At 45.2% G+C, this 144,179-nt stretch overlaps 1 protein-coding gene across 4 annotated transcripts; it reads left to right on the top strand.

Moving 5' to 3' along the window:
• The first annotated feature begins 14,429 nt into the window (after positions 1 to 14,429).
• Positions 14,430 to 106,533, top strand: LOC145393492 (translation machinery-associated protein 16). Of its 4 annotated transcripts, none has more exons than XM_080267617.1 (5): positions 14,430 to 14,567; positions 68,135 to 68,226; positions 87,666 to 87,821; positions 93,640 to 93,788; positions 106,068 to 106,531. In XM_080267617.1, exons 1-5 carry the CDS (start codon positions 14,565 to 14,567, stop codon positions 106,283 to 106,285), a joined length of 618 nt encoding a protein of 205 aa, XP_080123743.1. In that variant the 5' UTR covers positions 14,430 to 14,564; the 3' UTR covers positions 106,286 to 106,531. The 4 variants fall into 4 exon arrangements, with proteins under 4 accessions (XP_080123743.1, XP_080123741.1, XP_080123744.1 ...); XM_080267615.1 differs by lacking the exon at positions 14,430 to 14,567 and adding an exon at positions 63,858 to 63,975 and having other exon boundaries at positions 106,068 to 106,533; XM_080267616.1 differs by lacking the exon at positions 14,430 to 14,567 and adding an exon at positions 63,865 to 63,975 and having other exon boundaries at positions 87,666 to 87,806; positions 106,068 to 106,529.
• Positions 106,534 to 144,179: the final 37,646 nt, after the last annotated feature.

A 144,179-nucleotide genomic window follows, 5' to 3' on the forward strand; every position in this document is an offset into this window, starting at 1 on the left:
GGGGGCTTCCTCTGGGTCATAGGTTGGTGAACAGGAGTCAGCACCCGACGGTGAAGTGGCGTCCGGCCATCTCCTGCCATAGGGCCCTGCTACTGGTAATGGCCTTCTGGGGGCACCGCTGCAGGCCGTCGCTAAGGCCCGGCTACTGGCCATGGCCTGGGGGAGGGAGCGGCTACAGGCTGGCTCAGGGGCACCTTCTGAGCGGCTACAGGCCATCTCCTGACGAAGATGGGAGTGGCTACCGGCCGTCTCCTGGTTCCCTCAGGAGCAGCTGCAGGCCATCTCCTGTAGGAGGGTCGAGTGGCTACAGGCTGTCTTTTGAGGGGCACCTTCAGAGCGGCTACCAGCCATCTCCTGACAAAGGCGGGAGCGGCTACAGGCCATCTCCTGTTTGCCTCCTGAGTGGCTGCAGGCCATATCCTGTAGGAGGGTCGAGCAGCTACTGGCCATCTCCTTACAAAGGCAGGAGCGACTACAGGCCATCTCCTGGTTCCCTTGGGAGCGGCTGCAGGCCGTCTCTTGTAGGAAGGTCGAGCAGTTACAGGCCGTCTCGTTAGAGGCACCTTCAGTGCGGCTTCTGGCTGTCTCCTGATGAAGGCGGGAGCGGCTACAGGCTATCTCCTGTTTGATTCCAGAGCGGCTGCAGGCCATCTCCTGTAAGAGGGTTGAGCGGCTACCAGCCATCTCGTGGGTGCTGACTGGAGCTGGAGTAACGGCTCCACTCCGTGGTTGTTGAGGGTCGGGTCACTCACAAGGTAGTTGCAGATTCCTGCTATGGTGGCGGTGGGCAAGTTGCGGGTCCTAGGGGCATGCGGCCAGGGCGGGCTTACGTCCCTCTCACATGGAGCTGGACCGAGCGCTGTCTACCTCTCCGTGGGCTCTTTTTGGGGGTGTCATGTTGTTTGCAGAGCCCAAACCCGGCATTTTACTCACTATGACTCCTGTTTCTACTTACACTCTATTTTTCAACTTATATAATATTTTTCCACTAACATTACACCGGTTTTATATAACTGTTATCTCATATTTACAGGCCTTGCTATAATATCGAGCATCATATTATCGCATATGTACGTAGTGACTGAACTCGCTATGACTTGTTTAAACTTACACTCAATTTTTCAACTTATATAATACTTTTCCACTAACATTACACCCGTTTCCACTTTATATAATTGTTATCACATACTTACAGGCCTTACTATTATATTGAGTGTCATATTATTGCATATGTACAGGCCTTACTTTTACAGCGAGTGTCATATTATCGGAAGCACACACAGTATCAATAATGTAACAGGGTGTGATATTCCTTGTCAGGGTGGGGAGGAGAGGGTGGTGGGGGAGGATGGGGAGGTGGAGAGCGGAGTCCTTCCCCACTCGCAGTCCTCTTCGCTCTCCGTTTTCCTTTCTCCTTTCCCTTCTAAAATGCAGTATAGTCTCACAGAGAACAGCCCAACAGCCCCAGAAGGAGCCTACAGAAAGGCAAATGGAGTGCGACCTGACTCCAGGCGACAGGGACATAAGTCCCCCCGGGCCACGTGCCCCTTTGACCCGACGCTTGCCTGCCGCCACCATAGCAGGAAAGCGAGACTGCCTCCTGGGCGAGCCAGCCACCAACAACCACGGGGTGGGGCTGTTTCTCTAGCTCCAGTCAGCACCCCTGACACGGCTGGTAGCCGCTCAACCTTCCTACAGGAAAGGGCCTGCAGCCGCTCTGGAGGTAATAAGGAGACAGCTGGTAGTTGCTCCTGCCTTTGTCAGGAGACGGCCAGAAGACGCTCTGAAGGTGCCCTTGAAGAGACGGCCGGTAGCAGCTTGACCCTCCTACAGGAAATGGCCGGTAGCCACTCTGGAGGTAATAAGGAGACGGCCGGTAGCTACTCCAGCCTTCAGAGACGGCTGGTAGCTGCTCCGAAGGTGCCCTGACAGAGACGGCCTGTAGCCGCTCGACCCTCCTGCAGGAGACAGTCGGTAGCTGCTCCCGCCTTCATCAGGAGACAGCTGGTAGCCACTCCAAAGGTGCCCCCGAGTCTGCCTGTAGCCGCTCCCTTCCCCAAGCCACGGTCAGTAGCCGGGCGCTACAGCAGAAGATGGCTGGTAGCCACTCCTCCGTCAGGTGCTGACTCCCCTACACGAGACTACGACCCAGAGGGAGGCCCCAGCCTGGAAGACAACAATGGCACCCAGACTTGAGGACGAGGTGGAGCCAACAGCCCTCCTTAGTGATGAGGAGGTGCCCATAGAAGAGATGGAGACCTCAGAAGCCGGGCTGGATTTTTAGGCCCTCCCCTGTCAGTTCTGGGGCAACCAGCAACCAACTCAAAACGCCAGTCTATGCGAAAAATCAAGCTCCAAGGAGTCACCATGCAGCTCCTAATGGACACAGGTCCTGTATGTTCTTGCCTGCACACATGGTACTACCTTAGAACCAGGCAGCCTTCGAACCCCTCTGGCCCTTGCCCATTGCCCTCATCATGGCAGAGGATGAGCCAGTGGCACTGAAGGGCTAAATTCACCCACTCATAATAACCACCCTGGAACCATCTACCCACACTTATCCATTCATCATGTTTGACTCCAAATGTAAAGCGTTCGATAGCTGTCTTGGGCTGGACCTATTACAAAAGCTTGGAGCCACCACTGACTGCCAGCACTGGTGGCTCTGATTTGGTGCCCGCCTTCATGCAACTGGCCTGCACACAGTGGTGCAGGCCATCACCAAAAAAACCACCGCTGTGCCACTTCACAATCAGGCCAGGGTACTGCGGAGCAACTTGGCCCAGAAACCCCTGCTTTTCTCTCCACAGATGGACCAGCCATTTGCCGCTAACTTCCTAATTTCTCTGGAAATTCTCCCCCCCTCCACCTCAACACCGTCAGTCATGAACATCTCCGATGAACCCTTCACTCTCCCCAAAGAATTATTCATAGAAGGACTGGAGATGTTCAGTGCCCTCCAAGAACTTCTGGGCACAATGAACACTCCTGCCTCCAACACTGCCTCCCTACCCTACATTCCCTTTCACCTCCCCCGCAATACCAACAAGACCTGGAACAACTAGTCCTCTGCTACTAGGAGGTCTATGCCTCGCATTCAGGAGATCAGGACCAGATCAAGGTCTTACACCACCCCATCCACACTACAGGACCCTCCATACACCAGCTGTCATGTTGAAAAAACCCAATGCAACGCCAAGAGAAACACTGCCAGGTCCTAGAGATGCTTGATGCAGGGATAGTGACACCTTCCAACAGCCCCTGGTCTTCCTCCTTAGTCTTAATAAAAAAGAGAGATGGACCCACAAGGTTTTGCATCTATTATCGTCAGCTTAACGTAACTATAAAAAACACCATGCCACTTTCACGGATCGACGACTCCCTAGACTGTCTGTACAGCATGCGGTGGTCCTCCACCTTAGACCTGCAGTCGGGCTACTGGCAGGTATCCATCCAACCACAGCACTGTGACAAAACTGCCTTCTCCACCAGTAGCAGACAGCTCTACAAATTCAAAGTCCTCCCCTTTGGCCTGTGTAACAGGTAGGCCACCTTCTCCTGCCTAATGGAGTAGGTCCTGCGAGGGCTCACCTGGATGACATTATCTTGTTCGGGCACAGCCGGAAAGAACACCTCAACCACTTAGGACAGGTGTTGCACCCCATACAAATCACAGGACTGAAACTCAATTCATCCAAGTGTAACTTGGCACAAGAGTTTGTCACTTTCTTCAGCCATACCATCTCATCCGAAGGACTCGCCCCAGATCCTGACAAGCTCTGAGGCATCGCAGAGCTCACCCCACCTACAGACATCAAAGAAGTTCGTGCCTTCCTCGCCCTCGCCTTCTACTACCGTCGATTTGTTAGGAATTTTGCCTCCATCACCAAACCCCTACATGACCTGATGAAAAAGAGGGAGGCCTTCTAATGGACTGCCCTGAGGCTTGAGGCTTTCGAGGCACTCAAGCACTACCTCATACGCTAAGTCACATTTCCTGGTTATATCTAGCCCTTCCAGCTGTACACCAATGTCCCCCTAGTCAGGACAGATGCCGTCCTTGCACAAGTCAAGGAAGGCAAGGAGCACATCATAGCATGTGCCAGTCGGATCCTGACCTTGTCAGAGGCCAACTACGTCACCACAAAACAGGAATGCCTTGGTGTGATCTGGGCACTGAAGCACTTCAGATCATATCTACTGAGTACACCGCTCACAATTATTACAGACCACCAGTCCTTACGGTGGTTGCAGAGGTCCCATGCTACCGACGTCCTCTTAGTACGATAGAGGGAAACTCTGGAGGAGTTCAATTTTGACATTTCATACCACCCCGCCAAACTCCACACCAGTGCCGACACTTTATCAAGGTTTACCTTTAGCTCATTCCTTGAGACGCAGAAAACAAGACACCATGCACCAGAGAACATTCTGTAGTGACAACGGAAGACTAACTAAAAACCAACATGGATGCCCAACCATATCTTCAGCATGCTGGCAAGGATAGGAGACCACCTCCATACCCATTCTGGCCCTATTGCTGTTGACTTGGAGAAGTTTGAGGACATTCTGATCCATCTACACCACGGAAACGGGATCCACCTCTGACAGCAAAAGTTGCTTCAAACCTTCAGAGACATCTACTAGACACTGCACCCTTCGGCCATCGCCAAATGAGTGATAGAAGCACATCGGGCCTGCGCCCTTGGGAAGGATGTCTCCCAAACCCTAGGACCCACTGGGCACCTAACAGCCACCCGACCCTGGCAGCTGCTGGCCATAGATGCCATGGGCCTTCTCTCATCTAAGACAGCAGTTCGATTTGTAATTACCTCGATCTGTTGGTACATACTCAGAATTTTTAGTCGCCTGCCCTGCTAATTCTCACTCCACTACCGCAGTTGCTGAGGCTCTCATCACCTACATGTTCCCCTGCTTCAGCCTACCACAGGCCCTCCATTCAGACAATGCCCCTGAATTCTCAGGCCAAATTTGGGAACATCTGTTCCAACTTTTCAGGTACTGCCTCTCCCACTCCTCCCCTTACCACCCCCAGAGAAGAACCATCTGGGAGAGAAGCCACCGAAGCCTTGCTAACCACCTCCGGACCAGGCTAATCACCCTGGACACTGAGGACTGGCTCTCCCATGTGAAAATCATATAGTGGAGGATGAACACCTGCCCCCAATCAGATGGTATCACACCAAATGAGCACTTCTTTGGAGAACCCCCACTGCTAATCCCCTTCTGGCACTTGGTGCAACTGCTAACCACCAGCTCCATCTCCCTAGATCCCGTCGCACACCTCAGTTACCAGCTCCGTCACATGCAATCTTGCCAGGAATTGCCAAAGGACGAGACTCCACCATATAACTCATATCAAGTACACCAGCGAGTCATGGTTGCTAGGTTGCCCCTCGACCACAAACTTCAAACCCAATTCATAGGCTCCTTCGAAATTACACGTACAGTCTGTCCTCATCTAACACGGTTAATTGCTTCCACACCCCTACCGTGTTAGAAAAATTTCGTGTTACAGGGACTTTTGAAACCCCCTATTTCCTTCCGCACTCCTGCCCAAAGTCCACGTTTTCCCCCCTTGTGGTGCAAGATTTTTTTATACCCCCCAATTTTAACCTCCTAGAGAGCATTAATATGGTTCAAAAAATTAGAAGAGTATTATTACAGTTAAAAAGGAGCAGGGAGTGTCCTGATTAGCTGGGTAGTTCAAAAGCGAGAATGCTGAAGCGTGATTGGCTGGGAGGTAGATGATCCCCATTGACAAGGCAACGCTGCTATGATTCATCTCATAACTGACCACCTGGTCCAAATAACTGTTCGCTTCATTAATAGACATGTTAGAAGCATTAGTGCTTCCGGAAAATTGTACCGTGTTAGACCATTTTTGTGTTAGCAAAAACCGTGTTAGATGAGGATAGATTGTATAGCTAAATTGTTACCAGGTCATCGTTAATTTTCATGGCGAAACCAGAATCTACTGCAACAGGCATGTATGATGGTACAACCCCCTCCCAAACAAACCAGACCAACACCGAGACCAGTGACATGAAAACCTCCTATGTTCCCAAACCCCTTCGTCAACTGACCCTGATCCCCACACCTTCCCTCAATTTTTCACCCCATCCCTCACCACCTCGACTGGGGGCAGAGTGGCACAGTGGTAGAACGTTGGACTCAGGACTGGGGGGTCGTGAGTTTGAGCCACGCCCGGCAGCTGCCATGCAGGAAGGGGTGGCGCCCTCCTGTCACCTAGCAGAGCTATAATATCTAATAAAATCTAGCTCAGGGGAACATTTCCCCCTCCCTTCCCCGCCTCAAACCACCACCATCCTGCTTTCTGCCTTCCCATCAGCCCCATCTGCCCCTCCAACACTTAGCCCTGTGACCCCACCACCGTGTGGCTTACAGTCCTCCTCTACCTTACCCCCAACCAGCTCTCCTATTCCCCAAACCCCCAGCCCCCCCTTCACACCAACTACAACCAGATCGTCCATCCCCTGCTTCCCACCAACCACCACGCTATCCCCCCTCCCCTAACACCTTCAGCTCCAACTCATCCTCGTCCCAATCCACCATCAGCCCACCCCACCCTGTACCTCCATCCAGCGATTCTCCTTCCTCCCTCACCCCAAGCTGCACTTCACCAGCCTCCTCACCGCCCCCATGCCTTCCCTGTTTCTGTCTCCCCCCACCCGCCTTGTAGCCTTAACTCAGCCTCCAGCTCTACATCCTCCTTCTCCTGCCTACATAACAGACGGAGCTGCATTTCGGTATTCACAAGATCAGGCCAACAATCACGACCCCCGAACAGGTATAGCCCCACACTACCACCACACAATATAACCCTACTCCTGGCACCCCTGTCAACCCCCAGTGCCAACCCCACACCCCATCCAACACCACAACCCCCTGAAATCAGGTCCTTCACAAACACACACTCCTACCCGCCCAACTACACCATTACCTACCCCTCTCACGGTGGTACTTTTGCGTCCACTCCAACCTATGACAAGCCAGCCCCAGGGTCAAAGGTCATCATCCGACTCCCTGCCACAACTGCAACCATTACCATCACCGCCATCTCCTCTCTCCAACCGCAGCTGACTCAAGTCATGTTCATCCATTATGCCTTCTGGGTCTCACAGGACGGGCAACGAGGGAAGATCCAGAAAATACAACACCTGCTCTTGCTGCTAACCATTTATGCTCACCTCAGCTCCTTGATCCTTATCAAAGAACCTGACGAACGATCTTGCTGCTGGTATTGCCTCCTCCACAATCTCAAGCCGACCACCGTCACTGACCAGGAACAACCACTCAACCTCCTGGCAAGAGGATGCGGCTTAAAGGATGTCTGGGGTGGTAAAACACCTGGGACTTCAGCTCAGACAGAAAAGTACACCAAAGTTCCGTCTCCAACTGCAACCAGAAACCACCACCGGGTAGCTGAAATATGAGTGTCCGCACCAGAAGGACACAAGAGCCAGCACACCCAGCATCCGGAAGTCCCTCTAACCTGGAGCTGCCGCACTGCCACCATCACAACCTGAGCCACCAGTAATACAGCAGAGGCTCGTCAGCTTAGTGCCTCCTAGAGGCGGCACAACCGAGCTTGCTAGATGTGGCTTGGCAATGCAGAAGCGGTTCTAGTGTTTCAGAATGCTTGCCAGACGTGGCACAACCGAGCTAGCTAGAGGCGGCTTGGCAACGCAGAAAGAGTTCCAGACCACACACTCCCCAGAGTCCGGCAGGCTTCCCCCACATGACGCTGAAGCTGGAGTCAGTCCCCATTCCACACACACACACATCCCCTCACACACATAAAGGGTGCCCTCCTACCCCTGAAAAAAGAATCCCAGGCTTAGTAATATATACCTGTTGTCCTGACTATTACGAGTTCCTTCCAACTTCACTGCTAGACCCACTCTGGGTACAGACCACACCAGTGGCGTACCCAGATAGTTGAAAAGGGGGGAGTCCCTTTTTTTAATCTTTTTAACTGTGTAGCTCTTGACTTTGGCGAACGTAACATGCCTGTACAGCTGGGGGGTTGGGGGGATGCTGTAAGCCACCCCCAAGAAAATTTTGCATTTTGACCAATTTTATGTTCATTTTGAGGCCATATGGGATGGGTATATGACATAAATATAGCATATATATACACACACACACGCACACACACACACACACACACACACACACACACACACACACATATATATATATATATATATATATATATATATATATGTTTGCAGAAGGGGGGCTATGGCCGCAGGGTCCCCCCCCTCTTGGTACACCACTGGACCACACTACTCTATCCCCAGGCTAAGAGAGAGAGAGTGAGTCAGACATCGGGTCTCCAATTTGCCAGAGCCAGAGTCGTAGTCTATTTCCCCATTGGTCATACCTCAAGTAATTCACTACATCCCAACATCCCCTACAGACGTAGAGACAAAACCCAGCCCCTTCCTTTTCGAGAGAGGTCCTTGTGATGGGCATCAGTGTTTGTGGGACGTCTCCTTCAGATCTCCCCTCCCAATTCCTTTTCGTCCCACTTGACCATTTCTTGTATATAAATCCTACAATACTGGATGTAAGGTAGTACACAGAGGCTTGTGCAATAATAAATCTTTTGTCCTGCCATCTGAAGTTTCTGTGTATGCCCTGTACTCTGAAGGTCTGTTGATGCCTGCTTTAGTGTTCCTCCCTGTTTAGAAGAACCCTACTAGAGCAGAAGGACTCTGGCATAACACTGGTGGCAAGCGGTGGTTCTACAGTATATATGGGGGGAAGGCAAAGCAGAGTTTCTGTCACCCAGGTACTCGGCACTGTATTACAGACGCCAACATGGCGGTGCTAAGGTCCCACTTTGCCATTCCCAAGTACGACTCCGAGCTGTACAATAGTACAATTTATACTGAAATGGTTAAACTGGTGTTTGATTTGGTATAAGGAAGACCCACTGAAGACTGCAGTATTACTCTCCCACTTGGGAAAGTCAGTAGCCCTGGTAGCCAGGAAAATTAACCCCCCCGTGCACCGCAAGTTTTCTGTATGTGTGTGTGTGACATGCCCATAGAAAATGCCACAAGGGCAGGCTGGACTTGCGTACAAAGGAAAACACTCCCAAATATTTTATATGCCCCAGAAATTGGTTATAATGGTATAAATTGTTTACCATCATCTTCTCTGATGTTTATACTATGATAAGCTAATAAAAACACACCAAACTGCTGAGTAAAAGTACTGTGAAAGTACTGAAATGAAGTGAGAATACTGTTGTTCAATAGTGAAAATAACTGCCCTACACTCTAACATAAAATTTTACCTGCATAATGCAAGAGCTAATTGTATGTCTAGATACAGAATTTCATGAGCTTTCATGTGGTGTTGTCAGAATTCTGATCAATTAATAGTTTTTGAGTAAATCACCAAAAAATCACACGTGCCCCCCCATCCCCTCGAACTGAAAACCGAGAAAATGCCGACTATTTGAGAGTGTTGCCCTGGAAATAGACACCCTTCTCTATGATGCATCAAATATTGATGCATTTCATGCTAAACCATAATTTTTGGTGAATATTTTTGTCCACAATTGCCTAATCGACATCCCTTCTGACCAATGCTGACAAGTGCATCATAGTGCATCATCGGTTCCTCTTCAGACTAACACCATTCTGACTCGTTTTGAGTCATTGTGTGTGAAGGGGTTAACGCGGCCCTAACATGGGCATAATTCAAAAAATTGTCATCGACTCTGTCAAACCATCCCTCAGGGTGGTCGTCGCTCCGTCACAACTGAACGACGTGAAGTTCAAAGGAGACCTTGATGTTACCCTAATGGATTTACGGAAACTCATAATGTCTGCATATGCCCAGCTCACTGAGAAACAATGAAACCAACACATTTTTGCTCACTTTATATGTGTCCTACCAAGTACCATCCAGGAACATTTTACGATTCATAACACACAAGGGTTTGATCAAGATATAATAACGATCTGATGGTTGTTAACAGCACATGCAGGGAGACAGAAACAGACTGGGGCCATGCACTGTGTCCATACTCAACTGGGTCAGATGACTGAAGAGTGGCAAAGTGCAAATCACCACTTCAGTCCTTGTATCTCCCCCTCCCCACAGGACAAACAGCTGCGGCAGGACAACTTAATCTTGATCAACCCTTGGGAGTTCAATGCTTGTAGTACATCCTGTGCCCTGCACGATATGTGGGAAAAAATCAAGGCCCAACATAACTGGTCAAGTCGACAGGGCCCACCCCCCACCGCTCTGCCCCTTTCCGCGTTGTGTAGCCAACAATGGCACCCAGATGGAGAATGCAAAAGTAGGACTTAAAGTTGAGGTGGAGCCAACAATCCTCCTCGATAATAAGGAGGTGCCCATAGAAGAGATGGAGACCTCAGAAGCCCGACTGGATTTATAGGCCCTCCCCCGTCAGTTCTGACCTGGCAGGGACAAGCAGCAACCAACTCAAAATGCCAGTCTTCGTGAAAATCAAGCTTAAGTCTCTGTGTGGCTTTTAGTGGAAGGTGCTGCATGTTCTTGCCTGTATATACGGTACTACCATAGAAACTGGGCAGCCTTCAAACCCCTTCAGCCCTCATCCACTGCCCTCATTGAGGCAGGGGATGTGCCATTGGCCCTGAAGGGTAAAACTTGCCCACTCGTAGTAACCACCCTGGAACCGTCCCCCCACACTCGTTACTTGTTAATTGTGTTGACTCCAAATGTACAGCATACAACAGCTATCTTAGGTTGGACCTATTACAGAAGCTGGGTGTCACCATTGACTGCCAGCAGCTCCAATTCAGTGCCAGCCCCCTTGAAGCCAGCCTGCACACAGTGGTGCAGGCTGTCACAAAAAAAAAAAAAAAAATACCATCATGCCACCTCACCACCAGGCGTGGGTACTGCCGAGTACCGTGGCCCAGCAACTCTTGGTTTTCTCTCCACAGATGGACCAGCCATTTTCTGCTAACTGCCTAATTTCCCCAACAATTGTCCACCCCTCCACCTCAGTACCGTCATAGTCGTAGGAGAATTGGAGACGTTAGATGCCTCTCCAAGAACCTCTGGACGCGACCACCCCCAACGCCCTCTCCCTACCTGGAACAGATATTCTTCTGCTATCAGGAGGGCCTCACCTCACATCTGGAAGATCTGGGTCATACCAAGGTCTTACACCACCCAATCCACACTACAGGACCTCCCCTGCACCAGCTGTCGCATTGGAAAAACCCGATGCAGCACCTTAAGAAAGGTTGCCAGGTCCAACAGATGCTTGATGCAGGGATAGTAACACCCTCCAACAGCCCCTGGTCTTCCCCTGTTGTCTTAGTAAAAAAGAAGGATAAATCCACGAGGTTTTGTGTCGATTATCACCAGCTTAATGATGTAAACATAAAAGACGCTATGCCACTTCCTTGGATCAACGACTCCCTAGACTCTCTATACGGCACGCTGTGGTCCTCCTCCACCTTAGACCTGCAGTCGGGCTACTGGCAGATACCCATCCAACCAAAGCATTGTAACAAAACCGCCTTTTCCACCAGCAGTGGATGGTTCTACGAATTCAAGCCATTACTGGCCACCTTCTCCCACCTAATGGAGTCGGTCCTGCAAGGGCTCACCTGGCAGACGTGCCTAGCTTACCTAGACAATGTTATCGTATTCGGGCACAGCTGAAAAGAACACCTCAACTGCTTAGGGCAGGTGCTGCACCGTATACAAACCGCGGGTCTGAAACTCAAACCATCCAAGTGCAACTTGGCACTTGAGTCCGTCACTTTCTTCGGCCACATCACCTCATCAGAAGGACTCACCCAAGATCCTGACAAGCTCCGCGCCATCACAGAGATCACCTACGGACGTCAAAGGAGTCCGTTGCTTCCTTGGCCTCGCCTCCTACTACTGGCAATTTGTCAGTGTTATGCCAAGTGTTTTAGGGTCGGCTTCCCGTCCCTTGAACTCCTATTCTGCAGCTGGGTTCCTTTTCTAGTCCGAAGCTTAGGAAACTAAGGGAGACACAGGGCACAAAAACTCAGGGCAACAACCTTACACGTATATTGGTAAATTCTAAATTGGAATGGGTAGATGTCATAAACAGGAATCTAGATAGTTATATAACATGTACTGAGATCAGTAGTAGTATCTCGCAGGATACTGTTGGGACAATAGTTCTGGATAAAAGTGAATAGTACAATGGCCAGCACTTTAGGTGTTGGGCAAGGGTATCGGTCACTGTCACTTTGAGGGAAATTTACATTGTGGTTGGAATAGGCAGCTTGGTTATAGGTCTTATGTCGCGGAAGAATTATATTACTAGAGCCAAGATAAACATTCACTCAGGTCACTGTAATCACTGTTCGGCTCCTCTCGCTCTGTCACTGTTTCACTGTTGGTCAATACTCCCGGCACTATAGCACTGATAGAATTTGGGCTTAGTTTCCCTCTAATATCTTAACACTGCTCGATGTCCAGGTCACTGTTTCACTGTCACTGCACTTCCACTGTCACTCACTGTCGGGACTTGGTAGGGTGGCGGCGTTGGTGAAGGGCAGCGGGAGAGCTCAGCCCAGCTCCTGAAGGGGGCTGAACTCTGCAAGGGGCCTCCGTGTTCTGCAGCCACAGGATCACTCATAGGGGCATCCTCTCTCATCCGGGGCTGCATGCGGTGAAGGGCCCTGCACTCTCGGGGCTGGAAACAGGGGTCAGGCCCTCAGGACTGGGGCCGACGAGTTTCCTGAAGCGCTTACTCAGGTGCCTGACGGAGGATGAGTGTCGTCTGCATTAGGGTGGGGAGAGGTCTCGCCCAGGGGTCCTTGGGGCAGCCCCAGGGTCCCATCAGCTGTGGTCTCCTGCTGTCAGGGATGCCGTCAGGATTGCGGCGTCGGCCCCCGTAAGAGTCCGTTAGGTAGGGTCCTTCTGGAGCTGGCTGGGTGGAGAATAACCCTGGGGACAGTACAGGGCCTCTCCATGGATCCTTAAGACTGAGGCCTTCCTCCTGAAGGTTGCCTCGCTGGTGGTGGACAGTAGGGTCGTCTGCGTCCCTGCCAATTGGCAGGTCTGATGGCAGAACGCTCTCTCATAGTGGAGTCATAGGGGATGAGGGGCTTTGGTGCTCCTCCCCGGCGTGGCTGCTGGCCGTTGCTGGGTTCCCGTGGGCAACGAAACGAGGGCGGTTACTGGCCGTCCCTTTGTTGTAGGTGCAGGTACCAGCTGTCGCCTGGGCCCGACTCCCTGACAGGGATGCAGGCGAAGTGCGGCTACCAGCCATCACCAAAGCCCCGTGTGGAGGATGACATGCCAATGAGGAGCGGCTACCGGCTGTCTCCTGTCAACGGATGCGGCTACCGGCCATCGCCTGTGTCTTGTCCTCTGAGGCAACTACAGGAGGAGAGGGGATGTACCCTTCTCTCCCTAGTGCAGCTACCGGCCGTCGCTGGTTCCTGTAGGGAGGTATAGCAGCACCTGATGGAAGAACGGCTACCAGCCGTCTCCTGCCATGTGGCCCGGCTACAGGCCATGGCCATTTAAGGGCGTGGCTACCAGCCGTCGCTTGAGCCCGGATACAGGCCATGGCTCTTTGGGGGGAGCGGCTACCGGCTGTCTCCTGAAGGGCAGAGTGGCTGCAGGCCGTCTCTGGGAAGCCTTTTATCAGCTACTGGCCGTCTCCTGAAGGTCTGAGCGGCTACTGGCCGTCTCACAAGGGCACTGCTGCTGGCCATCGCTGGGGTGCTGCTCGGAGCTAAGGAAGTAGCTCCACCCCGATCCTGTCGAGGGTCAGCTCACCCGCAAGGTAGTCTCCGTTTCCTGCTATGGTGGCGGCGGGCGAGTTCCGGGTCATAGGAGCACGCGGCCGGTGTCGGGCCGCGCTCCGTCTGCCCCTCCGTAGGCTCCTCCTGGGGGTGTTGTGATGCCCTCGGTGACTATACCCTGCATTTTAGTCAGGAATTTCGCCAACATCGCCAAACCCCTACACGATCTTGCGGAAAAGGGGCAGGCCTTCCAATGGACTCCCCCGAGGCTCGAGGCTTTCGAAAGAGGCACTCAAGCACCACCTCACCACGGCGCCGATAGTCGCATTTTCCGATTATACCCAGCTCTTCCGGTTGTACACCTGTATCTCCCTAGTCGGGATAGGCGCCGTCCTCCCACAAGTCAGGGAAGGCAAGGAGCGCATCATGGCGTGGGCTGTGACCCTCAACAGTAAAATAAAAATAATTTGCGACGAAAATACCATCGATGAAGTGTCGTAGTACTGTCTAAAATACCGAGAACACGGATCAAAGTCTCGTAATTCTTTGTCTAACTGAAACTAATTTTACCGACGAAAGCATGACAACTACCGAAGGACCAGTACCGAACTACAACAGAACCGAACTTCAATGTAAACAAAAGCATATGGTCTTGCTTTTTCTGAATTTTCCCAGAGTAGGGACGCAGAACTACGCTTTACAGTAGTGTCAGTCATTTTATCAGGAAAGTAGGAGTTTGATAATCGAGAAAGCTGGGAGAAAATGGTAAGAATGAGTTTTTTTTTTTCCTTTTAAATAGGTAAAAGAAGGTTTACCAAACTCTGATGATACTCGAAATGGTATTGCAGTTAAGGTAGGGGGAAAAAAAAAAAAGAGGGTAAAACTCTAGTAGAGCCCAAGTTCTTCGGTACATTATCAACATTTTGTATATGGAAATTGGGGTTAAGAGTCAGAGCAAATGTTGGTTCATGTGTCACGAAGTAGTGTACTGTACCGTAGTGCTTTTCTGAACCACCTCTCTGGTAGTAGGTTCATTCACGGATGTGAAGTTTATGACAGGTTAATGTATGTTTCATCATTATCCAAGCAATTCATGACATAGAGTCAATGGAAATAACTAATAAGTTGCCAAGATTAGGAGGTTTTATTTTACAAGTACACAATATGGAACTCAGTAAAATAAAGTTTAGACAGGCCATCAGAAAAGATAACTTTTTCTTGGAATACAATACCATTTGCAAATGCATAATAACTGAGATTACCCATCAGTTAAGATGCTCCACACACACAAGGTCTTATCCATGAGAGCTGAAATAAAGAATGTCCTCATAACTCTTGAGTTCCTTTCCTTTCCTTCTGAATTACCAGCCGTCGCTGGGGGTAGGGGGGTTTCAAGAATACTCCCCCAGTATCCCTGCTTGTCGTACAAGGCGACTAAAAGGGTTGGTGGTGGGTTAGTGCCCCACCCCGTGAAAAGAACTAACTAAAAAAGCAAATAAAGCGCCTCGGACCCGGACGGACCATACGTTGACGACTAAGGAACGGACAAAGGACATTCTGAGGGTAGGAACGTGGAATGTGAGAGGAATGAATGATGAAGTGAAAGAGAGAGAGATTGTTCAGGTGCTTGAGGATGCAAAAGTGGATATATGTGGATTGACTGAAACTAAATGGAAGGCGAAAGGATGAGAGAATGGGAATACGGTGTAGGTATATGTGCGGGAGTCAGTGAGAATGAGAGGGCAAGAGAGGGAGTATGTCTGATGATAAGCAAGAAGTGGAGGGAGAATATAAGAGAGTATGGAACAGTGGGTGCAAGGATTGTATGGGTGAGGATGAAAGTAGGTATACAAGCATGGGCGATTGTATGTGTGTATGCTCCAACAGAGGATCGAGTGGCAAGAGTGAAAGATGAGTTTTGGGCGAGAGTAGAAGCATGTATGGAATAGTTTGAGAGGAGCGAGAGAGTGCTGTTGATTGGAGACATGAATGGCAAAGTTGGGAATGTACGAGTGGATGGAGTGGTTGGTCAGTGGGGTGTGCCAGCTGAAGTAGATGGGAATGGTAGTGCTTTGGTGGACATCTGTGCTGGTAAGGGGTTGGCAATAGCCAACACCTACTTTCGTCATAAGATGATCCACCGGTATACATGGAGAGTAATGAGGAGGATGGATGGTGAACTTGTTGAACGAAAGGCAATGATAGACTACGTGTGTGTGGATGAGCGAATGAGAAGACAAGTGTTGGATGCAAGGGTGTGGAGAGGGTGGGGGAATGGAGTCTCGGACCATCACTTAGTGATGGCCAAGGTAGAGCTGCAAAGAAAGTGGTTGAGGAGGCGAAGGGGAACACAAGAGGAAGCAGCTTCTGTGAGAAGAGTGGAGAAATTGCAAGATAGTGAGAAAAGGACAGAGTATAAGAGCATAGTGGAAGAAAGATTGGGAAGGTATGAGCTAGAGCAGATGGAAGGGGTGGAAGACGTATGTAAGATATTCACGGAAAAGATAAGCGCAGCGTGTGAGGCGGTTTGTGGAGTGAGGAGGAGATGCAAGGGTGTGCAAGGGACAGCATGGTGGAATGATGAGGTGAAACGAGCTGTGGAACAAAAGAAGAAGGCATATGGTGAATGGTTGGCGAGTAGAGGTAGGGGAGAAGATGAGAGAGAGAAGAGAGAGGTATATGTGAACAGGAGAAGGGAGGTTAAGAGACTGGTGAAGGAGAGTAAGAAGAAAGTGGATGAAGAGTTTGGGAGGAATCTGAGTGTGAAATGGAGGGAGAGTAAGAAATTGTTTTGGAAGGAGGTAAAGAAAGTAAGGCAGTGTGAAAGGGGAAATAGTAGGGGAGTGAAAGATAGGAATAATAGATTGTTGGTGGAGAAGAGAGAGAAAGTGAGGAGATGGAAGGAGCACTTTGAGGATTTGTTGAATGTAGAGAGTGAGAGCAGTGTGAGTATAAGTGGTTGGGGAATGGCTGGGAGAAGAAGAGATGAGAGGAGGGAGGAAGAGATCAGTAGGTCGGAAGTAGTGGAAGCGATGAAGAAGATTAAGCTGGGAAAGGCCCCAGGAATTGATGGAGTGTGTGGTGAAATGCTTAGGTATGGGGGTGAGATTGTTGTGGAGTGGATATGGAAGTTGTGTAGATTGGCTTGGGAAGAGGGAAGGGTTCCAGAGGACTGGAAATCAGGTATAATTGTTCCTCTGTACAAAGGAAAAGGGGAGAGAGAAGTATGTGGTAACCATAGGGGTATTTGCCTTCTTAGTGTGACTGGTAAAATATATGGTAGAATACTCATTGATAGGGTTAGGCGTATGACAGAGGAGCTAGTTGGAGAAGAACAAGGGGGATTTAGGAAGGGAAAAGGGTGTGTAGACCAGATATTTGTTCTAAGATGTTTAGTGGAGAAGTATCTAGAGAAGGGAAGGAAAGTGTATGCTGCCTTCATGGACTTGGAGAAAGCTTATGACAGAATAGATAGGCAAGGTATGTGGAAGGTATTAAGAATATATGGAGTGGAGGGGAAATTGTTGAGTGCTGTGAAGAGTATGTATGAGGGAGCTAGGGCTACGGTGCGAGTGAATGGTGAGCTGAGTGAGTTCTTTGATCTCAATGTGGGACTTAAACAGGGGTGTGTAATGTCTCCATGGCTGTTTAATATATATATGGATGGGGTTGTAAGGGAGGTACAAGGTAGGGCAGTGGATGTGGGGGTGGCCCTAATGAATGAGGGTGAGATTTGGAAGCTTCTGGTGTTGCTATTTGCTGATGATACAGTATTGTTGAGTGAAGATGAATGGGAGTTGCAAGGTTTGGTGAATGAATTTGGGACAGTGTGTAGGAGGAGGAAGCTGAAAGTTAATGTAAACAAAAGTAAAGTTATGGTGTTTGAGAGGAATGAAGTCACAGAGTGTGCAGTGAGGTTGGATGGTGAGGATATGGAGAATGTGAGTGCATTCAAGTACTTGGGTAGTGTGATGAGTAAGGATGGAACTTTGGGGGATGAAGTACGTGAAAGGGTACAGCAGGGAAGGAAGGTTGTTGGTACACTGAAAGCAGTGATGAGAAATAGGGAGGTGCGTATGGAAGTTAAGAAGTCACTGCATGATGGTATTGTGATTCCTACCCTGACGTATGGAAGCGAGGCGTGGACCTTGCAAGAGGGGAACAAGTCAAGAGTGAGAGCAGTGGAAATGAGTTACTTGAGAGGAGCATGTGGAGTGACGTGGAGGGACAGGTTGACGAATGAAGAAGTGAAGGAACGTTGTGGGGTAGATGTGGATGTGGTTGAAAAGATTAGGAGAAATACACTGAGGTGGTTTGGACATGTGGAGAGGATGGAGAATGAAAGACTGACTAAGAGGGTGTATGTAGGTGAGGTGGAGGGAGGGAGAGGGAGGGGTAGACCAAGGATGAGGTGGAGGGATGGAGTTGAGAGGTATATGAGGGAGGGGGGGGTGAGTTGGGGGGAGGGGAGTCAAATGGTGGGTGACAGAGTGACTTGGAGGCGTTTTGTCTGCGGCCACCCTTTGCGGGATTAGGGCGTCGGGCTATAGATAGATAGATAGAAGTTTAATATACAGTATAACATTTCCGGCTTCTTGACTAGGGCAGGGATAGATTGGTTTGCTGTCATTGCAGAGACATAAAGCGCTGAATGCAGCAATTTCACTGTGTTGCAAGGTTGCAACTAAGGACTGTCTTTATACAAATTTGGGGGTGTTTGATAGGTGTAGGTTTCATTAGGCTAGGTATAGTTTAATGAATAATCCGTAGTTGTATCAGCCATTTTTTGCATGCTGAGGATGATTTTACCTTCAGTGTTGTTGGGTTTGCTACATTTGTGGGGGGAAGAGGGGGAAATGGGCAGAAGCAATCATTTCCGACACAAATGAATGTCAAATTAATTCATTGCATCAGAAAAAATTGTTGCCCTACGGTAGGGGTGTAATGTGTACTTGTAAAATTTTACCAGTTACAGGACAGGTGAATGGTGTTTTCACAGCTTGGGAAGATCCTGTGGTAAATTTCAAGAAGACAGGACCACCCTCGTGTTCCTGAACTCGATTCTTCTGAATTCTCTACACTCTGGCTTCAGCTTTCCTGTCATTCTCGACTAAATATATCTGTGCTGTTTACTTATCTCCTAATTCTACTGACTATCAAAAATTCTTTGACTATCTTACTTCTACGATGGAACACATCCTATCCATTTCTCCTTTCTCTGAAATCTCCATTCTAGGAGATTTCAATGTTCACCACCACCTTTGGCTCTCCTCTCCTTTCACTGATCCACGTGGTGAACAAGCCTACATCTTTTCTATCCTTAATGACCTAGAGCAGCTTGTACAGCACCCTACCCGTATCCCTGACCGCCTTGGAGAGAGTTCCAACATACTTGACCTCTTCCTTACAACTAATCCTTCTGCTTACACTGTTAATCTTTTCTCGCTATTGGGCTCCTCCAATCACAACCTCATCATCTTAACCTGTTCTATCGCTCCACTACGGCCTGCGGACCCTCCAAAGAAACGTCATCTGTGGCACTTTGGAGCTGCAGATTGGGAGGCCCTCAGGCAGTACTTCTTTGATTTTCCCTGGAATGATTATTGCTAACATGGCCCCATCTGGGTGTGCCTTGCGCATTACGGAGGTTATTCTCTCAGGCATGGAAGCATACATTCCTTTCTCATTTCCTGTGACTAATGCACGAAAGCCTTGGTTTAATCACGCTTGTTCTAATGTTGTCTGCAACAAGGAGAGGGCCTATAAAAGGTACCGGAGCCTACCCACCCCTGAATCACATCTTTTATACGTTTCTGCCCGGAATCGTGCTAAGTCTGTACTTCGCTTTCCTAAAAATAATTTCATCCGTAGTAAATGCTCTCAACTCTCTAACTCAAATTCTTCCCACTCCTTCTGGCACCTTGCCAGAAACCTTTCTAACAACTTTACCTCATCATCCTTCCCTCCTCTTTTCTACTCTGATGGCTCTGTAGCTATTTCTTCTACTGATAAAGCAGATCTCTTCGCTCAGACTTTCTCCTCCAGTTCCACCTTAGACGATTCCGGTGCTGTTCCTCCATCACTTCCTGCCTCTGACTTCCTCATGGCTGACATTAAAATTTCTTCAGCTGATGTATTTTCTGCCATCACAGGCCTTAATACTAATAATGCATATGGACCTGATGGAGTCCCACCTGTTGATCTCAAGAACTGTGCTTCTGTGCTTACACCCTGCCTAGGCAAACTCTTTCGCTTTTGTCTCTCAACTTGTACCTTTCCTTTTAACTGGAAGTTTGCTCTCATTCAGCCAGTCCCAAAGAAGGGTGACCATTCCCAACCCTCGAACTATCGTCCAATTGCTTTAACATCCTGTATCTCTAAAGTTTTTGAGTCTACAGTATTCTTATTAGAAAAATTTTAAAGCGTCTTTCCTATCACAACCTTCTTTCTGATCATCAGTATGGGTTCCGTCAGGGATGCTCCACAGGCGATCTTCTCACCTACCTTTCAAACTCCTAGCCATCCTCCTTTCGGGACTTTGGCGAAAGCTTTGCCATTGCACTTGACATCTCAAAGGCTTTTGATCAAGTCTGGCATAAATCTTTAATTTCCAAACTGCCCTCTTATGGTTTCTATCCTTCTATCTGTGCCTTCATCTCTAGCTTCTTTTCTGGTCGTTCTATAGCCGCTGTTATAGACAGCCATCGTTCTTCTCCTAGACCTATTAACAGTGGTGTTCCTCAGGGCTCTGTCCTATCACCAACTCTCTTCCTTTTATTCATCAATGACCTTCTAAGCTGTACTTCTAACCCTATCCACTCTTACGCTGATGACTCCACCCTTCACCTTTCCATTTGATTGCCGCAACGTTCATCTCAGCAGTTACTTCAACAAACAAGGGATGAGGCTATGGCACACCTAATGTCTGACTTGGCTCGTATCTCTGACTGGGGTAAAAATAATCTGGTTGTTTTTAATGCATCAGAGAATCAGTTTTTGCACCTATCAACCCGACAAAATCTTCAACATGTATACCCACTAATGTTATAATATTCAGCTTAATCCTGCATCATCCTTGAACTTGCTTGGGGTTTCATTTACTCGTGACTTATCTTGGAAAGATCATATTACATCTCTTGTAAAATCTGCTTCCAAGAGATTAGGTGTGCTAAGCTGACTCCATTCCTTCTTTACCCCAGTACAGTTGTTGACTTTATACACAGGTTTTGTCCGCCCCTGTGTGGAGTACAACTCTTATGTATGGGGAGGCTCCCCACATACGGTACAGCTCTTCTCAATAGGGTGGAGTCAAAGGCTTTTCGTTTCATTAACTCTCCTCCTCTTACTGACTCCCTTCAACCTCTGTCTCTTCGCCGCACTGTTGCATCTTTATCTCTTTTCTATCGCTACTTCAATGGTCACTGCTCCTCCAAATTGATTGCATGCATTCCTCCACCTCTATGACGGGCACGTAGCACCCGTCTAGCAGCAGACTCTCATCCCTTTTCTGTCCAGCTCTCTGATGCAAGAGTTAACCGTTACTCCCAGTCCTTCATTTATCCAACAGGTCAGCTCTGGAACTGTCTCCCGCTGTCTGTATTTCCTGCTTCCTATGATCTCCAGTCTTTCAAACGCAGTGTATTCAGGCATCTTGAAATGATCGGATCTTGAATTTGGCTCTCTCTTGTATTTTGTTTTTCTCTTGGAAGGAACAGTTTTGCGGGCTTGTTGCCTTTGGTTCCTTCTTCCTCACATAAAAAAAAAAAAAAATTGCAGTTATCTTGAGTTTCTTCATTACCAAAGCATTCCATATGATTCTTGAGTATATTCTGTTTGCATTTTCAAGTTTTGATGTTTTTCATTTCTTTTATAAGTGTTGAATCGTGTTTAAGAAGCAGTTGTTGTCTACCACTGTGGTGGCTGAGTGGTTAGCATCACTGACTGTGAAACTGCCAACCTATTGGCACCAGGGTTCAAATCATGGTGCAAGCAGCTGGTGTCACTTGCTATAGGTGTCCATCAATTCTTTGTTGGTTTGGTACCGGTAGTTAAAATGAGTACCGTACCTAGGGTAGCACCTTGGAAAGGTAACTGTGGTAACCTGGATGATGCCATCCCAGAATATTGGGTGAATAACATGCCACAGGCTCAAAGACCTGTGTTATGGAGATGAGTACAATGACAAAGCGCCTCATGGTGTCTGCCCCCACCTTTGCCTTTTCGTAACAGTCCAACTTCATTTATCCGCACCTGACCTAATTTTGTCCTAACCTAACCTGTGTTATGCTACCCTAACCAGATTTATCCTGGCTTAATCTATCTATCTATTGCCAGATGCCTTAATCCCATAAGGGGTGGCCACAAACAAATCACCTCCGTGTCACCCTGTCCCCTGCCAATGCACTGTCCTGTTACCAGTCCACCCCCCCCCCTCATATACCTAACCTAACCTACCCCTTGTATAGTCAGTTTTCTTTATTACTTGATGGATTGTCTTCATACATAAAAATGCATACTGGTACCACACTAAGTTTCTGATTTTTTTTTTTTTTTTTTTTTAAGAGATGGTCCCATGTCTCCTAGAAGATTACTGATTCTGTTTGGTCTAGTTTGTATGAAAGTTGATGATTTTGTTATTAATATATTAAAAATTATGTATTCTGCAGCTTCTTTATTCTTTTATGGTCAGGTTATGTTTTGTAAAAGAAAAAATAGGCAGGTTTAGAATGTGTGTGTTATGTACTGTGCAGTAAACTCTCAATTGCCCTTCATTGCAATATCCAGCCCAGCGCAATATCTGATGAAGCTGGCTCGGCTCTATTAAAGCAATATCCAGCGAAATTGTGCAGTGTCCGGCGCCAAAACGGGACATAACTGGCAGTTCTGTGCAATATCCGGTGTTGAGATGTATCAACCAGCTCGTAAATTGTTGCCAGCTGACACTGTATTACTGTCTTGTATCATTACAGGCAAACCCCAATTTATGATACCCTTAGATGTGATGCCCCAGAATAGTGATGGGGTAGAAATACCACCCTACCTCTCCTATCATAGGCCTACCTCCGGTTTTGTGATTTTTTTTTTTTTTTTTTACTATTTTGGTGATATTTTAAACTTAAGTTTTGTGTTTAAGTTGATTTACAAGCTGTTTTTAGACTTAGATTAATGTGTTTTAGTCATAAGTGGAGTGAACACTGTCATTTGGGGTGTGGATTCTCGCCCATCAGAAGAGGTACAAAACAGTGTGGACAACTAGGTGACTCAACAAAGAATATTTCATGTGAACCATTGAATTGTCATCTAACCTATCATGGAATACATAATAATAATTTTAAATAAATATTAATAATTATGAAAACCTTAGTGTGAATATTTCATGCATTGATGAAAACTGTGACCGATAAATGTGTTTACATTCAGGGTGTTCAGGGAAAAACGCTTTGAAAATACAAAGGAATTTCTAAATAAATGTTGGAAGATAAGCGAGAAGAAAATAAATGAGCTCAGCAACCAGAACAGTAGCTAAAATGACATAAAAAAGGGCCATTGAATGGGCTTTCCTGATTGCATCATCAGTTGATAAATCATGTTTACATACAGGTTGTTCAAGGGAAAACGCTTTGAAAATACTAAGGAATTTCTAAATAAATGTTGGAAAAATAAGAGAAGAAAACAAAGGAGCTCAGCAACCAGAACAGTAATTAAAACAACACAAACAAGGGCTATTAACCCCTTAAACCCAGATCATCGCGTTTGTGACGCTCGCCAAAAAGGACATAACGACGGATCATCGCGTTTGCGACGCTCGCCAAAAAGGACATAACGGCAGATCGTTGCGTTTGCGATTCGAGTTAATTTTGAATAAACGCGGGCAAGGATGTTCCAGCTGGTATTGTCTATCAGTACCACCACCCTTTAGCTACAATTAGCATACTTTACCTTTTTACTACTGACCTCCGTTGTTGCCAAGTATCGCGTTTTTCCCCCCTCCCCCCCCCACCACGGCCCGGCCAGCCTGGCTGTGATACATGGCAGCGCTCTGACTGCTCAGAACTGTAAATCTGCGCTCTCCTCTCACAAGCAGTTTATGCTAATAGGAAACGCTTGTTTCCCCAGTTATAACACTTGCCTTTTTTCGCACGGTTTGCCCCTGTTTAGCGTCAGTTTACCGCAGGCTTTCAAAGTGACATTATGGCGAGCTCTAGCTCTTCCGAGTCAGTGCAAGTGGCCGACAGGAACGAGAATAAAGTGACGGGCGTAAGGCAGAATAAAAAGCACGCCGCGGTGATCTTTTGGGAAGTAATATGATTGAAAATAATGTAGTATACATGTTTTTAGCTGTGAAAATGGAAATGTTTGTTGAGTGACGGGAAGACCACTGCAGCGCTGCATGTCGGCCGTACGCTTCGTTGATTTTAACCTTATTTTCAGTGCTTATTGTACAAATACGGATTCCAAACTACCTTTACATTGTAGTATAAAGTTTACTGTGACAGAATGAGGCTGTGGTAGAGGGGAAACCGGGTTGCTGGAGGTGTGGAAGTGAAGATTTGGTTACCCAAATTTGCAAGTCTCCACAAGTCCTTGGGTAGTCCACGAAGGCTCAACACCTGTCTCTGGAGAAAGCTGAATGTAAGTACTATCTGCCATACCAAGTATAATGTTCTAGGGTTAATCTCTGATTTTTGGCTAATATTTTCCTACAGGTACTCAGACCGTGATACAACCCTGCCACTCAGGGGGGGTCGACTGTTCACGGCCGCGTTTAAGGGGTTAAACAGGCTTTCCCAATCGCATCATTGATCAATAAATCATGTGTTTACATTTGGGCTATTCAAGGGAAAATGCTTTGAAAATACAAAGGAATTTCTGAATAAATGTTGGAAAATAAGAGAGATGAAAATCTGAAAGGAGCCCAGCAACCAGAACAGTAACAAAAACGACATAAAGAGGGGCCATTGAAAAGGCTATCGTAATCGCATCATCAATTGCATTCCCCGTCAAGAGAATTCCCTGTCAAAACATCAGCGATTCTGTATTATGCATAACGGATGTTTATTTAATTGTCCCGGGACTGTTTGTTGGTGGGATTGTTTGCAGTGCTGCTGCTTCTTCTCCACCGAGTTTGAATACGAGTTGGAGATCGCATTCTCCAGTGACCTTGATTGGGTACAAGCGAGAGGGGCACTGGTTTTAGGCTTAGATTAGCTTCATTTACAGCTGTTAGGCCATTTAGATTGGCTTCAAACTTCTTTTTGGACTCATTTGGGTGGGTTTAGGACTTGGTTGAGGGGAAACCCAAGGCTCAAAAACACATCCCTATACCTTACGTGTTAAATCTACCTCGAGATATGATACCCCACCTAGCGATGGGCTTTTACTTAACCAGTTGCATCATTAAACTGGAGCATGCCTGTATTTTATTGTATTTTATGCTTAATTTTCATTTTTTACTCATGGGAAAGTTTTTAGGATAGAGGTTCGAGGCAGATAGTAATGCAATTTCTGGCTTGATGCTGAAGATTGAGCCAACAGGAGGTACTAAGCAATATCTAGCAGTTTGCTTTAACTAGCATAGGTCTTTGCTGAATTATGCCGGATAATTGACGGTGTACTACAGTAGGCTCACACAGTGCGCGAGAGATTGGGGGGTCCACGACCTCGTGCATTGTGAATACATAATCTTATGGGAAAAATCACATATGGGCGGTACCCCCACATACCTGGACATTTTTCTGCCCTTAGAGACATAATAAAGGTCAAATTTTTCAGACATTGTACTACAGATATAGCTACAATAACAAAAATTGGGTAGTCACCTTAACAACAGTAGACAACAGGCCTGATGGACTTGAATAACAGGGGTTCCGAGGCGCGGCAACACTTACAGCACCGCACCCCCCGCCGCACCTCCCGCTGCACCAACACTTCTCTCCAAAGACTCCTCTTGAGCACCTTCCCCAGGAGCCTCAAAGTCACTCACTTTGACCATAAACCCCTTGAAGTCCAATGCTGACACTTCTGACACTGCATCCTCTTCATCCTCAACAGAAACAGGAGCAGACGATGTAGCTGGTTCCTATCTATCAATCTATCTATTGCCAGACGCCTCAATCCCGTTTGGGGTGGCCACAAACAAATCGCCTCCAAGTCGCCCTGTCCCCCGCCATTTCACTGCCCTGCTCCCAACTCACACCCCCCTCTCTCATATACCTCTCCACCCCATCCCTCCATCTCATCCTCGGCCTCCCCCTCCCTCTTCCCCCCTCCACCTCACTCACATACACTCTCTTTGTCAGTCTTTCACCCTCCATCCTCTCCACATGGCCAAACCACCTCAGTGTGTTCCTCATAACACTTCCTATCACATCCACATCCACACCACAACGCTTCTTTATATCCTCATTCGTCAGCCTGTCTCTCCACGTGACTCCACAGGCTCCTCTTAAATAACTCATTTCCACTGGTCTCACTCTTGACTTGTGCCCTTCTAACAATGTCCAAGCTTCACTTCCGTACGTTAGAGTTGGTATCACAATACTGTCATGTAGTAACTTTTTCACTTCCATGCTCACTTCCCTGTTTCTTATCACAGCTTTCAAAGAACAGCAACCTTTCTTCCCTGCTGTACCCTTTCAAGCACTTCACCCTCCAAACCTCCATCCTTACTCATCACACTACCCAAGTACTTAAACGTACTCACATTTTCCAATTCCTCACCATCCAACCTCGCTGTACATTCACTAACTTCACCTCTCTCAAAGACCATCACCTTACTCTTCCCTACATTCACCTTTAGATTCCGTTTCTTACACACTCACTCAAACTCATCCACCAAGCCTTGCAGCTCCCCTTCGTCTTCACTCAACAACACAGTATCATCTGCAAACAACAGTACAGGGAGTTTCCAAACACTATCCTCTCTCACCAGTGCCACTCCAACATCCACTACCCTACCTTGTACCTCTTTTATTACCCCATCCATGTACAGATTGAACAACCATGGAGACATGACACATCCCTGTTTCAAACCAACTTTCAAAGAGAAAAATTCACTTAGTTCACCATCCACACGCACTGCAGCCTTCGCACCATCGTACATACTCTTCACAGCATTCAACAACTTCCCATCTTCTCCATATATTCTTAACACATTCCACAATCCTTGTCTATCCACCCTGTCATATGCTTTCTCCAAATCCATGAAAGCCGCATACAACTTCTTTCCCTTTTCGAGAAACTTTTCCACTAAAGATCTAAGAATGAATATCTGATCTACACAGCCTCTTCCCTTCCTAAAGCCTCCCTGTTCTTCTCCAACTAATTTCTCTGTTCTTTCTCTAACTCTGTCTATAAGTATCCTACCATACACTTTTCCTATTATACTAAGAAGACAAATGCCCCTATGATTACCACACACTTCTTTTTCCCCTTTTCCTTTGTACAAGGGAATAATTATACCTGACTTCCAATCCTCCGGGACCCTACCTTCCTCCCAGGCCAATCTGCACATCTTCCACATCCATTCTACTACTATCTCTCCCCCATGCTTCAGCATTTCGCCACACGCTCCATCAATTCCTGGGGCTTTCCCCGATTTAACTTTCTTCATTGCTTCCACAACTTCTATCCTACTGATTTCTTCCTGTCTTCTCACCTCCCTCCTTCTCGCAGCCATTCCCCAGCCACTTACACTCGCATTACTTCCATCCTCTACGTTCAACAATTCCTTAAAGTGTTCTCTCCATCTGCTCACTTTTTGTCCCTTCTCCACTAGTAATCTACCATTTTTATCTTTCACTCCCCTGCTAACTTCATTTCCACCCTGTCTTACTCTTTTCACTTCTCTCCAGAACATTTTCTTACAGTCCCTCCACTTTACACTCAAATTCCTTCCAAATTCCTCATCCATTCTCTTCTTACTCTCTCTTACTAATCTTTTCACCTCTCTCTTTCTTTCCACATATAACTCCCTCTTCTGCCTCTCAACTTCTTCCACACCCCTATTTCTCATCCATTCATTGTATGCTTTCTTCTTTTGTGCCACAGCCTGTTTCACCTCTTCAGTCCACCACGCTGTTCCTTGTACCCCCCTCCGTCTTCTCTTCCTTCCACACACCACATCACATGCTGCACATATTTCTTCTGTAAATATCTTACACACACCTTCCACGTCTCCCATCTGCTCCAATTCATATTTTCCCAATCGTTCCTCCACTTCTCTCTTATACTCTGCCTTTTTCTCATCCTCTTGTAACCTTTCCACTCTCCTTGCAACTACTCCTTCCTCTTCTCTTTCCCTTCTTCTATTCCTCCATCTTACTTGCATTCTAATTCTGGCCACCACCAAGTAGTGGTCAGAAAGTCCACTACCCCAACCTCTATACACTCTTGCATCCATTATACATCTTCGCATCCTTTCATCCACACACACACATAATCAATCATTGCCTTCCTTTCATTCAGTTCACCACCCACCCTTCTCATCACTCGCCATGTATACCTGTGGATCATTTTATGCCTGAAGAGGGTATTGGCTATCACCAACCCCCTCCCAGCACAAATGTCCACTAACGCACTCCCTTCTCATCTATCTCAGCAGGCACACCCCACTCACCAACTATTCCATCCACCTTTACATTCCCAACTTTACCATTCATATCACCAATCAAAAACACTCTCTCATTCCTTCCAAACTTTTCCATGCACACTTCCACATTTGTCCAGAACTCTTCTCTCACTCTTCTAGCACGATCTTGCGTTGGCGCATACACACACACAATCGCCCACATTTGTATTCCAACTTTCAACTTTACCCACACAATCCTTGACCCAACTGATCCATACTGTCTTATGCTCCTCTTCCATCTTTTACTCACAACTATACATACTCCTTCCTTTGCCCTCTCATTCTCACCTACTCCTGCACATATACCCCATCCATACTCCCATTCTCTCACACTTTCTCCTCTCCATTTTGTTTCAGTTATTCCACATACATCACTTTCGCACCCTCAAGCACCTGGACAATCTCTCTATCTTTCACCTCATCATTCGCTCCTCTTACATTCCATGTACTCATTACCAAGTCCTTTGTCCGGTCCTGGGTCGTCATCGTTTGGTCAGTCCTTGTCCGAGGCTTCTTGTTTGTTTTTTTAGTTAGTTGTTTTCCCGGGAGGGGCACTAACCCTCCGCCAACCCTTTTAGTCGCCTTTTACGAAAAACAGGGATACTGGGGGAGTATTCTTGAAAACCCCTCTACCCCCAGGGGGTTCCTCAATTTCACTAACTTGAGCCCGCTGTGTGTAACTTGTTGTGGGCGTCTGTCTTCTTCTGTTTATTTCTTGCCTGTGCCTGTCTATAGAAACAGAAGAGTTTGTCGATACCAACCAGAACTTCCTTCGTTCTTAAACTACTCACTTCCTGTTCCTTCACCTCTTCCTTGAGCTCATCCATGGCAGCAAAGATCTTGCTTATTCTTGACATACACAGCTCTCTATTCCCCTCCATCACACTAGGCTGCTCAACTTGACTCCACCTGGCACCGGGCTCTGCGTCAGCCTTGTCTATCCGTCGCAACACTTCCTTGGGAGGCTGTTCCTCATTAGCAGTGTGCACTTCTCGTATGTCCGCCAATGTAACGTCCTCGAAACCTGGTACAGGTTGTGCTGTTGTCAGTGTTGCTGCCTCAGCATCGGCCAGTGGTTGAATGGCCGTCTCATGGGTCGTGCATAAGTGAGGCACGAGCATTCGCCATGCATGGTTCGCCGCTGCAGGTGTAATCTGGTGCCATGCTTGTAGGAGAAAGTTAACTGCGTCCTTCACTGTAAAACGACACCAAAATGCCTCAACATTCATGTCACCTGTGGCGGGTCAGGATACAGCTGCTGGCGGAGATGGTACGGGAGCAGGTGCCTCATCGAGGTCTTTGTCGTGATCTTCTTGTAGCGCATGAAGCCCCTCTTGTGTGTCGGTCTTCCTGCGTAGGTAGTCATACGCTTGTTTATGGTAGAAGTGCTTCACAGTGGTGATCAGTTCTTGATCCAGTGGCTGCACTAGTGACATCGTCTGGGGCGGCAGAAACACAACATGACAATCCTTGTGCAGATCTTCTAGGTATGGAGGGTGACAGTGCATTGTCCAACACAAGGATCATCTTAAATGGAATGCCAAGTTCCCGACACTTGGCCCTGGCATCGGGGACACAGTGCTTTGTTAACCAGTCTGCCATAATGTTCCAGGTCATCCAACCATTTGCAGACTTATACCAGTACACGCCACTTGCGTCCATGTTCGTGAGGTTTTTGTAGCACCTTTGGTGTGAAGCTGTGTGTACAACAACTGGCCTCATCTTGTGGCTCCCAGACAGGTTTACAGCGAACATTACCGACATCTTACACTTCTGGAGCTTGCGACCAGGGGCTTGTTTCTGTTTTTTAGCGATGTAAGTTAATTTGGGCATGGCCTCATAGTATAATGGCGTTTCGTCAACGTTGTAGATCTGGTCCTTGGTGTACTGTCCTTCAAGAAGCGCTCTAAATATCGCAGGATAGTCTCTCGCGGCCAGCTCGTCGGCAGAGGCACATTCACCAGACACTTTGATGTGACGGAGTTCCTTGCGCTTCAGAAAATGGTCCAGCCATCCAACTGATGCCTTGAAAGGTTTGTCCACTTTTAACATGCGAGATGCTGCTTTGTAAAAGAGCTGGGCTTGGTTCCGAATAAGTCTGCCATTCAGTGGAACACCTTCCTTCTTCCTCATTATGAAGGTGGCAAGATGCCGTTCCATTAGTATCATCGCACGATTTACCACCCGCTAACGGCCATCTAGGTCAGATGCACCATACTTCTTCACTAGAGCCCTTATGGCAACATGGTTCTTCCACACTGTCCTCACTGTTGATTCAGCCAGTCCCAGGGCTTTCCCGATGGCAGTATTTCCTTGTCCCTCCTCCTTCATCTTGATAATCTCTAACTTGGTTGCGTGCATCAGAAGTTTTTTAACTCTTGGGGCTGGAGCCATGGTGCAGTGAAGTACAGGCCAGGATGGAGCAGGAAAAAAAATGCCACATGTTGTACACGACAGGTTAACCGTAGAGAGCGGATCCGCACTGTGCATGAGTCGGGACTGTTACGGTGCACCCGCCACCTTGTACCCCAAGCTGTGCAGTAGAATGCCTGGGAATTTCTGCGCATCAACATGACGACACGTGACGATGTACGCGTTGTGTGGGGGGGGGGGGTCGTGCACTAATAGAAAATGGCATTTTTGAGCCACTCCTTGCCTCTACCTTGCGTTCTGCGAGGTAAACTCACGCATTCATGGTTTTTGGTTATGATTTTTGGTCACTCGTGCAATGTGATGTGATTTGTGTGAGCCTACTGTATATGTATTTGTTTAACCCCACCACACCAGGCTATAGTCACCGCAGCCATCCTCTCAGTACGGGCAATTTCCTGAAAATTGCTTGTTTTCAGACTTTAATATCTCGAAAAGTATAGCACTTAGGGAAACAAATTAAGATCAGATTACTCACCAACTCTTCTTGCAAACGAAAGTATCCCCATATCTGTAGGTCGTTGCATAGATGTGTAATGACGTGAAGAAGAGAATTTGCAGCATGAGAGCAGGATGTGTTTACATATGTATCTGCCTGCGGTGCTGGCTATGGCTTTGCTCTCAACGTGATAACTTCTCCATTACTAGGTAAACTAGACACTGGTGTCCAAGGCATACCCTATGGCATTATCACTGAGCCCTTTCCGAGTATCCTTGGAAATAGGCTTGGCAGAGTTGGATGTGGCAAAAGCCTATGTGAGGCAGGAATGGAATTAGATGAGAAGGTGTAAGAAAATATCGTCTTACACCTGGCAAGCTCACAGAGACAATTGAGGTAAGGTTGGCTAGGCTGGCGGGACTCTCCCCCTAGCTTTTGTTGATGAGATCAAGAGGCAGCCACTTCAAACTGTGGCACGAAAACAATTGCGGTTCCTACCGACACCTGGCGGGAACTTGGTGCCTATTGCTGTGAGTGTATACTGACACCCAGCTTTTAGGGGTTAGGCTAATATGTTAATGGTCATGTTTCAGAAATGAATTTACTTCATACAAGTAAGTTACCTCACTTTGACCATTAAAATAATGTATGAGGATGTTCATTTCTCTCTCTCTCTCTCTCTCTCTCTCTCTCTAGTGCAGTGAAGAAGGAACCAAAGGCTTTGAAGACTGCAGAGTTGCCCTTTCCTGGGGGAAAAAAAGGAAAGGAACATTAATATGAATGTTCCTCATTTCTGTTGATGATCTTTTGTCTGTCTCACACAATCCCATTAACTCATATGCAGCTGAATTAATGCTTCATAGTTCCTTTATACATAACCACCAATTCACAGAGCTTGATATTTTAAACTCAGCACAGCAGTCTTCATAAATCAAGACTTACCGGTACCTAAGATCATTGAATGGGGACAAAATAACATTATCTTGTTTAACCCGTGGATTGCGCAGTTACCTTTTTTTACCTGCTGATTGCACAGTTACCTTTTTTTATCCCACCCATTGGTGAGCAAAAAATGAAAAAAAAAAAATATATTATTATAAACATGAAGATAAACATCCCAGGCATCATCTGGTGAAAAAATCTCTCTCTCTCTCTCTCTCTCTCTCTCTCTCTCTCTCTGTACAGTGCTCGTCAGAAGTATTCAGCGATGTCCGCCGGGCGCGCAATACTTATGGCCCAAAAAGAATCACCCCATTTTTGGGGGTAAGAATTGAGCCACAAGTTTGAGCTCCGAGCATGACGTCACGGTAGCCTGAGGCCTTCTGACGCGCTGGTTGGTTCCCGCCTCAGTTGCCCACGGGCTGCCTGAGAGAGAGGAACTCCGCCGAGTGTCCCTCTCAAATTGCGCCATTTTTTACCGAGTGTCCCGCAGTGTTTTGGCCTTCAAAACTTTGTTATGGCACCTATCCGTGAACTATCGAGTGAAATCATATCCCAGATCATTGCTCTAAAGGAGGCAGGCCACCAAACAAAGGAAATTAGTGAATTGGTTGGTGTGGGACGATCGACAGTGCGTCGTTGGTGTGCGCGGTTTCGGGAGGAAAACAGTGGTGAAGTTCCCACAAAGAAACCGAGGTCTGGTAGGCCTAGGAAAACTTCCCCAAGGTCTGTTAATGTTTTAAAACGTGCAGTGGAGTTTAATCCTTGTGTGAGTGCAAGGAAAATTAAGGAGAGCAACCCAGAAGTGTTTGGTGAGGTGTCAGTGAGAACAGTGTCTCGTAGGGTGCATGAGCTTGGTTACACAAGTCACAGGCCTGTGAAAAAGCCTCTTCTCTCTAGCAGCCAGAGAATTCGTAGGCTTGCCTTTGCTAATAAATATCTAAATTGGGGTGAGGAGCAATGGTTGTCAGTGTTGTGGTCTGATGAGGCAACGTTTAGTGTTACCTGTAACAGAGGAGCATGCAAAGGTAGTGACCCACTTGACCCACGGTATGTAGAAAGCACAGTTAAACATCCTGATTCACTCATGGTATGGGGTTGTTTTTCAGGGAAGGGTTTGGGGAAGCTTGTTGTACTTCCCAAGAACCTCAGAGTGAATCAGGATGTTTACCTGGAGCTTCTGTGTGATCATTTACCAGACTCCTTCGAGCTAACAGGTGCACGAGTGTTTCAGCAGGACGGTGCACCTGCTCACAAGGCCAAATCGGTCACCAATTGGCTTCGTGACTGCGAGGTATCATTCATGACAGACTGGCCAGGAAATAGCCCAGACCTCAACCCGATTGAAAACCTCTGGTACCTCGTAAAGAAGAGTCTCCAAGGGAAGGACGTGAGCTCTCTGCCTAAGCTGGAAGCCGCCATTCGTGACTCCTGGGACAAAATACCCCTCCAGCACCTCAGGAGCCTCGCCCTTTCACTTCCAAGACGTCTCAGGTCCGTGAAGAAACGTAAAGGCTACCCTACGAAGCACTAAAGGTAAATAAAATGCATTATTTATATGTTTTTTCAATGTTGAAAGGTTTGTTTCTCAGGAGGGACGCAGGGCGCCCCATACTTCTGACGAGCACTGTATAGTGCCATGCATCAATTTGGGTAGGGGTGTAGTGAAAAAATGATTTTTTTTTTTTTTTTTTTTTTTTTTTTTTTTTTCTCCCCTGTCAATTTATTGCCAGATGCCTCAGTCCAGTAAGGGGTGGCCAGAAAAAAATTGCCTCCATGTCACCATGTTCCCCGCCATTTCACTGCCGTGCTCCCAGCTCACACACCCCTCTCTCATATACCTTTCCACTCCATCCCTCCATCTCATCTTTGGCCTCATCCTCCCTCTCCTCCCCTCCACCTCACTCACATACACTTTTCTCATCAGTCTCTTACTCTCCATCCTCTCCACATGGCCAAACCACCTCAGTGTGTTTCTCCTAATGCTTCCTATCACATCCACATCCACACCCCAACACTCTTTTACATCCTCATTTGTCAGTCTGTCCCTCCATGTGACTCTACATGCTTCTCTCAAATAACTCATTTCCATTGCTCTCACTCTTCACTTCTGTCCCTCCAACAAGGTCCAAGCTTCACTTCCATACGTTAGAGTTGGTATCACAATACTGTCATGTAGTAAATTTTTCACTTCCATGCTGACTTCCCTGTTTCTTATCACTGCTTTCAAGGAACCAGCAACCTATCTTCCTTGTGGTACCCTTTCAAGCACTTCACCCTCCAAACTTCCATCCTTACTCTTCACACTACCCAGGTACTTAAACGCACTCACATCTTCCATTTCCTCCTCATCCAACCTCACTGTACATTCACTGACTTCACTTCTCTAGAAGATCATAACTTTACTCTTCCCTACACTCACCTTTAGATTCCGTTTTTTACACACTCTCCCAAACTCATCCACCAAGCCTTGCAGCTCCCCTTCGTCTTCACTTAACAATACAGTATCATCTGCAGACAACAGTACAGGGAGTTTCCAAATGTTGCCCTCTCTCATTAGGGCTGCTTCAACATCCACTGCCCTACACTGCCTCTTTTATAACCCGATCCATGAACAGATTGAGCAACCATGGAGACATGACACATCCCTGCATCAGTCCAACATTCAAATAGAAAAATTCACTCATTTCACTATGCACATCCACTGCTGCCTTAGCACCCCCATACATACTCTTCACAGCATTCAGCAACTTCCCATCTGCTCCATATATTCTTAATACTTTCCACAATCCTTGTCTATCCACCCTGTCATATGCTTTCTCCAAGTCCATGAAAGCCGCATACAACTTCTTTCCCTTTTCTAGAAACTTTTCCACTAAAGATCTAAGAATGAATATCTGATCTACACAACATCTTCCCTTCCGAAAACCTCCCTGTTCTTCTCCAACGAGTTCCCCTGTTGTTTCTCTAACTCTGTCAGTAAGTATTCTACCAAATACTTTTCTTATTACACTAAGATGACAAATACTTCTTTGATTACCTCACACTTCTTTTCCCCTTTTTCCTTTGTACAAGGGAATTATACTGTACCTGACTTCTAATCCTCCGAGACAATCTTCCTCCCAGGCCAATCTGCACATCTTCCACATCCATTCTACTACTATCTTTCCCCCATGCTTGGCATTTCACCACACACTCCATCAATTCCTGGGGCTTTCCCCAATTTGACTTTCTTCATTGCTTCCACAACTTCCATCGTACTGATTTCTTCCTCTCTTCTCACATCCCTCCTTCTCCCAGCCATTCCCCAGCCACTTATAGTCGCAGTATTTCATTCTGTATGTTCAACAATTCCATAAAGTGTTCTCTCCATCTGCTCACTTTTTCTCCCTTCTCCACCAGTAATCTATCATTTTTATCTTTCCACACCCCAACTAACGTCATTGTCACCCTGTCTTAACTCTCTTTACCTCTTTCCAGAACATTTTCTTACATTCCCTCCACTTGACACTCAAATTCGTTCCAAATTCCTCATCCAGTCTCTTCTCCTCTCTCTTACTAATCATTTCACCTCTCTCTTCCTCTCTACATATAACTCTTTCTTCCATCTCTCAACTTCTACCGTGCCCCTGTTTCTCATCCACTCACTATATGCTTTCTTCTTTTGTGCCACAGCCTGTTTTCACCTCTTCATTCCACCATGCTGTTCCCTGCATTCCCTTTCATCTTCTCTTCACCCCACACATCACCTCACATGTCGCACAGATTTCTTCTGTGAATATCTTGCACACACCTTCCACGTCCCCCATCTGCTCCAATCCATATTTACCCAATCACTCCTTCACTTCTCTCTTATTTTCTGCCTTTTTGTCATCCCCTTGTAACCTTTCCACTCTCTTTGCATATACTACTTCCTCCCGTCCTTCCCTTCTACTGTTTCTCCATTTCACTTGGACCTTGATTCCCACCACTACCAAGTGGTAGTCAGAAAGTCCACTACCCTATCCTCTATGTGCTCTTGCATCCATTACACACCTTCTCATCCTATCATCCACACACACACACACACACACACACACACACACACACACACACACACACACACACACACACACACACAATCAGTCATTGTCTTCTGTTCATTCAGTTCACCACCCACCCTTCCCAGCATTCGCCATGTATACCCTTGGATCATACTGTGCCTGAAAAGGGTATTGGCTATAACCCCCCCTACCCCCCAGCACAAATGTCCACTGAAGCACTGCTATTCTCATCTATCTCAGCAGGCACACCCCACTCACCAACTACTCCATCCCCATTCACATTCCTTATTTTACCATCCATATCGCCAATCAAAAACACTCTCTCATTCCTTTCAGACTTTTCCATGCACGCTTCCACATTTGTCCAGAACTCTTCTGTCACTCTGCTTGCACGATGTTGCATTGGCGCATACACGCACACAATTACCCACATTTGTAGTCCAACTTTCAATCTTACCCACACAATCCTTGAGCCAACTGATCTGTACTCTCTTATATTCTCCTTCCATCTGTTACTTACAACAATACACACTCCTTCTTTTGCCCTCTCATTCTTACCTACTCCCACACATATACCCCATCCATACTCTAATTCTCTCACACTGTCACCTTCCTATTTAGTTTCAGTTAATCCACATACATCCACTTTTGCACCCCCAAACACCTGGACAGTCTCTCTTTCATTCACATCATTTGCACTCCTTACATTCCACATCGCCATCCATATCATGTCCTTTGTTCGGTCCTTAGTTGTCACTTTTTGGTCAGTCCTGGTTCAAGGCTTCTTGTTCGTAGTTTTAGTTAGTTGTTTTCCGGGGAGGGGCACTAACCCTCCGCCAACCCACTTGTTGACACGTAGGGAACACGTGTTGGTTGGTTATAAGGATACCACCCAGTGTTGTAAATGCTTTCCTGGTTTACATTTGGCTTGCCACTGCATGTAGAGCTACCCGAAAAACAGAGTACCACTACACTAAGTGGGTTGATGGTGGGCGCCCCCACCTACCACTATATAATCTGAATATGTTTATTATATATATATATATATATATATATCTATGCTTATTATAAACTTGAAAATAAATATCCAGGGCATCATCTGGTGAAAAGAAAAAAAAAAATCTCTTTCCGTCTTTGCTTAGCATCATGCATAAGTTTGCATAGGGGTGGAGTAGCTAGCAGTGATGCACAGCCATTGAAAGGTTAGCATAGCCTGAGCTGTGGCTTGCTACGCGACACTTCCCAGCCTGAGCTGTGGCTTGCAACGCAACGCTTCCCAGCCTGAGTTGTGGTTTGCAATCCACGGGTTAATGCTAGGAAAACCAAATAGAGTAAACACTTTCATATCTGTTGCTGCATAACCCGTCATGTGTCATTATCCATTACAAGTTTTTGATGCTACAAAGAAGAAAATTATTTTTGCTGTTATACATGGGATCAGCTTGGTAGCATTCCCCTGCATCATCCTCATCATTCACTCATCAGGAAAAATTGCAACACCCTCATATTTGTGTAAAAATTTCATTCCACTTGCATCTCCACCACTGAGTGAGAGAGAGAGCAAAACCATTCTTCTAGCAGCTGGATAGAGGCCAAAATCGCCTTCCTGAACCTTGGTAAACATCTGTCAGCAAATGTGTGAGGGATGCATTTTTCTTGTGTATTTCCTCTTTACTGACGGAGGGGCTCGGGGACGGGTATTGTTTTCACTCGGTTTGTCTGTTTGTCTGTCTGTCTGTTAACAACTTAACGTGAAAGCTACCACAGAACTGCGATTTTTACTGTAATTACAGGGATGATGGGCTATGACCTTCTAATCACCTGATTAAATTTTGGGCCAAACTGGGCCAAGTCCTAGGCTATAGGCACAAAAAAATGTTTAAGAAGTTTTTTTTTTTTTTTTTTTTTTTCCCACCACAACTCCTTTCAAATCCGTCATATCGATATGAAACCAAAATCTAAAGGTGCATCTTTCAAATCTGCATCCTATAACATGCCATATTACATCAGGGGGTCACCCTCCAAGTTAGCCATAGGGGATCGATGTCAGGTGAGTTGGGCCTAGAATTTCAGATGAACATAAAATTGTCATTATTCACCCGATTTACTCCAAATTTGATGCGTGACAACTTTGACTGTTTATCCTGTTGTGTTTATATGTCAGCGCCAAAATGACTTCCGGGGTCAGGTTTGCTGTGCTTGGCACCACATCTTGTTTTCTTTTATAACCTTTGGATGTGACTCAAAAATGAATAAGAAAGAGGAATGGAAGTAACAGGAGGAGGGAAGGAAAGTGAGAGAAATTGTTATGCTTAATAAGTTAGCTGGAGAGAAGAAGTAATGCTTTATGTCAGCTGCGCATAGGCCAAAGTCACCTGCAGCTGCTGAAGTAAGGATTGTCTCCTCACTGATCAGGGGATGCAGATTTGGTTTTTCCTCATTTGATTTTCTCTCTCTCTGTTGCTTTCATTTATATCCATTGGATGCAACTGGAAAAGTAGGAGAAAAATAGAGAGGGGGCGAGGGAGAGAAGACAGATTATGTCATGGTCTCTCAACATGAGCATTTCTATCTATCTATCTATTGCCAGATGCCTCAATCCCATTCTGGGTGGCCACAAACAAATCGCCTCCACGTCGCCCTGTCCTCCGCCATTTCAATGCCCCACTTCCAACTCACACCCCCCTCTCTGAGCTTTAATTATTGCATATCGTATCCCTCCATACACAGGACTGGTTTGGATGGTATCCGTAGTTTGACAGATGAATGAATAAACTGGTTAGGCTACTGTACAAGCACATACAGTACTGGGTAGGTGTGGAGGGTCTGCTGTATGTGTATTTTAGATGTAGGTAACCCGTATTGTGTAAAATTGCTTTACATAACATTATAGATATAAGTTGGTGGTCTTCAGACATCAAACCCCCCTTTTCCCTTAGGTTATATACAGCCAGGCTTCACTATATGTTTGTTTACAGTGTAATAAAGTGGTAGAATGATGAGCTAAAGTTGATACCCAGTTTTGCAGTAATGATGATGAGATGATCACAAACTCACTAGAACAATACTGTCCTGTAATTCTTGTGGCCACATGTGATAATCATGTGCCTAGACAGTGCCTCCTGTGTAAGCTGACAGTTGCTGTTTGAGCCAAGATGGTCACCCACTGTTTACTGTTGCTGTGATTGTCTCCCTTTTGTTCCATTTCATGTGTGCAAGGCCATTAAAACACCATTGCTATCATTAGATAGTAGTGCAAGTGTGTAACAAGTAGTGCAGTGTGTGATAGTGAAGTGCTGACTTCTTTTACTGAAACTTGTGATTTGGAACCTGTGTCTCCTGCACAAGCCAACAGTCAGCTGTAGGAGCCAAGATGGCCTCTCAGTATTTATGTTCGCTGTGGCCATCTCCCTTTCGTTCCAGTTTGTGCATGCAGAGCCATTGAGACACCACTGCAATCGCCAACAATACATGTAGTAGAGGTGTGTAACAAATAGTGCAGTGTGCGATATTAAGTGATGTGATAACTTTCTGTGTGTGAAACACTGGAACTTGTGACTTGAAAATCGTGTCTGGCAAGGATGCTACCACTAGTGGACAGCGTGGTGCCACTGAGGGCGCTGAGGGTAAGCCTAAAAGGGTAAGGGTTTTTGATATTTTAGGTTACATGGTCATAGGACTCCTCCCTGTCACCATTGAACCCATATTATTATTGCCCTTATTTACAGGGTGGAGCAATAATGTTTTTGTCTGCCTCTGTGTGTGTGTGTGTGTGTGTGTGTGTGTGTGTGTGTGTGTGTGTGTGTGTGTATCTGTTCCCATAATGTCACAAATGGCTTGAGCTACCAACATGAAACCTTCAGGTTGTCAAGATATGGCCAAAATTTGTCTGAGGTCGAAATTGGGCGCTTGGGGTCAAGGTCAGGGTCATCAAAATGGCTGCCAAAGGTCATCTAGTTTTTATCACCCACCTTTAGCACCATTATGTCTCATGAACAGTTTGAGCTATCAACATGAAACCTTCAGGGTATCAAGATGTTGCAGGAATCTTGGACTAGTTTGAAAATGGGCACGCAAGGTCAAGGTCAAGGTCACCAAGATGGCTGCCAAAGGTCAACTAATTTTATTGCCTGCCTGTAGCACCATTACATCTCATGAATGGCTTGAGCTATCAACATGAAGTCTTGAGGGTATCAAATTATGGCAAAAAACTTGGACAACATCATGTTCTGACAGGTGATTAGCATTCAGCTCCCGAATGCTTTTCTTTCATATTGACCCTGTTATCGCTGACCTTTACAAGATGGAGCAATAATGTTTTTGCCCATCTGTGTGTGTGTGTGTGTGTGTGTGTGTGTGTGTGTGTGTGTGTGTGTGTGTGTGTGTGTGTGTGTGTGTGTGTGTGTGTGTGTGTGTGTGTGTGTGTGTGTGTGTGTGTGTGTGTGAATGTACCTAGTTGTGATATACGGGAAATGAGCTACGCTCATGGGGTCCCGTCTCTGTTTCTCAATAATTCAGATTTTGCTTTGAACTCGTTTAAGGTTTTAGACTGGACGATCTCTTTGTCCAGGTTGTCCCACAGGTTTGTGCATCTATATGGAAAACTGTATTTCTTGATATCCTTCAAGCAGCTTGGCTTTTTCAGTTTCATACCGTGTCCTCTTGTTATCCTCCCATCCCATAAAAACAGATCTTCTCTGTCAATTTTATCTACTCCCATCATGTCCTGAACACTGCAATCATGTTGCCTCTCTCTCTCCTTTCTTCTAAGGAAGGCAGATCCAGCTTTTTCAGCCTCTGTCTGTGCAACATTTGCCAGACTAGGGACCATCTTGGTTGCTGTTCTTTGCATTCTCTCAATCTTGTTTATATCTTTTTTTTTGTGTGGAGACCACACTACTGCTGCATATTCCAGCCTGGGGCGGATCATGGCCACTATCAATTTTTTCATCATCTCATCCGTGTAATGAAATGCTGCTCTTATGTTAGTCAAGAGTTTATACATCTCTCTGTCTTGTTAATGTGTTTTTCAGGTGACAAACTGTCCTGGACCAGCACTCCCAAATCTTTCTCTTCTCTCACTTTTGTGATTGGTTCATTACCCATCAGATAATTCAGTGATGGCTTCTTGTTACTTTTACCCGTTTCCAATATTTTACATTTTTTGCGTTGAATTTCATTTTCCACATCCGACTCCAATCATGAATCCTCTCCAGGTCCTCCTGCAGCATTTTACAGTCTTCCTTAACTTTTACTTTCCTCAAGATCTTTGCATCATCAGCAAACAGACTTGCATAACTGTTCATTCCATCTACCATATCGTTTACATAAATCAGGAACATTACTGATGCTAGCACCGAACCCTGTGGGACTCCAGTTGATACTTCTCTCCATCCAGACATCCTGTCCGTTAGTACTGTCCTCATTGTCTGTCTCTCAAAAAGTCTTTGATCCACTCCAGGAGCTCCAATTTCCATATTAGTCTTGTGGGGTGCCTTGTCAAAGGCTTTCTCCAAATCTAAATACACACAGTCCACCCAACTGTCTCTCTCCTGTAGCACATCAGTCATTCTTGAGTAAAAGCTCAACAAGTTGGAAACACATGACCTTCCACTTCAGAATCCAAACTGACTTTCAGCCAAAATGTTCATCTCCTCCAGATATTTTATCCATCTGTCTTTCAGGATTCTCTCACACAATTTTGTGACCATGCTGGTAAGGGACACTGGTTTTTAATTCAGGGGTTCTTCCTTGTTTCCTTCCTTGTCAACTGGTACCACATTGTCCCTCTTCCATTCCCGAGGCACTTTCCCTTCTTCCAGAGAACACACAATTAAACCTTGAATCTTATCCGCCAGTTGTTCTCTGCATTCCTTCAGTACCCAATTAGAGATTCCGTCTGGTCCTGGGGCTGTCCTTATATCTTGAGTTTCCAGTAATTTACACTTCTGTGTGTGTGTGTGTGTGTGTGTGTGTGTGTGTGTTCCCATTATATCTCATGAACAGCCTGAGCTGTCAACATGAAACCTTCATGGTATCAAAATATGGCCAAAATCTTGGCTGAGTTCAAAAATTGGCACTCAGGGTCAAGATCAAGGTCACCAAAATGGCTGCCAAAGGTCAGCTAGTTTTTATCGCTTGCCGTTAGCACCTGTATATCTCATGAATGGCTTGAGCTATCCACATGAAACTTTCAGGGTCACAAGATATGGCCAAAATCTTGGACGAGTTTGAAAATGGGCACTCAAGGCCAAGGTCAAGGTCACCAAAATGGCTGCCAAAGGTGAACTAATTTTTATTGCCCATCTTTAGCATCATTATATCTAATGAAAGGCTTGAGCTATCAACATGAAACCCTGAGAATATCAAGGTATGGCCAAAATCATGGACTTGTCCAACAGCATATTCTGGCGTGCAATTAGGATTCAGCTCCCAAATTCATTTCTTTCAGTATACAAGAAATCACTATCCAGAGGGGTTTCACTTGACATAATGACTGTACACTGGAACTACAGTGCTTGTAACATTGGGACCCCCTCATACAATACAGTGACATTTTAACATGCTTTTTACAGTATTTAAGATATTTTTTCCCATGTTTCAACATTTATATAGTACAGGTTTAGGATATAGAATGGAGTTAGACCCCTCTTGGGAGCTGGGGGGGTTGGGGAGGATATTACATCACTGTCTGCCAGTATATCAACTACTGTCACCCCTTTGGCAGCCTTACATCAGATATGAGAGTTTACTGTACATGTATATCTAATTTACTAATAGACATATATTTTCTGATTTCTATACCTATATTTCCTTCAGTGCATCCAATATTCCTATCTTTAAAAGCATTGAAGTTCTTGGCATTTCACTTAACAATACCCTCAGTTGGACCTCTCACATTAGATCACATGCCAAAACCACTCAAGGGAAATTTGGAGTATTGTATTGTATATAAGCTGTAACTTCACTGATGAATAGGTAGCAATAATGTACATGATGTGTGCTGTCAGCTTGAATTTTGCTCACCCTTGTGAAGTGGATGTGGAGAGGTTGCACTGAAATAAATGGACACAGTTCAGAACAAAGCTGAAATAAAGATTAATAATCCTGCAGTTACAAATGAACTACCTCCCCTACAAGTAGATGGAATGTTGCCTCGCTTGAATTACTAAGGTACTTTGTAACCCTTTCAGGTCTCAAATAGATCCCAAGGTAATGTTTGACAAATTTTTTTTTTTTTTTATTCAAGGTTTGCAAATAAAGAAAAAAATATCATCTTCATGCACAAGGAAGTAGTACACATCTGTCTATAAAACATTAGAGCTCTAGTTGCCATACAAGTGCTGCAAAAATGATGGGAAGTTGCGTAGCAAGTGGTGTGTGGTAGCGTGGTGAGTATTGCCGTCTCGGTGGGATTTCTTGGCGCGTAGGCGACATGATTACATTGTTTGTTTCTATGTTTTTCCATAAAAAACAGTGCAATAGTATATGTACTGTACATTATATCACATGGTTTGTGAATGATTTTTGAGATGTTTTCTTTACAAACAACAAACTAAACAGTTACAAGATCCTTATAAAACTATCACTTACTAGTTACTACTAATTTATTTTACTTTGCTCTTATTTTGCTTAGTACTGTCCAAGGCTGTGGGGGTGAGGACATGGGGGTAAGCCTACGAGCTTGCCTTTTGTATGTACATATGTGTATTTCATTGTTGCCGGCTATATCATCCTGTGTACTTACAGGCAGCAGTAGAGACAGTGATCAAATATTTATTATTTCTCAATATTGACGGCATTATAAGTATAACCAGGAAATGTGAGAAACTCATGAAATATAAATCAGAAAAAAGTAAGGAGATACGAACAATCATTTGTCAGTGAAAAAGGCAACACTCGCTGCATGTGTACAGTATGTCCGCCTGGTAAGAAATAAGTGCATGGTACGTGTATAAAAGGCTACAAAAAAAAACTTATAAACGTAAAATCATAAATCTTTATTTATCTTTCCTCAATCAGACACTCTAACACCCAGGAAATGAATAAATATTGAGACGTACAACACAGAAATCTCTTGCTCGCTTGTGACGCAGCAGCTGAGGCAGGGGGTGGGGGATTTGAGGGAGGGTGGAGGGTGGAGAGTGGGAGGTAGAGGGGTGGGGGATCGGTGGGAGGCAGGAGGGTGGAGGATGTAGGGAATGAGGGATTGGAGGGAGAGTGGAGGGTGGAAGGGTGGGAGGTAGAGGGGTGGGGGATCGGTGGGAGGTAGGGGGTGGAGGAAGGGGGATATGAAAGGGAGGAGGGAGGTGAGAGCTATGTATCCTCCAGAGCAGTAAAAATATATTGCAAACAATATTCTTTTGCTAAATGAACTGTCTGATACCAAAATAGCATAAAATTTTGCCAGATCAACAGTATAATATAACCAATACGTGCAACCCAACCCCCCCCATGATTAGCTCTTCCCAGACTGTGTAGACTAAAATATTGTGATCTACACATGCCTGGTAGAAGCAGAGGGGTCTGGGGAGCGGCTTGTATACTTATTTCATTCACCAGCCTCACGCAACAGTTTTCATTCATGCCTATATATGCTGCCACGGTAGTGGCTAGGAAACCCCTACCAAGAAAGCCACTATAGTGGCCTGGAGACCTGAAAGGGTTAACCCCTTAAACGCGGCCGTGTACAGTCGTTTCCCCCTGAGTGGCGGGGTTGTTTTGCGGTCTGAGTACCTGTAGGAAAATATTCGCCAAAAATCAGAGATTAACCCTAGAACATTATACTTGGTATGGCAGATAGTACTTACATTCAGCTTTCTCCAGAGACAGGTGTTGAGCCTTCGTGGACTACCCAAGGACTTGTGGAGACTTGCAAAGTTGGGTAACCAAATCTTCACTTTCACACCTCCAGCAACCCGGTTTCCCCTCTACCACAGCCTCATTCTGTCACAGTAAACTTTATACTACAACGTAAAGGTAGTTAGGAATCCGTATTTGTACAATAAGCACTGAAAATAAGGCTAAAATCAACGGAGCATACGGCCGACATGCACCGTGGCGCGGTCTTCCCATCACTCAACAAACATTTCCATTTTCACAGCTAAAAACATGTATACTACATTATTTTCAATCATATTGCTTCCCAAAAGATCACCACGGCGCGCTTTTTATTCTGCCTTACGCCCGCCACTTTATTCTCGTTCCTGTCGGCCGCTTGCACTGACTGGGAAGAGCTAGAACTCGCCGTAATGTCACTTTGAAAGCCTGCAGTAAACTGACACTAAACAGGGGCAAACCATGAGAAAAAAAGCTAGTGTTACAACTGGGGAAACAAGCGTTTCCTAGTAGCATAAACTGCTTGTGAGAGGAGAGCGCAGATTTACAGTTCTGAGCGCTCAGAGCGCTGCCATGTATCACAGCCAGGCTGGCCGGGCCGTGGTGGGGGGGGGGACGGGGGGAAAACGCGATACTTGGCAACAACTGAGGTCAGTAGTACAAAGGTAAAGTATGCTAGTTGTAGCTAAAGGGTGGTGGTACTGATAGACAATACCAGCTGGAGCCTGCTTGCCCGCAGTTATTCAAAATTTACTAGAATCGCAAATGCTACGATCCACCGTTATGTCCTTTTTGCTGAGCGTCGCAAACGAGACGATCCGCGTTTAACCCCTTAACCGCGGGGCGTCACTTTCGTGACGCTTGGGAGCAAGGGATCATACCGCGGGGCGTCGCTTTTGTGATTCTGTGTTATTTTGAATTCACCCAGGCTTCCAAGTGGGGGCTTGTATCATCTATCAGTACTGCCAATGTCCAGCACTAGTCAGCACTCCTAATCTCATCTGTACTCCCATCCATTGTTGACAATTTAGCCATTTCTCCCCGTTCTTGACTCCCCTCTCTACCCCCCCTCCATTACCCTATCCTGTCGCCTGCCCGGCCGTGCTACGCTAAGTAAATCTTCCCTGGAATTTTTCACTGATTTCATCCATTGAAATAAGCCCTATGTCCTATTCTTATACCAAATAATATATACAAGAAAGAAATAAGGTAAGTGAGAGTGCCATACACCTGGAATTGGCTAATTATCACCTGACAACACCTCACGTGCACTCGTTCGCTAATTTTCGCTGTTTTTTTCCCCTTCAAATATGCCGTATAATCTATTTTCGCAATAAATATACATGTAAGGAGGGAAGGGAGAAGCCTAAGTGATATTTACATTAACCTGGAACTACCTAATTTATAATGTATTGTCTAGATTTCCTGCCAATCATTTCAGTGCTAGACATAGCTGTTTCAAGAGCTAACATTGGTAGCACTGAATATCCCCTAAGTAGGCCTCTACCCCGGCCCTCCGTTATCAGTTTACTCTCATCTTCCAAAGTGGGGGTACGTATGTTTCTTCTTGCTGACTTCAGGGACTTTTTCACCCCCATGCAAAGGGCCCTGTGACCTTTACCCCCTACTAAACCTCGTGTGGAAAGAGGTAAAGGGCTGACAATTGATTAAAGAGTGACTACAATCTTTCTATTGAGTAAAACAGTGCAAGTGGAATTGTAAATAATGTGTAAATAATGTGTAAACAGCAAGTGAAAGTAATGAATGTAAATATACGTGAACAATGGAAAATAGTTTTATAAGTTACTTCAAGTGACAGTGCATAACACAGTGTAAATAAAATAGAAATGTAAATAACGTAAATAAAATAGAGAACGTAAATAGAAATGTAAATGAGTAGTATTATAAGAATATGAGTATATACCCTAGGAGTAATGAAAGTGAAAGTTTCACTCTAGCATCTCTGAATGCTATGAGTTATGAGAGCGAAGATGAAAGTGACATTCACTCTCAATGCTAGTATACAGGACGAGAAAGTGAATGCTACGTATTTTACTGAAAGAAATTGAATCCCTACAGTGACAATAAACTAATACTACTGAAGGAAACTTATGGATAAAGACTGTAGATATATATAAGTGTTATATAGTAATAGAAATATAAAGTGTGAGGGGTTTTATGAATAATAAATGACAGAGCACCAAGAGCGAACTAGTGCCAGTGCGACGGTCAGACGCGCTCGTAATTTTCATTGCTTTCACAGTGTGTTTTTTTTTTGGAGTATGGATCCCAAACTACTTGAAAATCATAGAGTAGTGTTTATAGTGTTAATATCTGGCTGTGGTAATCATATTACGGGTTGTCGGGAAGTGTAAAGTGGAGACTTCGTTACCCAACTTCAGAGGTCTCCACAAGTCCTACGGTAACTGACGAAGGCTCAACAAACATTCCAGGAGAAAGCTGAAGGTATGTGCCATAAGCATATTTAATTTTAATATTCTAGGACTAATAACTGATTTTTGGCAAATATTTTTTGAGAGTCTGTCGGAGCCCGAATAACCCCGCGGCACACGCAAAACATCGGTAAACATGCCCGCGGTGTAGGGGTTAAGGGGTTAATGGCAAATGCCCAAATGAAGTTGCATCCATTGTGCCACCTGTCCATGTCTTTCCTTGTGCTACATGGGCATCTGGTAGCACTCATGATTTGACTGTCACACTGCCATATTGCAGAAGTTTTGCCCATATAAATTCCTTTATTCCCTGAACTACTTCTGTTTGGAATTCACTTCCCTAGACTACTTTCCTCTTAAGCTTCAACCTACAGCAGTTGAAGTCCAACTACAGTACAAGTTTTTTTTTTTACAAATGGAGGGCATCTGTAATCTGATACCTGGATATGGATTTTTTATTTGTATGTCCATCCTCTGTTCACCTTCTGTTAAGAAAAAAAATAAATAAAATAGAAAAATACAAATCAGTTCACTTTGAGATATCTGAACATTTTGCATTTAAAAAGACTGGAGGTCTCACACACAGGGAAATGCAGACGGAGGAAGATAGTTCCAGAACTGACCTGTTGAATACATAATGACTGAGAGTACTGTATCAGTAAACTCTTGCATTTAAGAGTTGCATAGAAAAGAGGAGAGAGTGCACTGCCAGTTGGGTGCTATGCACATGCTGTCATGGAAGTGGGATTCAGGCAGACAGTTCAGAGGAGCAATGATTATTAAAGTAATGGTAGTAAAGATAAACTACTGTAATTGGACAGACTAAATTATTGATAGTAATCTTTCAAATATAGACTTAAATTACAAACTATATTCATTAAATATTATCTATCTATCTATAGCCAGATGTATCAATCCTGTAAGGGGTGGCCACAATCAAATTGCCTCCATCTGCCCTGTCCCCTGCCATTTTGCTGCCATGCCCCAGCAAATGCACTCCTCTCTCATATATCTGTTCTCTCCATCCTTCCATCTCATCCAATCCCCCCTTCCAACACACTCACATAAACTCTCCTCCAGAGTTGGGCACTTTTGCCATCATTGCCGCAAACCGCAAAATCCAGAGTTTTGGAAGTGTGATTTCGTTTGTGAATTTGCATTTGTGACATTTTATGCAAATTTGCGGTTTTGCGTTTGTGGAAGTACTTCCACAAATGCAAACCTGCCCACAAACCAGCCTGACCTCTGAAAACTTTGAGTGGTTTGTTTTTATGAAGGGCAACATGGACCTCATGGGTCTCAGTTGTTGGAGGAGTCTGACTGTGACAGGAGTGAGGACTGAGGAGGTTAGAGCCAAGGAACAGAGGTGCACTGGTGTGTCAGCTTGTCAAGTGTGAGCTGTGAACTGTAATAATTCATTTATCAACAGTAGTGAATGATTTACCCTTGTTTTGTAGTAAAAACTGTCTAATATACTAATACTGTATAATAATATTTAAAATACTGTACAGTAGGCTCTCAATCTTCGATTAATCTTCGATATTTCGTACTTCGATCAGACTTGCGTGCTCGTCCGAAATTTGTGCTTCGATTTCAAAAGTTGTGCTTCGATCACTTAGGCCGGGTTGCGAGCGCAAGTCGATGCTCATCTGTTCATCTGTCATGCCACCTACCGGCCACTTGGTGAAGCTTGCCCTCATTCAAACGTTTGAAATCTTTTTTGTGATGACGGAGGGAGTGAAAGCATCAACAGCAGTGGCCATGGTGATTGGGGCAAGGGCAAGGAAGCAGGTGTTCATTCAAGCGGGGTTGGGGCGAGCATAAGTGATGGCAGCGAGGGTGGCAGTGGTGGCTGGCAACAGTGACAACCACCGCCTCGGAACCAGTTGGGACAATTCACCATTAAGTCAATTCGCCATCATAATAATAACAAGACAGTTTGCCGTCATTAATGAATACACAATGGGTGACGCTAGAATATAATTCAAAGGCGACTACAGTGAGGAAGAAACAAGTTAATTATTGACTATAGGTCTGTCTATCTATATACCTAGCCTGCTTCCCCCATGGAAAGGGAGGTAGCCGAGACAGGACGACACACTTTCAGATACATTCATTCACATCTTAGCCCCAAAGGGGAGAAGGGACAGATCCTCACTGCACCACACCGCACGAGGGTCAATTTCGCAGTGCAATCAGCGACATTCGCGGCAGGGCCCGACAGCAGAGCTGGTTTACCCTTGCCACATCATAATAGACCCATCCCCCTACCTGCACCTGACCTGATCAGCTGATCAAATCAAATGCGGGAGAATATCCCCTCAAGGCTGCGTCATCATTTATTCATTCACAATTTCTCTCCATTTATTTCTGTCACGCACAGCCACTCTTCCTTGCTCAACAGACATCCCTCTCGCATTCAACGCTCTCTTCACACTGTCCATCCATCCTATTTGTGGTCTCCCTCTCAGCCTTACACCTCTCACATCAGATCTAGTTATCTTTTTCACCAATCGCTTATTATCCATTCTCTCCATATGCCCAAACCATCGCAACACCCTATGCTCAACTCGATCAGCCATCTCCCGAACAACTCCAGTTCTCCTTCGCACTTCATCATTTCTCACTCGATCCATACGCGTCACTCCACACATACTCCTCAGACACCTCATCTCCATTACATTCAAACTTTTCCTCTCTGCTACACCCATATTCCATGTTTCTGCCCCATATAACGCTGTCAGTACCACAGCACCCTCATACAGTCTTCTCTTTACATCCATTCTAAGCGAACGACATCTAAACACTTTTCATTCCTCCCAGCACCTTTCCTACTTCATTCATTATAAACTTCACTTCTGCATCTATTCTTCCATCCACAGCAACATGCAACCCATAAACACCAAAAAACAGGAACTCACACAATTCATCAAACAACAGAACATACACATTGACATCTTACAAGAAACAAAATTACACAGAGCACAGAAAACACTGACATTTCATAATTTCACCACCATCCGACAAGACCGGGCTGATGGCAGTGGCGGTGGACTCATCACCCTGGTACACAAATCCATCAACTTTGCGGATACCAGTGCACACACAAAGTCATTTCTCCCCCCACATGACACCACAACAGAAATACAATCAGTTAAAATACGGTCTGGTAACAAATCACACATAACAATCACTAATACATACATTCCCCTCCAATCGTCCCCCACAGTAACACACAATTACTCCCCACAGATGCACTACATCACCAACATACCCAACATTATCCTGGTTGGTGATTTCAACGCCAAGTCGTCGGCCTGGCATGTCAACAACCCTGAGACAGACAGAGGGCTGGTACTACAATCCCAGACAGATCATCTTTTCATACTGAGCAATCTAGACCATCATACCCATATCCCACACCAAGCCCTCTTCCTCCCATCATCTCCAGACATCACCTACTGCTCCCCAAACCTCGCCACCACTACATCATGGAGAGTGGTCAAAACCCTAGGTTCTGATCACCTCCCAATCATCATCACTACCAAAACCAGAATCACCCCAGCTGGCCACAAACACACATACACTAATTATAAGAGAGCCAACTGGGAGGCCTTTGTAACTAAAACAGAACAACACTTTGAAACATTAAACAGTACACCCATCACAAACATCAATGCCACTGTGCACACTTTCAATACAATTATACAAAATGCAGACAAAAAATACATCCCTAGAGGCAACAGAAAGAGAGACAACTCCAACTTCACACCAGAAATTCAAGGCCTCATCAGACAACGGGACACACTGCGACACTCCCCAACACCCCATACACAAGACATTGTACAACAAATACAAGAATTCAACACTCAAATAAACAATAAAATATCAGAACAGCAAACACTAAACTGGAAAAATTACCTCCAAACACTTGACCACAAAACAAACATCAGCAAACTCTACAAAACAACAGCATAACACTTTCCAACAGCAACACCACACAATCACATGCTGCCATCACAACAACAGACACCATACCCTCAAACAGACAACAAGCAAACTCATCAATCACTTTTCACAAGTCAGCCATCTAATCCCCCATCCCGAAGACAGACATATCATCCAACGTAAGAGACAGTTCCCCACAGACCCAGACTACCCACCTTTCACTTACAACCAGACGAAGCACATCATTAACAACCTCAAGCACTCATCTGCCGGTGGACCAGACAACATAAGCAACATTCACCTTAAACACCTTGGACCACAAGGCATACAAGCACTCACCAACATATCAAACTACTGTACAGCTACTCACACAACATAATACCCAACATCTGGAAGTATGGCATTATCATCACTATCCCTAATCCCAACAAAGACCCCATGTTACCCTCCTCACACTGCCCCATCACTCTCCTCTGCACCCCCTCTAAACTCACTGAATGACTGGTACTACAACTAGTCACACCTCACATTCCCCTAGCCCAGTCACAACATGGCTTTAGGCCACAACACTCCACAAACACCCTTCTTTCAGACCTTACACAGAGAGTTTTCGATGGCATGAATTCAGCCAGGCCACCACACAGAACACTCCTAATCACACTAGACATTAGCAAAGCTTTTGATCCCATCCCCCGCCACAACCTCACAAACAAAATACTTAACACAAACATGCACAATAACACAAAAAAATGGCTGGCAAACTACTTAGCAGGCAGATGTGCACATGTAACATTTGCTGGTTAGTCTTCTAACATCAGAAACTTCACAAACGGCGTCCCCCAAGGATCTGTTTTGTCCCCTACACTCTTTAACCAATACATGCATGACATACCCACACACCACACACCACAGATACATATAGCTTCCTATGCAGATGATATAACACTTACATATACGCACCAAAACGCAAACACAGCCGCACACATCATTCAACCTTACCTCAACACATTACACGAATGGTTCACCACAACCAGGCTCAAAATAGCCCCAGCCAAATCTACAGTGACCCTTCTCACAAACTGGACAGCAGAACACAGTCACATCCCACACCTCACCATAAACAACACTCCCCTACCACAACCACACACCCAAAATCCTTGGTGCAACATACAATACATCAGTGTCATTTAAACAACACATCACAAACATTAAAAATAAAATAACACCAAGACTCAATGCTTTGAGGTCACTTGCCCATACAACTTTTGGACACAACAAAGAAACCACCACCACTACAGTATACAAACAATATATATGTTCAGTGATGAATTATGCAAGCCCTGCCTGGGCTTCTAACCTCACCAAAACACACTACAACACTCTACAGACCATACAGAACAAGGCCCTAAAAATAATCACAGGCTGCACAGCTACTACACCCACAGACCACCTACATCAAGAAACCAAAATCCTCAAAGTCAGGGATCACCTAGACGTGAGAGGCACCCAGTTTCTTGCTGCAGCCTCCACAAACCCACAACATCCACTATATTACATGGCAGCACATCCACCCACACCAAGGAACATCAAAACAATACTCAGCACACAATACCATACACAAATATTGTCATCTCTCCCCCCTCACCCACCTGAGACCAACTTCCAGAAGCATATCCATACTCAGATCACTCGCCGCTCCATTCAGTCACTTAAAGACAGCACACAGCTGCATGCACGGCCTCCTGACATCCACTCTTCTGAATCCTATCTCCCTCGTGAGGACAGGGTCCACCTGTCCAGGCTGAGATGTGGGCACCATGCAGACCTCTTAAGCCACCAGAAGAGGCTGGATGACTCCGTCGCTGATGCCTGTCCAAGATGCAACACAGCACCCCATACTATTAAGCACATTATGGAAGACTGCATTGCACACAATCACCTACGCCAACAACACACCATACACTCTGAGAGCACTGTGGGAGAGCCCGGTCTCGGCCATGGCCTTCCTAAGGGACTTGGGGCTGTTCGGCCAGACCGCCTAGGGAACAACTACTACTTCTACTACTACTTAAAACACTCTACCTCCTCAAGCAACTCACCATTCAAAACTATATTCATCCTTCTACCATCTACTATAGGTGCAACTAATAAATATTATCCAAAGCCAACGCTATTGAACATAGAGTCTGATGGATCCCCCTCAAATATAGTTATTGAAGTACAGTATTGATTAATTAATAATACCTTAAGTATATTTATAGAATGATGGGGAATCGTCCAGGGTGCGAATTGTCCTGACGGGGAATCGTCCACGTTTTGGCGACGAATTGACAACAGTGAATTGTCTCAGAACCCAACACTCTACCACATGAGTTTCATTCTTTCTATATTAAATTGTGGGCAGCCTGTATTTCTTGCTTTTATTGCTAATAGTAAGTAAATATGTACTAAATTTAAGCAAATATATGGTTGTGTTATGATTTTGGGTGGGTATAAGTGTATACGTAAAAGTTGATAAAGGTTTGTTGGCGACACGCTGGTCCCATTTATTTATTTCCATAAGTTTATCAATTCGCACTTCGATAAATCGCATTTTGATCGTTTTTTTCGGTCCCAAAACCAATCGAAGATTGAGAGCCTACTGTACTACAGAACCCAGTAATTGCTGAACTCATAATTAATGCTTCACAAATTAGCGAGTTCTTCCTAGAAAAAAAAAAAGAAAAAGGCTGGAAAAATACAGAAAATAAACTGGAGGAATACCAGTTGAATTGGTAAGGTCTTTCTGCCGCAAGTTATACGTACATTTAGCACTCACTCTTTTGTTTGGTTTTGTGTGTATGTGTGAGAGAGTATTGATGCAAACAATAATGTATTCCATTAACCCCTTAATAACCTCCGGCACTGAACAACCCTGTATAGTACAAGTGTCAGTGACATCAAGTTAGCTCAGGCTATAAAAAACTGTGAACAATTATGGGAAGGGAATGAAGGTCACTGGCATTTTTACACGACCCTACGATACCACCCCAAGCAGTCAGGTCTCAGATGTTTTCGTCCATATGGCACAGGCACTGTAATTTTATTAATTCTTCCACGAATCATAGCGAATCACAGGATGGATTAACCCCTAGAGTCCTAATAGGATTGATCGATCCTTTTCCAGAATTTCGCTTGATGCCTAATATAGATCGACAGAGGGGCCTTTGTAAAAAGCTGCGGGCACTAGGCTTCGGAAGCAATGAAGAAAGTTAAATTGGAGAAAGCCCCAGGAATTGATGGAGTGTGTGGTGAAATGCTGAAGCATGGGGGAGAGATAGTAGTAGAATGGATGTGGAAGATGTGCAGATTGGCCTGGGAGGAAGGTAGAGTCCCGGAGGATTGGAAGTCAGGTATAATTATTCCCTTGTATAAAGGAAAAGGGGAAAAAGAAGTGTGTGGTAATCATAGGGGCATTTGTCTTCTTATTATAATAGGAAAAGTGTATGGTATGATACTTATTGACAGAGTTAGAGAAAGAACAGAAGAATTAGTTGGAGAAGAACAGGGAGGCTTTAGGAAGGGAAGAGGTTGTGTAGATCAGATATTCATTCTTAGATCTTTAGTGGAAAAGTTTCTAGAGAAGGGAAAGAAGTTGTATGCGGCTTTCATGGTTTTGGAGAAAGCATATGACAGGGTGGATAGACAAGGATTGTGGAAAATATTAAGAATATATGGAGTAGATGGGAAGTTGTTGAATGCTGTGAAGAGTATGTATGATGGTGCTAAGGCTGCAGTGCATGTGGATGGTGAAATAAGTGAATTTTTCTCTTTGAAGGTTGGGTTGAAACAGGGATGTGTCATGTCTCCATGGTTGTTCAGTCTGTACATGGATGGGGTAATAAAAGAGGTACAAGGTAGGGTAGTGGATGTTGGAGTGGCCCTGGTGAGAGAGGATAGTGTTTGGAAACTCCATGTACTGTTGTTTGCAGATGATACTGTGTTGTTGAGTGAAGACGAAGGGGAGCTGCAAGGCTTGGTGGATGAGTTTGGGAGAGTGTGTAAGAAATGAAATCTAAAGGTGAATGTAGGGAAGAGTAAAGTGATGGTCTTTGAGAGAGGTGAAGTCAGGGAATGTTCAGCGAGGTTGGATGGTGAGGAATTGGAAAATGTGAGTACGTTTAAATACTTGGGTAGTGTGATGAGTAAGGATGGAGGTTTGGAGGGTGAAGTGCTTAAAAGGGTACAGCAGGGAAGAAAGGTTGCTGGTTCTTTGAAAGCAGTGATAAGAAACAGGGAAATGAGCATGGAAGTGAAAAAGTTACTACATGACAGTAATGTGATACCAACTCTAATGTATGGAAGTGAAGCTTGGATGTTGTTGGAAGGACACAAGTCAAGAGTGAGACCAGTGGAAATGAGTTATTTAAGAGGAGCCTGTGGAGTCACATGGAGAGACAGACTGACGAACGAGGATTTAAAGGAGCGTTGTGGTGTGGATGTGGATGTGATAGGAAGCGTTATGAGGAACACACTGAGGTGGTTTGACCATGTGGAGAGGATGGAGGGTGAGAGACTGACGAAGAGAGTGTATGTGAGTGAGGTGGAGGGGGGAAGAGGGAGGGGGAGGCCGAGGATGAGATGGAGGGATGGGGTGAAGAGGTATATGAGAGAGGGGGGTGTGAGTTGGGAGCAGGGCAGTGAAATGGCGGGGGACAGTGCGACGTGGAGGCGATTTGGTTATGGCCACCCCAAACGGGATTGAGACGTCTGGCAATAGACAGATAGATAGATATTTATTGTAAAACTAAAATATATACAGTACTGTAATCCCCCACATTAGCAAGGGTTACGTTCCAAACCCCCTCGCTAATTCTTGACGCTTTCCTGAAAATGACATTTACCGATAATTGCGTAGCCTGTGAACCACTGATACTGTGATGCATTATCCATAAATAAAAGTTTCTTGTTAAATCTGTTTCCCGGTTGTTTTTAGCTGTTCAGCTTTTCCTTTGTACAAGGAAATAATTATACCTGACTTCCAGTCCTCCTGGATTCTACCTTCCTCCCAGGCCAATCTGCACATCTTCCACATCCATTCTACTACTATCTCTCCCCCATGCTTCAGCATTTCACCACACACTCCATCAATTCCTGGGGCTTTCCGCCATTTTACATTCTTCATTGCTTCCACAACTTCTATCCTACTGATTTCTTCCTGTCTTCTCACCTCCCTACTTCTCCCAGCCATTCCCCAGCCACTTATACTCGCATTACTTCCATCCTCTACATTCAACAATTCCTTAAAGTGTTCTCTCCATCTGCTCACTTTTTCTCCATTCTCCACTAGTAATCAACCATTTTTATCTTTCACTCCCCTGCTAACTTCACTTCCACCCTGTCTTACTCTTTTCACCTCTTTCCAGAACATTTTCTTACAGTCCCTCCACTTTACACTCAAATTCCTTCCAAATTCCTCATCCACTCTCTTCTTACTCTCTCATACTAATATTTTCACCTCTCTCTTTCTTTGTACATATAACTCTCTCTTCCGCCTCTCAACTTCTTCCACGCCCCTATTTCTCATCCATTCATTGTATGCTTTCTTCTTTTGTGCCACAGCCTGTCTCACCTCTTCAGTCCACCACGCTGTTCCTTGGACCACCCTCCGTCTTCTCTTCCTTCCACACACCACATCACATGCTGCACATATTTCTTCTGTAAATATCCAACACACACCTTCCACGTCTCCCATCTGCTCCAATTCATATTTGCCCAATTGTTCCTCCACTTTTCTCTTATACTCTGCCTTTTTCTCATCCTCTTGTAACCTTTCCACTCTCCTTGCAACTACTCCTTCCTCTCGTCTTTCCCTTCTTCTATTCCTTCATCTTACTTGAATCCTAATTCTGGCCACCACCAAGTAGTGGTCAAAAAGTCCACTCCCCCAACGTCTATAAGCTCTTGCATCCATTACACATCTTCACCAACTATTCCATCCACCTTCACATTCCCAACTTTACCATTCATATCACCGATCAAAAACACTCTCATTCCTTCCAGACTTTTCCATGCACACTTCTACATTTGTCCAGAACTCTTCTCTCACTCTTCTAGCACGATCTTGCGTTGGTGCATACACACACACAATCGCCTACATTTGTATTCCAACTTTCAACTTTACCCACACAATCCTTGACCCAACTGATCCATACTGTCTTATGCTCTTCTTCCATCTTTTACTCACAACTATACATACTCCTTCCTTTGCCCTCTCATTCTCACCTACTTCCTTCACAATAAATATAATTTTATATATCCCATTAGGTACTACAGACAATTTCCAAACTTCATCCATCCATCCATCATCCATTCCTACATTGCCCCATGAGGAGCATAGGAGCCCGGGGCTAGGCAGTTGGTTCATAAAGTCATCTATGGTTAGTCATACTAAATAAAGATATGATTGTAATGGATGAGTAACTAGAGATGATTTTTAATCCTTTGATTATGAAAAAATATCATCCCAAACTTAAGAATATCCTTTAATGGTATCCAGAATAAAATGAAACTGATGCTGTGGTACTGAAAGGGATACAAATGGTTTGCATTTGCATATGTGGAACCGCAGATTTCACAACGTTTGCGGGTATGCGGTTTTGGAAGGTAATTTTTTGAGTTTGCAGATTTGCATTGCAGAAGTGAATTTCCGTTTGCGGTGCCCAGCTCTTCTCTCGTCATTAGCCTCTCGCAGTGGTTTAATAATTTCTTCATTCATTCATTGTTTGGTTTTTGCCCTATCTATCTCTATCTATCTATCTATTGCCAGACGCCTCAATCCCGTTTGGGGTGGCCACAAACAAATTGCCTCCAAGTCGCCCTGTCCCCCACCATTTCACTGCCCTGCTCCCAACTCACACCCCCCTCTCTCATATACCTCTCCACCCCATCCCTCCATCTCATCCTCGGCCTCCCCCTCCCTCTTCCCCCCTCCACCTCACTCACATACACTCTCTTCGTCAGTCTTTCACCATCCTCTCCACATGGCCAAACCACCTCAGTGTGTTCCTCATAACGCTTCCTGTCACAACCACATCAACACCACAACGCTCCTTTATGTCCTCATTCGTCAGCCTGTCTCTTCATGTGACTCCACATGCTCCTCTTAAAAAACTCATTTCCACTGCTCTCACTCTTGACTTGTGTCCTTCCAACAACGTCCAAGCTTCACTTCCGTACGTTAGAGTTGGTATCACATTACTGTCATGTAGTAACTTTTTCACTTCCATGCTCACTTCCCTGTTTCTTATCACTGCTTTCAAAGAACCAGCAACCTTTCTTCCCTGCTGTACCCTTTCAAGCACTTCACCCTCCAAACCTCCATCCTTACTCATCACACTACCCAAGTACTTAAACGTACTCACATTTTCCAATTCCTTACCATCCAACCTCGCTGTACATTCACTGACTTCACCTCTCTCAAAGACCATCACTTTACTCTTCCCTACATTCACCTTTAGATTCCGTTTCTTACACACTCTCTCAAACTCATCCACCAAGCCTTGCAGCTCCCCTTCGTCTTCACTCAACAACACAGTATCATCTGCAAACAACAGTACAGGGAGTTTCCAAACACCATCCTCTCTCACAAGGGCCACTCCAACATCCACTACCCTACCTTGTACCTCTTTTATTACCCCATCCATGTACAGATTGAACAACCATGGAGACATGACACATCCCTGTTTCAAACCAACTTTCAAAGAGAAAAATTCACTTAGTTCACCATCCACACGCACTGCAGCCTTTGCACCATCGTACATACTCTTCACAGCATTCAACAACTTCCAATGTACTCCATATATTCTTAACACTTTCCACAATCCTTGTCTATCCACCCTGTCATATGCTTTCTCCAAATCCATGAAAGCCGCATACAACTTCTTTCCCTTCTCTAGAAACTTTTCCACTAAAGATCTAAGAATGAATATCTGATCTACACAACCTCTTCCCTTCCTAAAGCCTCCCTGTTCTTCTCCAACTAATTTCTCTGTTCTTTCTCTAACTCTGTCAATAAGTATCCTACCATACACTTTTCCATTATACTAAGAAGACAAATGCCCCTATGATTACCACACACTTCTTTTTCCCCTTTTCCTTTGTACAAGGGAATAATTATACCTGACTTCCAATCCTCCAGGACTCTACCTTCCTCCCAGGCCAATCTGCACATCTTCCACATCCATTCTACTACTATCTCTCCCCCATGCTTCAGCATTTCACCACACACTCCATCAATTCCTGGGGCTTTCCCCGATTTAACTTTCTTCATTGCTTCCACAACTTCTGTCCTACTGATTTCTTCCTGTCTTCTCTCCTCCCTCCTTCTCCCAGCCATTCCCCAGCCACTTATACTCGCATTACTTCCATCCTCTACATTCAGCAATTCCTTAAAGTGTTCTCTCCATCTGCTCACTTTTTCTCCCTTCTCCACTAGTAATCTACCATTTTTATCTTTCACTCCCCTGCTAACTTCACTTCCACCCTGTCTTACTCTTTTCACCTCTCTCCAGAACATTTTCTTACAGTCCCTCCACTTTACACTTAAATTCCTTCCAAATTCCTCATCCACTCTCTTCTTACTCTCTCTTACTAATCTTTTCACCTCTCTCTTTCTTTCTACATATAACTCCCTCTTCCGCCTCTCAACTTCTTCCACGCCCCTATTTCTCATCCATTCATTGTATGCTTTCTTCTTTTGTGCCACAGCCTGTTTCACCTCTTCAGTCCACCACGCTGTTCCTTGGACCACCCTCCGTCTTCTCTTCCTTCCACACACCACATCACATGCTGCGCATATTTCTTCTGTAAATATGCTACACACACCTTCCACGTCTCCCATCTGCTCCAATTCATATTTGCCCAATCGTTCCTCCACTTCTCTCTTATACTCTGCCTTTTTCTCATCCTCCTGTAACCTTTCCACTCTCCTTGCAACTACTCCTTCCTCTCGTCTTTCCCTTCTTCTATTCCTCCATCTTACTTGAACTCTAATTCTGGCCACCACCAAGTAGCGGTCAGAAAGTCCACTCCCCCAACCTCTATACGCTCTTGCATCCATTATACATCTTCGCATCCTTTCATCCACACACACATAATCAATCATTGCCTTCCTTTCATTCAGTTCACCACCCACCCTTCTCATCACTCGTCATGTATACCAGTGAATCATTTTATGCCTGAAGAGGGTATTGGCTATCACCAACCCCCTCCCAGCACAGATGTCCACTAACGCACTCCCATTCTCATCTATCTCAGCAGGCACACCCCACTCACCAACTATTCCATCCACCTTCACATTCCCAACTTTACCATTCATATCACCAATCAAAAACACTCTCTCATTCCTTCCAAACTTTTCCATGCACATTTCTACATTTGTCCAGAACTCTTCTCTCACTCTTCTAGCACGATCTTGCGTTGTTGCATACACACACACAATCGCCCACATTTGTATTCCAACTTTCAACTTTACCCACACAATCCTTGACCCAACTGATCCATACTGTCTTATGCTCATCTTCCATCTTTTACTCACAACTATACATACTCCTTCCTTTGCCCTCTCATTCTCACCTACTCCTGCACATATACCCCATCCATACTCCCATTCTCTCACACTTTCTCCTCTCCATTTTGCTTCAGTTATTCCACATACATCCACTTTCGCACCCTCAAGCACCTGGACAATCTCTCTCTCTTTCACCTCATCATTCGCTCCCCTTACATTCCAAGTTCCAATTACCATGTCCTTTGTCCGGTCCTTGGTCGTCATCATTTGGTCAGTCCTTGTCCGAGGCTTCTTGTTTGTTTTTTAGTTAGTTGTTTTCCGGGGAGAGGCACTAACCCTCCACCAACCCTTTTAGTCGCCTTGTCATAAAGACTTTGTAGTTACTTTTAGAGAAGTATATTTTAGACTTGTGGTCGAGCGGCTTTTATATCTTGTAGTAGTTTCCCCACCAGATGTCATGTAGTGACGGGAGAGGTAAAGAATAGTATGGGACTATTTTTATTTGTCTTAGAAATATTAAACAGGTTTCTCACATGGAAAGAGTATAAGTCCCGGGTAGCTACCTCCCTGTCTCGCCATCTCTCTCTCTCTCTCTGTTCTAAGGCTAATCTCCGTCTCGACCTCTCTCTAGGGTCGCTTGTCTCCTTCTGTCTAGCCTGTTCGGTGGCTAATCTCCTTCTCGACCTCTCTCTAGGGTCGCTTGTCTCCTTCTGAACTCTCTTTCCTAAAATCTGGTGTAGCAGGGGTGTGTCACGTATGTTCCTCATGGTTACCAGATCTTTCTCACGAGAGGACTGCTGACAGCTAACTGCATCATCTCCTTACTGGCCGCTGTCGTCAGCTTTCCTCCGTGTAAGCATTTTTAGCGCTGCTCGATTCTCGCAGACACAACACCTTCTCATCATTTGACTTCCTGCTTCTATCTGTCTCTCTATCTATCTATCTATTATGGTTTGCAATTATAATATGGAGACCTACCACAGCCTTTTACGACAAGCAGGGATACTGGGTGAGTATTCTTGAAAACCCCCCCTACCCTGACGTATGGAAGCAAGGCATGGACCTTGCAAGAGGGGAACAAGTCAAGTGTGAGAGCAGTGGAAATGAGTTACTTGAGAGGAGCATGTGGAGTGACGTGGAGGGACAGGTTGACGAATGAAGAAGTTAAGGAATGCTGTGGGGTGGATGTGGATGTGGTTGAGAAGATTAGGAGAAATACACTGAGGTGGTTTGGATATGTGAAGAGAATGGAGAATGAAAGACTGACTAAGAGGGTGTATGTAGGTGAGGTGGGAGGGAGGGAGAGGGAGAGGTAGACCGAGGATGAGGTAGAGGGATGGAGTTGAGAGGTATAGAGGGAGGGGGGGGTGAGTTGGGGGGAGGGTAGTCAAATGGTGGGTGACAGAGCGACTTGGAGGCGTTTTGTCTGCGGCCACCCTTTGCGGGATTAGGGCGTCGGGCTATAGATAGATAGTGTTTGTTCTTGTGCCGGACATTGTTTCCATGATTAGTTGTACTCTCGCACTATTTTTACATATTACATGCAGTGTGTTTAAACATAATTAATGAGTGTGTAATATAGCGTAATGATAATCAACCAAACACCGTCTTAATAAGTGTGGCATGGGAAAGGATGAACGATCAGACTTGCAGAGCCCAGCATTTTCTATCATAAACAACGAGGGCAAAGGGAAGGCGATAGAGAAATATGAATAGTATATATGTTTAAAGTCTTGGGGGAAATATTTACCCTGTTGGTATACTTTAATGTAATCAGTACTACTTTATTGAGGTGTATAATGTGCATGGTAAAGTTGTAATGCTTCTATTCATGTATAAATCCCAGTTGGTTGTGGGGTTTGGCACTTTTGTACATGCTAACCTCAGCGCCACTCCCAGAAGGGAAGCCGGTCAGCTAGGGGAGAACGCACTTATCATTCAAACGAGAGGGACGTATATACTCTGGGCCCTCTCTGTGTCATGGTTGTATCTTTCTGTGGCCAATAAAGAGAGATAAATCTGCTCAGTTTTCAGTTCACCTGCACACGCTACCTCTACAATTCCTTCAACAAGATCTACACCGATTTCCCACCACCTCCAGTGTGTGAGAAGACATTTGGTGGAGTGTCAGTCAGAAGTGACTTCGACCAGGTGGAACGTTATATCTTGATGACCTTGCTTGGAACAGTGCAGTCATGTCTAAGCTGATATGTAAATTGGTGATCAGCTGTGGGGTTCCAATAAGCTGATATATTAGTGACCAGTTGAGGAATTTATACAAGCCAACACATGTTGTCCTACATGACTGGCTGAAGAGTGTAGTTGTAAATGTGTATAAGGGGAAGGGAGATACTCTGGAAAGATGAAATTATAGAGGAATAAAACTTTTGGACCAGATAATAAGGGTAATGGAGAGAGTCCTGGAAAGTATGATAAGGGAAAGAATGAGTATTGATGAGATTCAGTTTGGGTTTTTGCCAGGCAAAGTGACCACTGTTGCTGTATTCATTGTCTGACAGCTTCAGGAAAAATATATATAGAAGAGGGAGCTGTACTTTTTGTTGATTTAGAGGTCTTTGAGAGTCCCAAAGGAGGTGTGAAGTGGGCAGTGTGAAGGAAGTGGCTGGTTAGGGTGGTTATGGCTATGTAAGTGGGTGGACACACTCAGGTGAGAGTGAATGGAGATTTGAATGATGAGTTTTCCATGAATAATTGTGTACATGAAGGTCCAGTCTGGGGCCCCGTATTGTTTGTCATGGTGATTGAAGCTTTGTCATGTGATTTCAGAAATGGACTCCCATGGGACATGTTGTATGCTGATGACGTGATGTTGATTGCAGAGAATGAAAGGGAGGTGGAGGAAGGACCTAGTGGAGAGATGGAATGGTGTACAAGGGTTTGAGAGTAAGCATAGTTACAACAAATGTTATGATACCTAGGGCTGGTGGCGATACTTCCAAAGCAGAGGGAGTGTGGTCATGTGCAGTTTGCCACGAGGTTGTGGGAAGTAACTCCATCTTGTGCAGTGTTTGTGATGAGCGCATACGTAAGAGATGTAGTGGTATAGGAGGTAGGCTGTGGAATAATGCTGATTTTATGTGTGTGTTGTGTCAGGGGAGAGCCTGTAGAAACCGAGAGGTGTGAAAGAATTTATTTTGCTGGTGAGTTGTTTGAGTGTGTGAAAGAGTTTTGCTATTTGAGGTACATGTTATTTGCTGAAGGTAGGGTTGCATCTAGTCCTGTGGCTAGGGTAAGGAGTGGGTGGAGGAAATTCAGGAAGTTGTTGCCTCTCCTAACACTGAGAGGACTCTCCCTCTATGAAAGGGATCCTTGCATGCAACATGCATTAGGAGTGTAATCCTGTACAGTAGTGAGACTTGGGCACTAAAGAGGACACAGTAAATAAGCTCAAACATACAGAAATGACAATGACTAGATGGATGTACAGTAATCTCCTGCCAACCATGGGATTCACCAACCGTGGAATTCATTTAAACGGTAATATATTTGTATACCAAATCACCCATTGTGGGTCCTTGGTTCACATACACACGGTTTACAGTGGACGCTACCAGGTGGCAGCAGTGTTCTCCCATATTCCAATTCAGTCATTTTTGTTATTGGGAGTAGACTGAGTAAGTGTGCTGTTACAGTACCTTTGTCTTAGTGTATCACTTGTCCTGTTGTCATCATGGTCCAAAAACATTAAGTCAAGTGAGGACGAGGATGATAATGAGGAAGACATTGAGAAGTGTAGCAGAATGAGGTAACATATACTTTAAGCAGTAGTAGCATCTAACTGGATCAGTTCTTCATTTTCCTGATAGTATGTTTTATATTTCTGATTATATCTGGTGTAGTAAATAAATGTTTCTTGTTAAATCTGCTTCATTGTTGCTTTTCCGCTGTGACAACTCATTTGCTTTGTCAGCATAATGGCGGAAGGGACAGTCCTAACCTAAGTGTTGAACTAAACCTAACCTAACCTAGCTTAGTTGTACCTAATACTTTAACCTAACCTAACCTAACCTCCAGCTGGGAAATTAGGAAACGACATCCACCTTTGAGTACGTTGAGAGGTTTCTTCCAATATAGCCAGAAACAATCATAGTTACGACTTAAGGAACATGATGATAATAATGGGGGAAATTTTTCAGCAGGAAAAGGTAATTTACCACCCTGAAAATTATCAGAAAAATACAGAAATCAAACTGGAGGAATATGGATTGAATTGGCAAGGCATTTCTACTACTTAAAATAAAGCGTACAAAATGACTCTTGCTAACCTTAAAGGGTTATTCATGGTCAGCAGTCTTGCTGATGTCTTCATTGACATAGATCCCTTCATGGAGCAGAGTCAAAAATTCAAGCATGGATTGGACACATTATTGGCTCCATACAAACAGGTGCAGAAAGGGCCTCCAGAATAAGATGAAGCAACCATTTATCCTGTGCTACTTCAAGCCATCATCCAAGTCAGGTGATAGCAGTCCCCAGCCTTCCACCAGCACAACACTGTAGCCAGCTTTTTTTTTTTTTTTTTTTTTTTTTTTTTTTTTATGCTAGGAAGAAGGAACCAAAGGCCTCGAGCCTGCAAACTGTTCCTTCCAAGAGATAAACAAAATACTGTACAAGAGAGAGCCAAATTCAAGATCCGATTATTTCAAGATGATACAGTAACCTTTGAAATTCTAAAGATGTACAGTAAATCACTTTCTACCATACTTTTGTTTATTTGTTTATGTTTGATACAGTACAGTATTGTGCAGTAAAGACCAGAAAAATAGTAAAATAGTGTAGTATACATTTTCACGTTATACCCCTCTTACCTTGGACCAAGGTTTCCCTAACCCAGTTTCCCCATATAAATTATCTTCACTAACCATGGTTTTCCCAACCACAATGGTCTTCAGGGACCTACTCCACATTGGCAGGGGATTATTGTATAATGTTTCCCTTATTGTAGGGCCTGCAGGGGCTAGGATTGCAATTGAAGAGTTGATAGGAAAGATGGGACTTGAATGTACTGGTGATGGGATAAGGAAGGTAGACTGAGATGGTTTGGCCATGTAAAAAGGATGGAGGATGACAACTGGGTGTGGAGGCGAGGGGTGTGAACGTCAAGGGTAGGGTTATGAGATGCAGACCAAAATCGACCTGGGGCAGGGTCATAGAGTGACCCCTAGGAAAAGGAACTGAAAAGGGAGGCTTCCAGAGATTGATCAGCAGGGAGAGCAGCCATTAGGTGACCAAGGCTGACACATGGAGACATGTTGGAGACTTAATAAAGAAAACAAAATGAAACAGTATTGTTGATAACTGTAGTTGTTATTTGTTTTTATGATGGGAAGAGAGACCACTGAGCATATCACAATGTTCCTGTCATAAACCTCAACAATGGTCAATTTGTTGCCTTGGAAAACCATAGATTTTAAAAATGACAAGTAGACCTTTTTTATAATGAACATTGATATAAAGGATTTAGGATTTAATGAATGCCACAGAACCCACCGAACTTTCATCAACTACACTCAACAATGGTTGTTAAAAGAGGTGCAATATGCATCCCTTCTGAATGTCTTTGAGCCCACTGAACTGTTTTTCAGCAACACCAAACAGTGGTCATTAAGTGGGACACATTACGTGACCCTTCTGAACTGCTCCCACGTGTGGGGTGACTTAGAATGGTTGCCAAAGTGTAAAGTACGTCTCCTAACCTTATTACTGCAACCTGGCCTGAAATTGCCCTCTCCCAGTCATGATTGCTGAGTTGTAATAATAGATTACAGTAGTTATACTGTACTGTTGTAGTCATGAAAAAGTGGTATGACAAGGATGTGAAGTAAAATGCAAAAGGGCAAAATTATGGGCCAGGTTAGTGTAAAATGGGCATAGTTTTCATTTTTAGTACTAGAATATGATATTGTTCTCATTTATTTTCAAACATGTGCTTTAATATCCACCAGAGGCAGGAGGGGACTCTCAGATTTATTGAACTTTTGGGGTTATCAAAGTTGGTGTTCCGCCAGTTAGTTCGGTATAGATTTTTTTTTTTTTAACCGATTTTGACTTTCATGTCTGTTGTAAATTAACCATTTCTGAGTTATGACCCCTTCCTTCCTGGCAAGAATAAGGAGCAGGTGGAGAATCAGGGGTTGTGGGTTGAGGAGCATGGCTGAAACATTTGTCAAGACAACAAGCAACAATCATGTCACAAAAATGGCCACAAAAAAGTGCTCAAATGAAGAATCCTTATTTAGCGACTTGCACACTCATGCTCACAAAACTATCTATCTGTCTATCTATCTATTGCCAGACGCCTCAATCCCGTTTGGGGTGGCCACAAACAAATCGCCTCCAAGTCGCCCTGTCCCCCGCCATTTCACTGCCCTGCTCCCAACTCACACCCCCCTCTCTCATATACCTCTCCACCCCATCCCTCCATCTCATCCTCGGCCTCCCCCTCCCTCTTCCCCCCTCCACCTCACTCACATACACTCTCTTCGTCAGTCTTTCACCCTCCATCCTCTCCACATGGCCAAACCACCTCAGTGTGTTCCTCATAACGCTTCCTATCACATCCACATCACAACGCTCCTTTATATCCTCATTCGTCAGCCTGTCTCTCCACGTGACTCCACAGGCTCCTCTTAAATAACTCATTTCCACTGCTCTCACTCTTGACTTGTGTCCTTCCAACAATGTCCAAGCTTCACTTCCGTACGTTAGAGTTGGTATCACAATACTGTCATGTAGTAACTTTTTCACTTCCATGCTCACTTCCCTGCTTCTTATCACTGCTTTCAAGGAACCAGCAACCTTTCTTCCCTGCTGTACCCTTTCAAGCACTTCACAAAACTATGCTTTTAGTAAAATTGACAAACTTAGCACATTTAGGGGTCATTACCAAACAGGCGAATTTCAAAAAGTGTAAAATATAAACTTAAAAAACTTGAGACTCCACTTTATATATAGCATATGTTGATACAATATTCAGAACTAACATACTGTGATATAAAGTGCATTGGCGTATTATTTACTTATTTCTGTATATTATTTTCAGGGAAAGCCAAAGCTGAATGTCCTGAAGGAAAATCAAAAAGCAATACACCCTAAAAGCAGAAAGGCGAAGCAGCTCTCAAGGAAAATAAGTAGGTAAGTAGAGAATTCCATACTATCTATCTGTTGCATCTGTCTGCTATCTGCTGTCAAGTCCCTTCTCCCTTTTCTTTTTTTTTTTTCTTTTTTTTTAAAGAATAGAGGTCTGGGACTAGACTACTTAGTTCTGACATTTAAGGTAAGGGTGACCAGGTGAGTGATGTTGTGTGAGCAACAAACTCCAAGTGTCCCTTGGATGTTAACAATAATAGGTTACATCCAGTTGAAATGCTGAATCCAATAGACCACATGAGTCCATGTGGTTATAAGGTCACAGGAACCATTGGGCTTGCCACTCCCTTTTGTCACCTGAAGGTAGCACTACATCTGTTGAGTAGATGATGGGCTTCTCCACATTACTAGTATTCATTTAATGAATTATTTTATGGGTACCGTAGCTTCTGCATTTCTCACCAATGCTTCATCAGTGAATCAGCATCATCCTGTCTCCTTTTCCCACTCAGGGGTGGGATGAGGGTCAGTAAATCATGCCGTTGTTAAATACAGTCAAATATTGGGATGAAATAAAGACTTGGGCATTTTAGCAGACTGTTGTATGAATATATATTCTCTAGTTAGTGACTGAGACAACCCCTACGTGGCCGACCACATGGAATTTGTCGGGCCCCACAGGCCAACCTCTCAACCATTTTTTTAAGTTTCGAAAACCAATTTTTTTTTTTTTTTCTTGCCATATTGAAGAGGAAGTTTCAATGCACCTGGTAGTGCAAATTTCAGCTTCCTAGACCCATCCTGTGGTGTGCAATCAAACGTGGAAGTTGCATAAATTTAGGCAGGTGATGCTAGTCACACGTAGGTATTGCAGTGATGCAACATTGCACTTTTTTTTTTTTTTTTTTTTTTTTTTTTTTTTTTTTTACCAAAAAGTCAGTGGTGCTGAAAAGCTGTGAAATAACTAGATATGCATTTTGAAGTTTTACAGTACGTAATATGCGAGGTTCGAATTTAAAAAATTATATTATAGATGGCGGAGGGTTAGTGCCCCTCCCCGGAAAACAACTCACTAAAAAGACAAACAAGAAGCCTCGGACCAGGACTGATCAAACGATGACGACCCAGGACAGGACAAAGGACTTGGTAATGGCAACATGGAATGTAAGAGGAGCAAATGATGAGGTGAAAGAGAGAGAGATTGTCCAGGTGCTTGAGGGTGTGAAAGTGGATGTATGTGGAATAACTGAAACAAAATGGAGAGGAGAAAGTGTGAGAAAATGGGAGTATGGATGGGGTATATGTGCAGGAGTAGGTGAGAATGAGAGGGCAAAGGAAGGAGTATGTATAGTTGTGAGTAAAATTTGGAAGAAGAGCATAAGACAGTATGGATCACTTGGGTCAAGGATTGTGTGGGTAAGGTTGAAAGTTGGAATAAAAATGTGGGCGATTGTGTGTGTGTATGCGCCAACGCAAGATCGTGCTAGCAGAGTGAGAGAAGAGTTCTGGACAAATGTGGAAGTGTGCATGGAAAAGTTTGGAAGGAGTGAGAGAGTGTTTTTGATCGGTGATATGAATGGTAAAGTAGGGAATGTGAAGGTGGATGGAATAGTTGGTGAGTGGGGTGTGCCTGCTGAGATAGATGAGAATGGCAGTGCATTAGTGGACATTTGTGCTGGGAGTGGGTTGGTGATAGCCAATACCCTCTTCAGGCATAAAATGATCCACAGGTATACATGGCGAGTAATGAGAAGGGTGGGTGGTGAACTGAATGAAAGGAAGGCAATGATTGATTATGTATGTGTGGATGATAGGATGCGAAGATGTGTAATGGATGCAAGAGCTTATAGAGGTTGGGGGAGTGGACTTTCTGACCACTACTTGGTGGTGGCCAAAATTAGGATCCAAGTAAGTTGGAGAAACAGAAGAAGGGAAAGATGAGAGGAAGGAGTAGTTGTAAGGAGAGTGGAAAGGTTACAAGAGGATGAGAAAAAGGCAGAGTGTAAGAGAGAAGTGGAGGAATGATTGGGCAAATATGAATTGGAGCAGATGGGGGACGTGGAAGGTGTGCGCAGGATATTTACAGAAGAAATATGTGCATCATGTGATGTGGTGTGTGGGAGAAAGAGAAGACGGAGGTGGGTGCAAGGAACAGTGTGGTGGACTGAAGAGGTGAGACAGGCTGTGGCACAAAAGAAGAAAGCATACAATGAATGGATGAGAACTAGGGGCGTGGAAGAAGTTGAGAGGCGGAAGAGAGAGTTATATGTACAAAGAAAGAGAGAGGTGAAAAGATTAGTAAGAGAGAGTAAGAAGAGAGTGGATGAGGAATTTGGAAGGAATTTGAGTGTAAAGTGGAGGGACTGTAAGAAAATGTTCTGGAAAGAGATGAAGAGAGTAAGACAGGGTGGAAGTGAGGTTAGCAGGGGAGTGAAAGATAAAAATGGTAGATTACTAGTGGAGAAGGGAGAAAAAGTGAGCAGATGGAGAGAACACTTTAAGGAATTGCTGAATGTAGAGGATGGAAGTAATGCGAGTATAAGTGGCTGGGGAATGGCTGGGAGAAGGAGGGAGTTGAGACGACAAGAAGAAATCAGTAGAATAGAAGTTGTGGAAGCAATGAAGAAAGTTAAATTGGGGAAAGCCCCAGGAATTGATGGAGTGTGTGGTGAAATGCTGAAGCATGGGGGAGAGATAGTAGTAGAATGGATGTGGAAGATGTGTAGATTGGCCTGGGAGGAAGGTAGAGTCCCGGAGAATTGGAAGTCAGGTATAATAATTCCCTTGTACAAAGGAAAAGAGGAAATGTGTGGTAATCATAGGGGCATTTGTCTTCTTAGCATAATAGGAAAAGTGTATGGTAGGATACTTATTGACAGAGTTAGAGAAAGAACAGAGGAATTAGTTGGAGAAGAACAGGGAGGCTTTAGGAAGGGAAGAGGTTGTGTAGATCAGATATTCATTCTTAGATCTTTAGTGGAAAAGTTTCTAGAGAAGAGAAAGAAGTCGTATGCGGCTTTCATGGATTTGGAGAAAGCATATGACAGGGTGGATAGACAAGGATTGTGGAAAGTATTAAGAATATATGGAGTAGATGGAAGTTGTTGAATGCTGTGAAGAGTATATATGGTGGTGCTAAGGCTGCAGTGCGTGTGGATGGTGAACTAAATGAATTTTTCTCTTTGAAGGTTGGGTTGAAACAGGGGTGTGTCATGTCTCCATGGTTGTTCAATCTGTACATGGATGAGGTAATAAAAGAGGTACAAGGTAAGGTAGTGGATGTTGGAGTGGCCCTGGTAGTAGTAGTAGCTGTTCCCTAGGCAGTCTGGCCGAACAGCCCCGAGTCCCTTACGAAGGCCATGGCTGAGACCGGGCTTTCCCACAGTGCTCTCAAAGAGTGTATGCTGTGTTGTTGGCGTAGGTGATTGTGTGCAATGCAGTGTTCCATAATGTGCTTAATAGTATGGGGTGCTGTGTTGCATCCTGGACAGGCATCAGCTACGGAGTCATCCAGCCTTTTCTGGTAGCTTAAGAGGGCTGGATGGTCCCCACATCTCAGCCTGGCCAGGTGGACCCTGTCCTCACGAGGAAGATAGAATTCAGAAGGGTGGATATCAGAAGGCCATGCATGCAGCTCTGTGTTGTCTTTAAGTGACTGAATGGAGCGGCGAGTAATCTGAATGTGGATATGCTTCTGGAAGCTGGTCTGAGGTGGGCGAGGGGGGAGAGATGACAGTATTTGTGTATGGTATCGTGTGCTGGGTGTTGTTTTGATGTTCCTTGGTGTGGGTGGATGTGCTGCCATGTACTGTAGTGGATGTTGTGGGTTTGTGGAGGCTACAGCAAGAAACTGGGTGCCTCTCATGTCTAGGTGATCCTTGACTTTGAGGACTTTGGTTTCTTGATGTAGGTGATCTGTGGGTGTAGTAGCTGTGCAGCCTGTGATTATTTTTAGGGCCTTGTTCTGTATGGTCTGTAGAGTGTTGTAGTGTGTTTTGGTGAGGTTAGAAGCCCAGGCAGGGCTTGCATAATTCATTACTGAACGTATGTATTGTTTGTACTGTATACTGTGGTGGTGGTTTCTTTGTTGTGTCTGAATGTTGTATGGGCAAGTGACCTCAAAGCATTGAGTCTTGGTGTTATTTTATTTTTAATGTTTGTGATGTGTTGTTTAAATGACATTGATGTATTGTATGTTACACCAAGGATTTTGGGTGTGTGTGTGTGTGTGTGGTAGGGGAGTGTTGTTTATGGTGAGGTGTGGGATGTGACTGTGGCCCTGGTGAGAGAGGATAGTATTTGGAAACTCCCAGTACTGTTGTTTGTTGTTTGCAGATGATACTGTGTTGTTGAGTGAAGACGAAGGGGAGCTGCAAGACTTGGTGGATGAGTTTGGGAGAGTGTGTAAGAAACGGAATCTAAAGGTGAATGTAGGGAAGAGTAAAGTGATGGTCTTTGAGAGAGGTGAAGTCAGTGAATGTACAGCAAGGTTGGATGGTGAGGAATTGGAAAATGTGAGTACGTTTAACTTCTTGGGTAGTGTGATGAGTAAGGATGGAAGTTTGGAGGGTGAAGTGCTTGAAAGGGTACAGCAGGGAAGAAAGGTTGCTGGTTCTTTGAAAGCAGTGATAAGAAACAGGGAAGTGAGCATGGAAGTGAAAAAGTTACTATATGACAGTGTTGTGATACCAACTCTAACATATGGAAGTGAAGCTTGGACGTTGTTGGAAGGACACAAGTCAAGAGTGAGAGCAGTGGAAATGAGTTATTTAAGAGGAGCCTGTGGAGTCACATGGACTGACGAATGAGGGTATAAAGGAGCGTTGTGGTGTGGATGTGGATGTGATAGGAAGCGTTATGAGGAACACACTGAGGTGGTTTGGCCATGTGGAGAGGATGGAGGGTGAAAGACTGATGAAGAGAGTGTATGTGAGTGAGGTGGAGGGGGGAAGAGGGAGGGGGAGGCCGAGGATGAGATGGAAGGATGGGGTGGAGAGGTATATGAGAGAGGGGGGTGTGAGTTGGGAGCAGGACAGTGAAATGGCTGGGGACAGGGCAACGTGGAGGCGATTTGTTTGTGGCCACCCCAAACGGGATTGAGGCGTCTGGCAATAGATAGATAGATAGATATTATGAATTTATTTTGCATTTTTCAGTGTTCATTGTGTTTATGATAGTATCGACTTATTTTTGTAGTCAGGGTGGTGGAGTTTCTTGGAGAAGGGAGGCGAGAGTTTCTGTTTTCAGACCTAAATGAGATAATCGTCATCCCTTGCATGTACAGGCTGGACAGTGTGGGTTAAAATACTGTACAAGACGACCTGCTATTTGCACCTTGCACTCGCTGATTAGCAGGAAGGGAAGGGAGGCCTTTCCACCCATGAAAGCATCTTGTGAAGATGGGAAAACTTTCCTGTTATGCATGTAAAAGGCAAAGAATATGTAAAATGATTAAAAACAGTAAACAAATGTGAATAAAGAAGTAAAAAACAAAAATTAATTTTTCTTTTATTTTCATGTCTTTTTGTTTATGCCCCTCCTGTGTTTATTTATAATCGTAAACAGGGTGGTTGTGCGTGTTTCGCAAGGGAGAAGAAAGATGACATTGTCTGTCTGGGTCAAGATAATGGGTGTAGTTTTGCATTTTTAGGTATAGCCACAAGAGAAAAAATCGAAACTCCACTCATCACAGCAGCAGGCTCTGAACTGCTTGATAGGGTGTATGGGAATGTAGTGTAGGTCAGTCTCAAGTCATTCAAAACGTTCATTCACTTCCCAAAAATTTTCATCCTTTTTTATAATCTGCTCTCAAATGATTCCGGCAGCGACGCTTCGCTAAAATGCCATTTGACACCGGCAGCCATGGAGGGGTTAATAAAAAGTAATTGGATAAACAGTTGTCAGACACGTATGAGGTGAATTGGTGAGGGAGTTTAAGTACCTTAGTTTAGTAACAGAAGACTGGAAAATGTGTATATGAAGTTGAAAGTAGAGATGCATAGGGAAGGAAGGTGGCTGGTGCTATGGATACCTTGATATTACAAGCATGAGTGTGAAAGCTGGAAGAGAATTACATGAAAGTTTGTTAGTATGGTACAGTACCTACATTAACATATTGGTGTGAGGCTGACAGCATGAGAATGAAAAGCTAGGAGAAAGAACAGTGGAAAAGGGATGGTTGAGGAATGTGCATGGAGTGCATAGGTAAGAGGTGCTGAAAAGTGATTCATGACAGACTTGGAGTAAGGAAGTGTGTTGCCAAGGGATCTAGAGGGAGTGCTAAGAGGGGATGATCATTTGGAGAAAATTCTTGTAACGAGGATGGTGGAAAGGGTATACACTATGTTAGGGAGTTTGAAGTTGGGCGATTTGGTAGGCCATGAAGACAGTGGATGATTATATTGAATGTGTATGTAAAAAAGCAAGGTGTGATGTGGATGAGAATAAGAAATTCATGGAATTGTTTGGATGGATGAATTATGTACCATATGGAGGGGCACATGATAAGGGATTGACACCCCTTTCTTAACTTGATAGGTGATGGATTGATTCTGTCAGGAATGTCAGACTGTCTGTAAAAAAAAAAAAAAAAAAACGTGCTGTTTGACATGTAAGGTAGAGCCAAAATTCCGAGGGTTTGAATGGTGAGTGAATGATTGTCTTGTCCTTTTCACTAGGCATGCTGTTGATAGCTCTGCCTCTGTTGTGCTTCCTAGACCCTATCTCACCCCATCCTCAGATGTGAAGGAGAGGTCAAGATGCAGCGGCTGCTGCTCCTGATGATGAAATGGACCCATATATCAGGCAAAAATGAGAGGGAATTGGAAATTCGCATTCTGGTTGTAGTGCCATAATTTTAAGTATTAAAGTTAGTATAAGCTAGTACAGTATTGTAAGTGTAATCTTAAGCTTAGGTAATATTATAAATATAGTCTGTACTGTTAATGATTTAACCGTTAAGTTCTGTATTTTAGTCTTAGATGATATTCATAATGTGAACATGATTCTGTTATTGATAGTACTAAGTTGAGTATCGGTGTGAATATGATTAATGTTTATACATAGTGAACCAGGCATTATTAACAAAGAAGTATAACCACGGAAGTTTAATAGAGATAAAAAATTGCGAATGTCAACCTTCGTATTCTGATCTTGAAATTATATGTCAGTGTTAATAGTGTTCCCCCTTTTGAACTATGCAGTGGTGAATTGAGAATGTCTGAAGTAAGGTTGTTGAAGGTAATCATTTGTGAAGCACGAAATTCATGTTATTGGAGTCGCGTTTACAGTCACGTAGGCATATAACCAACACGGGTAATAAAACTGTTTGAATTCCTAATTAATTTGGCTTCGTTATGATTAAGGTTCCTGTACGCTTATTACAAAAATTTTTAAACATCATAAGTCATTTATCTGTGCATGTTACATGCAAACATATGAGGCTATTAGAGGGAAAACCAGTTAAGCGCCAAAAAAAGAAAACAGAAAAAAACGCTGTTAAAGTTTGTGTACTTTAAATATGACATAACTTTTAACCAGTGAAGATATTCTGCTCTTGTTTTTTTTTTCCATGTAGCCTAATTCATCTACTTTTCCGTAATGATACTCAGACGCTGATAATTAGTGGTATTTTAAATGAAAAAATTCAATAACATCTTCTTTCTCCTCTTGTTAGACAACAATCGACGACAAAGTAGCAGTATTTTTACCCATAATATGTGTTATTGTAGGTCAGCTACAAGATATTGAGACTGAAAATATGTCAGTAGGTAATTCAGGACGTGTGCCTTTATGGTGGTGTCATAAAAAAAAGCTTGGTGGTATGCGTCGAGCCACGCGATTGGCGCGTCTTGCAGCCACCTCCTGCTGTGTGGCGCTCGCCTGGTTTTCCCTCTCACTCAGCCTCACATATATGCGGCTTACAATGAGTGTGTGTTTTTTTCATGAATACTATGGTAAAATCGCCTCAACTCAAGTAGGATAACCGGACATGATGTTGGTTTCCAAGGATGCAGTACTTGGAAGAAGAAAATACTAAGCCAAAATGGACCTAATGGTAATGTCATGGAGTGGTTGGCTGTCAATAGCAGTACGGTCGTTCACAGCCCTTTAAAAATCGTAATTTTCAACCATCTTAGGGACATCTTTTTCACTTAAACCCTTGTTGTAGTGGTAGAAGAGGATTTGGGGAATAAAGTGGTATATGTAACTCCATTTCTGGCCAGGGTTGCGCTTACCTGGTTTTCCCTCCAAGTGCCTCATGTATCTCATATTCTTTGGAGATCTAGTAGAAACAAAATATTACAAAGTAATCAGTTAAAGTTTTAGCCGATTCCCGAACACTGTCTTGATGCTCATAAAAGGCAAGGAGATGCGTCAGATATTTTAGATCGTCACCCATCTTCATCGTTTCAGGTTAGTGCACGAACTCTCACCCCCCCACCCCACCCTCTCCCTCGTGTGAGAAGTCCACCTATACGTAGTTAAATTTGTGATATTTCCATTGATTCCTCTTGTACTGAATAATGAGATCGTCGCTCCTCTTTATCGTTACAGATCGTCCGTTCAAGCCACTGCCAAACGCATCATACTAAATTATACCTACCCCCCCCCCCTTTTCCCTAGTTCATGTAGTCTAAGTAACGAATATATTGGCTGGTCCATTTTGATTACAGTCCATTTGATCACTGTTCATATAATTACTTTAACTTTACTGCATGTGATTCTTGAGTTGTACGAGTTTAATCTTAAGAGAATATCTTGGTGGTAATCAGTATTCTTTGAATCTTCCCGAGAATCCAACTGTGACCACAGGATTAATACATCCACGTGTATCAGATTGCTTTGAATCTTCCCGAGAGTCCAACTGTGACCACGGAGTATATTCATGTGTATTAGTATTCTCTGAATCTTCCTGAGAATCCAACTGTGACCACAGGATTAATACGTCCATGTGTATTAGTATTCTTTGAATCTTCCCGAGAGTCCAACTGTGACCATGGGATTAGTATATTCGTGTGTATCAGTATTCTTTGAATCTTCCCGAGAGTCCAACTGTGACTACGGAGTATATTCATGTGTATTAGTATTCTTTGAATCTTCCTGAGAGTCCAACTGTGACTACGGAGTATATTCGTGTGTATCAGAATTCTTTGAATCTTCCCGAGAGTCCAACTGTGACCACCGGATTAATATATCTATGTGTATCAGTGTTCTTTCAATATTAATTTAGCTCGTAAAGTTTCATATTTCTAGTGATGTAGATCCTCATTATTATTTCCTTTATGTTCATTCACAGTTTGAAGAGTATTCTGTCTCAGTTCGCTTAGTAAATCTTAGGTTAAGTTAATTTGAGCGCAAATTTTGCTATCCTTTAGGAAGTGGTACAGACGAGATTGAATGCCCCACAATGTGTGCTAATATCTAACTACTCACGCCCCCTCAGATAAGATCTCGCTACCACATTTTCCATAAACCCTCTAATAAGATCATGCTACCACATTTCCCATAAACTCTAATAAGATCACGCTACATCATTTCCCATAAATTCTCAAATAGGATCATGCTACCCCGTTTTCCATGATCTCTAAAATTGTCAGCATTACACTGGTGGCATTAGTGGTTTCTGTCATTCCCTTCATTACACTGGTGTCGTTTATTGATGATTCAAGTTTCTTGCATTACATTGGTGACAAAAATCTGTGAGCATTACACTGGTGGCTAAAGCGGTGGCATAAGATATTATTGTGGGATAAGATATCATTGTGGATAAGATATTGTTGTGGGATAGATATTGTTACAGTTAATAAATGAATCAAGATAGAATACCTCAATAACAGTACACTGGAGGACCACTTAATCTTGCGATATTTCTAGAATTAATGATCTTTGAATCTCCTGGAGGATGAGCAAAATTATTCTTCACTGAAAAAAGAATGAATATTGAGATGGAAGTGCAACTTATGTATTTTGTGGTTTGGTCTAGTGAAAGGAGGAGTAAAGTGAAAGATAAGTTGTGAACGGAATTAAGGGTCACATGTCAAGGAGAACAGAGTGAGACAGTGTAGTAATAAGAGTTAGCCTGCTCTCTTAACACCATGAGCTAGCGAGATAATATGAAATTTCAAATTAAAGAGGAGGAAGAGAGACTTTCACCTAGATTTACTCAGTTAGTGTATGAATTAGTCGAGTTAGAAACTCAACTGTCCCCCCCGATTCCTTGCTATCCTCCATCTTCTACCCCTCATCTAATAATGAGAACAAAAGGGAGCCTCACAAAGCCTCGCGATATTCCAGTACTAGAACTCCACCAGTTACAGAGTATCAATGCTGCAGCACGTCTGGAAATGTTTTTTGAATTAGTTGAACAACGTGATTCTGATGATGTGATGCGCATGCAGATTGTGAAGGGTAGAGTGAGCCCTGAACTTGCCATTTTCATTCATAACAACCAGACAAAGCATCGAGTAGTTTCATGGCTAGCACGTAAGGAATTTCTTAGAACGGAGTTTGCCATCGGTCAGTATTGATCGGGCTTGGCAGGAATTAAAATCAGTGTGTTATGATTGGATAGAGTCACCCCAGGCTTTCACACACTGTTTCATCTGCCAGCATGCAGTGATAGAACATAAATTCCCTAACGAAGAGTTACCTGACCGTGACCAAGCAATCAGACGGAAGCTGTGGTATGGCTTACCTCTCCCATCACGAGAAAAACTCAAGGGATTCCTAGATAATGAGTACCCATTAAAGAAGTTCCTAGATAGAGTTGATCATGAACGTCAGTTATTGGAAGGGAGTCAGACCCCTCATGTCAATGCGGTGCCCGCTGAGAATAACGTCAAGGAGAGGAAACTCAAGAATCGGCCATTGCCGTCCACCTCAGTGAACCAGACAGATCACTTGAGTCCAGTCGGGCTGAATGATGAAGTGGAAGAATTAAAACGCCAGGTCTGCGAGCTCAAATCTAGCCTAGCTCGAGTGAATAAAGGGCAACCTAGCAACTCCAGAACATCTAGTGGTAAATATTGGGCCCACTGTTTAGCTTCATCGCATAGTCTCCAAGCATGTTGGTGGAAACCTCCTCCCGGACATTGTTTTGACTGCCGTAGACCCAGATGTTGTCGTGGTGGCCGTGGATGTCCTGGATGTAATTATAAACCTCCTGAACAAAAAGACTCTAAATCGAAAGATTCACAAAATCCACACCAGAAGTTATGATTAACCGGTGGTCATACATCCCCCACCATCAGTGTAGTGATTAACCCTTTAAATGCGGAGCGTCGCTTTTGCGACGATCGCCAAAAAGGACATAATGGCGGATCATCGCGTTTGCGATTCGAGTTAATTTTGAATAAACGCGGGCAAGGATGTTCCAGCTGGTATTGTCTATCAGTACCGCCACCCTTTAGCTACAATTAGCTTACTTGACCTTTGTACTACTGACCTCTGTTGTTGCCAAGTATCGCGTTTTTTCCCCCCTCCCCCCCCACTACGGCCATCCAGCCTGGCTGTGATATATGGCAGCGCTCTGACTGCTCAGAACTGTAAATCTGCGCTCTCCTCTCACAAGAAGTTTATGCTAATAGGAAACGCTTGTTTCCCTAGTTGTCACACTAGCTTTTTTTCGCGCGGTTTGCCCCTGTTTAGCGTCAGTTTACTGCAGGCTTTCAAAGTGACATTATGGCGAGTTCTAGCTCTTCCGAGTCAGTGCGAGCGGCCGACAGGAACGAGAATAAAGTAACGGGCGTAAGGCAGAATAAAAGTGCGCCGCAGTGGTCTTTTGGGAAGTACTATGATTGAAAATAATGTAGTATACGTGTTTTTAGCTGTGAAAATGGAAATGTTTGTTGAGTGACGGGAAGACCGCCGCCGGCTGCATGTCGGCCATATGCTCCGTTGATTTTAGCCTTATTTTCAGTGCTTATTGTACAAATACGGATTCCAAACTACCTGTACGTTGTAGTATAAAGTTTACTGTGACAGAATGAGGCTGTGGTAGAGGGGAAACCAGGTTGCTGGAGGTGTGAAAGTGAAGATTTGGTTACACAACTTTGCAAGTCTCCACAAGTCCTTGGGTAGTCCACGAAGGCTCAACACCTGTCTCTGGAGAAAGCTGAATGTAAGTACTATCTGCCATACCAAGTATAATGTTCTAGGGTTAATCTCTGATTTTTGGCTAATATTTTCCTACAGGTACTGAGACCACGATCCTACCCTGCCACCCGGGGGGAGGGGTCAGCTGTCCATGGCCGCATTTTAGGGGTTAATGGAAAGATAGTAAAAGCTATAGTTGATACCGGGAGTAGCTACACTCTAATTAAGGAATCAGCTGTCAAGCGAATTGGGGAGAAGTAAATACACTGCGTAACCCGCCTTGTTTGCATGGAGTCACAGGCGCCCCTTTGAGAATATTAGGAATGCTGCGGGCAGAAATCAGAGTTGGAGATGAGAAGATCCATAAAGAATGGTTCCCGGTAGTGCCAAATTCTTATATTAATACGGACCTGCTCTTGGGTTGTGATGTACTAGGTCAAGCTCCTCTCATGTGGGATGGAGTAAGGAGAGTCATGGTATGGGGAGGCTCCCCTTATGTTGTGAATCATATTCACCGACAAAGGAACAAAGTCAAAAGAGTGAAGGCTGACCCAGTTGAACCTTTCAACCCATTACAACACTTCTTGCAAATCAATCTTCTTATCACCATGAATGTAGATCCATACCAGGCTGTTTATGCCCATTCCTGTAAGAGAAGACCCAGGAACTAACCTTATCATTTATCCTCAACCTAGGGTCAGTCATAACAGTCACCCATATTTAGTCAAAGTCAGTTCTGAGAATTCAGTCTACTTTCTTCTCATTAATGCGACCAAGAAGGAGAAGGTATTTCATAAGGGCACAATTACTGTACTGGATTGTATAAGAGAACTGATAATCCACCTCCTGGTAGGGTTAATGTCACAAAAATTCACAATGACCTGCTCTCAGAAAATGATCAAATCAGACAAAGCAGGACACGTGTTCAGAGGTTGAAAGAACTAATTGGAGAACTAAACTGGCAACGTCTCACTAGTGCCCAGCAAGAAGACTTATCTCAGTTGATCCATAAGCATGACCCTCTCTTTATTCTCAACAAAATGAGTTAAGACTCATCAGTGGCCCTCCTGCTTATATTAAAGTAGCTGATCCTCAGCCCAGTCGTAGACCTATGTGCCGCTATCCTGAACAAGTGAAACAGATCATTATGGACATGCTAAAAGATATGGAGGACAGAGAAATCGTAGAACGATCTACTGCAGCCTGGCTGTCACCCATTGTACTTGTAAATAAGCCGGATGGTAGCAAACGTATGTGCCTCGATTATCGTCATGTGAATCAACACCTCGCGACTGACATTTACCCCCTCCCACGATTAGATGAACTAGTTGAACAAGAAGCCAGACATTAGTATTATTCACTCTTGACATGCAAGAGGCATATTTCCAGATTCTGTTAGATGAAGAAAGTTGTGACCTCACTACCTTCAGTGACGGGGTCGCACTGTACGGATTCAGACGACTCCCATTCAGACTTAATTGCTCCCCTGCGATCTTTTCCAGGCGAATGAGTTCAGTACTTACACCCCTCCTACAGAAAGGGTGGGTCAGAAATTACTTAGACGATTTGATCCTTTGGGCTCCAGACTTCCCAACTTTACTAGACCACCTGAGGCAGCTTTTCCAGTTACTTACTGTACATGGAGTGAAATTAAATCTCAGTAAATGCAAATTCAGACTTAAAGAAATCACCTTCCTAGGTCATCAGATTTCTGCCGAAGGGAGCAAACCTGATCCGAAGAATGTTGAATCAGTCGCAAGGATGAAATCTCCCACCACCGTAAAGGAAGTAAGGCGATTTCTAGGAATGTGCGGGTTTTACAGAAAACATGTTCTGTTCCATCCTTTACAAAAGTTGCTACGTCCCTCACCAACTTCACTAAATCTCGAGTAACATTTATCTGGACGGACGAATGCCAGAAATCCTTTGAACATCTAAAGTCTTGCCTCATGAATGCTCTTGTCTTTGTTAGAGGTCAGGTAGAACAACCTTTCATTCTCACTATAGACATTAGTAACACTCATGCTGGTGGAGTCCTGAGCCAGATTCAGTCAGATGGTACCAACAAGCCGATCGGGTTTTCTCTAAAAAGTTGAACCCCTGTGAGACTCGATATTCAACGACAGATAAAGAGGCCCTAGGTGTAGTCCTTGAGTGGCGTAACTTCCATCATTATCTTTGGGGTACCCGTTTTACCGTAGTTACTGATCACCAACCTCTCACTAGTATATTCAAGTGGAAGACTAAATCGCCACGAATGAATCGATGGATCCTAGAAATGCAAGAATGTAACTATGACATCCAGTATCTCAAGGGTAAAAACAATTTTGTAGCAGTTCAGTTGTCACGCCCAGTTCGAGTAGTAGTCCGTCCATCTGAAGCCACCTGGCTCGGGTTAGATCGAGAACAAATGAATGCCCGTCAAAGTGAAGAACTTGTGTGGGGAGAACTAGCGCAGTATCTCGAAGGTGGTAGAGTTCCCACCAAAAGACTACCCAAAACCACCTTAGATCAGTTTGCCTTAATAGACGAAGTGGTATATTTTGTGCGGGAGAAGGCAGACAATAGTCTTCATTACAGCCTCATAGTTCCTCATGCCTTAGTTGTACAGTAGTGCACCAACTTTCGCTACAGCAGGATTCGCGGAATCCACTTTCGCGGCATGCACCAAATATTCCCTAACTTCCACTTTCGCTTGAAAAAAATCGATTTTCGCGCACAAATTTTGAGTTTGGGACAATATTTTGAACTTAGAATTTCCTGCACCGCCCGCCTGCAACCCACCGCCATCTTGAATGACGTCATGTCAACACTCTGTCCACCCATTCCCGCCATTGTGTACGAGCGTGCTAGCTCCATTGTGTTGGATTCTCACGGTTCAATGGCCTCTACTATACCTGGTAGTGTGGGGAAAGGGCCTGGTGGTGTGGGGGGAGAGCCTGGTGGTGTGGGGGGAGGGCCGGGAGGCAGTGGTGGTGATAAAAAGTGGCCGGGACATTCAAAGTCGGGAGGAAAGGCCAAGGCTAAAAGAGAGTAACCTGGTCTCTGTGGTATGTTTCTCCTCATATAATGTGTACTGTACAGTTTTTATTGTTTGTATCTCACAATGCAATGTACAATAGTGATTTGATTTACTGTATTGCAAGTGAAAATGAAAATCTGATGTTACTTTAGGATAACCGGGAACCAATTAGCCTTTTTGCCATAAAGACAATGCCCCAACTTTCGCTAATTCCACTTTCGCGCATTATTTTTGGACCCAATTAGGCGCGAAAATTGGTGCCCCACTGTACAGGCCCTTCAACATGCACATGAGTTAACTGGTCATCTAGGACAAAAGAAAACTATCAAGAAGGCAGAAGAACTGTATTACTGGCAAAAGCTTAAGGTTGATGTGTGTGAATATGTCAAAAAATGTGTAACTTGTCAGAGATTCAAAGGGGACACTGGACTGCAGCAACAGTGGAAGGAATTGCCTCCAGTGAATAAGCCACTGGAGAGGATAGCGATAGATCATACTGATATGTCTGCTGGGGTCCATGGTTACTGTTACATTCTTACAGTAGTGGACCATTATATCCGATTCGTTAGGTTCTTCCCCCTCAAAACAAAACAATCTACACACATCACAGACAAACTCGGGCAGTATGTGGCAGATTATGGCACACCTCGCTGTATCGTCCTGGACAATGGAGGCGAGTTCACCGGCAGAGACCTTCAGTGATACTGCCAGCGACACCGAATCACTCTCTATTACACGACCCCCTATCATCTCCAAAGGAATGGCGTCACCGAGCAGATACATTGGACCCTGAAGTTGGTCCTCTCCGCCCTTTGTCAGGGCCACCCTCTCCGATGGCCCCAACTGCTCCAGTCATGTCAGATTGTCATGAATCAGGCAGTCCATACATCCACAGGACAGCAACCCTACTTCGCCTTGTTTTCTCGCCATCCTCCTAAGCTGGTCGGTGCACCCTTACCCTCTGTCGACGGTGAGGAAGACAAGATGGCTGTCGCCCATGATCTCATATGGGAAACGCACCGGAAGATGACGCTTCGTTATAGAGATGTGGCAAACCATAGGCGGAAAAATCAAACGGTTGGAGTTGGAACCCTTGTGTGGATTAAGAAGGAAACTATGGCACTTGGTACATGTTGAAAACTTAATGTGAAATGGGATGGTCTGTGCCGTGTAGTGGAAGTGTTGATGGATGGAAGTGTGTACGTGGTAGAAAATGTGTTCATGGGGAAAAGGGTACAAAGAGCCGCAGGACAAGTGAAGTCCTGTTATGGAGGTGAAGAGTGGCTCTTAGAGCCCCTGGAAGAGGCCGTTGAACCTGATCCAATTGATGAACAATTACTGCCCCATGAGAGACGCCCTCCCTGGAGACTTATTGAAGAATGTTGAGTATCGAAGCTAGTTATTGCAGTATTAAGAGATGGTTGGGGAAATGTGTGCAGGTCGGACTGTCTGACTATTGACTTTGACAATTTAGAGTTCAAGAGAAGTTTCATCTATTGAGAGTTCAGAGTTTCATCTAGTTTATAGAGTTTATAGGAGTTTGGTTTATTTGGCGAAGCCCAGTTCACAGTAAGGTTACCTATATTCGAGGGGCGTTGTGCACCTACCTCCTCAAGTTACAGTCAACACAGTCTAGGGTGAAACAATGACTTCAGGACCTGACAGGTGCTCGTCAGTTGCTAGGTGAAGAGCTGGAATCGTAAGAACAAATGGATGAGAGTGTGAATGCGATTAGTCCGTATGTTGTGTGAATGGGAAGCGCCTCTGGGACGATCCTGGCAGCGAGAGTACAGGTTAGCCCAGGTGAGACGACCATGTTGCAACCCAGGCGGGAGGTTGGCTGGGGCACACCTCTCCACTGGGGTTCTAGAGTTTACCATGAGAGAGAAGCGACCCCCTGGGGTACGTGTTTTTACTTGTGGACTGACAGGTGCCACTTATTGGAGGAAGAGTCAGGGAAATTTTTGTTCATAGAGAGGTTCAGAGTCAAATTTGGTAAGTCCGTCCTGTCCGCACACACGTCCCTAGGAAATGTAGATGAATGATTTGAATGTTGACTTATGACGGAAATATTATTTTTCCGAAGGAAGGATCCGTGTAGTACCATAATTTTAAGTATTAGTATGAGTTAGTATAAGCTAGTATTGTAAGTGTAATCTTAAGCTTAGGTAATATTATAAATAGTCTGTACTGTTAATGATTTAACCGTTAAGTTCTATATTTAAGTCTAGTCTTAGATGATATTCTTAATGTGAGCATGATTCTGTTATTGCTAGTACTAAATTGAGTATCGGTGTGAATATGATTAATGTTTATACATAGTGAACCAGCCGTTATTAAAAAAGAAGTATAACCACGGAAGTTTAGTAGAGATAAAAAAAATCGCTAATGTCAACCTTCGTATTCTGATCTTGAAATTTATATGTCAGTGTTAATAATGTCCCCCCTTTTGAACTATGCAGTGGTGAATTGAGAATGTCTGAAGTAAGGTTGTTGAAGGTAATCATTTGTGAAGCTCGAAATTCACGTTATTGGAGTCGCGTTTACAGTCACGTAGGCACATAACCAACACGGGTAATAAAACTGTTTGAATTCCTAATTAATTTGGCTTCGTTATGATTAAGGTTCCTGTATGCTTATTACAAAAATTTTAAACATCATAAGTCATTTATCTAGGTATGTTACATGCAAACATATATCTCGTATTCTTTGGAGATCTAGTAGATACAAAATATTACAAAGTAATAAGTTAAAGTTTTAGCCGATTCCCGAACACTGTCTTGATTCTCATAAAAGGCGAGGAGCTGTGTCAGATATTTTAGATCGTCGCTTCTCTTCATCATTACAGTTTAGTGCATGAACTCTCCCCCTCCCCCTCTCACCCTCGTGTGAGAAATCCACATATACATAAGTTAAATTTGTGATATTTCCCTTGATTCCTCTTGTACTGAATAATGAGATCGTCGCTCCTCTTCATCGTTACAGATCATCCATTCAAGCCACTGCCAAACGCATCATACTAAATTATACCTACCCCCCCCCATTTCCCTAGTTCATGTAGTCTAAGTAACGAATATATTGGCTGGTCCATTTTGATTACAGTCCATTTGATCACTGTTCATATAATTACTTTAACTTTACTGCATGTGATTCTTGAGTTGTACGAGTTTAATCTTAAGAGAATGTCTTGGTGGTAATCAGTATTCTTTGAATCTTCCCGAGAATCCAACTGTGACCACAGGATTAATACATCCACGTGTATCAGTTTGCTTTGAATCTCCCCGAGAGTCCAACTGTGACCAAGGAGTATATTCATGTGTATTAGTGTTCTCTGAATCTTCCTGAGAATCCAACTGTGACCACAGGATTAATACATCCATGTGTATTAGTATTCTTTGAATCTTCCCGAGAGTCCAACTGTGACCATGGGATTAGTATATTCGTGTGTATCAGTATTCTTTGAATCTTCCCGAGAGTCCAATTGTGACTACGGAGTATATTCATGTGTATTAGTATTCTTTGAATCTTCCTGAGAGTCCAACTGTGACCACCAGATTAATATATCTATATGTGTCAGTATTCTTTCAATATTAATTTAGCTCGTAAAGTTTCATATTTCTAGTGATTTAGATCCTCATTTTTATTTCGTTTGGGTTCATTCACAGTTTGATGAGTAATCTGTCTCAGTTGTTAATGCTTAATAAATCTTAGGTTAATATGAGTGCGAGTTTTGCTATCCTTTAGGGAGTAGTACAGACGAAATTGAGTGGCCTGCAAGGTGTGCTAATATCTAACTACTCACGCCCCCTCAGATAAGATCTCGCTACCACATTTTCCATAAACCCTCTAATAAGATCATGCTACCACATTTCCCATAAACTCTAATAAGATCACGCTACATCATTTCCCATAAATTCTCAAATAAGATCATGCTACCCCATTTTCCATAATCTCTAAAATTGTCATCATTACACTGATGGCATTAGTGGTTTCTATAATTCCCTTCATTACACTGGTGTCATTTATTGATGACTCAATTTTCCTGCGATATACTAGTGACTAAAATCTCTGAGCATTACATGGTTACATTTAAAGCTAGCTTCCAGAAACTATTTGATTCCTATATAATTCTTGAAAACTCTACTCCAGTTGCAAAGTTGGGGTTTGCACACAATTTCACACAGTACCAAGTGATCATTTTCTGTAGTTCCAAAAGATTACCTAGACAGTTTCTCAGTTTGGGTCTTCTGAGTCCTTTGTATAGGTATAGTAGATTGCTTGGTTTTGAAAAACATTTTTTTATTTACTTTTCCTATCATTACAGTGATACTGTACTTTACACTACTGTATATTCAAAACTTTTCAGAGAACTGAAACTGAAAAAAAGAAGAGGAGAAAGCAACCTGAAACTTCAGTTGTTGGGGGATAAACTTGCATGGTTTAAGGAGAATATGGATCACGACCTTGAAGTATTTACATCCAGGGATGTGCTGCATCTAATTCAGAGGTATATTTCACTCCAGTAAGGTGCAGTATGATGTAATGTGCTTATTTTGTTGGTACTGTTGGCATTAGTTGGTAATCTGTAATAGTAAATAAGTACAAAGAGAATAACTACCCATCATAAAGCCCCTCATTTGATACAATACTTTAGATACGTAATGCACATTGACTAGTTGATATACTGTTTGCTTTAATAATGTAGAAAATTTTGAATGTAAGAAAACCTTCCTGATTAAGTACAGGAGACTGTGAGTTAAATGCATGCACTTTCAAGGTGTGGTATGATTATTGTAGAGTATGACACACACAGTTTACTTTGGTTACCATTGTTGAACAGCTTATATTCATTCAGTCAACTATCATCCAGTCCAGTATTGCTCTATCAGGAATTAAAGCAAAATGAATATTGGATTCCAAGCACCAGGTTTCAAAGACGGAATGACACTAATTCCAAGCAAAGTTATATGACTAGCAGGGGAAGATGATGAAGTGGGCTTGGCGTTGAAGTGTTTTTTTCATTTAAGTGGTCTTGACATTGAAGTGGGCTTGGCATTGAAGTGGCTTGGCATTAAAGTAGCTTGGCATTAAAGGAGCTTGACAATAAAGTGGCTTGACAATAAAGTGGCTTTATCTGTCAGTGGGTTGAATGGCTTGACCCAGGAAGGGAGGAATGGTTGATGTCAGTGGGAGGTCCTTAAACTGTTCATGCCATGAAACCAGATACCTAACCTGAAAGGGATAGAAGGAAAATAAGGGCAGGAGGAAACAAAGATATATCAGTTAAGAAAAGAGGTAAGACAAAAGAGAAGAAGCGGACAGTAAAGAGAGAAAGACTGAAGATAAATAGACCCTTTTTAGTCACCTCTTATAACAAACAAGAAATACTGGGGAAATACTTCCCCCTCCTTCCCCAGGGGGATCCTCCATCAGAACACAGGGGCCTGGAGTAAGCCAACTCAGTCCAGACTTTTAAGACAGATGACCAGCTTTGAACCACTGAGCAAGAAACTACAACCACCTCATTGAAGGAGACTTGTATAGTTCACTTGACCACCAGGCATAAAAAAAATAAAATTGTATGGGGGCAATAGTGCTAATCCATTACATCAGTACCCAGCATGAAAACTCACCCGTGATCTCCCCGCATGTGTCAGAAAACTGCCCCATAAAGGGGAAAGTAGCCAAGTGTGATAGGGGTAGCTGTTGTTAATATTCTGGTATAATGATAATGTAATCCATTCACCAAACAAAGATCTTCAAAAACATGAGAGCATCATGTTTGGCAAGCATTTGGACAGAATCAAACCAAGAGATATGACACATTTCCTTCCATCTATCCATCATCCAGCCTGGTATTTCCTCATGAGGAATAGAGGCCTGGTGCTGGGATACTCAGTCCAGACATTAAGATGAAAGTGACCACCTGCATACCCCCTTAGTGGCAATACATGAGGGGAGGGAAAACAAAAAATAACTATGAAAGCAAGCCCTTATGGGTCCAATCTGGTTGGAGTACCTTGACTTACTAGACCATTGGGCATCTAAAAATTGTATAAGGGAAGCAGGGCTAATGCAATTCATTGGTACACAGCAATAAAGCCCACAATTGATCTACAAGTGGGCATCAGGGGTAGGCCTTCTTGCTGTGTTTATGTAGTCCGCAGCATTTAACATAGGAGTAATATCACTGAAGTCAGCCAAGGTAAATCTGATGAATATTTTGATTAATATCTTTATAGCTGCAGCATTTATTTAATTATTTTATTTTCATTTATTTGTTGTATCTTAATATGAAGAGTCTGATAACTCATCACATACCAAGCAGCTAACATACTGTATTGTCTCCAGCTGCCCAGTGGTTGAGATGGATATTGTCACCAAACTGGCTTTCATCATGTAAATAATGTTTCCATAATTATTGTTATGCACTGTTTGTTAGATTTTAGTGTACATTAACATGCTTATTAGTGGTAGGTGGGGGCGCTCACCATCCACTCCCTCGATGTAGTGCAGCTGTCGGGTGTCTGCCCTTTCCTCTCCTCCATCCTTCTTTCCTTCCATCCTCTTCTGTCTTTCTTTCCTTCATTCTTTCCTTGTCTTTCTGCCTATGGGTGACATGACACTCCCTCTTCTGTCTTTCTTTCCTTCATTCTTTCCTCTTCCTTCTGCCTGTGGGTGACTCTACACTGAGTGACAAGCCAAATGGTTTCCTAAACACCAGGAAACCATTTACTACGCTGGGTGGTAACCATATAACCAAATCTTGGCGCCTGGTGGTTCAGTGGGTAATTATTGCACTCCAGTCGGATTGGGCCGGGGAAGGTTTATATCCAAGGGGTGGTTGGGGTTGTTTGCTCATGTAATGCCACTCAGGGATGAGTGAGGCTGGTCACTCTCATCTTAAACGTCGGGACCAACTGCCTAGCCCCGGGCTCCTATGCTTCTCATGGGGCAATGTAAAATATTTGTCAATTTTATTAGACTAGGTAACATGCGTTCTTTATTGAGTATTGCAGGCAGTCTGTGAAGAAATATTAGACACCATCTTTTAGAGATACCATGATATAATTTGCCATGTTTTCAGAATATATTGGTGGCAGTGTACTACAGTCTATTTTCTGCTCTACAAAGTCTTCATCATGTGCTTGCCACTTCAGGCAGATAATGCCCTGATTATTTTCATCATTTCATTTTTGAAGGCTCCAACATGCTTGTATGCGTCAGCCTTGATCACCTGATGGCGGCTTTCCATGCTGCTCGATCTCTGGTAGCTTCCCTATTCAGTCCCTCATCCCTTAGGTCATACTCAATGACCCCGTCCAAGGTCATTTTCAGTCTACTTCTCGCAACTCTACCCCCAGTATTAACACCTCACTTACATGCCCAAACAACCTCGATCTACCTCTCCTCATTACATCACCAGTACATTCGAGTCCCATCCTACCTCTTAACTTTTCCATCGTACACCCAGCCCCCCCAGGCCTTTCACTCAGGGACGCAATGCACATCTTCCTAAACATTGCCATTTCTGTACGTTTGAGCCTGCAGATATCCTTTTCCTTTACTGCCCAGGTCTCACTACCATACAGCATGACACTCCTAACATGTCGCATACAAAGATCCCTTAGCATGGAGGGAGAGCCTTCTCAATATCGGGAAAGGTAACAGCTCCCAGAACTTCTTCCAACCACTCCTCACTATAGCCACAGAGCTAGCTCCATCCCTACCTCCAGCACATAACGTCTCCCAAATAACAAAACTCTTCCACATACTCAAGAGACTCACCAGCAAGTTCAATCCTTTCACACCTGACAATCCCTCATGCTTCCTCTGATACACCGCACACATGAAATCAGCGATATCTTGTAATCCACTTCTAATACCACTACATCTCGTAAGCACCCACTTATCACAAACACTGCACAAGATGGAATTACTTCCCATGCCCTTGTGACAAACTGCACATGGCCACTCCCCCTCTTCATTGATAGTACTGCCCCCAGCCCTAGATACCATCACTTCTGTTTTATCTGCATTTACTCCTAAGCCCTTGTGCCCCATACCATCTCTCCACATCCTAAATAATTCCTCTGTCTCCCTTTCATTCTCTGCCATCAACACCGAATGATTAGCATACAACATCTCCCACATGAGTCCATTTCTGAAGTCACTTGAAAGGGCTTCATGTACCCTGATCAGCAACAAGAGGCTCAAAATTGACCCCTGGTGCATACTAACATTTGCAGAAAACTCATCACTCAAATCTCCATTCACCCTTACCTGGGTGTGAGCACCCTCATACATGGCCATAACGACCTTAACCAGCCACTCCTTGATCCCAAGCTTTCTCATTGCCCACTTCACCACCTCTCTGGGGACTTTGTCAAAGGCCTTCTCCAAATCAACAGAAACAAAGTACAGTTCCCCATTCTTTCCTATATATTTTTCCTGAAGCAGTCAAACAATCAGAATGGCATCAGTAATCCCTTTGTCTGGAATAAACCCAAACTGCATCTTATCAATATTCACTTTCTCTAATCATACCTTCTATAACTCTCTCCATTACCTTCATTATCTGGTCTAAAAGCTTTATGCCTTTATAATTTCCTCTTTCCAGGGCATCACCCTTCCCCTTTTACACATTTACAACTACACTCTTCAGCCCAATCATCTGGGACAACACACTTATATACTGTATAATCGTATTTATCAAGTTAGTGACTAACCTCACTCCTTATCTCCTGAGGCTTACAACATTCCAGCAGTCAACCCAGACACACCTGCTGCCTTCCCCACCTGCATCCTGCCAATTGCCCTGCTCACAGTTGCAGCATCAATCAGAGGCCAAGGGCCAAACATTGGATCTGCTGGCTCCAAACCTTCCATGTCCCAGTCAAACTCATTCAATAACTGGCTGTAATGCTTTCTCCATGTGTCTTTTATATCCCCACTGTTCACCACCATCCTTCTTTCATCATTCTTCACACACTGCTCACCAGTGATGTCCCTATTCTCCCTCTTCATCTGATTTGCCTCCTTGAATATCTTATTCTTCCTTTTCACACAATTTAGGTTATTAAGTAAAAGTCTCTGTGACTCTGACTTTGCCCTGCAAACCTCTTTTCTAGCCCTATTCTTGGCAGTCAAGTATTCCTCTTTGTTACCACTCTTCTTCCATTCCCAGAAAAAGACGTCTTTTCTCCTTAACTCCAGCTTCTGCACCCTCATCCTACCACCATGTTACTTTAAGTCTTTGGGGGCCCCTCATCTTTCCACACACTCAGTCAGTAACTTTGAGGAAGTTGCTCTTGATGGCTGTGTACTGTTCATTAACAACTCTGTCAACACCTCCCTGTTCAGCCACAATTCTCCTCATCTTGCTATAGAAGGCATCCCACACTGTTTGGTTTTTCAGCTTCCATATTTTGCTCCTAGGTGCATAGGTCCTCTTTTTCATCACTCACCCCTTAAGCACCATGTCACATATCAGTAACTCATGTTGGTGCACACACTCCTTGCTTCTGGTAACTTTAACATCCCTCATTAACCTCCTATCAGTCCTCCTGACCAGGAAATAGGCTATCTGGCCGCTGTTTCTCCCAGACTAGTATGTAATCAACCTACTTTCTCTTTTCCTAAAATGTGTGCTGCACATAACCATGTTTGTTGCCTCCCCAAATTCAAGTATCTTATCCCCTTCATCATTTCTTGTACCTTATGCACATCTTCCATGTACTCTCATTTCATATCCTTGAGCTGCTTGACATACATGACCATTTAAGTCCCTTCCTAAAACTACAATCTAGTATCCTCATACCTCTTACAATGCTTATTAAATCATCCCAAAATCTATCCTTCTCTACCTCTTCCAAGCCTGCCTGTGGAGCATATGCCAACATATAAGCAAATATAATTCTACCGAACAAAATTTTCACTACTATTATCCTTTCACTTACTCTCATAACATTCATGATATATTCCACCCATTTCTTCCCAGCCAACACACCCACACCACCATATCCATCTGTCCTACCCTGCCAAAACAACTTATAAGAACAGTGCTCTTATATCTAAACATTATTAATGTCATTACAGTATTACTATAACAACAGTTTCAGATAGTAATGAAGTTTAACATTAGTGGTTTCTGTTTGTACACCAGAGGGTTATTAGATATTCTGATTCTTCTGTTTAGGGGGTATTGAAAGTTGAATAATATTGTCTTCCCATTCTGTGGTGGATTAGAATAGGTCAAAATTGATGATGATGATGATCAGTGCAAATTTCTCTCTCTCTCTCTTTCTATCTCTATCTCATGTGGATGTTTTCTCCTTTAGATATATTGATAGGAATCTGGATGAGCTTGAACAGATCAACATGAAGCACAATGTTGGTGATCGTCTGTCGCGGCAACACGCCAGCCGGGAGGATCACATCAGGATCACACGGGAAATGGAAATGAACCAGTTTACTATTTCAGGCTTCGGTAAGAAATCATTTGTTCTCTACTTGTTTGGTTATTACAGTAGTTCTGTACATACATAAAATGCTTCCTCTCAGGGAATTCCCATATTGAGATTTGCCATGGTATAGCTGTTTTCTATGTAGTGGACTCAAACCAAGTACCGGTACTAAAACTAAACAGTTGCTGGAAGCTGCTGAGGCAAAGGAAATCTAAGACATGTAACATCATCATCATCATCGTCATTATCATCATCATCATCATCTAATCATGTAACAAGATTTGTAAAATGGTGAGGCTCTGGTCTTGACTCTGTTTACTTGTGGTGGAATGTTTCCTGCTTAATATTAGACGATTTTGTAGCTAATTACTAAGGTTGTAGCCACATTGCCTTCTCATGGTAGTACCTCCCAGGTTCAGTGGTAGACACCCATCTACCACCTACTACACTGTTCCTATGAGTAGTTCCATATAAAGGATGAGATGCCACCCAAAAGTTCCCGAAATTTGAAAGGAGGGCGGAGACTGTCATACAGTGTGTGAATGCTAGGTGACAGTGCACGTACCCTTTGTTTGTTAGTGTATCTAGTAGCATTGTGCAGTGTGGATGTGTTCGCTGCATGTGTGTGTGTGTGTGTTTTTTATCATTGTGTTTGAGTTACCTTGCAAATCTTTTTATCTCAAAAATGGAGGATGTGAAAGAGCAACATGCGTGCATCAAGTTTTGTGTGAAACTTGGGAAGAATGTAGCAGAAACTCATGAAATGTTCATCATCATCATCATCATCATCATCCAATCCTGTGGTGTCCCATGAGAAACGTAGGAGCTCAGGACTAGGCAAGTTGGTCCTGACATTTAAGATGAGAGTTACCAACCTCACTCATCTCTGAGTGGCATTATGTGAGCAGTAAACCCCAACCATCCCTTGTATATAAACCTGCACAGGCTCTATCCAATTGGAGTGCCTTACTTACCCACTAAACCACCAGGTACCATAATTTGGTTTTATGGTTTAACTCAGCATAGTAAATGGTTTCCTGGTGTACAGGAAATCATTTGGCATGTCACTCAGTGTAGAGTCACCCGTAGGCAGAGGGAAGAGGAAAGAATGAAGGAAACAAAGACAAGAGGGAGTGTAAAGTCACCCATAAAGCAAGCATTTGGTGATAATGTTTTGGGGGGTTACACGAACCCACAACTGGTTTAAGTGTTTTAAAAATGGACGAACGTCAACAGATGGCAATGTACATTCTGGTCGCCCTTCCACCAGTTCAGCTGACAGTGTGGGCAAAGTTCGTGCAACCATCCTCAAAGATTGCAGGAGGACAATCCATCCACAATATTTATGACATTGTCAGCCTGTTGTATGAAACTTGCCAATGCATTATGTCTGGTGACCTAGATGTGAGACAGATCGCTGCCAAGTTTGTCCTGAGGCTCCAGACAGGTGAGCAAAAGCAGCGTCACGTGGAGGTTTGCACGGAGCTCATGGAAATGCCCAGAAAGGACCCATAACTTCCTCTCAAGCGTCATTACTGGTGATGAAAGCTGGGTTTATGGGTACAACCTGGAAACCAGACAATAATAATTGCAGTGGAAGAGCCCAGCTTCACCCCAACCAAAGAAAGCACGTCAGATCAACAGCAATGTGAAGTCAATGCTCATAACCTTCTTTGGCATGGAGGGCATTGTTCATAAGGAATTCACTCCTCAAGGACAGATCGTTAATGCAGAGTTGTAGTATGATATATTAGGAATGGCTTCAGGAGGACATGAGGCGAAAACATCCAGAATTGTGGCACACAAACAAATGGGTGCTTCACCTTGACAATGCACCCGCACGCACAGCCCTTGTTGTTCAGCAGTTTTTGGCATAAAATATTATGCAGGTTTTCCCCTGCCCCCTGTATTCACCAGATTTGGCCCCATGTGATTTTTTCCTATTTCCGAAAATGAAAATCCAGCTGAAAGGACTAAGATTCGACACCATTGAGGAGATCCAGAAGGAATTTCAGAAGGTCCTGAACAAGCTGATGCTCAAGGACTTCTAGAATGTGTTCCAGTTAAGGGAGAAACACTGGAATCGATGTCTGCACTCCCAAGGAGACTACATTGAAAGGGACAGTGGTGATTAGGATTTGACATAAGATTTTTATCTTTCGTTAGTCAAATTTTGGAAACTTTTGGGTAGCACCTCATATAATAAGGACTCTTGTATTTTGCTAAGTGAAGGTGATCGAAGTGAATTCAATAATTATTGTGGAAAAGAAATGATGGGTCTGAGAGAGTAGGGACCATGTTAGCTGAGAGGTGAGTTGAAAGTGTGATGATTGCAACTTAAGGTGCATGGCTGAGTATTATATTTGAAACTTACATTTGGTAATAAAAAGCTTTCATTGATACCTGCTTATACTTCACAGGCTGAACTAGATAATTAGCTAAAGATACACTTGATGTAGTGCTGCCTACTTCTTCCTTAGCCTTTATCATTCTTTTTCTGTGCCTGCCCTCCTCTCTTCCTATTTCTTCCATCTTTCCTGTCACTTCTCATTGCTTTTCTTTCCTTTACAGGTGGCTTTACATTGAGTGACAAGCCAAATGGTTTCCTGTAAGCAAAGAAACCATTTACAGCACTGGGTGGTAACCATATAACCAAACTATACGTGCTCCCTATGTGTCAACAAGTGGGTTGGTAGAGGGCTAGTTCCCCTCTCTGTAAAACAAATAACTCAAAGTCAAATGGCCACCCCTTACGGGATTATGGCATCTGGCAATAGGTAGATAGATAGATAGACCCATTAGGAAGACATGTTGTCTTGGGGGTATGAGTGTCGGTAAGATTGTGGTACTCGGGGGTGATTTAACCCTTAACCATCGGGTAACGTCTATACATTCACAATTGAGGTGCTACATGGCCGCTGTATAGTGACTATACACGCATCTGTCTTCCCGTCAGCATTTGAACCGGCCACCATTTCATCTCGGCACCAAAGGATAGGGAGTGAATAACTCCATAGCACACAGGCAAGAGTTAGTCTGTCCTGCACTTTTGCTAGGTGTACAACGATGTCTTCAGATTCCTATTTGAATGATTCCATCTGTGCCACCTGTAGCCAATTGCATCATCCATCTCAGCCAAGCCTCTTTCCAAGGAAACTAGAAAAGAGCTCAGTCTCAGTGATAATGCCATAATGAATGCCTTGCATGCAACAGTGTCTAGTTTATGTAGTAGTGGAGAAGTTATCACATTGAGAGCAAAGCCATAGTCAGCTCCGTGGGCAGACACATGAACATGTCCTGCTCTCATGCCGAAAATTAGTTCTCGTCCTCACATTGTTACTCATCAATGCAGCAACCTACAGACGTGGGGATACTTTCATTTGCGAGAGGAAGAGTTATTGAGTAATATGGTCTTTAATTTGTTTCCCTAAGTACTATACTTTCCGAGACATTAAGGTTTGAAAAAAAGGAATTTCAGGGAAATTGCCCATAGTGAGGAGACGACTGCATTAAATATAACGGCGTTTGGGGGTTAAATGAACATGTTGATCCACAGGCTTGAGGATATCAAGAGATACAAGGAAGGTGGGGCTGTTGAACTAGGAATGTGGTAGAAAAAAGAAGAATTGAGTTTGGGGTGGCACATTTTAGTGACTGCAGTCGCCTGATTTCATAGCTCGGCAGTTTCAGTTGTGGTTTGTCAGTGTCGTTGTGGTTGTTAGGTTCAAAAGTTAATTGAAACAGCCTTTCGAACCCATTCTTGATAATGTTTCTGTATGACTGTAATGTCAAGAAAAGAGTTTAAAAATCACTTGTAAGTGTAACCTGAAAGAACTTTGTCTTCACTCATTACCATACTTGTGGTTGTGTACTATATTTTTCAGTTTGTTTATGTAGTGCTGTCTTCAGATGACTACGGTAAATGACAAGCCAAATAGTCTGATGTAACTTTAGGAACCATTTACTGTATTGGATGGAACCACATCACAAACAACTGGACAGTAGTGGTCAAGTGAATTGAGATGCTCCAACTGGATTTGGCCCACAAAGGTTACAATCTTATGATTAATTGAGATTTGTTCCTCACATAATGCCATCCAGATGTCAGTGACAAGTCACTCCCACCTTGAATGTCAGGACTAAGCTGCCAGGTCCAGGGCTTTTGAGCTTCTGATTAAGCAGTAAAAAAAAATGAAGGATAAATGGATGGATGGTGAATGTGAAGTATGGGGATGCACATGAAACTTTTTTTTAAGTCACTGGCATGACTCTATCCCCCAGGTGTATATGATGTGCATTGCTTCTTCAAAAAATATTACAGTAAATAAATAAAAATACTGAGGTGGATCCAGGATTTTAAAGGCTTGAATGGTGTATAAGTGATTATGTGATCCATTTCAATAGGCATGTACAGTGATCCCTCAATTATCTGGACATGTTCAGTATCCGGACACTGGACCTTGGTTCTATTAAACCATTATCTGAATTTACTTGCTGTTATTTGGACATGAAAGTGCCCAAAAACTTCGGCCAGCCAGCCAACATGTCCAGACATTCGGTATTGTGGCCGCTGGGTTCGAGTCGTGAGTGGGAAGTAGTCTGTAACCCACAACCAGAGCTAAAATGTCTGTCTGCCCCTGTACTGAATGGTCAGAATCGTGCGCACGCTCATCCTATCACTCCTAATGAACCTCCAGCACCTGATTAATACGACTGTACCCTCAAGTGGCATCAAAACATCCGTGCACATTCCCCACCGAATGTCTAATATTGCGCGGCAGTGGGGGCTAAGTCGTTGCCAACTGCCACCTCCATCAAACACAGACCAAAAGCCACGAGTACATGTACATGTTCAGCGACATTGGCCATCCATCTCTCTATAGAAGGTCAAAAGTACCCCGGTCATGGTGCATTGTGTTTCTGCATGGCCACTCAGCGTCTAACAGACTGCAAGCCATGAGTAAATGTACAACAAAAGTGCCTGTCCGCCTGTGGACAGGAGGGAGAGAATCCAGCTCACAGCCTCGTCTTTTCCACCCCCTCCCCTCCCTCCTCCATACCCTCCTGGCTCCCCCCCTCACTCCCTCAGTCCTTACCCTCTTCCGTGGTGATAGCATTGACTCGTGAGTTTACAAAGTTTTTTGCAATTTATTCAACTATTATTGGTCCTATGGAAATTCTGAGGTGACTACGAGAAAACTCATGAAATTCTGCATCTAGACATATGCTTAACTCTTGGAAGATGCTGGCAGAATTTTGAACTAGGATGGTGGGAAGTTACATGAAGGTTAGTTTACACTTGAACAATTTATTCTTGCTTGAATTTTGTACTCCTATTTGTCAATTTTATGTTTTCATTAGCTTATCTTATAGTATAAACAGCAGTGAAGATGATGGTATATGATTTATACTAATATGACCAATTTACGGTGGCATATTTGGTCGTGGATTTTTTTTTTTTTTTTTTTTTTTTTTTTTTTTTTTTTTTGAGCCCTGGAAGCAATCACTCGTCACAGACAACAGATTTTCAAACCGTCCTCAGTTTTTTGTGGATTTTTGTTGTTTATGCATTTTTTTCTTGATGTTTAGCATTAATATGGATAACCCTATGTGTGTTTCAATGTTTAAAAATGGCAGATTGACCTGAAAACAGTGCCAAAATTAGGAGGGGAACTGTACATACAGTCGTGTATAGGTCGGGTGTTTTTTGGTTTTGTGTTTTTTTTTTTTTTTTATGGCTTTCTTGATGTTTAGTAATAGACAGGATGAGGGTGGATATTCCCATGTGTGTGTTTTGATGTCTAAACATGGCAGATTTTGAAAACGGTGCCAAAATTAGGGGGCATACTGTACATACAGTCGTGTATAGTTTTTTTTTTTTTTTTTTTTTTAGCATTATTTTGGATATTCCTATGTGTGTTTTGATGTCTAAATATGACAGATTGATCTGAAAACAGTTCCAAAATTAGGAAGGGTACTGTACATACAGTCATGTATAGGTAGGGTGTTTTTTGGTTTCATTTTTTTTTTTTTTTTTTTTTTTTTTTTTTTTTTTTTTTTTTTTCATGGTTTTCTTGGCATTTAGCATTACTTTCGATATTCCTATGTGTGTTTTGATGTCTAAATGCAGATTGACCTGAAAACTGACAAATTTAGGAGGGGTACTGTACATACAGTGGTGTATAGGTAGGGTGTTAAATGGTTTCTTGCCTGTTTGTAATTATTATATGCCCTTTCACTATTGTGTCTTCTGTATCTATTCCACAAAAAATCTCTTTTTTTCTTTTGATTTTTTACATTCTGTATTGAATCATTTTTTTTCTTTTCTTTTCTGCTTCTTTGTGCTTTGGGATGTACTTCTAGACTCCTATTTCATAAAGTTCACAAAATTTTTTATATATAGCTTTTAAATCTTGTCCTCTAAGCTCCTTTCCCCAATCAGTTTCTAAGAAATACTTCTTCAGGTCATGATAGTATCTCTTTTTATAGTTTAGGCGCTTTTTGTAACTTTCATTGCTGTTAACTATGTCATATCCTATCCTGAAGTTGCAATTTGGTACTGCATGGTCGCTTTTGCCGAATGGAGGGTGGTATATTAAATTGTCAATATCGTTTTCTTGCCTAGTAAATATAAGGTCTAGCATTGAGGGTACATCTAGTCCTCTTTTTCTGGTGCTTTCCCTTACATGTTGCATTAGGAAGAACTCTTGCACGAGATCCAGGAGCTTTTGGTCCCAACAGCTTTCTTGGCTTATTATATCTAGAGTATTCCAATTTAGATTTGTATTAAAATCTCCAGTTAGTATAATTGTTTCCAATTTCTCTTCCATTTTATGTAGTAATGATCTTAAACTCTGAATTGTATTCTCTGCCAGGTCCTCATATTCGTCTCTTTCCCATGTGTTTGACTTGGGTGGCATGTACAAATTGGCTACAATTACTTTCCCTTCAGATGTATTGATCTCTACTGCAATCAGTTCTACTTGTGAGGGTATATCTAGTTCTATTTCTTTGACTTTTAGATTTTTCTTAGTTAATATTATAATTCCTCCTCCTTTTTTTAAGTTCCTATCTCTTCTCCATATATTATATTCCTCTAAGTTTAGGATGTCATTTGATAGCCTTGGTGTTAATTTTGTTTCAGTTAGGCATATTATATGTGGTTCATTTTCTCTGACATAATCATTCATCTCTAATAATTTAGATACCATTCCATCCTCATTTGAGTACATCAACTTAATCATCTTGTTTATATACTTGTCATGACTTGGTTCTACTACCTTCCTCGTTTTTATTCTCTCCTGTTTATGTACCACTTTCGTACCTGCAATCCTGTTACTTTGTAAAAAAAATGTATTCTTCTCCTCCTCTGATCTTCCCTCATTTTTTGTTTTTGTTTCCTTCCTCTTCTCTTTCAGTAATTCCAGTTCCTCTTGTGTTAGGTATCTTTTTATCCATACATTTTTGAACTCCTCTTTTTCCATAAGATTCTTTGCATTTTTTAGTATCTCTTCCACGGTGTTTACACTCTGGAAGGTTACCTTTAGGGGTCTTGACTTACTTCTCTTGTATTTCCCTAACCTTTTGTGTTCCTCTATGTCTTTACTACAGATTTCCTCTGATACTTCTTTCAATATGCTCAGTATGCTCATTATGTGTGTGTGTTTTACAAGCACAGGCCTATTAGGAAAGTGTGTGTGTGTGTGTGTGTGTGTGTGTGTGTGTGTGTGTGTGTGTGTGTGTATATGTGTGTGTGTGTGTGTGTGTGTGTGTGTGTGTGTGTGTGTGTGTGTGTGTGTGTGTGAGACCAAAGTGTGTAGCTCGTTAATACATGGTGCCTTCATAACATATGCCTGTGTGTGCGTATTAGTGGGTGTCATTAGAACCAGTAAGAAGTGTTTAACATCATATTATGTTATTTCAGTATGCATTTGTTGAGTCATTGAGGTAGCTACTTGATAATTAAGTGATGTTTTGTTTAGGAAAAAAGAAATCAGTTTCCCGAATAGTTTGGAATATATGCAATGCATTTTTATATAATTTTTTCATCTGAAAAAGTTTCTGAAGAGTTCTTAGCTATATTTATGGCCAGAATACCACACTACAGTGTGATATGATGCACCTTAATGTGATCCTAAAATTATGAGCTCAAAAAAGAAGATATTTTTGGATATTTCTCTTTATATACTATGTATAACTTGGGCCACGAGTGCACAATATTTTTTTTGACATTTTTTAAAAACTTCTAAAGTGTCCGAAGTTTGGCCAGTGTGTCCAGAGACAGGTGCTATTAACCCTTCTCATGTTTAAAGGGCAAATACCTGGATGTCCAAAGTTTGGAAGAGTTGTCCGAAGTTAGGAAACTTGTTCCTAACTTCGGACACTTGAAAATGAAAATGAAAAAAAAAACGAGTTTAGCATGGCCAATTTTTTAAATTATATTGATTCAGTAGGTATTGTCCCTGGCTACCACATGACACCAACAGGAATAAAATTGCACCATTTTACACATTAAAACACATAAAAAGTGTCCGAAGTTAGGGTATTTTACGGTAACTTTGGATATTCGTATATGTGCTTTGATGTCTAAATGTGCCTGAATGACTGGAAAACATTGCCAAATCAAGCATAGGTACTGTACAAATAAGTTATGTATAAGTTGGAGGTGCGTATAGGTAGGATCTGGGTGTGGTAGGGGAATAGTGTTCATTATCTGGATGATGCCACTATCCAGATATGCCTTTGGCTCTGTTATGTCTAGATAAATGAGGGATTACTGTTTGATAGTCTTACAGTTGTGCCTTTCTTTCTAAGTTTCTGCACCATCCCTCGTCCATCTCTCATAAATGGGAATTAGGGTTAGTATGATGTTAGTGGTAATGATGGGAAGATTATGGACACCTTTAACCCCTAAAACGCGGCTGTGTACAGTCGTTCCCCCCCGAGTGGCGGGGTTGTAGCGCGGTCTGAGTACCTGTAGGAAAATATTCGCCAAAAATCAGAGATTAACCCTAGAACATTATACTTGGTATGGCAGATAGTACTTACATTCAGCTTTCTCCAGAGACAGGTGTTGAGCCTTCATGGACTATCCAAGGACTTGTGGAGACTTGCAAAGTTGGGTAACCAAATCTTCACTTTCACACCTCCAGCAACCCGGTTTCCCCTCTACCACAGCCTCATTCTGTCACAGTAAACTTTATACTACAACGTAAAGGTAGTTAGGAATCCGTATTTGTACAATAAGCACTGAAAATAAGGCTAAAATCAACGGAGCGTACGGCCGACATGCACTGTGGCAGCGGTCTTCCCGTCACTCAACAAACATTTCCATTTTCACAGCTAAAAACATGTATACTACATTATTTTCAATCATATTACTTCCCAAAAGATCACCACGGCGCGCTTTTTATTCTGCCTTACGTCCGCCACTTTATTCTCGTTCCTGTCGGCCGCTTGCACTGACTGGGAAGAGCTAGAACTCGCCATAATGTCACTTTGAAAGCCTGCAGTAAACTGACGCTAAACAGAGGCAAACCGTGAGAAAAAAAGCTAGTGTTACAACTGGGGAAACAAGCGTTTCCTAGTAGCATAAACTTCTTGTGAGAGGAGAGCGCAGATTTACAGTTCTGAGCGCTCAGAGCACTGCCATGTATCACAGCCAGGCTGGCCGGGCCGTGGGGCGGGGGCACGGGGGGAAAATGCAATATTTGGCAACAACTGAGGTCAGTAGTACAAAGGTAAAGTATGCTAGTTGTAGCTAGAGGGTGGTGGTACTGATACACAATACCAGCTGGAGCCTGTTTGCCCGCGGTTATTCAAAATTTACTAAAATCGCAGACGCGACGACCCGCCGTCCTGTCCTTTTGGCCGAGCGTTGCAAACGCGACGATCCGCGTTTTAGGGGTTAATCATGTGCCATGTGGGGGATGTTCGGTAACTTTGAGGAACACTGGCATTCTCTAAAATATAGTTTCTGAACCATAAGTCTAGGTAAAGGGTAATGACCACTCTTATTAGGGTGTATTTGTACAAATAATTCTGTGCTTCCTAAGGAATCCTGTTAATTTGCACAGCATATGAGAAACTTAAAAATCCACACAAACCTTTTATTAACCCCTAAAGACTGATGCTGCACAATCGTACTTTTGTGTAATTTGACATGCCAGCCTGTCCCACACAATTGCTAAAGACACAAAAAACTGGGGGAGGGTAATTCCGCCCCTTTGATGACGTATATGGGATCAGATCAATGAGAGCTAGAGTATCTGGGGTGGTATGGCATGATTGGCCCCCTAAGGTGGGGGAGAAGGAACCCCCCCTCCCAAGCTATAGTCTGACAAATCTAAACGTAGGGTTTTGGTGGAGTCACCCCCTCCCTGCACTGTTGCCACGTTTCTGAGCTGACCTCTCCATCAGCGATGACCTTGACACTGTTTCCCTCTTGTGATCTCCGTTTTTCTAATACCCCCTATACCCCTGCCACCAACACCCCCTATACCCCTACCCCCAACAACACCCCCATCAACAACACCCGCTATACCTCCACCACCAACACCTCCTATAAATATAGACCCCCACCATCAACACCTGTATAATAATTAGCCGTTGATAATTGCTATACTTTTATTGAGAGCATACATTCTACCCTATTGCTCAAACTCCCTAATCTTACAATCCCATCTGTCTTAATCCTTCCCACTGCCTTCGTTCCTAAATCCCTTAATTGATCTATTTTTAACCTAAGTGTCCCCACACCTTTTAAACCATTTACCTCTCTGTCACTATTCTCCACCATATGTATCAACTTGTATTATATTGTGTATAGAACTTTCATACTGTATGCTGTACTACTGTATAATGTATAAGAATACCCACTGTTTAGTGGAAATAAAGTTTTATTATTATTATTATTATTATTTCTCTCTCTCTCTCTCTCTCTCTCGCTAGATTTTGTTATGTGTCATCCATGGTTTTTTACTTCCATTTTTATGTATGGATTATAATTTTGACTTTATTTCCGCACCACCCTTGAGGTAAAAGTCACGGCGCGTTTTTTTTATAGAGGTTTCCCCAATAGGCCTAAATCCTGTAGGGGGTTGGTGACCTCCCATAGCGTACACACAAACACGTGTCGCGTGAGTGCTGCCACCCCAGAGCTGTTTGATATATTTATTTTAATTATGAAAGGATCGCCTCTTCCCACTTTTATCCCTTTAAATTTTCCTGCAATTATACTTGCTAAATTAATTAGCAATGTTAGAAGTGTTGGGGAAGTAAATAATAATTAGAATATTTTTAGAGCAACACTGCCAAATTTTTATGCCACGTTTCTCTATTATCGTATAATACAGTATGCAGAATAGTTTTATTCTTCCTTGATACATGTCAGCACTTTCATTACAGTTATATTAGTATGAGTTATGTTTATGTATCATTCCTACTACACAAACCACAGGCGTTATACATCGTAGGGTTAGGAAACATGGCAATAGTGTAGGGAGGGGGTGACTCCACCCAAACCCTATGTTTAGATTTGTCAGACTATACCATCACTTTACCTCCCTCAGCCCCACTGCATCATCTCCACATTGTCCCCTCCCAACCAACCATACCCCAACATACCCCTTACAGCAGTGTGTGTGCATAGCAACCCTTCTCCCCTTTCCCTCCTCCCCTCCCTCCTCCCCTATCCCTCCTCCCCTGTCCCTCCATCCTCCTCCCCCTGTCCCTCCATCCTCTTCCCCCCTCCAGCCATACACACTCCACCTCCACTTTTCACCTGGCTTGTTTTGTTGCTATGCTCATATGCCACACTGACAGCTTGTCCTACCAACTCTAGGGAACACTTCACATTGACATGAGTTATGTATATATAATTATTTACCATAAATAATGCATTTTCTGTGCATTTTCTATTTTCGCCCATGGGGAATCGGTAACTTTTTTGCATCTTTGACGGGCGATTGTGTGATAACTATTTGGTCAATCTGGCTGAAACACATATTTTCAGGTGTGTAAATTCAGTCTCTTGAAATGTGGAAGAAAAATTTTTACCTTGGTGAAAGTAAAAAAAACTGACCTTGTTTTGTGGCTGGAGGGACAGACCTGCTAAGCAAATTGCGTACTTTAGGGGTTAAAGCACCTACAGTACTGTATATTGTTTATTAAAACAGGATTGCAAAGGATTGTGTACATTATGACTTCTTTTTACACCATGTACTGTAGATACTGTTGTTTTCACCATATATTGGCAACTACTGTACATTGAAATGATGTTTTTTTTTCTTTTCTCTTTCAAGAAACTGTTGACTTCTTAAGTCCCAAGCATCTTGAGAATTTCAAGTCTTGGACGGGAGAACTTCGCTTCTTGCCAAATATAAAATTGAGGAAATTCTTAAAGCAGCAACTAGAAGGTGTGTCATGTTCCACAGTGCCAGAGAAACTTGATGAAGATTCTGAAAGTTGCCAAAGTTTTGAAGGGGAGGATATCACAGATGAACATATTGGTGCTAGTTAAGCACATTAATGTATTTTAATTATGTAATCATTCAGTTAATACAGTAATTGTAAAATATGCATACATTTTTGTGTATAGAGGAAACTTCATCATAATAAATTTTTACTGTACTGTTTATTCCTTTTAGTACCAACAACTACTTTGGTGTATTATGCTTACTGCCACCAGGTGATATCCAGACTCATTTAATGTAGCCAATAGAAGTCTTGAGTAACCATTGTATAAGTGTTGCTTGTACACTTACTATTTTAGATGTATGTATTTTAAAGTTAAATAAGCTTGCCTAACAAAGATACAAATTTTTTGTATTATTTACTGTATTATTGTGTTGAGCATCATATTAAATACAATACCATAATGCGCAAAATGTTTGTTATAATGTATGAAACTCGTGGCAGTGCTAAAGCTTTTCAAAATACAGTATAGGTGTCCTGGGAGGAAAGGGCATTACTTTGGGAAATAATGTACAGTCAGAGTCTTTTAATCTGAAATGCAGGGTACATTGGGAGTTCCAGATCATTGAAAATTCAGGACTGGTGGACAGGCCTTCTGAAAAGCCCCCAGAACATCCCCCAAACATTAGTAAAATAAATAAAATTACAGTAATATGATTTACCCCCCCCCCATTCAACTTACCCATTAAATGTGGTGCAGTTGTAGGTGTGTTGCAGGTGTATTACAGATAGATCCAAGGCATCAGTAGTGTAGGAATCCAAGTTAATCCTAGGGTTGTGGGAGCCATCACGGGTCACAGCAAGTGAGAATTCCATGAAAATTCCCGGAATAAACCACACTGGAAGAGGTACAATGGCAGACTACAAGCCGGGCTACAGCCAGGACTTTGTGAGTGGCAACGTGGGTATAAAAATGGACGGTTCGGCTCAACCAAACTGTCATTTTTTCTCCCTTGTTAGCTTGGAGTAAAAATTCCAAACCATCAGGCTTCCTGAACCATCAGAGTCCAAATTAAAGGAATTTGACTATGAGGGAATTCTGAGGATTTTTTTTTTTTTTTTTTTTTTTTTTTTTTTTTCCCCAACACAGGTCCACTTATTAACATAGCAGAGCTACAGTTTCTGAAGTCTTTATGGGCAAAAATGATCTCCCTCATAAATCCTCCAGAAAGTCATCAGTGACTATAGCTTCGTAAACATGGAGATTTCTACCAGTGTGTATATGGCATTTTTTATTAAGAATTCCTCCATCTACCATTTGGCAAAGTTATATCCTTTTCTCCTGGGACATCCTGTATATTGGATTATATTCTGGTATATCCAGAGAAATTTCAGTGAGAAAAGCTCTCTTATATGAGAAATTAGACTCTAGTCGTTCTGTTTTATGAAGGCAGTTTGGGTGGGGCACTCTGGGACCTCACTCTGTTAGCTCTGTTGCCACATCGTCGCCACACACGTGCTCTCTCTCTCTCTCATATTTATATTAACTACTACTAATTTTATTTTCTTTATTTTCTCTCTTGTTTTCGACTTTTTTCCACACCACTCCTGAGGTAAAAGTCTATAGGTGCATTTTCTTTTTATAGCTTCCATGGCGGGAGACTGACTGAGTATGACCCACTCACGCAGGGTTGTCCCTCGTGTCACCACCTGACAACGTCGCAAAAGCAACGCTGACAAGTCTTATGAGATTTACACTACAGTATAGCTTTTTTATTGAATTACATCTATACTGAGTGTTTAAAATTCATATATAAGTAGTTACTAGCTTAAAATAGGAAAGTGAGACAGAGAGAGAGGTGAGCACAAGTAATTACACGTGTGTCAGCGGCGATGTGACAACAGAGCTAACAGTGTGAGGTCCCAGATCGCCCCACCCAAACTGCCTTCATAAAATAGAACGACTATAGGCATGTGTTCCCCTAGTTAGTCCAGTACAGTATGGTGAAATTTTACTATATATTGTTTAACTTCTAATACTTTCCTTTTGATATTGTGCACAGACATCAGGAATGGTGAACTGCAGTAGTATTTATCATTCTTCTGCTATGACAGTGAATTTACAAATTTGGAGAAGCTGGAAGACAATACTGCTACCAGACAACCTCAGGTTTGCATTTGGCGTTTTCCTTTTCCTAGGTGGACCGCCAACCAAGGCTAACAGGCTCTATTCACCCTGCTAGATGGCCTCAGAAGCTCATCTGCCCTTTGACAGGTCTTAATTGTCAGGACCAACTTGCCTATCCCTGGGGTCCTACACTCCTCATGGGGTGACATAGGATTGGATGATGGATAGGTGGATGGATGGATAAAATTTATTTTTACAAAATGGCTGGACACCTTGTACAGTAAAATGATGTTTTCACTCAGGCTTCAGTTTTTCCAGCAGGAGAGTTCCCAGGCTGTCTCGTTTTTTAAGCAGGGATTTTTCATATCCACAAGTTATCCATAATCTGGCATTTAGACAACAATTAAAATATTGTTTTTGTTTTCCAGTTTGATAAATTTGTAATGGTCAGTACAGTATACCAGTCACGTCATTTACCTAATGAACTGTGGGAAGATCATAAGCGTATTGATACTAGCATCAGTAAAGATACACAGCATAACAGAAGTTATGTCATCCAAAAAATATCCATATGAGATTTCACTGGTAAGATGATTCACCAAAACATGGATGTTTTCCTGTCACAGTGCATCAGACTTTTGACATTTTGTATGGCGATACAGGTTTCAGTTTTAATAATCTTATGAGAAATTACACTACAGTATGTAGATATTTAGTAGCAAAGCTATGAATATTCAAATTATATATGTAAGCAGAGGACCCCCAGGCAGTCACTTTGGTATTTATTTTCTTATTTTGTGCAGAGGAGGAGGAACCTAAGGGTAGAAGCCTGTAAAGTCATTCTTTCCAAGAAAAAATAAATGAAAGCCAGATTCAAGATCTATTCATTTCAAGATGTCAGGACACGGATATAAAAGGCTGGAGGTCATAGGCAGAGGGCATACAGACTAAGGAAGATGTTCCAGAGCTGACGTGTTGCATACATGAATGACTGAAAGTACCTGTGTTGGTATACCCTTGTATTATAAAGTTTGACGAAATGATGAGTGCTGCCATACAGGTGCTAAACACCCACTGTAATGGAGGTGGGATGTAAGCATTGAATTCAGAAATGACCACTGAAGTAGCAATAATAGAGATGAGATGCAACAGTGCAGCAAAGACGGAGAAATTGACGGGAGTCAGTAAGAGGAGTGGAGGTGATGAGACGAATGGCCTTTGATCCACCGTGTTTTGAAGAGCTGTAACTCTGTGGGGGTAAAGAAAGCACAGAGTTGTCCTAGCTCACCAAATCTCTTGGATGCAGATTTTGCAAGAGATCTACTGTGATCTTTCCATGAGGTGCCAAGAGAATGAAACCCCAAGGATACTGATAGGAGATGAAGGATTGAGCTGTATATTAACCCATGGATTGCAAGCCACAGCTCAGGTTGGGTAGCATTGTGTTGCTCAGGCTGGGTAGTGTCGCATTGTGAGCCACAGCTCAGGCTATGCTAACCTTCTAGTGGCTGTGCATCACCACTAACTACTCCACCCCTGGGCAACCTTACGCATGGCGCTACACAAAGACAGAGAGAGAGAGATGTTTTTCTTTTTCACTAGATGATGCCCTGGATATTTATCTTCAAGTTTAAAATAAACGAAAACTAAAAAAAAAAAAAAGTAATTTTTTCATTACACCCCTACACAAACTTACGAATGGCGCTCCGCTAAGACGGAGAGAGAGGAGATTTTTTCTTTTCACCAGTTGATGCCCTGGATATTTATCAGGTTTATAATAAACAAAAACTTTTTTTAAATATCAGTTTTTGCACACCACAGGGTGGAATAAAAAAAGGTAATTGCAAAATCCATGGATTAATAATATTAAAAGATTCTCCTGCAGAAGATTTTGATGGGTTGAAAGATGTTGGAACTTGGTTTTGTATGCATTAAATACAAGATTTCTTTTACTTCAGTCAGAAACTATATGTGCCATAGCCTCATCTCATGATTGCTGATGAATGCTGTGAGATGCAGGTGGAGATGTAAAAGATAGTGCCATCATTGTATGAGTGGCTGGGGTTAGGTGTGGTCAGATCACTGATGAAGGAAGAGCACTGGGGACAGGACAGAACCCTGAGGGACACCACTACTTATAGCTGATGAACAAATCTGTGGCCATCTACAGCAGCAACTACAGAATGACCAAAAAGGAAACTGGATATGAAGGCACAGCCAGAAGGATAGAAACCATTAAAGAGTTTTGCCAGACTTGCCTGAAAATCTTTTGAGATGCAACATGCACTGTCAAAGCTTTTGTCAAAGTTCAAAAGAAGAATGACCAAGAGTCACATAGGAAGGTGAGAAGATTGCCAGCAAAGCGTCACTAGCAGAACCCATACTAGCAATTGGAAAGGTTATAATGGGAAAGGTGCTTCAAAATAAGGATACTTTCAAAAGCATTAAATATACAAGATACAGTATTAAAACAATTGGGCAATTGTCACTACACCTCTGAACTGCTTGCTTGCATTCCTCCGCCACTATGGTGGGCATGTAGCACCTGTCTAGCAACAAACTCTCATCCCATTTCTGTCCAACTATAATGCAAGAGGTACCATTACTCCCAGTTCTTCAAGTATGCAACAGGTCAGCTCTGAACTATCTTCCTCTGTCTGTATTTCATACTGCATATGACCTCCACCTCCAGTCTTTCAAATGCAGTGTGTCCAGGCATCTCCAAATGAACAAATTTTGATTTTTTTTTTTTTTTTTTTTTTTTTTTTTTTTTTTTTTAAGGAACAACCTTGCATGCATCTAGCCTTGGGTTCCAACCTTGCATTAAAAATAAAGAAAAAAAGGTTAGAGGGCTATGAACAGTTACCCTCCTTTGGAACAGACTAAATGAAAGCAAAACTTCCAGCAAGAAGTAAAGGTATAAGTCAACTGGCAAAGATAAAGGGGATTACCTAGGAAGGGTGTCAAAAAGAAGTGCCGTACCTGATAACAACAGCAGGAGGGAACCCACCAGGCTATCTGTCTATCTATTGCCAGATGCCATAATCCCATAAGGGGTGGCCATTTGACTTTGAGTTATTTGTCTTAAGGGGAGGGGCACTAACCCTCCACCAACCCACTTGTTGACACGTAGGGAGCACGTATGGTTCATATGCCTTATTAGTATTGAAGGCAAAATGTACAGCTTTTAAAGCAGTTTTAATATTAGGTATGAGGAAATCAGACTGGGAGAACGAGGGATAGCACTGAAATAATCTAAAGTGGAACGCAGTGAAAGATCGGGAAAATGGCAGCGTGGAGGAGGAATGGCAGTTGTTTAAGAGTGCTGTGGTGGGGCATGCAGAAGAGGTGTGTGGTGTGAGACGTGTGGGTGGTGGTGTAAGAAAAGGAAGTGAATGGTGGTGCGAGGAAGTAAGTATGGCTGTGGCAGAGAAGAGACGTGCATATGAAGTGTGGCTGCAGAGGAAGGATGAGATGTCATATGAAAGGTATAAGGAGAAGAGGAATAGAGCGAGAAGGGCTGTGCGTGATGCTAAAGTGGCAGCAGATGAGAGGTGGGGTAGGCGGCTGACAGAGAATTTTCAGCAGAATAAGAAAATGTTTTGGAAGGAGGTGAAAAGGGTGCGAAAGGGAGAGTCTGGGAAGGAAGAACGAGTAAAAGCAGAGGATGGAAGGATGTTAATTGAGATGGATGCAGTAAGGAAGAGATGGGCAGAGTATTTTGAAAGATTGTTAAATGTAGAGGAGGAAAGGGTGGCTGAGATTGTGGCGGATGGAAGGGTGCAAGGAATAAATGTGTTGGGAGAGTTGAATGATTCTTTGATCACGAAGGAAGAAGTGGAGAAGGCAGTAAAGGAGATGAAAACAGGGAAAGCTGCAGGTATGGATAGGTGTGCTGTGGAATGCCTGAAGGGTGGTGGAGTGACTATTGTTGACTGGTTAGTAAGATTGTTGAATGTGTGCTTTGAGAAAGGTATGGTGCCAATTGACTGGGAAAGTGCTTGTGTGGTCCCATTGTATAAAGGCAAGGGTGATAAGTATGAATGTACTAGCTTTAGGGGTATAAGTCTGTTGAGTGTTGTAGGTAAGGTGTATGGTAGAGTGTTAATTATGAGAGTTAGAGAGGGTACAGAGGGAGTGATTAGTGATGAGCAGTGTGGCTTTAGGAGAGGGAGGGGATGCGTTGATCAGGTGTTTGCTGTGAGACAAGTGTGTGAAAAGTATTTAGCGAAAGGCAAGGATGTGTTTTGGGCATTTATGGATTTAGAGAAAGCGTATGATAGAATTGATAGGGAGGCTTTGTGGACTGTTTTAAGATTGTATGGACTTGATGGTAGGTTACTAAAAGGGGTGAAAAGTTTTTACGTAAATAGTAGAGCGTGTGTAAGAGTGGGAAATGCTGTGAGTGATTGGTTTCCCGTGAGAGTGGGGCTGCGACAGGGATGTGTGATGTCGCCTTGGTTGTTTAATATTTACATGGATGGTGTTGTAAGGGAGGTGAATGCAAGAGTTTTAGGTGGTCTGAGTCTGGTAAATGTTGATGGAGGAGAGTGGAATCTGAAGCAGCTGCTGTTTGCAGATGATACTGCACTGGTGACTGATTCAGAGGAGAGATTGAGACAGTTGGTAGAGGAGTTTGGAAGGGTGTGTGAAAGGAGGAAATTGAAAGTAAATGAGAATAAGAGTAAAGTGATGAAGTGTACGAGGTTGATAGATGGTAGGGGGATGAATATAGTTTTGAATGGTGAGTTGCTTGAGGAGGTAGATTGTTTTAAATATCTAGGGTCACATGTTGCTGTGGATGGAAGAATAGATGCAGAAGTGAAGTTTAGAATAAATGAAGTAGGAAAGGTGCTGGGAGGAATGAAAAAAGTATTTAAATGTCGTTCGCTTAGAATGGATGTAAAGAGAAGGCTGTATGAGGGTGTTGTGGTACCGACTGCATTATATGGGGCTGAAACATGGAATATGGGTGTAGCAGAGAGGAAAAGTTTGAATGTAATGGAGATGAGATGTCTGAGGAGTATGTGTGGAGTGACGCGTATGGATCGGGTGCGAAATGATGAAGTGCGAAGGAGAACTGGAGTTGTTCGGGAGATGGCTGGTAGAGTTGAGCAGAGGGTGTTGCAATGGTTTGGACATATGGAGAGAATGGATAATGAGCGATTGGTGAAAAAGATAACTAGATCTGATGTGAGAGGTGTAAGGCTGAGAGGAAGACCACGAATAGGATGGATGGACAGTGTGAAGAGAGCGCTGGATGCGAGAGGGATGTCTGTTGAGCAAGGAAGAGTGGCTGTGCGTGACAGAAATAAATGGAGAGAAATTGTGAATGAATAAGTGATGACGCAGCCCTGAGGGGATATTCTCCCGCATTTGGTCTGATCAGCTAGTCAGGTCAGGTGCGGGTAAGGGGATGGGTCTGTTATGATGTGGCAGGGGTAAACCAGTTCTGCTGTCGGGCCCTGCTGCGGATGTCACTGATTGCATTGCCCAGTTGACCCTTGTGCGGTGTGGTGCGGTGAGGATCTGTCCGTTCTCCCCTTTGGGGCTAAGATGCAAATGAATGTGTTTGAATGGATGAGTAAATGGAGAGTGAGTCGTCCTGTCTCGGCTACCTCCCTTTCCTTGGGGGAAGCAGCCTAGGTATATAGATAGATAGATAGGAACTGGAGGAGAAAATCTGGGTGAAGAGTTCTGCTTTATCAGTCGAAGAAAGTTACAAAGCCATCAGAATGGAAAAAAGGACAAATTTAAGTTATTAGAAAAGTTTATTCAAGGTTTCAGCAGGAGCAGGAAATATCTGAGTCAACAGCTGATGCATTTAGCTGAATGAAATTATTCTTAGTACGGCAGAGAGCAGTTTTAGCACGATTTCAAGGAGAAACATAAAACATAAGGGGTAGGTTTGTGCTGGTTCCCTTTGTTGGCCTCCATGTCCTGCACAGCATTACAAAAGGTGTGATTAAACCAAGTTTTTATTTATTTTTTTCAAGGGTAAGATAAAGGATTGTATGTTTTCATGCCCAAGAGAATAGCTTCTGTAATGCGCAAAGCACAGACTGATAGCTCTTGGACATAGAAGCAATAATAATTCAATAGAAAATCAAAGGAGTATGAAATATCCACCCGGCGGAGCGAGCACAACACCACCACCCCAGGAGGACATAGGGAGGTAACCCCCACCCCACTAGGAGACGATGGTGAGGTACTTCCGCATTCCATACAGGAGGGACATATCTCCCCTGTGACCCGACGTCCCTCTTCCTTGCAGCCAGACCACCAGGCAGTACTCAGACTGAGTGCACTACCCTCCAACATAGAGAACACTCACCAGAATCAGGGTGGGACTTGCATTTGTAAAGTCCTAAGTAGGCCCTCGGATGCAGAGTCCACCGGACCTGCCCCTAAAAGAGGACGAGCCGCTACTAGAGCTTGAAAGTTTACTTCATCCCAGGAGAGCAGCGTCACAGTACCATCCACTGGATCTACTGTAGGAGGAGTGTCAACCAGATCTCCTCCTTCTGCCATCCACCTCGGGGAGCCAGCGTGTTAGACCGTTGCACAGATGACCTTTGCTAGGACCCCCCAGGAGGGCGGCGGGCCCCGTGGTGGTATCCACTGGATCTGCCACAGGGGGAGAGACCACCGGTCGTCCCCCAGCTGCACCATTTCCCGACGGCAGGAAGGCAGCAGAGTCCACCAGACCTGCAGCAGTAGCCAGAAGGCCCTACGGGAATTCTCCTCTGGCCGTCCCCGGGACGAGTGGTCCCCTGGCAGCGTCCACTGGACCTGTCAAGGAGCATGCACCGGATCTCCCACAACCAACCCGGGAGGGAGCCTAGGCAGTGTCCTTCGGACCTGCCTGGCCGAGGAAGTGTCATCTGGACCTTCCTCTTACGCCCCAGTCCGGAGATTCAGCAGGGACCGCCAGGCCCGCCAAGCCAGGGAACAGGCCACTGGTCATTCCCCCTCCGCGACCCCAGAAGCTCCCTGTGAGGGTGATGCCTCTCACTGAGCCCGCCCATCCTGTGGCCGAGTGAGGCGCCCCTCCCACCTCCCCTCCTGCACAGAGAGTGGAGACTGCTCCCACACAGGACCCCAGCCAGAGAGTGCCCAGGACGAGACTACCCCACAGCCAGGTATCCTGTCGCTGTGGCACAGCCCCCAACATACACAGCAGCTGATGGACTCCCCCCGAGCGAGCAGCTGCAGATCACCCCTGACGGCCTCCTCCAGGCAAGACCGCAGCCCCCAGGCAACAGCAGGCCACTCCTGACGCCCCAGCAGGCTGGACTCCCCCAGTACAGGCGGCCACAGCCAACTCCTGATGGCTGCCTCCTCCAGGTGAGACTGCAGCCCCAGGGAGGCAACAAGTGTCCAGCAGCCGACCCTTGGCTCGGGCCAGCTCGGGTCCACCCCCAGGACTCCACCACTACGAAGGCCAGGCACTGTGCTGAGCACCTCCTAGCACTGTTTTACCCTAGCCCAGAGGGCCATCACACTCCCAGGGCCCCCACCAGAGAGAGGCTGCCCATCACTCCACCCTTCAGCTCGACCCGGACCCCAGACTACGCCACCAGAGACTCACACTGGGAACACACCCCAGATGGCCCTCCTCCCACACCTTGCCACCTGCGGCTGCCCATATAGTGGCCACAGGCGCGCCCCTCATACCCACCAATGACCAGCTATATTGTGAGTGTAGTGCTACAGACTTTGTGTTTGTTCCCCTTCCCTAGTCTGTAAGACATCGCGTCTCTGTGTGTGCCCCCCCCCTTACTTGTATAACCCCCCCCCCCTGTGTGCCCTAGGCCCTAACAGTGATAATAATCCATGATCCAGCACCATAGCAGTACATCCTGGTATAGTGTAACTATTCTCAGGCCCTCCAGCATGTCGTTCCCTTCCCCCGTGCAATACATACCTGACCTGACCGTATATCCCAGTCTAGTGTCTAAATATTCTGTTCATACTACAGAGGTGTTTTGTGTTGTAATATGGCGTGCCAGATCCCGTCTGTGTGACGTGCGTATGGTGTATAGTGATATATCGTATCCAACGAAGTATTGCGTCCATGTCATGCGTGTACTCATACTGTGATATACTGTATCATGGGCTATATTCTGTACAAATCCCTGTGCGTGTTATATTGAGATACATCTAGTGTCATTTGTCTTAGTGTATTCAGACTCCCTTGTGTGTATTGTATCGTGTTATATTTAGTGTAAGTGTACTTTATATTATATTGTGTCATCAAGTGTACATATATTTTGCATAGGTTTGCCCATGTACTTTGTGAATTGTTGTACTTTGGTAATATACGTGTAAATCAGGTTAGCCGGTGTTTGAGCCCTATCCCCTTGTCTGTAAACTCTGGCCCGGTCAAGAATAAAGAATCCAAGGCCCGCACCGTATCTGAACCCAAGGAGTTGGGCACAGAATACGCTGCATAACAGAGTACTGTCTGAAAGCCTCCAAATCTGCAGCTTCAAAATAAGATTTAGTGAAAGTGACAGTTGGTGAATGTGAACAGTAAAACAGAAACAATGCACTAGAAAGTGACGGTCAGTGAATATTGTTATGAAGGGAGATTTGCCAGTTAGGTAGTCTCTTACCTTCGAGACGTTTCTGGTCCGTAAGTTCCTGTACGAGTCTGAGTTGCCAGTTAGCCTGCTGTTTGTGAGCGCAGTTATTTCGTAAGTTATGCCTTAATTAAATGTGCTTTTTCTTAATGTTTTATTTAAATGATTGCTTCTTAAATCATGCAGTTCAAGTTTATATGGTAAATGATTTAGAGAGTTATGTAATGTGAGACAACATGTTTTGATATCCGACTTGGCAACTGTTGTTCTCGTAAAATGTAGAAGTTTCGAGAGTAATGCAAGCTTATATAAGATGGTGTAGACACTATTACGAGTTGAGTTGGGTTTCAGTTCAGTGTGAGTGAAGTGCCGTCGGTTTTGGTGCAGTGCTGTTAGTGAAGTTTGTGGAGAGTTGCCTTGCAACTGTCTGTGAAGATTGTGTGTTGTCGGTACTTGTGAAAACAGTGAAGTGTTTACTGAAGTTTGTATATCATCAGGACTTGTAATTAGTGAAATGTTGTCAAGCATTAAATGTAATAGCAGTTAGTAAAGCTTGCGTAGCTCCAGTGCTTGTGAGAACAGTGAAGTTGGAAAGCATTAAGTGGAATTACTTGGAAAATAAAGACACTGAACTTTAAGGATCCAGAGTTTATTTTTGCCTTAGCTGATCTTGTGTACTGCACACCTAAAGGCAGACCATAGGAAGAACAACTCACTGGGCAACGTCCTTCCTGTACTGAACTACTGCTGTTGGAGCCTGTGCCAGTGTGGGGACTGGGACGTAACAATATGAAGAGAGAGACAGAAACTATACACCAGAAGGTAATGGTCAGTGAATATGAAGTGAGACTTTAATGCTGTGTTTTTAAGGCGACTTCTCGTCGTAAAAACACGAGCTACTGGAACGGGGTCCTTTTGCTAGACCGGATGTAATGCACTAACAAAGGAACAGGGCATAAAAATAGGCAGTACTTAGGTCCTACTCATTACAGTGTACATACAATGATATTTAGCATATAGGGGAACAGAGATACAGGATTACACTCGGCTTCACAGGATGATCACATATATATTAACACTATGGCACAGGGAGATCACGGATATTCTTTAATGTCACCTGGAGGGTAATTATGCAACTGGGGTTGTTCGTTTGAATTAATTATTATGTCACTTCAAGATAATAATAAACTGGGGCTGTTCACTTGAGATCACTGAGATTGGGGTCTGTTTCGAGGATATTACCATAATAGAGGTAGGGTGCGGATAGCGACACTCGACACTGTCACCAGGTTGCGGGGACACATACACTTGCCTTTCGGCTCACCCGCGCACCTACCTCTAGATTCACAGAAAACTCCCTGGTTCCTTGATGGGGGGGAGGGACTGAATTATTTATCAATAGACACTTCTTACCCTGATGGCACGAGTTTCTGTTAGGCCACTGTTTAATATATTTTCCGTGCAAGCACTGTCACTGTACTCTGGATCACTGTCACTGTCACCGTCTTACCCTTGTTTCCTGGGTTGTGAGATCACTGTTTCACTTACTGTCAGGGAGGCTCACCTGTCTGGGGCCTCGACCTGAGGGGCGGCTCCTATCTTAGGGCCGCGCCGGTGGGGTGCAGGGAGGCCCTGTGGTCTGGGGGCCTCGACCTGATCGGGGGCCCTCGGGACTAGGGCCGAACAGCCGGAGCAGTCGGGCCTGCTTCCTCTGCCTCCGGGGAGTGAGGGAGCCTGGATCTCCGTTGTTGTAGACTGCGGCGGCGGGCCTGGGCGTCCTGGGACTGCGGGTGCTCAGGGGGAGAGGCGCCGTCAGGGCTGGGCTGCGGCAGCGTCTCCTGCAGGGCTCCGGCAGGGTCAAAGAACTCCCGGGTGTGGGCGGTAGGTCCGTTATTGGGCCTTGCCACCACTCTAGTGTCTCCTCTGGGCCTATAAGCCTGGATGGCGACGAAGGGCTCCCCGAAGGGAAAGAGGCTAAAGGGAGACTCACGCTCTTCGTGGTCCCTTGAGTGTGTCTATAGGTCTGAGTCGGGGCTCTCCTTCCCCTATTGTGCACCTTGGCTGCAGCCATGAACTTGCCCGGCGTACAAGGGGACATATAGGGTGATCGAGGTCGCCCTTTCGCCGTGGCAAGGTACCGCCGGCGTGGTGTTCCTCCCGCAGTAGGAGACAAGCCGGAGTGAGGGGCTCAGAAGCCGCACTCTCTCCAATACGGACAGATCCTACCTGCAGGGAATCCTCCACCCTGGTACGTGCCCCGGCCGGAGCCGAGTGTCTGCCTGTACGGAAAGCGACTAACGGGTGAACTGGTTCGCCCGTCCGTTGCAGCAAGGTACCGACCCCAAGACGCCGCTTCCGTAATTGGGTAGCGCTACACGTACGGTAGCAGGGTCTCTCTACCCTGGACCGTATTCTGGCCGTAGCCAAAGAGCAACTGGAGAGGGATGCACACAGGCAACTCTCTCTCCTCAGTGTGTTAAGGCCGGAGCCTGGGGTCACCTTCCCCTCTACACACTCTGTTAGGCCGTAGCCTATGTCTATCACTTTCTCTTTCTTTAGGCCGTAGCCTTGGGCCTCCTGCCCTTGGGCCTCCTGCCCTAGAGGGTGTAACAAGATCGTCAATACGGTGTTACCTGGGACTGAATTCTTTTCAGTCCCACCCCTGGTCTGACGATCACTACCCCGCCCACACAGTAGTTCAGTTTCCCTGAACGCCTGGGGTTGGGGCACTTGCGGGGAATAGGGGCTCAGGGCCGGGATGCCCCGATGACCCTCTTGCCCGGAACTACTAACCTCACCAGTGTGTCCTCCTGGGGTGGTGGTGGGGTGGCGGCTTGGTGGTGGTGTGGGGGGTGGTGAGGTGGGAGGTCCTGCGGCAGGCACGGCGGGCATTTTACCACCCTCCGCGTCGTTGAAGTCACAGCCCCGTGACTGGAGGTGGTAGGTGGTAGAGGTGGCTGTCTGGTAGGCTGGGGTAAGGTGTTGGGTGAAACTGACCCAGTGAGTGGTGAATTGGTTGGGCTCCTGGTGGGGGTTGAGCGTGAGGTGGAGGGAGGACGGCTGGTTGGTCCGGCGTAGGAGGCGTAGCAGGTGGTCGGTGCCTCTGACTCTGATTGGTGGGTGGTTGTATGGTTGCCATCGGACTTTCGTCACCTTCATCTCGGGGAATGGTGCCTGGTGGGGAGATGAAATTTGAATGCTGGAGAGTGATGGGAGGTTGGTGGTTTTATTTGGGCTAATTTGGTGGGAGGAGCGTTGTCCTTTGGGGAATTGGGAATTGGGAAAGTTCCAACGTGCTTGGTGGAGGGGTAGGGTTATGGGGGATGTGTTGGGGGTGGGTGGGGAAGGTGGGTTTTGGGGTGGGTGTGTGCTGGGTGGAGGTGTCGGGGTGTATCTTGTGGGTGGGCGTGAGAGTCGTCCTGATCTGGTGGTGGTAGTGGTTATGGTGGGTGTGGGTGGTGAGGCTGGTTGAGTGCGTGGTGGTGGTGAGGGTGTACGGTGGTGAGGGGGGGGGATGGTTGGTGGTGCGGTGTGGCGCGTATAATGGGAGTGGTCATGAGGAAGGGCGATGGTGGGTGTGGGGGTGGTGTGGCTTTCGGGGGGTGGTGGGCGGCTGTGGTGATGAGGGCGGCCTGAGTGGAGTGGGTTGAGAGGTGGTGGGTGGAGGGGTGTTTGGTGGGTGAATGTCAGGTTGTGAAGTAGTGGTGGTGGTTTCAGGCTGTGGTGGTGGTGTATCGGGGGGTGGGCTGGTTGCTGGAGAGTTTGAGGAGGGGGGTGAGAAGGAGTAGGAGTAGGAGTCTGGGGGGTGATTCTGAGAAAGGTCAGGGAGGCCAGGTGTGCGGGCCGGGGTGGAGGTAGGCTTAGTGCGGGGGTGGGTGGTGTCGGGTGGGTGGAAGGGGCGCACGTGGCGGTTTCTATATGTGCGGTGTTGTCCTTGTTGATCCACAGTGACTTGGTATGGGTTGGGTACTCGCACAATTTTGTAAGGTCCGTTGAATCGGGGGGAGGTCTTCGGTGGGGTAGGCAGGTTTGCAGCCACAACAGACTGGACAGGTGTGTATGGGTTGGAGTGGGTTGTGTCAGGTGCTAAGTCTTGTTTTGAGTGTAGGTGGTGGAGGCGGCGTGTGAGGTGGTGGAGAGGGTCGGTGGTGGAGGGTGGAGTGGGCGGTTGCAGGTGGTGGCGGAGTGGTAGGAGTAGGGGTGATTCTCCAAAGACTCTCTCGTGTGGGGTTATTCCATCTTCTCTTGGGCATGTATTTAGTCCCCATTGTATGATCTTGACGTGTGCAGGCCAGTCTTCGTTCCCCGTTTGCATAATGCGTGTGCGGACCTGATTCATAAGGGAGCGATGGCTTCTCTCGAATATGCTGTTGCCTTGGGGCCAGTAGGGGGATGAGTGAGAGATGTATCCGAATATGCTAGCTAGTTCTTCCCAGATTTTTCCCGTAAATTCTGGAGCATTATCCGAATGAAGGGCCTGTGGAATCCCAAAATAAGGGAAAACATGTCGGGTGAGGGCATCGGCGACTGATAGTGCGGTGTGATCCTTGGCGGGGAAGGCGATGATGAACTTAGAATATACATCCACGAAGGTAATTATGTACTTGTAGCCTGCTTTTGGTGTGAGGGGGCCGACGACGTCTAGGGAGAGTAGTTGCCACGGTTTTTGTGCTGTGAGTTTTCCTGTAGGGCCTGGTGTTCGGGTGATGTCCTTTCCAAGGGCACATGCTCGGCATGATTGTATGATCTTCTTTGCGATGGTGGATGGGTTTGGGGTCCAGTACATATCGTTAAAGACTTGTAGCAGCTTCTTCGTTCCCAGGTGGATGCCGTTGTGGGCATGGAGGTGGAGCATGGTGTTGTGGGCAGTGGCTGGGCTGAGGACAATGTGTCCGTTTGGGTCAAAGAGATGTTTGCCGTGTGGGTGGAGTTTAGTGAATGTGGTCTGTGGAATCCAGGTGGGGCGTTGTTTATTGTTCCACATTTGGACCAGGTCGGGTTCTGTCTTGATGGCATTGATTGGGAGACGGGATAGGGCATCGGCGTTGGTGTGGAGTTTACCTGGTTGGTATGCGATTTCGAAGTCATACTCTTCGAGGGTTTCTCACCAGCGTATCAGTTGGGCATTGTTGGTGTTTGATTGCCGTAGCCATTGTAGGGATTGGTGATCCGTAATGACTACTATGTGGGTGCCTGAGATGTAGGACTTGAAATATTCTAGGGACCAGATGATCCCTAGGCACTCACGCTTTGTGGCTGCGTAGTTTCGCTCTGCCGTATTCAGGGTGCGACTGGCACAGGCGATGATGTGTTCTCTCCCATTTTGTACTTGTGCAAGGACAGCTCCTATGGCGAATAGGGACACGTCAGTATACAGGCGGAATGGGAGGTTGTAGTCTGGGAACGCAACTACCGGGGCGGTGGTTAATTTTGATTTGAGGGTGGTAAAGGCCGTTTTTCTTGTCTCGGTCCACACAAAAGGCTCACCTTTTTTTGTTAGCTCGTGAAGGGGTTTTGCGATGTCAGCGAATCCTTTGACGAATCGCCTGTAGTACGATGTTAATCCCAGGAAGGCTCTGATTTCGTGCACGTCGCGGGGCAGGGGGATGTCTGCGATGGCTCGAAGTTTATCTGGGTCTGGTGAGATGCCTTCGGCATTAATAAGATGTCCCAGGAAAGACACGGATCTCTCCGCCAATATGCATTTCGTTGGTTTCAGCTTTAGTCCTGCTTGGCGTATGCGGTGAAACACTTGCTTGAGGCGATGAAGGTGGTCGGTCCATGTACGACTAAAAACGATGACGTCGTCGAGGTATGCCAAGCAAGTCTCCCAGGTTAATCCACTAAGGACGGACCCCATCAAATGGGAGAATGTGGCAGGGGCGTTGCAGAGTCCAAAAGGGAGGACGTTGAATTCATAATGTTTGCAATTCGATGTGGAGAAGGCAGTTTTGTGTTTGTCGTCGGGATGTACAGGGACTTGCCAGTAACCTGACTGCAGGTCTAAGGTGGAGAACCATGTCGAGCCATGTAACGAGTCTAGTGAGTCGTCGATGCGTGGTAGGGGAGTGGCATCTTTGATTGTGACATCGTTGACTCGGCGGTAGTCAACACAGAAACGCATTGTCCCGTCTTTTTTCCTTACGAGTACCACCGGAGAGGACCATGGGCTAGTAGAGTTGGAGATTACGCCGGCATCTAGCATGTCCTGGACCTGCCGGTCTTCTTCCTCTCATTGCTTAGGATTCTTCCGTCGCGATGGTTGGTGAATTGGAGGTCCGGTCGTGTGTATCTCATGGCTGAGATAGGTGGTATGGCCAAGGTCGGTTGGACCAGAGGAGAATAGGTCTTGAAAATCCAGGAGGAGTTGTCAGAGGCTGTTGGTTTGGGTCGGGGATAGGTGTGATGGTAGGGCGGGGAGAGTGGGCGGGTCTGGGGGTGGCGTTTGGCATGGTTCGGCTTCTTCAGTATTGCCGATGATGAGTCCTCTTGGTAGGGTTAGTGGTGTAGTAGCGAGGTTGGCAATGCGGATTTCATGGGCATGTGGGGGGAGGAAGGTGGGGCTTACTAAACAGGAAGAGAGTGGTCCGGTGGGGATGGATGGTGAGAAGAGAACGGAGGTATGGGAAGGTTTGTTTAGTTTTACCCAAGCTTCATGGTGTGGTGGAATGGTGATAGAGGAGGCGACAGTGGCAGGAAAAGATGGGGGGGGATGCAGATGATGTGTGGTGGGTGGTGGTGACGGGGGTCTAGTGGTGTGAGGGGTCGGGTTGGGTTTAGGTGTGTGTGTGGTATGGGACAGGTGAGTGTTTGATGGTAGTGTGTGAGGGTGGGTGTTCTTGTGCCTTCAATGTGTGTTTTTTTTTTCTTTCTTCTTCTTTCTTCTTGACTGCTGCTTGGTTGGGATGGGCTGGACTGAAGTGGAGGCAGCGTTGATGGCAGTCAATGGTGGCGTGTAATTTCTGGAGGAGGTCCAGCCCTAAATATCCATCATATTGACTGCATGTCGAGTCGAATATGATGAATGGGTGGCTAGTGGATAATGGCTGGTGGGTGTGGGTTTGAAGGGCCCGAGTTTCCCCATGGATAGGCAGGGGGCCGTCCCCCGCATCGACGAGGTTGGCTGAGGTGGGGAAGAGAGGGCCGAATGCACCCATGTGGCGGGAGTAGAAGTGGGAGTAGAGGCACAATCTGGCTGCTCCCGTATCCACTAGTAGACATGCCTTGACCCCGTTTAGCCAAATCTTGTCATAAACTGGGGGTCTGTAGTTCTGTGAGGTGGCCCCTGCCACCGTGGGGAGGTGCGGGGGCGGGCCTAAAAATCCATCTGTTGTGGAGTGGTGTCTTCTTGGTCGTCGTCGTCTGTTCCCGAGTAAAGTTGTGGTGGTGCGTCGTCTTCTGGGGCGTCGTCGTCTATGGAGGAGACTTTCTTGCGCCCTTGTTGAAAGGTTCTGCGCCTACTAGCTTTAAGCTGCTCCCTAATGTCGTGTAGAGGGCAGGTGCGACTGCAAGCCGTGAATTCCCAGGGATTAATAGTGATGAGGTTTCCTTGTTCCCTGGGGTTTGGTCGCTTCTTCTGCGGGTAAGCTCTAGGGACTGTGGGAGGCGGCTCAGTAGTTGGCTGGTGAGGCGGCAGCTTAGGTTTGGAGGGGGGGTGTTGCTTTGTTGGAAAACGTGTCACCGCGTGGAGTGGCTGTGGTGCGGGGCGGGCGGCGAGCAGACGTCGGACGAGTTGTAGGTCATTTTCCATGTCCCCTGAGGGGTCGTAGATTGAGAAATGCTCCCTGACTATGCTGGGGAGGATCCTCAATAGAGCATTGAATGTATGGATATCCCGGGCATTTGGAGGTGCCTCAGGATAGGCAGCGCTGACGAGGCGCCAAGCCTGGGTGAATGTGTCATCCAGGTTTCCGTCGTAAGTGAGGGCGTCGAGTTGAGAGAGAGCGACAACTCGGCCTATTGATGGCGTGAATGCCTGTCTCACTATTTGTGAGAATTAGTCCCATGACAGTTCTGGGACGATTTTTGGTGCGACACTAGTGATTATTTTACCCAGGTTAGGTAGTGTGACTGCAATCTTTTCTCTGTCTGAGTCGAACCCTATGTCCAGGAGGGGTTTGACCATGTCTAAATATACATCTATGTCGCACTGGTCCGGGTTGAACCTCGGCAATTGGATGTGTGGTTTGGCTGCCATTGTAAGTTCCCTTTCTGCGTTCCTCCATGCGTTACTCGGATCTAGAACCACCGCTTGCCACCAGTGTAATGTTGTGTTTTTAAGGCGGCTTCTCGTCATAAAAACACGAGCTACTGGAACGGGGTCCTTTTGCTGGACCGGATGTAATGCACTAACAAAGGAACAGGGCATAAAAATAGGCAGTATACCGTATCACATCTATTACTTAGGTCCTACTCCTTACAGTGTACATACAATGATATTTAGCATATAGGGGAACAGAGATACAGGATTACACTCGGCTTCACAGAATGATCACATATATATTAACACTATGGCACAGGGAGATCACGGATATTCTTTAATGTCACCTGGAGGGTAATTATGCAACTGGGGTTGTTCGTTTGAATTAATTATTATGTCACTTCAAGATAATAATAAACTGGGGCTGTTCACTTGAGATCACTGAGATTGGGAGTCTGTTTCGAGGATATTACCATAATAGAGGTAGGGTGCGGATAGCGACACTCGACACTGTCACCAGGTTGCGGGGACACATACACTTGCCTTTCGGCTCACCCGCGCACCTACCTCTAGATTCACAGAAAACTCCCTGGTTCCTTGATGGGGGGAGGGACTGAATTATTTATCAATAGACACTTCTTACCCTGATGGCACGAGTTTCTGTTAGGCCACTGTTTAATATATTTTCCGTGCAAGCACTGTCACTGTACTCTGGATCACTGTCACTGTCACCGTCTTACCCTTGTTTCCTGGGTTGTGAGATCACTGTTTCACTTACTGTCAGGGAGGCTAACCTGTCTGGGGCCTCGACCTGAGGGGCGGCTCCTATCTTAGGGCCGCGCCGGTGGGGTGCAGGGAGGCCCTGTGGTCTGGGGGCCTCGACCTGATCGGGGGCCCTCGGGACTAGGGCCGAACAGCCGGAGCAGTCGGGCCTGCTTCCTCTGCCTCTGGGGAGTGAGGGAGCCTGGATCTCCGTCGTTGTAGACTGCGGCGGCGGGCCTGGGCGTCCTGGGACTGCGGGTGCTCAGGGGGAGAGGCGCCGTCAGGGCTGGGCTGCGGCAGCGTCTCCTGCAGGGCTCCGGCAGGGTCAAAGAACTCCCGGGTGTGGGCGGTAGGTCCGTTATTGGGCCTTGTCACCACTCTAGTGTCTCCTCCGGGCCTATAAGCCTGGATGGCGATGAAGGGCTCCCCGAAGGGAAAGAGGCTAAAGGGAGACTCACGCTCTTTGTGGTCCCTTGAGTGTGTCTATAGGTCTGAGTCAGGGCTCTCCTTCCCCTATTGTGCACCTTGGCTGTAGCCGTGAACTTGCCCGGCGTACGGGGTACACCTATAGGGTGATCGAGGTCACCCTTTTGCCGTGGCAAGGTACCGCCGGCGTGGTGTTCCTCCCGCAGTAGGAGACAAGCCGGAGTGAGGGGCTCAGAAGCCGCACTCTCTCCAATACGGACAGATCCTACCTGCAGGGAATTCTCCACCCTGGTACGTGCCCCGGCCGGAGCCGACTGTCTGCCCGTACGGAAAGCGACTAACGGGTGAACTGGTTCACCCGTCCGTTGCGGCAAGGTACCGACCCCGGGACGCTGCTTCCGTAATTGGGTAGCGCTACACGTACGGTAGCAGGGTCTCTCTACCCTGGACCGTATTCTGGCCGTAGCCAAAGAGCAACTGGAGAGGGATGCACACAGGCAACTCTCTCTCCTCAGTGTGTTAAGGCCAGAGCCTGGGGTCACCTTCCCCTCTACACACTCTGTTAGGCCATAGCCTATGTCTATCACTTTCTCTTTCTTTAGGCCGTAGCCTTGGGCCTCCTGCCCTTGGGCCTCCTGCCCTAGAGGGTGTAACAAAACCGTCAATACGGTGTTACCTGGGACTGAATTCTTTTCAGTCCCACCCCTGGTCTGACGATCACTACCCCGCCCGCACAATAGTTCAGTTTCCCTGAACGCCTGGGGTTGGGGCACTTGCGGGGAATAGGGGCTCAGGGCCGGGATGCCCCGATGACCCTCTTGCCCGGAACTACTAACCTCACCAGTGTGTCCTCCTGGGGTGGTGGTGGGGTGGCGGCTTGGTGGTGGTGTGGAGGGTGGTGAGGTGGGAGGTCCTGCGGCAGGCACGGCGGGCATTTTAGAGACAAAAGTAATATACAAAGATTCCTATCCTAACTGACCCAGGGTACTGTGTCTATATCTAAGCCCTACGGAACCAGAGAAATGTATCAGTGGCGGCCCGAGACTAACTAGGAACAGTCCATAAAGACAGAACTTGTAAACAGTGTCGCCATGGCTAAGTGACATTCCCGCACGTTGTGACTCGGGAACGGACATTGCGCCTATGTGATGTGTATGGTAGTACTAATTAACCTGGCGCTTCACTCCATCCATATGTAGCGTACCGTGACATGTGTATTAAAAGGCAATTGTGCCCTAGCTCTAACACCTATATTGTGCCCTTGTGACCTGTCATATATACTGTATGTGTATTGAAGAAGGTTGTATACTGACCCCATCAATGCTTTGCTTACGGACACATTGTACCAATAGTAGTAACTGTCACTTTGCCCTTTCCATATTCAGTGTATCTTTGTTTATGTATTGTAAGGAGTTTGGATTAAGACAACAGATGTGTTAAGGTATATAGCCGAGTTTTTATTCCCTGTTCCTTTGTGAGTGTTCTACTTCCGGTCTAGAAAGAGGACCCCGCTCAGTCGCTGGTGTCTTTAGGACGAGAGGTCGGACTAAAAACACCCAGCATAACACCTAGGTATGCTTTAATTCGGTAAATGCAGGAAAACTTTACTATAGAAGCCGTGAAAGCACACCGGGTGTAACAGCATTCATCACATATTTACCAGTCTCTAGGTGCTCATTTTGTTTGAAACTCATATAAATTAGCTTTCTGAAAGAACAATGCTTAAGAAAATCTACAAAGTTTTTCATATGAAAATTGTACAGTGAAGCCGAAATCGTGCAGAGACGAGCCAGGCGACCGAAATCCGGCGATGCCGAGGGCTCCAAAATACGGTACAAAAAGTCAAAACAACATGCTAGTGGTGTACCCTGAACAGGGTATTCCTCTAGACTTCAGGAAATACTTCAGTCTAGGCACTGTCCATTTTTCTCTGCAACGGTTTTCCATGATCTCTGTACAGTACGTCCAGCGTGGCAGTAGACACATGTGAGTTTGTTGTTTATAATCCTACCGTACGATCTTCAGCCATGTCTTGCTAATATTTCCTGATGAAGAAGAGTTACATGTTTCTTATAACACTTTATTTTGTTTTGATTGACAACTACATGAAATGGATGTAAAATACAGCTGATCGATGGTAAAGGAAGGAAAGAATAATAACCGTCCCCAAACCGAGATGGTAAACTCAGCCCACCATTTCTCTATTTGACTATAATACAGCCTCTCTTCCTTGTAGCAGTGACTAAAATAATGTTACAATTTCTCCATTCCCTTTAGTGACACAGAGGGCACATAAAATGAACGGAGTCAGTAGACCGACTTTGATGTCGAAAATTAAATAATCTGGTGAAGAATAGCAGTTTTTCCTTAATTCGTGACATCGGAAATTATGTTTTTAGTATATATAAATGACAGTAATAATGGAAATGGAAGCTATCTAAACATAGTTGCTGATGATGTAAAAATACAAAGGAAAATTACCAACAGATTCTTGCAAAGAGCTACTAAAATACGCGCCTCCGCCGCCGGACCCCCCACCCCGCTATGGAGCCGCAGCCCTACCCCTACCCCAGGAGGACACCACGGCGGGCCAGGTGAGTGCAAGACTGGCCCAGAGCAAGAAGGGCGCCGAGGCGCCCCTACCTTGAGTCCCTCTTCCCCTCAACCTGCCCAACTGCGACAACGCAGGAATGAGACACGACCTCACGGACGGAGCAGTCCTCACCAGGATCGGGGTGGGACTGCTCCAGATACAGTCCCAGGCAACACCGCGGTAACGGCCATTGTACGTACCGGGGAGGGAGCGGCCACCGTACGCCCCTCAGTTGCTTCCCTCTGTAGCTCTGCGATAATGGCCACCACACGTACCGGGGAGGGAGCGGCCACCGTATGCCCCTCAGCTACAGCCACATCTGGAGACTGCCTCAGTGTGCTAGCTATTGAGCACACAACAGGCAAAGGCAGGAGTGGAACCGTGACAACAGCCATCGTATGTGTCGGGGAGGGAATGGCCACTGTACGTCCCTCATCCGCCTCCTCCTCCTACGGGAGTAGCTCTGTGGTAACGGCCACCGTACATACCGGGGAGGGAGCGGCCACCATATGCCCCTCAGCTTCTTTCCGTTGGGCAGGCAGAGCCGCGACAACAGCCACCATACGTGTTGGGGAGGGAATGGCCACCGTACGTCCCTCATCTGCCTCCTCCTTCGGGAGCAGCACCACGGTAACGGCCACCGTACATCCTTCTGTTGCTGCCCTTAGAGACTGTGGAACCACAACAACGGCCACCGTACGTGTTGGGGAAGGAACAGCCAATGTACGCCCTTCATCTGCAGTCTCAAGGGTTCTCCCGGAGGGGAAGGTCCCTTGCGTGGCTGGCTCACTACCTCTCGGCTGTGTGGGACACCCTTTGTTCTTTCCCTCCAGGTGTGGTTCCCCATAGGTGTTGCCTTTCCAGGAGTGGTGGCGAGGTCCTGTCCCCGCCCTGCAGCTGGCCCCTGAACGACGACGCCCCCTGACGGACATTTCACAGAAGAGGTGCCGCAGTCTGTTCCTGACGGCGCCCCGCACTGTAGGCGACCGCAGCACCAGACCTCCCAGGGCCAGCCAGCGGATCCCAAGGCAGGACCGCTCAGGCCCCACTCCCCATCGGCTCTCCGCCTGGAGTAAGAGGTGGCAGGCCCGCCTCCTGAAGCTGTTTGGCCCCAGTCCCGAGGGCCGCCTATCAGGTCGAGGCCCCAAGGCGGAAGGGCCTCCCTACAGCCCAGCTATGAGACAGGCCCGGGCAGTGATGCCCCCGAGAGCTGTGCATTGTCTCCTGCAGGAGAGCTCTCCCGAGGGGCCCCCTCCCACGCCCGGGCGCCACCTCTGCTAACCCCAGGAATAAGCGGCTGAGTGACGACATCCCCCACCTCTCAAGTCGTGTCAGAAGCTAAGTGAATGTGACAGTAAAACAGCAACAATGTACTAGAAAGTGATGACCAGTGCCTATAAACACAAGGGCAGAAACCAGTGGTCAGTGAACATGAATAGCGAGGCGAATGTGATATACCAAAGTACTGTGTCTGTAACCAAGCCCTACGGAACCAGGGAAACATATCAGTGGCGCCCCGAGATTAACTAAGACCAGCCAGTAAAGACAGAACTAGTAAACAGTGTCACCGCAGCTAAGTGACATTCCCTTGTGCCGCGACTCAGGTACAAACATTGCGCCCATGTAATGTGTATAGTAATATTGACCAACCTGGCACTTCACTTCACCCACGTATAGTATATCCTGTCGAGTATATTAAATGACGGTTGTGCCTTAGCTCCAACACCTTCATTGTGCCCTGGTGACTTGTAATATCTATGTATGTTAATGTAGTTGTATTTTGCTCCTGACATCATTACTGTACTTGTGGGCACATTATACCTGTAATAACAACTCTGTCACCCTGTCCATTCTCTATCCAGTGTATCCTTGTTCTTGTATTTTAAGGAATTCGAATTAAGACAATAGATGTGCTAAGGTATACTGCCGAGTTTTTATGCCCTGTTCCTTTTTGAGTGCTTTACTTCCGGTCTAGAAAGAGGACTCTGCTCAGTCGCGGGCATTTTTAGGATGAGAGGTCGGACTAAAAACACCCAGCATAACACTGGTGCCAAGCGGTGGTTCTGGATCTGATTAAAGCACGGAGGAACAAAAAGGGAAACATTGCACAATGGCAGCCAAACCTCACATCCAATTGCCAAGGTTCAACCCTGAACAATATGACATCGATGTCTACTTGGATATAGTTAAACCTCTATTAGACATTGGGTTTGACAGCGACAGAGAGAAAATTGCCATCACATTACCTAACCTGGGCAAAATTATTGCTACTATAGCCACAAAAATCGTCCCCGAATTGACATGGGACCAATTCTCACGTATTGCGAAACAGGCTGTCACGCCTTCACTTGGCAGAGTTGTCGCCCTTTCACAACTCGACGCCCTAACATACGACACCAGCCTGGATGACACTTTCGTCCAGGCACAGCGACTCTTCACTGCCGCCTATCCCAAAGCAACCACAGCCATTCGGGACCAACATTACACCCTGCTGAGAATCCTCCCGAGCACAGTCAGGGAACATTTCACTATAGATGATCCCTTGGTAGACATGAACCCCTGACCTGCAATTAGTACGACGCCTCCTCGCCGCCCGCCCCACAACCCAGCCTATCCACGCTGTAAGCAAATTCCCCATGACCAAGGCGGCGCTACCCAAGCCACGGCCACTCCTCTCACAATCTACTGTGGAGCCGTCACCTGCTGTATCCAGGGCCCACCCCCAGAAGAAACGCCCTAACCCCAGGGAAAACTTCAATCTCATTTCTATCAACCCCTGGGAATTTACCGCCTGCAGTCGCAGCTGCCCGCTACACAACATCCGTGAGCAGCTGAAAGCCAATCGACGCAGGGTGGCCACACAAGGGCACCGCAAGGTGTCCTCCCTGGAAGACAACGCCCCACATGACGATGCCCCACCCATAATGTACCCAGACCAAGGGGATAAGGAACCCGATGAGGAAGGCATCGTACAGCAGATGAATTTTTAGGTCCGCCCCCACACCTCCCCATGGTGGTGGGGGCCACTTCACATAAGTACAGACCCCCAGTCTACGATAAAATACGGCTGATTGGGGTCAAGGCAAGGCTACTGGTGGACACGGGAGCAGCCAGATCCTGCCTCTACTGACATTTTTACTCCCGCCACAGCCCCCTTCTTTCCACCTCAGCCAACCTCGTAGATGCGGGGGATGGCCCCCTCCCTATCCGTGGAGAAACCCGGGACCTGCGGACTGAAACCCACCAGCAAGTCACCACAAGACATCCCTTCATCATCTTCGATTCCACCTGCCGTGCAAATGATGGCTACCTGGGGCTGGACCTCCCGCAAAAGCTGCATGCAAACATCGACTGTTACAAGCGCCGCCTCCACTTCCGTCCAGCCCCCCCAACCCCCCTAACCACTCATGCAGCGCCTACACATCCTCACCTCATACACCACCCACCACTCACCATCCTCAACCTCTCTGCGCATGCATCACACCCTTCCCATCTCCCAACACCTCACCTTCTCACCCCCACCCCTCACACTCTGCCTCACCTATACTGCCTACCCCTCTAACTTTTCCTACCACCATCACTTCAGCTATTACCATTCCACCCCACCATGAGGCTTGGTTACAACTAAACAGACCCTCCGGTACCTCTGTCCTCTTCTTCCCCACCCTACCACCCAGGCCCCTTTCGTCGTTAATAGCTTCTCCCACGTTCCTTCCTCCCCATGTCCGAGCAGTGCGAATTGCCAACCTCGTCGCCACACCACTTACCCTTCCACGAGGGCTAATAATAGGCGACATGGAGGAGGCCGAGCCTTGTGAAACACCACCATCTTCCCATCTCACTCTGCCTACTCTACCTTGTCACATCTCCCCCTTCCAAACTAACAGCCTTCGACAACTGCTCCTGGACTTCCAAGACCTCTTATCATCTGGCCCAGCAGACATTGGGCACACCACCTACCTCAACCACGAAATCCACACCATGGGACCACCCATCCGCCAACCCTCACGATGCAAGAACCCTAAACAACGGGAAGAGGAAGACCGGCAGGTCCAGGATATGCTCAATGCCAGCGTTATTTCCAACTACACCAGCCCCTGGTCCTCCCCCGTCGTACTGGTTAGAAAAAAGGACGGCACCATGCAGTTCTGTGTTGATTACCGTAAACTAAATGATGTCACCACCAAGGACGCCACTCCTTTACCCAGAATTGACGATTCCCTCGACTCACTACACGACTCATCATGGTTTTCCACCCTCGACATGCAATCGGGGTACTGGCAAGTCCCCGTCCACCCAGAGGACAAACAAATAACTGCCTTCTCCACCTCCAATGGCAAGCATTATGAATTTAACGTCCTCCCTTTCAGACTATGCAATGCCCCAGCCACATTCTCCCGCCTCATGGAATCGTTCTTAAGCAGCCCGACCTGGGAGATCTGCCTGGCGTATCTGGATGACGAAATAGTATTCAGCTGTACCTGGGCCAACCACCTCCACTGCCTCAAACAGGTCTTCATACGAATACGCCAGGCTGGATTTAAACTAAAACCCTCTAAATGCGTCCTAGCAGAAAGATCCGTCTCCTTCCTAGGACACATGATCGGAGCCGAGGGCATCTCCCCCGATCCTGACAAACTGTGCTCCTTCGCCGACCTCCCCCTACCTAAGGACGTCCACGAAATGTGCACCTTCCTCGGACTGACCTCGTACTACCGGCGTTTCGTCAAAGGCTTCGCCGACATCGCCAAACCATTACACGACCTAACAAAGAAAGGTGAACCTTTCATGTGGACAGACACTAGAATAGCGGCGTTCAACACCCTCAACTAAACTCATCTCAGCCCCCATTGTAGCTTTCCCAGACTACAACCTCCCCTTTCATCTTTACACCGACATCTCCCTCATTGCCATAGGGGCTGTACTTGCTCAGGTGCAGGACAGGCGTGAACACATTATCGCCTGCGCCAGCCGCACCCTCAATCAAGCGGAAAGGATTTACTCTTCCACCAAGCGCAAGTGCCTTGTAATTATCTGGGCATTGGATTACTTCCGCTCCTACATTTCAGGCACCCATGTAGTCATCATTACGGACCATCAATCGCTCCAATGGCTATGGCAGTCCAACACCACCAACGCCCAATTGATTTGATGGCAAGAGGCACTGGAAGAATTCAATTTTGAAATCTCTTACCGACCCGGAAAATTACACACTAACACCGATGCCCTTTCTCGCCTGCCTCCCCATCAACGCAATTTGTACCAAACCAGACCTCCTACAAATTTGGCGTGACAAACAATGCCCCACCTGGATCCCGCCATGCACCTTCGCCAAACTACACCAACACGGCGACCATCTATTCAACCCAGACAGCCACATTGTTCTCGATCCCAGCACTGCACACGACGCCATGCTCCACCTTCATGCTGACAGTGGCATCCACCTTGGCACAAAGAAGCTACTGCAAGTCTTCAATGACATATATTGGATGCCGAACCCCTCCACCATCGCCAAAAACATCATTCAAATGTGCCGAGCCTGTTCCTTAGGCAAAGACATCACGTGCACATCTGGACCATCGGGGAAAATCTCAGCACAAAAACCCTGGCAACTACTCTCGGTTGATGTAGTTGGACCTCTCACACCTAAAGCGGGATATAAATACATATTCACCTTCGTTGATGTTTATTCCAAATTCATCATCGCCTGCCCCGCTAAAGACCATAATGCCGTGACAGTCGCAGATGCCTTAATCCACCACGTCTTCCCTTACTTTGGGATTCCCCAAGCCCTACATTCAGATAACGCCCCAGAATTCACGGGCAAGGTCTAGGAAGAGTTTGCAACTATTCGGTTACCATAGTTCACATTCCTCTCCATACTGGCCCCAGGGAAATGGTGTCTGCGAAAGAAGCCATAGATCCCTCCTTAACCAAGTACGAACCCGAATTCTTCAAACAGGCAACGACAACTGGCCACACCATGTCAAAATCGTGTAGTGGGGCCTTAACACATGCCCCAGAGACGATGGAATAACCCCCCACGAGCAAGTCTTTGGGGAAGCCCCTCTCCTGCTGCCTCTCCGCCAACACCTCCAACCCCCCCCTACCCTCCACCACCAATCCCCTACAGCACCTCAAAAGGCGCCTGCACCACCTTCAATCGCAACAAGACCTACAGCCCGACACGATCCCCTCCAACCCCTACAAACCGGGAGATTCTGTCTTAGTGGCACGCCTACCAACCCCCAGCAAAACCTCTCCCCGATTTGACTGCCCCCTCACCATCATCAAAGTCCCTAACCCTTACCAAGTCTTTATACAACAGCAGGGACAGACACGCACATACCGCAACTGACACATGCGCCCCTTCCAACCCACCAATAATAACCCTCCACTCAAGCGCGTGCCACCTCCCCCCCCACCTCGCACCACCCACCTCAGCGCCTTCCGAGAATCACCCCGCTGATTCATACACCTACTCCTTCTCACCCCTCCCCCCTTCTAACTCACCTACCATTACACCTCCTCCTACGACACCCTCACCTGACCCACCACCGCCTTCTTCCGACTCTGATCCCTCACCAGTGGCACCCCGAGATTAACCAAGACCAGCCAGTAAAGACAGAACTATAGTAAACAGTGTCGCCGCGGCTAACTGACATTCCCGTGTGCCGAAACCCGGGTACAGACAGTGCGCCCATGTAATGTGTATAGTAATACTGACCAACCTGGCACTTCACTCCACCCACTTATAGTATATCCTGTTGTGTATATTAAATGACAATTGTGCCTTAGCTCCAACACCTACATTGTGCATTAGTGACTTTTAATATCTATGTATGTTGATGTAGTTGTATTTTGCCCCCGACATCATTACTGTGCTTGTGGGCACATTATACTTGTAATAACAACTCTGTCACCCTGTCCATTCTCTATCCAGTGTATCCTTGTTCTTGTATTGCAAGGAGTTCGAATTAAGACAATAGATGTGCTAAGGTATACTGCCGAGTTTTTATGCCCTGTTCCTTTGTGAGTGCTTTACTTCCGGTCTAGAAAGAGGACCCTGCTCAGTCGCGGGCGTTTTTAGGACGAGAGGTCGGACTAAAAACACCCAGCATAACAGCTACAAGAAAAATTAAATAAACTTCACGAATGGAGCAATAAATGACATATGGAATTCACTGTAGACAAGTGCCATGTAATTAAGTTTGGTATAAGTGAAAATTGGAATTATAGTATAAGTTAGGAAGTTCAGCCCTACACAGATCGGAAACGGAGAAGGACCTAGGTGTGATTATCAGTAACATACTATCTCCAGCTGACCACATCAGTGAGAAGGTACGTAATATGTATACACTGCTTGCAAATATGAGAATACCATTAACATCTATAAATGAAGACATGCTGAGAAAGATAATAACATGATTCGTCAGACCAAACCTGGAGTATGCATCAGTAGTCTGGAATCATCATCTCAAAAAACACATAGATAAGACCGAAAAAGTACAAAGGGCAGCTACAAGATGGGTACCAAGCTCAAGGGATCTAAGCTACGAAGAAAGACTAGAAAAACTGAATCTACCCACACTACAGGAGAGATGGAAAACATGAGACACGATTATGCTATATAACTGCATCTTGGGGAAAGAGAAAATAGACATAAATGAATATATAACCTAAGGGGAAGTGAAATATCCACCCGGCGGAGCGAGCCCGACACCACAACCCAGGAGGAGGACATAGGGAGGTAGCCCCCCACCCCACTAAGAGATGATGGGGAGGTACTTCCGCATTCCGTGCAGGTGGGACATATATATCCCCCGTGACCCGACGCCCCTCTTCCACGCAGCCGGACCACCAGGCAGTACTCAGACTGAGTGCACTACCCTCCTATGAAGAGAGCACTCGCCAGAATCGGGGTGGGACTTGCATTCGCAAAGTCCCAAGTAGGCCCTCAAAAGCAGAGTCCACCGGATCAGCCTCTAAAAGAGGACAAGCCACTCCTGCAGCTCAGACACCTACTTCACCCCAGGGGAGCAGCAGCACAGTAGCATCCACCGGATCTACTGTAGGAGGAGCGTCCGCCAGATCTACTCCTTCTGCCACCCACCTCTAGGAGCCGACGTGTCGGACCGTCCCACAGACGACCTTCACCAGGGCTCCCCTGGAGGGTGGCGGGCCCCATGGTGGTATCCACCAGCTCTGCCACAGGGGGAGAGACCACCGGTCATCCCCCGGCTGCACCATTCCCCAGTGGCAGGAGGGCAGCAAAGTCCACTGGACCTGCAGCAACAACCAGAAGGCCCTATGGGACTTCTCCTCCGGTCATCCCCAGGACGAGTGGTCTCCTGGCAGTGTCCACCAGACCTGTCAAGGACCATCCACTGGATCTCCCGTCACCTCTGCAACTAACCCCTGAGCGAATCCGTCATGGTAGCCATGCTGCTGACATCAAATAAACTAGCTCCACGCTACACTGGCCCCTACACAATTGTAAAGGTTCCCAACCCATACCATGTCACCATTCAGCTGTAGTCCACCCTTGATGGCGGCCTCCTCCTCAGGCAAGACTGCAGCCCTGGACAACTGTGGACACCATGCAATGCAGCCCCTGACACCCACAGCAGCTGCCGGATTACCACAGGGAGGGCGGCCACAGCCAACCGCTGACGGCCTTCTCCTCCAGGCAAGACTGCAGCCCCAGGACAACGAAGGGCATCCGGCGGCTGGCCCCAGGCCTGGACCAGCCCAGGACTCCCACCTCAGCCAAGGGCAGGCACCATACCAAGCACCTCCTAGCCCTGTTTGGCCCCAGCCCAGAAGGCCACCACACTCCCAGGGCCCCCACCAGGAAAGGGCCACCCATCACTCCACCCTTCAGCTGGACTCGGACCCCAGACCATGCCGTACAAAACTTGCACCGGGAACACACCCCGGACAGTGCTGCTCCCACACCGGGCTGCAACCTGCGGCTACCTGTGTTGTAGCCCTGGGCGTGCCCCTCTCTCATCCACCAACAACCGGCCTACACTGCGAGTTCTGGTGCTACAGCCTATGTGTGAACCCCTCCCCCCTTGCCTAGAGTGTCACATCCCTGTGTACCTTAGATTTGTACCAGACCCCTGCATGATTCCCCTGAGTGCATGCCCTTGTGTGTGGCCCCCCCTTGCCCCATAGGTAACACCCACACTCCCCTGTGTAGTGTCCCCGACCCCACACGTGCGCATTGCGACCCCTATGCCTTACGAGTGGTGACATACAGTGGCCCAGTGCAGTGGAATATCCACTGAGAGATCCAAATACGTCCATGTAATGTACAATCGTGATATACCTGATCGTGAATATATTTCAGTGTAGGAGACCATCACTGGGTGTCGAGTGTGTTGTTCCCTCCCTGTGCAATACATACCTGACCTGACTCTGTGTTCTATGCATTGTAATTAAAATGCAGTATAATGTCATTGAGGGCAACTCAACACCCCAAGAAGGAGCCCATCATGGAGCATATACAGCACGCCTGGACTCCGGGGGACAAGGACATAAGTCTGCCCGAGCCGTGTGCCCCTATGACCCTGAGCTTGCCTGCTGCCACCATAGCAGGAATACGAGACTATCTCCCAGGCGAGTAGACCACCAACAACCACGGGGTGGAGCCGTTACTCCAGCTCCAGTCAGCACCCCTGAGACGGAAGGTAGCCACTCAACCCTCCTACAGGAGACAGCCTGCAGGGGCTCTGGAGGCAAACAGGAGACGGCCTGTAGCCGCTCCTGCCTTTGTCAGGAGACTGCCAGACGCCACTCTGAAGGTGCCCCTAATGAGACGGTCCGTAGCCACTCAACCCTCCTTCAGGAGACGGCCTGCAGCCACTCTGGAGGTAACCAGGAGACGGCCGGTAGCCGCTCTGAAGGTGCCTCTCAAGAGACAGCCTGTAGCCGCTCGACCCTTCTACAGGAGATGGCTGGTAGCTGCTCCCGCCTTCGTCAGGAGACAGCCGGTAGCCGCTCTGAAGGTGCCCCTCGAGAGACGGCCTGTAGCAGCTCAACCCTCCTACAGGAGACAGCCTGCAGCCGCTCTGGAAGTAACCAGGAGATGGCCAGTAGCTGCTCCTGGCTTTGTCAGGAGACGCCCGGTAGTCACTCCCTCCCCCAGGCCACGGCCAGTAGCCTAGTGACAGCCAGTAACCGCACCCCAAGAAGGCCACAGCCAGTAGCCGGGCCCTATGGTAGGAGACGTCCGGTGGCCGCTCCTCCGTCAGGTGCTGACTCCTGCCCACCAACCTACGACCCAGAGGTAGCCCCCAGCCTGGAGGAGTACTGAAGAGGCCCCGTAACTACCACCGGTCTCTTCTTCTGCAGCCAGATCCTGAGAGGACTTACCTGATGGGCCCCGACGTAAGCCGATGTCGCAGCCCCCTCCTGATGGCATCCCCGAACACCGGGGATCGCAGCCCTTGGGATCTCCAGACTGCCCCAAGGACCCTCGGGCGCGACCTCCTTATACCCAGACGCCAGAGATCTTCGTCCTCCGTCAGGCACCTGAGCAAGAAGTTCAGGCAGCTATTTGCCCCCAGCCCTGAGAGTCAGACTCCCGCCCCAAGCCCCGAAAGCGTGAGACCCTTCACCACCAGCAGCCCCGGATGAGAGAGGACGCCCCTATGCGTGATTCCGTGGCCCCTGAACACAGAGGCCCCCAGCAGAACCCAGCCCCGCCAGTAGTGAGGCTGAGTCACCTCCGCTGCCCTTGTACCTGATCGCCACGACACCCGAAAGGAGTGACAGTGAAAGCACAGTGTCCATGACATAGTGAAGTAAAGGCAGAACTGTGAATTAACAGTAAAAAGTGAGAAAAGCATCAGTGACAATATAAAAGAGTGGTGGAATAAGCAAGGTAACAGTGAAACAGTGAACATGGCAAGGCAGTGATATACGGGTCTATCACAGTGAACACGCTACCAAATCGTAACGCCGCACCACACTAAGATCATGCGCAGGCCCCAGTGTTAAAGTAATAATTATCCACGGTGAGATAGTGCCACTCATTTCCACCAATATATAGAACTTGGACTTTCTGCAGTAATAGTGCATAACCCCTCTGCCCTAAGTGCTATTTATCTTACCCGATCTTGTCCTGAGTAAATTCCTGCGCGATTCTACCAACCCATATCTAGGGCTAAGAATTATAATTGTCTAATATACCTGTAATTGTGGCATCTACCCGTTCCGTTGTAGAATTTAGTAATACACATGTAAGATTGTTGCCTTGAGTTTTTGTGTCCTGCCTTCCTCCTATTTGTCTAACCTCAAGTCTAGAAAGGGAACTCTGCTACACACTAGGCATTAGAGGGACGGGAAGCCGACCCTAGAACACCTAGCATTACAGTAATATATAGTGTCTCGTGTTATATTGCGTTTGTACCACATAGGTGTATCGTATTGTGATATACAGTGTCTTGTGTTATATTGCGTTCATACCACGCGTGTATTGTATTGTGATATACCGTGTCGTGTTATACTGCGTTCAAGCCCCTATGTGCCTTGTACTGTGATATATATAGTGTCGTGAGTCATACTGTGTTCGGGCCACCTGTGTGTATTGTATTGTGATATATAATGTAGTTGTGTTTTATACTGTATTGTGTCATAAAGTGTACTTGTATTTTATACAGGATTGTCCATGTACTTGTGTGTGAACAGTTGTACTCTGTTTGTAAGGTAATATACGTGTAGATCTGGTTAGCCTGTGTTTGAGCCCTATCCTTGTCTGTATACTCTAGCCTGGTCCAGAATAAAGAACCCAAGAAGCTGGGCGCAGAATACGTTGTATAACATTCCCTGTGACAATTACGTTAAAAAAATTCTAGATCTCTTGCATCTCAACCAGTACCAGTGCATACTGTACCCACAGCTCTGAATGACCACGTGGTGTGTCACCAGGTATCAGCAATTTTGTCGAGGAGCATGGCCAGCCACCATCGACCTGAAGGACTGTGTGTGCACATTCCCACCCACTCATTTTCAAAAGCACATCAGCGTCACAGAGGAAAAAACTACCAGTTTACATTGATGCAGCTTTAGCACAGCCACTCAAATCTTTCCCAAAGCTGCAGTTGTGGTTTAGATGGAACTCATCGAAGGAATTTAAAATTCTAGTGGCTGATAGTCTCCATATCATGACAGATGGCTGATCACTGTGAAGACTGAGGATAATGACAACCTCTTGGTTGAGACTTGTCAATTCAAAAAGCCCACTGCTCAATCCCACCCAGATCCTAGATTGGGCTGAATACCCCTGGGACATGGAAACATGTCAGTTTTCCAACTATAAAAGCATTGCCCTCAGGGGACACAGCAAATGGGGTCCAGATAAAACTGGAAGGCACTGTTGGACTGTAGCTTATGTCTTGCCTGTAGGCAGATTCGATCACGAATGACTAGTGACAAAGGGAAATATGGATGTTCCCCTTGCCAGTCCTAGTAAATCTGGTAGACTTATTGCAATAGTGGGTTGAAGACAATACCACAGCTACTGTGCCTTGAATGCAACCCATCAGACATTACAATACTTTCTCCACAGATGCCTCCTAGGAGGGCTAGGACTACCTTTTGTCCCAGGGCCACAAAAGGGCATAGGGATGGACTTTATTCAATGCTGCCTAGCATTACATTGTAAAGTAGCTGCTTGTGATGCTCCTCCTCCGACTCCTATTTTTCCAGCATTCTTGACATGATATACGACATGACATTAATTGCATGCACAAACCACAAATGCCTTCCAGCCTTTTATTGACTATGAAAGATATCTTAAAATGCCCTAGCTATAGGGACCAACTGGCAACTTGCAGGGGACACAGCAAAGGGCATAAAGGACGATTCTTGCATTGTCTGCCATAAGAATGGGCAAGCGTCCAACATGAATTCCAGTAGTCCAGCACCCCTTGCACAGACTGTATCTTGGGAGAACACTGGAGGCAGGCCTAGCAATAGCCATCTCTTTTCCAGTCCAAAACACTACAAAATAAACATAAAAACCAGGCACAATAACTCATATAAAAAATACAAAACAAGACTATAATAAAAACTCCCCCCTCCCCCCCTAAAAAAAAAAAAAAAAAGTTGAAAGAGCAGAGAATTCTACACTATGTTTGGGAAACAAAGCGAGCAATGCATGGCTACCAGAGGAATGAATATGAGCACAATGAAAAAGGAGGCCATGACCAAAATGGAATGGTGAACCCACCCCAACTAAGCAAGCTAAACAAGAGGGAAGGAGGGAAAGGGAAGGGGGAGGGGGGACTGAAGAAACTGGGAAGAAAAGCAAAGGAAATAAAAGTGACTACAGTGACCCAACACACTCGTTAACACATAAGAGACTCATGTAGAGGCTACACAGACCATAAAGTAAAGCTGAATAATCTGGTGGGATGACAGGCAGTGTCCAAAACAAAATACAGTGACAAATACACTAAACAAAACAAGATCAGTGAGGCTAATTGTGTGTGGGTAGTCATTCTAAGAAAATGATATCCAAGACAAAAAGACTTGTGTTGCATATGAATGCCTTGCCTAATGGTACTATTATACTCCTAAGTGTGAAGATTTACTAGCTATTTATCCTTTTTTTTTTTTTTTTTTTTTTTTACCCATTAGAAGCACAGAGGCCTAGTTCTACATTACACAGTCCTGACATTTAAGACAAGGGTGACCAGCACAGTTCTTCCTTGAGTGGTGGACTGTGAACAATGAACCCCTCAAATGGAAAAGAGAAAACCTTACAGGTTCCATCTGGTTGAAGCATCTTAACCTCTAGACCACCTGGCATCCATCTGGTTACAACCCAACAAAGTAAATGATTTCCTGGGTTACAGGAACCTATCTGGTATGTTACCAAGAGTAAAGTTACCTGAAGACCGTATTACACTGAGTAAATGAATGGTGGGTACTTCCACCTACCATGTCATTGTGGCTTAGTGGGGAAGGTGTGAGCTTATCAGGCAGGCTTTGGCTTACAGTCTTGGTGAGGGCATCTGAAGAGAGGATTTACACCAATGGGTTTTTCAAGTGTTAGGTCAATGTTTTCATTCAACATCACAGTGATTTTCCTTTCTGTCAGTGATTAGATTAAAGGCAGTGGTGGGCATTAATGCCTAAATCGTTAATCCATTAATAACGGAGCTATTTTTTTTTAATGTTACTCCGTTAATATTTTTTTAAGTTAGCGGATTATCATTAACCTATTAACATTTCTGTGATTTCCGTCAATCTGTTATTTATTTTCTGTTACAGGTCACTTTAGGTCAGAAGCATTTTAAATCGTTATTTAAATTGTCAAATCGATAATGTCATAGTGACTCTAAGCCAACAGAACTTTGGACTGTGTCGTTTGCATTTCTATTAATTTTGAATTCTAACTGTACTGTATTTTAAAAATATCTTGCAGGTATTAATAAAACTTTTTCTAGCTTTATGAGTGTCTTTTATGAAGGAAAACCGAGTTTCATATGTAAGGAACAAAAATTAGCAAGCAGCAGATTAGCAGACTATAAAATTAGTGATTAGCCAAGTTAATGTTTTAAAAAACTAGCAGATGAATGGATTAATGGTTAACTTCCGTTAATTTAACAGCGGAATTAGCAGATTAACTTTAACAGAGCTACTTCACGGATTAACGGTTAACAGAGCTAACATTTTTCATTAACTTGCCCACCACTGATTAAAGGGGAGCCTAGCCAAGGCATAATATTGGATACTTATTTGTAGCTATTCAGGCACTAAATCTGAAGAGATGAGACAAAAATTAGATTTGTAATATACGACCCTTCATCAGTCATCACAAGCCCACCTTGGTTTTTATAACTGTAGACATGACCCTCTCATAACCCAGTTCATATATACTGGTATACTGAAAAATTATATGGACATCACACACCAATCTGCATTAAGTACAGCAACACCTTGATATATGATACCCCTAGATGCAATACCACGGCTTAATGATGGGGGTAGATATACCACCATACCCCGCCCAACGATGGCCAAACCCTGGTTTAATAATGGGTTTTTATTTTTTACCAATTTTGATTATATTTTAGACTAAAATTGTGTGTTAAGGTTGATTTATAAACTATTTTTAGACACAGATTAATGTGTTTTAGCCTTTTATGCCAGAAGGGGATTGGTGACAGATAATACCCTCTTAAGGCACAAAATGATCCACAGGTATACATGGCGAGTGATGAGAAGGGTGGGTGGTGAATTGAATGAAAGGAAGGCAATGACTGATTATGTGTGTGTGGATGAAAGGAT

The sequence above is a fragment of the Coenobita brevimanus genome, chromosome 24, assembly GCF_032717465.1.
Source record: "Coenobita brevimanus isolate Jiangsu-jjx chromosome 24, ASM3271746v2, whole genome shotgun sequence".
Taxonomy (NCBI): domain Eukaryota; kingdom Metazoa; phylum Arthropoda; class Malacostraca; order Decapoda; family Coenobitidae; genus Coenobita; species Coenobita brevimanus.

Bases quoted from the DNA above. Each gene is read 5' to 3' on its own strand.
- LOC145393492 (XM_080267615.1), top strand. From the start codon at position 63,955: ATGGTGTACAAGGGTTTGAGA. The intron at 68,227-87,665 runs GTAAGTAGAGAA...AAAACTTTTCAG, and splicing joins CTCTCAAGGAAAATAAGTAG to AGAACTGAAACTGAAAAAAA. The intron at 93,789-106,067 runs GTAAGAAATCAT...TTCTCTTTCAAG, and splicing joins GTTTACTATTTCAGGCTTCG to AAACTGTTGACTTCTTAAGT.